This window comes from Malus sylvestris, chromosome 7 (genome assembly GCF_916048215.2).
Source record: "Malus sylvestris chromosome 7, drMalSylv7.2, whole genome shotgun sequence".
In the NCBI taxonomy this organism is placed as follows: domain Eukaryota; kingdom Viridiplantae; phylum Streptophyta; class Magnoliopsida; order Rosales; family Rosaceae; genus Malus; species Malus sylvestris.
Genome location: NC_062266.1, coordinates 11242116 through 11365491, shown reverse-complemented (window position 1 = coordinate 11365491; position 123376 = coordinate 11242116). Strand labels below are relative to the sequence as shown.

The window sequence follows — 123376 nt, the reverse complement described above, 5'->3', positions numbered from 1 at the left end:
TATTGTCATCTTCGCTGGTGCTTTTGAGGTTGACGTTTCAAATTGGACTCCATTTACCCCAAATGGTTTCAAACCAATCCTGACAGGAGCAACAGTTGTATTTTTTGCATATGTTGGATTTGATGCTGTTGCTAATTCAGCTGAAGAGTCAAAGAGACCACAGGTATGCCCCGGTGGGACCGTGGGAGTGATTAAATTTTGGAGTTAACTACTTAATTATCAATTGACTATTCTGTTTATACATATTGAAAGGATCTTCCTTGCTGTCTTATTCTCTAAGAATATCTGATCATGTTTCTTTCAAAATTTATTTTTCAGCGAGACTTGCCAATAGGAATTATCGGCAGCCTTCTAATATGTGTTGCATTGTATATTGGTGTCTGTTTGGTGATCACTGGGATGGTACCATTTTATTTACTTGGGGAAGATGCTCCGTTGGCTAATGCTTTTACATCCAAGGGGTTGAAATTTGTTTCAATCTTAATCAGTGTAGGTGCTGTTGCTGGACTTACGACTACCCTTCTAGTTGGTTTGTATGTTCAGGTGAACCATTTTATCCCTATGAGTGACTTAGTTGGAGTGTCTTCTCATCATGTAGTAACTTATGGGTTTTCTTGTGAACAGTCTCGATTGTATCTTGGGCTTGGAAGAGATGGTTTACTACCTTCAGTGTTTGCTAGAGTACACCCAAAACTCCGCACTCCCATTCATTCTCAGGTCTGGGTTGGTATTGTTTCTGGCATTTTGGCAGGGTTGTTCAATGTGAAGATTCTTTCACACATTCTTTCAGTTGGGTCATTGGTAAGTCATTGCCCAAATTTGATTTTGGTGTAGAGAGGCTGTTCAATTATTCTTTGATATTGGTGGAGGCTGGGTCAAATATTTTGACATTGCAATAAGATACATGCATTTCCAACGACATCATGTTAACTTCCGTTTCATTAAAGAGGAACTTTCAGTTGCACTGTGCATGGCATGATGTGATGAATAATAGTAAAACTGTAGGAATAGTTGCATGGATTTTTGGGCCTTCTTCTAAGATTAGTATTATAGGGTATTTCTTTGTTTCTAATAATTTCGGTTGTATGCACCTAACCTTGTACTCTTGCTTGTTCAGACGGGCTACTCTGTTGTTGCTGCATGTGTTGTTTCTCTTCGTTTCAAAGGTAAGGCAGCAAATGAAGTATCTTCTTCTGCCTGGCGGGAAGGTGTCATCTGCCTCTTCATAGTGGCATGCGGTGGTTTTGGTGCCGGACTCTGCTACAGATTTAGTGCTTCAATCGTTTTTCTGGTCCTAACTGTAGTTGTGGCAATACTTGCTCTTGCTGCTCTTTGCTTCCGACAAGTGAGTGAACAATATGTGCTTTGGGATGCGTGCATATAATACTTACCTGCCTGCATGCATGGGTGCATGCATGCATACATACATACATACATACATACATATACATTTATCTTTAAACCCCGGTTTTCTTTTCTTTTTCTCCTCAGGTTTATGCGGATCTCCCAGGGTTTTCTTGCCCTGGTGTTCCATATGTGCCAGCTGTGTGCATCTTCTTCAACATGTTTCTTTTTGCTCAGGTACACTTATGATATACTTTAAACAAACTGCTAACAAAAGGAATGAAATCAAAGAATTAAAATAAAAAAAGCAGATGAGTGAGAAGAATTTATTCTATTGCAGATACACCATGAAGCATGGGTGAGATTTGTCATCCTCAGCATCATTGTAGTTGGTACTTATGCATTTTATGGGCAATATCATGCGGATCCAAATTCAGAGGAGACCATTATTTATCACAGAACATCAGCAGAAGAACGGTAAATTATCTTTTCAGTTAATAGCTCGTTCATTTTGGATTTGGTACTTGTTGCAGTGTTAGTTGTATGTACCTGTTCCACGGTAGGTTATAGTAAGATGTATCATTAATTCATAGCCCATTAAATCTTTCCAAATAACTTTGTTGGAAAGAGTATAGTGATAATATTCACTGAGAGATCGACATACATAAACACACATTATTGATTGCTAGCGTAGTAGTGCAAATCTGTTTGATCAATTCTATCGGTGTTATTTTCTTTTGGTGAATGAGTTTGTTTGATGTCTTATTTCTTGAACAATTGATTTTATGTCTGTTATTTTTTTTATTTTTTTTTCCGTTTGGTGAATGAGTTTGATTGTTGTCTTGGTTATTTCTCGAATATATGGTAAGCAATAACAACCAACATTTATTTCTAGTGGTCTCTCCCCTAATATCTTCTGTAACACCAAATTATGGTTCTCATGCCTGCTGGATTGATTTGAATCTGTGTTTCTGATAATTAGATGTAATGATAAGTATTCTGGATGGATTTGAACCTGCGTTTTTGATAGATTGATCGTGAAGCTTCATCACTAATGTTGCAAGTGCAAGGTATCTGGTATGCGAAGTATGCTTCCGAAAGCAATTGAAAGTCGTTTCTGAAATGCTCCTTCACCTCCTGCCTTTCTTTGTCTCCATGCCTTGATCTTGATTCTTGACCCACTTTTCTTTGTATGTTGGTTGGCTTGCGATAATCATCCTTGATCTTCAGGTCTAAAACTGCTGTTGCAACAACGGAAGGGGCTGCAACATAAAGTCCAAAGGCTACCTGAGCCACACATCACTTTTGAAAGCTTTTAAGTTGGTCTTTCGACGGAGAGCCTTTGTTGCAACTTTACTCCTCGGTGTCGGGGATATCAAACCGTATGAAGTCTCGAGCGATTTCACAACGATCGAAATTTAGGGAAATAGTTTACGACCCCAGATCAACATAATATTACTTACTACAAAAAAGTTCTCACAGGTAGCAGCTTTGCACAATGTACTTGGATAATACAACTTGCTACATAAAAAGTTCTCATTGGGAAATGCCAGAGCTATTCTTAAATTTATTTTCCAAACTACAGTAGCAAAACCTGAACTGCGTCGACCACATTCGCCGGAAGAACGAAGCATCGGCGGTGGATTGCAATCGAGAACTCTTGCGACTGCAAATCCATTTCGAGAAGTGGAGATGTGGCCAGATAACGGGAAAAATGTTACCTTGCCTCGTAGTTTAATCGCGTACAAAATCGGAGTAAAAAGCTAGGACTGTCCTTCGTTGACAGTTCTGAACGCTTAGCACTTCCACATCAAAAACTTCAAACTGTTTTGAGCTGAAGAAGGTGGAGAAGGTCCGACCTGTAAAACTGATCGAACTGTATATATGGAAGTCGAACGCAAATATACTTGGCATGGTTTCTGCAACAAAAACAATTTAAACTCCAACACGAATAGTACGAACTAATTCTAACGCGACGATCTTACTTCAACAGTATTCGAATGTCATGAATTGTGATAGTTTTACATTTCTAAACGAAGCTGCCTGCAATACAAACAATGGATCTTCCAATTTTTGAGTTCTGAGATGTCGAACAACGATCAGAACTTACAGGGTTGTATGGCAGTAGAAGGAGAGCTGGCTCTAGGGTTCAGATTTTGCAGTATTCATGGCCGAATGTAAATAAGATATGAATCCAAGGAGTTTCTATGAACCCTATTAACTGACCGGTGGTCCGAGTTCTGGTGGAAGGATTATTCTTTTCCTCCGGGTTTCATGTCGCGAATCCCTTCTTCAAATCCTGTAGGACTTCATAGCTTTGAAGAACATGAGGAAAACCTGCTGGCCAGCCTCTGGGCAATCACCTTCACCAGCTACAAAATCCCGAAGCATAAGCCCCGAGTCACGTGTTATGTAGTTCGGTGGCGTTACTACCTGAAGCCGAAAACCTGATTCACACGTTCAAATATACACATCGATGCTGCAGATGACTCGGTAACACAGTTATTCAGCAGATTAATTAGAGGAAGCGAATCTATCGAGAGTTTCCATTTGCAAAGGCAGCAGTGATACAAACCTTCTCGTATGAAACTTGGAAAGTCTTCGGGTGCATTGTTTTCTTTCTATATCCGCTTGTTTTGCTCGTTAAGCGCCTTTCATCAAATGGACTTTTACTCTGTCTTTGCAGAAGAAGATGAAGGTGGAAACAAGTTAGTTGTGACCGAAAGAAATAGGAGAAGCCTCCGGTTCAAATTCTCTTCATAATATGACGAACCTCGACTCTTTTCCCCGGACCTGCAAATCAAAGATTTACGTTGCAGGAATTTTTGTTATTCATCAACAGAATAAGGTACACATAGAACCGAGCGCAATGACGTTTTAGAATTCATATAGCCGACCCTACTTAGTGGGAAGAGACTTTGTTGTTATTGTATCAACAGAATAAGGTACGCAAAAACTAGAAAAAGTTTGTTAATCAATTAATCAAAATCTAACCTCTCTTGACTTGAAAAGTATCATATTATTTGGTTATTCTGATTAAAATGAATCTGTAGTAGGGGAGCTGGAAGAACTATGTTTGTCAGTAACTAGAAATTGGCAAGAAACATAAGTGAGACATTTTACGCTCACGGTTTAGCTGCTGACAGAAAAGAAAACTTTACAAAGTCTTAAGCACTATGCGGAAATAGTAAGAAGCACCAACGTTGAAGGATCGGTCAAGGTATAGGCACAGAAGCAGGGAAATGTTTAAGTTGAAACTCACTTAACTATAGCCATGATTATAGACAAACCCAGAACCGTTTATTTTCCAAATCACCATTTGGCTCGAGGGGTGATGAGTTCAAAACCTTCCACCCCCACTGGCGGAGCCACGTAAGGATACCCTGGGTTATGGACCAGGTAGCTTTCGGTGGAAAGTAACAGTTTACATGTAATTTTTATTGTTTTTCGTATGTAACTCACCTTATATTTAGTTACTGATATGAATTATCTCGGTTTAAATACATAAAGTTATATAATACAGTTTACAAACTATCTCTTTTTCTTTCATCTTTTTTCACATTGCTTCTTGTACACTAAGTTTGGATTTGTTTGAATTTTAACACGTATTTGTTTAATAACGAAAATTCTTGGCTCATCTTGGGAAAATTTTCTTAAGTTAGCTGATATTGTGAAAAATATAGTATCAAGTTTCTTTGTTTATAAAGATTTAAATCTTTAAACTAGCCTATCTGGTGAAAAACCCTAGTTCCGCCATTGCCCACCCCCACCATTTTTCGGTTATCTATTTCTCTATACAGGATGGGGCTAGATGCGATGAGAGTTTCAACTCAATATACACTGTTCATTCATTATCTAAAATCTTTAGAATTTTGCATGCTATCAATAAGTATAATAGCATAAGCGACTGAAAAGTCACGAGACTCTCTAAAATTTACAAACCGTCCACAACCCAACCAACACACAGCAGAGAAACAAAGAAACCGTTATTCGGTGACGTTATCTGTTCAGTTTGCTGGCAGGAACCAAATAAATAATATCATTTAACTCCCCAATGGTTTTTGTAATATCATTTCCTCCCCTCAAGGTCTTCATTATTTGCCTGGAGGGGTCCAAGCTGACACAGATGACAGACCCATCTTGCTGCTTTTGGGGTCCAATTCAATCCAAATGTGTCTTCGGATTCAGCCCAACCAAAAACGCATTTCAAGTTCATTGCACGGATTTAGTTACTGGAAATCTTCGATTTGTTCAATACACATGAAATACTAAACAATCTCGAATTGGATTGGTCTTTCACATATCATGATTATATAAATAGTGATTTAGAAATAAACAGTTTTGATTATAACATTGTGAATACGGAAAATTCTTGAAACGAAAGAGACAAGAACGACGTGCACAAACAAATATTTGTATTTGATGATTTTGGGTTACAATCTCTCTTAAATTTGATCATCTGATTCAATCTCCGTAAGGTGTTGATTTGTGGATGTTTCGTTGATCCAAGGGCCATCGAGGCTTGATCTTGGATGAACTGTTGGAAGTTTCTTCAAGGGGCCGTGGGCTTGATCTTTGAAGGTGGATTTGAGCGGATCTTCAAGGAGCCGTTGGGGCTTGATCTTGAGGATGAGTGTTTCTTCAAGGGCCGTTAAGGCTTGATCTTGAATAACGGTGATGAACGGATCTTCAAGGGGTTTTGGGCTTGATCTTGAAGAACAGTGATGAACGGATCTTCAAGGGCTTTTGGGCTTAATCTTGAAGAACGGTTGGATGTGTGGATTTGTCAACGTTGTTGATCCAAAGGGCCGTTGGGGCTTGATCTTAAGATGAACGGATGATGAACGATTGTGCTTTCTTCAAGGGTCGTCGGGGCTTGATCTTGAATTGGTGGAAGTTCTTCAAGGGCCTTTGGGGCTTGATCTTGAATTGGTGGATGGTTGATCCAAGGGCCGTCGAGACTTGATCTTGGAAGAACGATGAACGAGGAACGAAGAACACTTTCTTCAAGGGCCGTCGGGGCTTGATCTTGAATTGGTGGATGATTGATCCAAGGGCCGTCGGGGTTTGATCTTGAAAGAACGATGAACGAAGAACGAAGAACGAAGAACACTTTCTTCAAGGGCCGTCGGGGCTTGATCTTGAATTGGTGGATGATTGTTGATCCAAAGGGCCGTTTGAGCTTGATCTTAGGATGAACGATGAACGAAGAACGAAAAGAGCTTTCTTGATTCTTCGGGAACCTGGATGCTTGAGAGCTTCGGAGTTTCAGAGCTTCAGAGCTTCAAGAATTTTGCCTAATGATTTTGGTTCTCCCCAAATGAATGAATTAGCCTTCTATTTATAGAATTTTCCAATGCCTAATTTTTAATATAATATTCCAGATGAAATAAGTCGTTTCTGCCAGGTGTTGACACGTGTCCTGTTTGATGACTTTTTCAACTTATTTCAATTTTTTGTTTAGACACACGCTACGTGTAAAATTTATGTAATACATGAGCGTTGAAACTTTGATTTATCGGTCAACATTTATTTACCGAAATTTCGATGTCTACAAACATACCGGCTGTAAAAATTCCTTGAGCACTACTGGATGAGATGAGAAAGAAGGTGCACTTAGGCATCGTTCATCGAACTATAGTTTAAAGTACAAGAAACTTGTGGTTCACATGGATAGGAGCATTTATCTGTGCACCCGAAATGTTGTATTCCAATCAATCCATAGGCAATCATGATTCTACCAACGAATAAATATCAACCTTATTCATTTTGTATAATTCATAATTGGACGCCACGCGAAATTGAAAAATGAAGCCAATTGTAACCGTGGCTTCGGCTGTTCGGCAGTTAACACATGTTTTTGTGATCTCCCTAGCATTGCTCTTTCCAAAATATAACACCAAAATTGTACGACTGAAAATGCTTTCTAAACATCTCCCTGGTACAACAAACACCAAATGTTTATTAAATGTATAAAACAAATAAATAGAAAATACTTTGAGCATCATAATTCATAATTATATGATCATCACCCAAAGGAATTAGCAGAGACGTGTTGCCCTCTTGATCTGTCCACTGATGCCACTTTTTGAAGCCTAATCTGCTCTCTAAATTTCGCTATGAACTCGCCCGCCTTCTTATCAACCTCTGAGTCTGCTCCTCCAACATTCAGAGAGTTGCTACTTGTAGCCGCAGCAGCAGCGGCAAGAGCATCATCTTCACGTTCATCATCCGAGCTCAATTGAAAGTTTTCTGCCTCACTTTCCAACTCTTCTTCTTCAGACTCCGCAGCTGCATTGCCACGAACTTCTCGCATCTCCTTCTTCTCATGTTTCGGAAATTCTAGCTTCGGCATGTGAAAAGGATTGCCAAGATCATGCTTACTCTTTCCATTTCCAAGATTTTTCATGTTGGTTACTCCGTTTTGCATCATATCTTTTCTCATAGATATAAACTCACCAATGTCACACATCTTCTCAACTTTTTCATGAGTGGCAAATCTACTACCTCTGATCGTTCTAACCGATTTTCCCCTTGATGCAGATTTAGTGAGGCTTGCAGGCTTAGTATTCAATCCCAAAAAACCTTGCCCCAACTCTTTGCTTCCCAATTGCTCCTCCTCACTTCCGCTTCCGTTTCCACTTCCACTTCTGCTTCTGCTTCCGCTCCCACTCAAATCCTTCAAATAATTTTCGGAGCTTCTCCTCAAGTCCTCCTCATGGAAAGAACCAATGCTGTAGCCCCGCAAATGCAACGCACTCACTGAAGCTTTTTCGTTCATTGGTTTTGGAGGTGATGATGCAAATCCTGAAGGAGAAGACGACCCTTGAGAATGAGGACTCTTTCTTTTCTTCACATTCTCCACCTTCGAGTTAAGCACCTCCGAAGACATGGAGTGCGTGAAAGAGTCTTCTTTTGGGGAAGAAGACATAGAACTAGTTTGAGAAGAAGACTCAGAAGTAAAGGACAATGTGGACTGGAAAGACCGAGTTTTCATTGATTCAAACTGAGTTTCATCAACTGAGAGTGGCCTCAAACGCGAAGGACGACCATTACTACCTACTCTTTTCCCCCTTTCCATCCTTGCAGAACGCGAACGCCAATGAACCGGGGAAGGTGATGCGGCAGCTTCATTGAACTTCTGTTTTAAATTTATAGCACCCAAATCACCAAAATCCCCATTACTAATCCTATCAGAGCTATTAAAAGAGCCCTTAGAACCTAAACTGAACTCACTCCCAGCAACAAACTCAAAACTATCCTGGTTTTTCACCCTCGGTTTCAAACTCCGAACCGGCAATCCTAACGGCTGATTATCAACCATTGATCTGGGTTGTCCCCATTCATCAAGACCATAATTTGGTTGAGCCACAAACACCATTGATTCACCCTGAAAATACTGAGAATTCCTAGCTTGAGTAACATTTTTCTCTTTATACCCACATGAATTTTCACACCCACTTTCACAAATCCCCAAACTGGGTTTGCATTGGGCATAAAAAACATTGCTTTCATGACAAGATTGAGCAGCCACAGCAGCAACAGGGTTACCCACAAAATACCCAGAATTCCAACTCTCACCTTCACTTTTCTCACCATACCCACATGGGTGTTCATACCCGCTGTCGAAATTCGACGAAACGGGAAATATTGTAGGCATATAAGACTCAGAAGTACCTACATTTGAGCTATTCTCAAACCCCATTTCAGCACTATTTCTTCTGCTGAACAAGCCGTAGGACACGGCAATGCCGACGAAGATAACGTGAATGAGCTCCCAGAACTTGGTGAGGATCGTGTGGTTGATAAATTCGGGAGCTTGTGAGGGGAAAAGTGGAAGAACAACGATGAAAACGGCAAAGATTAGAGCTTTAAGGAGAAAGTGCATGGTGTAGGACTTACCGTGTCGAATCGGGTTTCGGTGAGCTTCTGGGTTTGGATCGGAGAATGGGAAGTGGGGTTTTTTGCAGGGGATGGAGTCCGCCATTGATGAGCAGTTGAGCTTCTGCGGAGGTTTTGGATTTTGTGTGAAGCAAAGGAAGACTTTGAAAGCAAGGAAGAAGAAAGAGTGGAAAAAAGTGTGAGGAGAGGGGAAAGCAATTTAAGAAGTGGAGTGTCGATAATTATGACCGTTTGGTTAGAATGACGATATTGACCTTGTGTTTTGTTTTGATTTACGGGATTTTGTTGAGTGGTGATCTTATCTGTAGGGGCTTGGAGGTCATTTGATCAAAGAACAAAACAAAAGCAATTTGGTGGAACAATGTAAACGACACCGTCTTGATTGAAACAAAAGCAACTTGGTGCAACACAGAGCTCGTTGAGCACCTAAAGCAAATAGCAATGCAAACTACATGAGTCATGGGCATACAAATTTGATCATACACATCTAGGAAGAATTTTTCTCTTATGCTTTTTAAGCTTTTTTTTTCCTTGTACGGGACAATGAAAGATAAGCGATTTTTCACATTCTGTTTTTCCTCCAATGCTCATTCCGTTATATGGAGTTGTACGATTGAATAAATCTAAAAAGAATCAATAGACAGAAACAAATCACTACCTAATGAAATTGGAATTTTTGCATGTATATGCAAACCAAAATCATTTACCATTAAATTGAATTGTTATTTAGTTTCATTGGTTGCTTTTTTTTTTTAGACGTGAGAGGAACAACATTGATCAAGGCATATGTGTTTTACAGGCTATTTAAGGGATATTTTTAATGTATAAAAATGTTCCTATTGATAAAGTTTTTTTTTTTGACAAAACAAAAAATAAAATATTTTTAATTTTTATGGATATTTATATAATATTTTTAGAATTTGTTCTAATAGTTAAATTTCATATAGGATTTGTCCTATTGATAAGGTTTTTTTTTTTTTTTTTTTTTTTTTTTTGAAAAAAAAGGTATTATTTTATTTTAATATCTTTTGATTCAAATTATAAGAGTAAAAGATGCATAAAATTAGGAAATTTATTTTGTAAATAAGGGTAAAATATATATAAAAAAAAGAAATGAAAATTTAATTTTAATTTTAAATTCTTCGAGTTGGTGACATGGATAAGTAGGTATTTTTTCTTCAACATTTTGTATAGTTGATTGAGTCTAAATTAATACACCCCTTTAAAAAAGACCACGCTACTTGAGCCAAATTCACTTCAAGTTACTAAGTGCATTTTTAGGAAATGCTATAAAATAACCAAAATTCTATTTTAAATAGTCAAATTTAAATAAAAAAAACACATCTCCAACAAACCCTATAAAAGAGTCATTATTATAGCAAAATTGTAACATCCCACATCATTAAGGGGAGTGGATCTTCTAAGCCTTATATGTATATTCTCATCTCTACCTAGCACAAGGCCTTTTGGGAACTCACTGGCTTCTGGTTCCATCGGAACTCCGAAGTTAAGCAAGTTCAGGCGAGAGCCTACCTAGAATGGATGACCCACTGAGAAGTTCTTGTGTGAGTTCCCAGAAACAAAACCGTGAGGGCGTGGTCGGGGCCCAAAGCGGACAATATCGTTCTATGGTGAAGTCAAGTCAGAATTGTCCCCCTGTGTTTAATTATAATTCAATTGTTCTGTTTGGTGTGGAACGAAAGAAAGTGATGAGAATTTTTTTTTTTTTTTTGAGTTTTGCAGTCTGTAAATTGGATAATGGTGCATACAGCTATCATGGCTATAAAAGATGTGTGTTTTCTTCTTTGGATCCCGAGTACTATGACATTCTCATGAAGTAAGTAGTTATACCTTATGAATGCTATCCGATTTTGGTTTCGAGTATTTTACGTAATCTATTGAATTGAAAATTGAAATTTATGTAGATAATGAACTGTGTTTTGCTAAAAGGTGGTTTTGTATTGATTTGTTTTCTGTATATAACATGGATCTCGTTAACGGTTGGTAATGGTTGCCTGATTCAATGTGCTTAAAACTGTTGGAAGTTCTTTAACCAAATATAGAGTACAAATGAGTATACTAGAGGGTTTTCGGTTAAACCGGTTCGAGAATTTTCCCAAACGGAGAACCAAAGTAAGTATCTTGAGTCATAGAAATGAACTTGAATTTGACTGGTTACGTAGCTCTGGCTCTTTCTTTGCGTGCATTCTGTATCTTTATCATTTTAGATGGTGTGGTCCGTGTGGATTATATGGGCAAGTTACCTAGACTTGTGCTTTGTTAGGGTACGAAAAAAACAGTGGTCAGGCCTTAGAGAGATTTGTTTGAATCAAATATGGCGGTTGAGTATCTTATATTTCTGAAGGAATCCAATTTATACGTTAGTGGATGGGATTTTGGGAATATAAATATCACTATATGCGAAACATTTGTATGTTTCTTCTTATTTCGTTTCTTATCCAAGATGATGTTGGAATTTATTAGGTTTATTTAGGAAATTAATTAGATATTTGATTTGATTTTGTAGTAGGGTATTTTTGGCATTTACGCATTAGGGTTTCTTAGGTCTATTGCTCTATAAATAGAGCTTGTAATTTAGTTTGAGAGTAAGTCAGTCACAATGTAGTCTCTAGGGTTTTTGTAGCCGTCTTGGCATTCTCAATTTGTTCAATAAAATTCCTATTATTTTGTAGTCTTGTTTGTTCCGCACTCTGATATTCAACTGATGACAGATTATAGTCATTAGATCGATTGTTATATGTACGGTTTTGGTGCAGTGTCATATAAGCAAGTATTCTACCCCAAAGTATGAGAAAATATTAGGTATGCATAGTTTTTCTTCTAAGTTTGTGATTTCAATTTCTTGATGTTTTTCTCCTTAGTTATCTTCATTATTCTTCCTTTTCCTATAAGAAAAGTTCTCCTGCCTTTCTTTTCCCCATCTTTGGTATATGCTGTTGTTTAGGACATTTTACAATTTCGGGCATTCTTGATTCCTGAGGACCTCTGGTCTTTCTAGAGTCTCGCATTTTACTTCCGGTTAACATTTTCCTTTGGTGGTGTTTGTGTTTTTTTGGGTGAATGAATACAACAACAACAACAACAAAGCCTTTTCCCACTAAGTGGGGTCGGCTATATGAATCCTAGAACGCCATTGCGCTCGGTTTTGTGTCATGTCCTCCGTTAGATCCAAGTACTCTAAGTCTTTTCTTAGAGTCTCTTCCAAAGTTTTCCTAGGTCTTCCTCTACCCCTTCGGTCCTGAACCTCTGTCCCGTAGTCACATCTTCGAACCGGAGCGTCAGTCGGCCTTCTTTGCACATGTCCAAATCACCGGAGCCGATTTTCTCTCATCTTTCCTACAATTTCGGCTACTCCTACTTTACCTCGAATATCCTCATTCCCAATCTTATCCTTTCTCCTTTTGGGTGAATGAATGATTATATTAAAAGAGAACCAAAAGAAGCAACAAACTACAACACAACAATGGCAACAAAGGCCAAGCTAAAAACAAACAAATAAAAACAGGAGGCTGTAAAAAACAGAAACAACCCAACCTAACAACCAACACCAAAAGGAGAACTACATAGGAATTCTCCATTCTTGAAATATAGGCACATTTGCAGTAGAAAGCGGAATCTACAAAGAACATAACCGTAAGTATATAGAGTTCACAATGGCTTTAAAGATGGCAACAGAGTGGAGATGCTCGTTTCTGAATTTACGATTATTCCCTTCTTTCCAGATAGCATAGACAACAGCTTGGAGGCACAACTTCTTAAAGCTAACATCCAATGACTAATTCGTCCAATTATTAGCAGCCCAAGTGATAAACTTATGCCAATCCAAACGAGGAGTATCACAACCACACTTAGAAAGCATATGAGACCAAATATTGGCACTATACAGACACTTAAAGAACAAGTAATTGTGAGATTCATTACCAGTCAAGCAAAGAAAGCAAATAAGAGAGGCATGATGGGTAAAGACCATTACCCGATCCATAATAGATAACTTACCCCTTATAGCTAGCCAAAGAATGAAGCTCCACCTTGGGACATGCTCGCCAAACCACAAGAGACCAGCCCATGGGACCTTTGGATGGGGCTCCCTAATAGCATTCCAAGCGGATGAGGCATAGTAGCTTCCATTGGGTGACAACGTCCAACTAACAAAATCACGCCTAAACTGGTTTGGAAAAAGTTGAAACATAGAAACTCGAATTTCCAATAAATCATTAGTGGAAGAAAAAGGCCACCTCCATTCGAAACCATTCTCAACAATAATCTCTCAGACCAAAGAATTTTGGTTGGAGCTATGATTCCTCAATGATACTAGAAGGCCATCTATGGCTAAGGGGCTTGAGTGGGTGCCAATTGTCAAACCATAGAGAGGTGGAGTGCCCATCACCAATGACATGAAAGAAGAAGAATCTAACCAGCCCTCTGAGATGAAGGAGTTTCCTCAAATTCCAAGAGCGAGCAAACAGAAGGAAAAAGGGGCATTCCAAAAAAGAATTACCTTGAAGTAAATAAGCCTTCAAAAAAGTCAGACCATAAATTAGAAGCACAAGAAATTAAGCTCCAAATATGGTGGATCATAAGAGCTTTATTCCAACACTGTAATCTCTTTAAGCCAAGGAGACAAATATTAGACCAAGACACCTTAGTTGCATAACTCCCTAAGCAAGTACCAGACCACACGAAAGAGCAGAGTCTTCTCTCAATATCTAAAGGGCACTTTTTGGGGAGGATCAGATGTGAGCACTAAAAAACCTGGATACTGGAAAGCACAAATTGGATGAGTTGCAATCTCCTAGCAAAAGAGAGAACATTATTCTCCCAGCTTTTAATCCTTGCTTCAGCCTTGTCAATTAAAGGATAGCAATCACAAAGCTTAAGCTTGGAAGTGATTAGAGGAACTCCTAAGTTACCGGCAAAAAATTGGCTCTTGGAGGCACTAGAGGATCGTACTTTAACATTAATAATACAGGACAACATCTCCATAGCAATGACAAATAAGTAAGGAGACGAGATCCCCTTGCCTAAGCCACGCCTACTCCCAAAGTAACCTACAAGCTCACCATTTACAACAATCGAGAACATAGGAGACGAGATGCAACTCTTAATCCAATTAATCATTGCAGGTGAGATAGCAAATGCAGCAAGAGTAGAAAGTATAAAATCCCACTCCACGATTTCATAAGCTTCATACCTAGGAGATCCTTCGACTTTGTGGTAGTCACGAAGGATTTCTTGAGCGAAAAGGATATTATCCCCAAATTTTCTTCCTGGAATAAAGGCCGATTGAATAGGACTTACCATATGAGATAAAACTTCCTTGAGCCAATTAGACAACAACTTAGCTATAATTTTATAAAGCTTGTTACAGCAGGAGATAGGTCTAAAATCACTCATTGTATCAGGAATAGAGACCTTAGGGACAAGGGTGATGATAGTAGAATTTAACTCCTTAAGAAGATGACCTGAGTGAAAAAAATTCTTGAACAACAGCGATGACATCATTTCCAATGACGGACCACACTCGTTTAAAAAAAAAACAACCATTATAACCATCTAGTCCAAGAGACTTATTAGGATGCATAGAGAAGCAAACTGACTTATTGTCATCTGGAGTGAAATTAGCACAAAGAGAATCAGTAAGGATATAGTCCATAGGGTTGGACACTAGCCTGTTCAAACCATCACGCCTAGAAGAGTCCTCGCCAACAGAACAAACAAGGACTGATTGAAAGAAATTGATAGCTTCCTGCTTGACTTCCTCCTCCGAATTGACAATAGACCCATCAACTCTAGTAATAGAAACCAAACGATTCCTACTTCTGTTCTTCGATATAGACTTGAAGAAAAATGAAGAATTTCTATCCCTGCCTTTAGCCATTGAACTCTAGACTTTTGCCTCAAGAACATTTCCTCCACAGTCAAAATCGAAGCATAAGCATTATAAAAGATTTTTTCTTGTGCTCACAAGGAGTTGTCAAAATGGTTAGAGTAAAGAAGCCTTTGACACATATCTAAATCTGCCTTGGAATTAACAACAATATGCTGCCATGTGAATCATAACCTTTACTGTGAGTGAAATTTCAACCCATCTCCATAGAAAAATAAACGTAATTTGTCTTTGTTACGTTTTTAATGTAGAGAAAATAAGGTGAAGTTTTGATCAACTTTCTTTTAGGTTAGCCTTTTGGTCTAGTGGTACATGTATCTGACCAATGTTGAAAGATACCTATTATATGTATCCCTCCCTTGTTAGAAATAGAATTGCCTTAAAACTCTTACCATCAGTTCACTTTGTTATTTTGTCAATAGAAGATTGCATCAAGTCCTAATTGAAAAGTTGCCACCCTTTTAACACGATATGTATTTTTTGATACATATCTGACTGCGATTTGCGAGTGATAGCTGCTTCTTACATGTAAAGAGTTTGTGAAAGTATACCCTTTTATTTTTAACCATCATTTTATTGGTTGCTATTATTCATAATCAAGCCCATCACCGAATACATAGCAAGAACAAAGGGAGAGAATATAAGAGTCAAAATCTAATGAAATAAGTTAACAAATTGACATTCAAAAGGTTAACTTTTCCACTTAGATTATATAAACAAATTCACATTCTCCTCTGTTAGTTACCTTTGAAATTGTCCTACTACTTCCAAGTTTCCAGCACATCAAACAACTTTTTACTTGGTCGCCAACTTCTTAACTTTGCCTACCGTAAAATTAGTAAAAGCCCAAAATTTTAACCAATAAACGGAGGGGCAGGCCCTTAGGGAGTAGGGTTATCTCCTATTCTATTCTCATTCCTTTCACTCCTCTCCTCTCACTCTTTACTTTTTGTATTATTTGTCTATAAAAAAATTCAATATAAGATTTTGTCATAGTTTAATCGTAATCGTTCAAATAGGAGGGAAGAGAAAGAGAGAGAGAATACGAGGAGAGAGAATCCTCCTCTGGCCTTCAATTACCAAAACCATATCCTAAGGTCCACTACCCTACACATTGTCGCCCATTTCCTCCTAATGAGGTAAATGTTTCTAAGTCATTAGTTTTCCCATGATCCTCCTACTTCGAACTGGAAATTATGACCGATGGGCGAATGCATCAAGCGGTCGATGTTGGATCGGAAGTTTGGCCTATGGCCTGATGGGAATAGGCCGTTGGATATTAGGCAGACCATTTTCACCAAAAAAGCGAAAACTGTGCTATGCAATGTTGGTGTTTTTCTACCATGCACTAGTGTCTTAGACCTTTTGACATAAAAAAAAAAAAAAAAAAAAGAGGATATATGCTTGACCCTCCATTGCATGATGCGTGTCATGCACCAGAGCATGGTAGAATTTTCAGGTTGGTTTAGGCAAACAAATAGAACAAATTTGACCCCAAATAAGATGTAAACTATCATGGAGAGAGGCAGGACGTATCCATTTCCCATCAATAATAAAATTGGAGATCCGTGCATGCAAAGTCTTACCCAAAGCATTTGGAGTGTTTAAAACTTCAATTAAGGATTTATCCAACAAATTGGCATGCCAAAAAAAAAAAAACGTTTTTATCTGAACCAATAATCCAACGTGAGTTTTGTTGTAATTCAGAAAAAAGAGGACGAAGACCAGGCCATATAGAAGAAATCTTATACGAGGATGGCAAACCATGATTATTGAAAAATCGATCGCGAAAAAATGAAGAAGCCAAAGTAGAGGTGACCAAGTTGTCCCAAAAAAATTTCAGCAGAAAAGCCTGACTCAAAGAAGCGAAATTCCGAATGCCAATACCACCCTTATTCAGCGGAGCATAACACCTCTTCCATGAAAGCATCGAAAAACCACGAGAGTCCGCACAACTTGTCCCGATAAAATTACGAGCCCAATTTCTGACTTGCACCAAAACAGTAGAAGGCCATCGGTAAACCAAAGAACTATGAGAAAGCATACTAATAACAACCGATTTAATTAAAGCAATACATCCAGCCATAGACAGCGAACGCCCTTGCCATTGAGACATCCGTAACCCGTTGACGCACTTTATCAGCTAATGATTGGAAATAAACCCTTTTTGGACCACTACGAAAAAGAGGAACACCAAGATATATAAAAGGAAGGTCCCCCAAATTTACACCAAGCCAAGAAACAATTTGGGAACGACGATGAAATGCAGCTTTCCCAATATACACCATAGATTTTTGCTTATTGAGATGTTGCCTAGAATTCAAGCCATATTCGTCCATGAAAGCCATGAGATTCCTCAAACTACGCTTATCTCCTTTACAAAAAAACTATGATATCATCAGCGTATAGGACATGAGATGGAGCTTGACCACCACGAGGACAAGAGATAGGATGAATGCAACCTGAATGCACCAATTCAGAAATACCTCTACTAAGAACTTCTTCAGCCATACAGAAAAGAAGAGGCGAAAGTGGATCACCCTGACGAACACCACGACTGCAACTGAAAAAGCCCACCGGAGAGCCATTAAAAATGATTGATAAATGCGCTGAATGAAGAATAGAGCTAATCCACTGAACAAAAGAAGAATGAAAACCAAAAGGCTGAAGAACTCGAGTCGGGAAATTCCAACTAAGAGTGTCAAAAGCTTTAGCAACGTCAAACTTAATTGAGACATTGCCACCATAGCATTTATTGTCGATACATTCCGAAGCAAGAAGTATGCAATTGGAAATATGACGACCTTTGAGAAAAGCAAACTGATTTGGAAAAATGATCCGAGCTGCAAGACGATCTGCTAAGATTTTGGTAATCACTTTAAACATAAAATTAGTCATGGCAATGGGGCGAAGCTGTGAAACAGAATCAGCGTTACAAAACTACAATTGAAATTGGGTAGGATATACCTGATATAAAGAAAGATCTAACTGCTTGGACCACAACACCGCTAATAAAATCCCATGTGGTCCGGAAAAAATGACCACCGTAACCGTCAGGACCAGGAGCGCTATCAGGGTCCATGTAAAAAATGGTATTTTTTACCTCTTAAAATGTAGGAATAGCAAGCAGAGAAGCATTTTCAGAGTCCGTCACCAAGGACGGAATAAGTCGAGAAACTAAACTAGTATCCATTGTGCTACCATCATCAATAAAAGCAATGGAGAAGTGCTCAACAACATGAACATCATCCTCCAAACTGGGACCAATTCGCAAAGAAGAGATAAAATTCTTAGCACGTCGAGTTTTAGCAAGATTATGAATACATTTTGTGTTCCGATCAACATCACGCAACCAACGGATACGAGCTTTGTCACTCCAGAATTTTTCTTGAACTATAAGAGCTTGAGAAAGACAAGAATGAGCTTGTATCTCTACAGCATAACGATCCTCAGAAAACCCCCTAGTTGATATTTCAAGTTGTTTAGCCTCAAGGGAAGCACGAGCCGCATCCACCTTCGCGTTGACATTCCCAAACACATTCAAATTCCAAGATTTGAGAATAGGCTTCAACAGTTTAAGCTTAGCTTGCAAAATAAACATTGGGCAGCCATAAATAGAAAAAGAATCCCAAGCAGCACGCACCATTGTTAAGAAATCTGGATGATCCAACCAAACTTTTTGAAGTCGGAACGGTGTTGGAAACTGAGCAACAAACTTCTGAAATGAAATTAGCAGAGGATTATGATTAGAAGTATGACGGGCCAACGTAGAGCATGTAGTCACAGGCCAGGAGTCCAACCACGGAAAAGAGCAGAAGCATCTGTCTAAAATCATTTCGATGTGGGAAGAAATACCCCTTCCATTTGTCCAAGTAAAAGGAGAGCCCTTGGTGTCAACTGGAATTAGATTACAGGTGTCAACCATAGCTTGAAGTTCTGCACAAGCAATATGGCGAGGGAGAGTACCAACCATCTTTGTTGATTATTGACTCAAACATGTAGTCAAAGTTCAATTCTTTCGGCTACTTTGTGGTAGTGGGAGACAAACATGCAATTGTGCCTAACTCTTTTGACTTGATGGTAGGCCTTTGGCCATTGATGTTTTTGAGAAGCTTTTCTTTGGCTATAAAAGAAGAAGCAAGGTGCAGCCCGTAGAAGAGGATAAGAAAAAGGGAGAGAAAAACAGAGCAAGAAGCCTTTCGGCAGAGAGAAGAATTTTCTCAAATTGTTTTGCTTTGTATTTTTGTTTTTTCTCCCTTCCTATTGCAAGTGTGTGAGCTTGGGTCATTTGAGTTTTTTGAGAAATTGAGTGATAAACACTATTGTATGTTCTCATTGATTATAGTGGAATACTCCGTTGTCTCCAAACTGGATGTAGGCATTGCCGAACCAGTATAAATCTTGGTGTTCTTGTTGGTGTTGGTTTTATTCTGTTCTGTTTTACTTTTTCACTTACAGTTGGATGCCGCTTCCGCACAACAAGTGGTACCAGAGCCAGGTTCCGTGAATAGTGTTGGCGCTACAGTTCCGTGAACAGTGAACTGCTACAATATCTATGAACGGTATTGTACCTGTGAACAGTGCAGTATTTATGAATAGTGCCGAGTAGATGGCTGGAGATAAAGATGAATCTGTAAAGAAGGGATCAACATCGTCTTCATCCAATAGACATCCAACTACTACTACAAGGTTAGAGGTTGATAAATTCAATGGCTCTAATAATTTTTGGTATGTGGCAATGTGAAGTTATGGATGTGTTGTATCAACAAGAGTTGGATATGGTTCTGGAAGATAAACCAGAAGATATTGATGACAAGCAGTGGACGCGAATTAATCTTCATGCTTGTGCTGCTATTCGATCGTTCCTTGATAAGGAGTTGAAATACCCGTATATGAAGGAAACTTCTGCTAAGGAGTTATGGACGAAATTGGAGGAGAAGTATATGACCAAGAGCGCAGAAAATCGTCTCTTCTTGAAGAAGCGACTCTTCCGATTTCAGTATCATCCAGGTATCTCTATGCACGAACACCTTAATGATTATAATAAAATACTTGCTGATTTAGCAAACCTTGATGTGAAAATTCCTGACGAGGACAAGGCACTATGTTTATTAAATTCATTGCCTGATGATTATGATCATTTGACAACTACTCTGTTGTATGGAAAATCCGAGGTGAAACTTGATGAGGTGTCTGCGGCATTGGTGAATCATGAGTGTCGTAAGAAGGAACTGAAGACTCACAATTCACAAACCGAGGCATTTGTTGCAAGGGGTCGAACAGAGGAAAGAAAATCTGGGAAGCGGGGAAAATCTCGTTCAAAGTCACGAGGGAAGTTTCCTGCTAAAGATGAATGTGCTTTTTGTCGCCAAAAGGGTCATTGGAAGAAAGACTGTCCCAAATTGAAGAACAAAGAGAAGGAGAAAGCGGGTTCTGAAGCAAATATTGCAAAATCTGGAGATGATGATGATTTCGAGTTTGCTTTGGCTAGTTCATATGCTGATGGTTACTCCAATGAGTGGATTTTGGATTCAGGTTGCACCTATCATATGTGTCCCATTCGGGAATGGTTTTCTAATTTCGACGAGCTGGATGGTGGAGTTGTTTTGATGGGTAATAATAATGCCTGCAAAACACAAGGGATAGGCAAAATCTGTTTGAAGATGCATGATGGAACAGTCAGAGAATTAAGTGATGTTCGGTATGTACCGGATATGAAGAAAAATCTCATCTCACTGGGTGCATTGGAATCCAAGGGTCTCAAGATCACCATGAAGGGTGGAGTTCTTAAAGCTGTGTACGGGGCACTGGTGGTGATGAAAGGTACAAGACGAAATAACTTGTATTTCTTGCAGGGGAATACAATTATTGGTGGAGCAGCTGTCACCGAAGCTGCTGACGCAAATAGCACAGACACCACGAGGTTATGGCATATGCGTCTTGGGCATGCTGGTGAAAAAGCGTTGCAAGGGTTAGTGAAACAAGGCTTATTGAAAGGTGCAAAGTCATGCAAATTGGAATTCTGTGAGCATTGTGTGTTAGGTAAGCAAACTAGAGTAAAATTTGGCACTGCTATTCACCACACTAAAGGCATTCTTGATTATGTTCACACTGATGTTTGGGGACCTTCCAAGAATGCATCTTGGGGAGGTAGCCATTATTTTGTCTTCTTTGTTGATGACTTCTCTAGAAGAATATGGGTGTACACCATAAAGCGTAAAGATGAAGTCTTGAAGATATTCCTGAAGTGGAAAAAGATGATTGAAACGCAAAGCGGTCGAACGATCAAGACTCTCAGATCAAACAATGGGGGTGAATATAAGTCTGATTTTTTCTTGAAAGTTTGTCAAGATGAGGGTATTGTGAGACACTTCACGGTTAAGGAGACACCGCAACAGAATGGAGTGGCGGAGCGCATGAACCGTACTTTGCTTGAGAAAGTCCGGTGTATGTTGTCTAATGCTGGTTTAGGCAAGGCATTTTGGGCTGAGGCAATTACTTATGCAAGCCATCTCATTAATCGATTGCCAGCCGCTGCGAACGAGGGCAAAACGCCTATGGAGGTATGGTCGGGTAAACCTTGTACTGATTACAAGTTTTTACATATATTTGGTTGTTCTGCTTACTATTATGTTAGAGAAAGCAAGTTGGATCCAAGAGCAAAGAAAGCTCTATTTATGGGCTTTAGCACTGGCGTGAAGGGATACTGATGCGTAAAATAACTAGACACACAAATTAACCCTCTTTTTATCAATTGTAGTAAGTATGTAAGTAGGGATCGTTCTAGGCCGGGGATTAGGAGGGATTGCTAAATCACTTGAAAACTGACTCAAATACGTAAAAACAAGTTTAAAACACTAAACTAGACTCAAAGAATGCAAAACTAAACTTTAAAACACCACAACAAACCAAAAGACTCAAAACAGCAAACAAACACTCAAAACTGTCTTAAAAACACTTTCTAGGCAGTTTTGAACACTAAGGAAGAATTTGGACGAAAATTGGTTTTAACTTGACTCAAGACACTTAAAAACACAAACTAAATTGATTTCTAACTAATATGACACTTGAAAATAAAGGGGGGTTTGGTTTTGATGAATTTGAAAACAAAACAAAACTTTGTAAACTAAAACAGATTTTAAAACGAATTGGGTTGAATTGAATGGATGGAAGGCTAGCTAAGGGGTTCATCTCCACACATGTCACACTTGCATATAAAACGATTTCCAATTGCTTTTCAATAAACCATGAATTCTCAACGCCACAAGTTAATTAGGTCTGCTTAAATTAACCTTCAGATTTTCCTAACGTTATTGAATTGGATGATTGCATACGACAACCCAAAGCATTCCCCACAAGTCCCCTACATGATTTCATAATAGAGATACAAGCAAGAATCATTAAGTTCTATGAAAACCATAAGCATTGACGAAGCACTTGTTACTATGATTGCATGAAACTTATGCCAAGAATTTACTTAACGCGATTGAGATCATCAACCTTTACTACTTGTGAATGTAAGTCCATAACGATTAGGTGAAATTTCCTTATATCCTAGCATTCAATTTATGCATGATAATTAAGCGTGCACTCTCAACCAACACACACAAATCAATGTAATTCACATAGATAAGTAAATTGAATTCACAACTTATGAAACGCAATTAGAAGTAATCAAATCATATAGCAAGCATAAACATGGTTTTGAATCCCCCCTAGCCAAGGGGGGTTTAGTTCCTCATACTTGCAAAACAAAGATACATAAAATTAGACATTGAAATCAAAGATAGAAAACACCTAGAAACGCTCCAACACTCCCAAGGCTTGGGCTTAGGCACGGCACAAGATGTTCCTTCTCCTTCCTTACTTGCAAGCTGCGGCACTAGAGGTTTTGGACGGTTTTGGGTGGTTTTTATGGTGTAGAATGGATGGGGAATGGTATGGAAAGGTTTAGGATTGATGGGTGGTGTGGCTAGGGGTGGTTTTTGGCTGAAATTAGAGAGAATGGTGGTGGGAAATTTCGGCCAAAGCAAGGAGAAAATCTGTTATTTTTTTATGAATATGGAAGGTGGTATTTATAGGCTTGAGATAGGACCACTCCATTTCCTTTGCATGTGAGCTTGTGTGGGTGTGTGTTGGCATGTTTCCCCTTTACATTTACACACACATGCTTCATCATTTCAACCACAAAACACACACATTTTCTGCCATGTTTTTCCCTTTACATTTACACACACATGCTTCATCATTTCAATCACAAAACACACACAATTCCTTCCACTTTGCCGTGAGTTTTGTATGTGTATGCTTCAATGTTCTTCTCTTTGCCATGTGTTTGCTTTCTTTGCCATGTGTTTGCTTTCTTTACCATGTGTTTGCTGCCATGTTTTCCCCTTTACATTTACACACACATGCTTCATCATTTCAATCACAAAACACACACAATTCCTTCACCTTTGCCATGAGTTTTGTCTTCACTTTGCATGTGGGCTTCTTTGCATGTGTTTTCTCCCTCTCTTGCCTTGAGTTTGCATGTGGGCTTCTTTGCATGTGTTTATCCTTGCAATTACACACACACACTTGCACACACATATGCCCAAAACGTCCATCCTCATGCATGCAATCCATTTGAGCCCAATATTGATCCAACATGCACCAAAATGCATTTTTCTTGCCAAGGTTGTTATTAAGGCCTACAAACAAATGAAAATGGCTTTAAACACTAAAATAACTATGGAAACACAACGTAAACGCATGAGAACAAGCCAATTAAGTCGCATAAATATGCTCCTATCAAATTCCCCCACACTTAGCTTTTGCTAGTCCTCGAGCAAAACAAAGAAATAAAACGAAACGAAATAAATAAAACACAACCTAAGCCTTCCAACGTTTGCCTCAGGGATTTCCAATGCACATGACATGTTAAAAATCGTTATCCCCACAGATTTGAGTCATCTTCACACTTAAGCACGTACTTAATCATAGTCACCACATACTAGTTCACATATAACCAATTAAAACTATGTTTTGAATGTAGTAACATGCCTTAGAGAATCTGCTCAATTCCTTACAAGATACACTCTTATTTTCACTCCGATTTTCTGACTACACACCCTACACTAGGTGTTTGTGAGAAGATTGATGTAAACATGAAAACGAACACTCACATATGTTTATAGCAAAGAAAGCAATTTCTGGAGTTATTAAGCATGTATAGATATGATCTCATGACTGGAATGCTACTACTTAGATGCGAGAACCAGTGACACCATATGCTCATACCAATCCCAAACTCCACATATTGAAACACATAACACTCAAGATTGAAGTTAAGGGTTGTAACGGGGTTAGGGGTGATTGGCTAACAATGAAAGGTAAGGAAACAAACGTTTTTAAAGCATAATAAGCAAAGTAATGAAATTGATGCTTAGAATTCCCTTTGAATGCAGCAACTAACTTTAAACACAATGGGGTTATTCATTCAACTTTTTAGGGCCGATTTCAACTTTTGGACCCTTTCTACAACAAACAACACTTGTGAGCCTTTCCTCACTTATTTCAAACTCTTTTTCTTTTCTTTTCAACACTTTTTCTTTTTCTAACCCGTGCCTTATTACTTTCTTTTGGCACTCAACACACAAAAATCTTATTCCCCCACACTTGTTTTCTGCATAAGGACAATCAAAAGGAATTCATTTTAAGTCATGCTTCATTACGCTTTAAAAACAAGGGTATGGATAGTCCTAATCTAGGCTAGGTAAGGGTAATGTGGGTTAATAAAGAAAATAGGCTAAACAAGGCTCAACGGGGTTAAACTTAAACAAATATGCACGAGATAGGCTTTTTGGCCCTAGTTCACTACACAACTTTCATCTTGAATATGTGTTATGCAAATCAATGTCATGCATTGAATGGAACGGGCATAAGTTCTAGTATTTGGAACTAAATGATGAAACGCCTTCTAAGTAGCAACCAAGCAAAGAATGATGAGATCATGCAACGACTTTAGACAACAAAAATGCACAGATTAATAACTCTCCAAAGAACGTATTAGGCTCAAGTCTCTCAGGGTTGTAGTGTTAGTTTGAGTTCCTTCCTTCAAGCATGTTACAAAAACTGATTTTTTTTCTTCGTGATTACATGTGAATTCGTAAACTATAACTATAACCAAGCATAAATCAAGAGCATATCAAACTTCCATCCATGTTTATAACTTTCTTTAACAGTCATGCAATTAAAAACCAAATCCTCATTATTGTGTTGGAAGGTACCCTAAGACACAAACAAACACACAAAAATAACTCTTTTTGGCTTTTTCAAAACAAAATTTTTTTTTTTCAAATTTTTGTCAAATTTTTGGATTTTTATGTCAAAACACACTAACATTCTTAAAAACACTTAAAACACTAAGAAACAACATTGTAAGTGATAGGTGAATAAAATCCCACGAAAATCATGCAAAAGAAACTTGTTTACCCCCCCCCCCCCACACTTAAATCTAACATTGTCCTCAATGTCAGAAAACACTATAATGCAAATAAAAATAAAATAAATAAATAATAAGAAACAAAATAAAGCAATTGGACTGAAAACTTCCCTAGTTTGCAGTAAAACCAAGCGATGATCCCCCCAAGCTAAAAGTCTGCAATCAACTTCAAGGGTGGAAATAACCAAAAGTTCATGCAAAGAAAAGAAATAATTCAGGTAAGTAACGCAAAATGTAAATTAAAAAATTGCAAACGAAAAATTGAAAATCACGATAAAAGACAATGAATAGAACTAATAAGTGATCATTGGTCGTGCTTGTTGACTTTCCACAGCTTTCCTCTTGAACTGGGTGACACTTAGCTTTTTACTTGCAAGTGATGATTTGATGATATTGTACGGCGAGGCTTTGTTCTTTGGGAATGTTGCAGTTCCTTATTTGTTCTCCAAGCAGATGTGGCAGCTTCTCTAGTTCTTCATCTCAAACTCCTTCTGCTGGGATGATTGTGCAAGCTGCATTCTTCTCTGCTTGTTTCTTCTGCACATTGTCTCCACATGCTGCTGGTATCATTTTTGCTTGCCTTATCTGTTCTTCAGGTAGATGTGGCAGCTTCTTTGGAGTACATCAGCAGTGGAAGACGAGTACTCGAGAGCAATTTCTCCATGTCCTGCAGGTTAGAACAAAGACAAGGAAAAGGACATGGAGAATGCATGATATGAGATACTCTTGCTTTCAACCTTCATGATATGAAATACTTTTGTTTTGGATAGGTTGTTTGCAGGGGTATCCCAGGGGATGAAAAATACAGAGTGACTCGAGAGGGTTATTTGGGAATGCATTATCTGAGATGAAGAAGCGCTAAGAGGGTGTGCCTTTGCTGTGGAAGGCGAAGGTAGACACTTATATGACTTTTCTTCACAACCGGAACTATTCCCTCACTCATTGTCGGCAGCCGGTGGATGAATAGTACAAATTACGCGCTTTCTGACAAAGCTGCCCGTAATTTCCGCAAAGCTGCAAGTTGCATGTGACGAGTGACGACACGTCTGGACAAATTGATCTTTTGAAATCCGGGGTTCGGCTCGTGGTTTCTGAGCAAGCCCAAATTTTAAGAAATGAAACGCCTCTTTTGAGAAAAGAATCCGGCTTTTGAGAAAGGAAACTCCTCTTTTGAGAAAAGAATCAGGCGTTTGAGAAAGGAGCCCCGACTCTTCGATTTGCGAGAGGACACTTCAACAATTTCTGAGGAGCGCCTCTTTGATTTCTTCTTTTTATAGAGACGTTAATTTTGTTCCACAACACACTTGAGCTCCCTCCTGTAAACACTCCCTTCTTGCACTTCCAAAATCTTAATCTGTCCGATCTCTTTTTTTTCTCAACACCTTCAGAAAATGTCTGGCCCTTCCGATCGTCGTTTTGACTTGAACATTGGTGAAGAGGCAGCTCCGCCTTCACCAGACAACATATGGCGCCCATCCTTCATATCCCCAACTGTCCCCTTACCGTGGGGGATTCGGTGATGAAAAATGACATGACCGCTGCGGTGGTGGCCCGGAACCTTGTCACCCCCAGAGATAACAGACTGCTCGCTAGACGGTCTGATGAATTGGCGGTTAAGGAGTCTCTGGCTCTTAGCGTGCAGTGTGCAGGTTCTGTGTCCAACATGGCCCAACGCCTATTTGCTCGAACCCGTCACGTTGAATCGTTGGTGGCTGAAATACAGAGTCTCAAAGAGGAGATTAGAGGACTCAAGCATGAAAATAAACAATTGCACAAGCTTGCACACAATTATGCCACAAACATGAAGAGGAAAATTGACCAGCTGCAGGAAACTGATGGTCAGATTTTACTTGATCACCGGAGGTTTGTGGGTTTGTTCCAACCGCATCTGCCTTCGTCTTCTGGGGCGGCACCGCGTAGTGAAGCTCCAACTGATCAACCTCTGTTGCCTCCTCCTTCTGTGGCCCCGCCGACTGCTGAAGCTCCGCCGACTACTGAAGCACCACCTGACCAATGAAATGCTATTAGTTTACACATCATTGTAAAATATTTTTACTTTTATGTTTTTTTTTTATTTTTTTTTATTTTTTTTATTTTTTTATTTTATTTTATTTTATTAAATATGTAAATTAATGTAAAAAGACTTTGTTTAACCTGCCCCCACACTTAAACTAAATAACACAAACTCACAGAAATCAACCAAATAACACAACTAACTAAACAAAACAAAATGAAAGCAGTAAAGATAAGGGTGTAAGAATGCAAATCTGATTTGGTTAGCGATTCCAATTGCATATAAAACGATTTCCAATTGCTTTTCAATAAACCATGAATTCTCAACGCCACAAGTTAATTAGGTCTGCTTAAATTAACCTTCAGATTTTCCTAACGTTATTGAATTGGATGATTGCATACGACAACCCAAAGCATTCCCCACAAGTCCCCTACATGATTGCATAATAGAGATACAAGCAAGAATCATTAAGTTCTATGAAAACCATAAGCATTGACGAAGCACTTGTTACTATGATTGCATGAAACTTATGCCAAGAATTTACTTAACGCGATTGAGATCATCAACCTTTACTACTTGTGAATGTAAGTCCATAACGATTAGGTGAAATTTCCTTATATCCTAGCATTCAATTTATGCATGATAATTAAGCGTGCACTCTCAACCAACACACACAAATCAATGTAATTCACATAGATAAGTAAATTGAATTCACAACTTATGAAACGCAATTAGAAGTAATCAAATCATATAGCAAGCATAAACATGGTTTTGAATCCCCCCTAGCCAAGGGGGGTTTAGTTCCTCATACTTGCAAAACAAAGATACATAAAATTAGACATTGAAATCAAAGATAGAAAACACCTAGAAACGCTCCAACACTCCCAAGGCTTGGGCTTAGGCACGGCACAAGATGTTCCTTCTCCTTCCTTACTTGCAAGCTGCGGCACTAGAGGTTTTGGACGGTTTTGGGTGGTTTTTATGGTGTAGAATGGATGGGGAATGGTATGGAAAGGTTTAGGATTGATGGGTGGTGTGGCTAGGGGTGGTTTTTGGCTGAAATTAGAGAGAATGGTGGTGGGAAATTTCGGCCAAAGCAAGGAGAAAATCTGTTATTTTTTTATGAATATGGAAGGTGGTATTTATAGGCTTGAGATAGGACCACTCCATTTCCTTTGCATGTGAGCTTGTGTGGGTGTGTGTTGGCATGTTTCCCCTTTACATTTACACACACATGCTTCATCATTTCAACCACAAAACACACACATTTTCTGCCATGTTTTTCCCTTTACATTTACACACACATGCTTCATCATTTCAATCACAAAACACACACAATTCCTTCACCTTTGCCATGAGTTTTGTCTTCACTTTGCATGTGGGCTTCTTTGCATGTGTTTTCTCCCTCTCTTGCCTTGAGTTTGCATGTGGGCTTCTTTGCATGTGTTTATCCTTGCAATTACACACACACACTTGCACACACATATGCCCAAAACGTCCATCCTCATGCATGCAATCCATTTGAGCCCAATATTGATCCAACATGCACCAAAATGCATTTTTCTTGCCAAGGTTGTTATTAAGGCCTACAAACAAATGAAAATGGCTTTAAACACTAAAATAACTATGGAAACACAACGTAAACGCACGAGAACAAGCCAATTAAGTCGCATAAATATGCTCCTATCAGATACCGACTCTGGTGTCCAGATGATAAGAAATTTGTTGTAAGCAGAGATATGACTTTTGATGAGGCTGTTATGGTTAATCAGAACAAGCATGAAGGTGAAACTAAAGCGACCGAGACCATGAGTAGCTCAAAGTAGGTGGAGTTACTATGAGTAGCTCATAGTGACTTCTTGTGTACTTTTGCCCGATCATAAATCGATCAAATCGCTTGTACCATTGTCTTGGAGACTGCTTGAAGCCATACAATGATTTTTCCAATTTGCAAACCCAATTTTCCTTTCCAGCAACCTTAAAACCTTCTGGCTGAGACATATAAATCTCTTCCTCCAAATCACCATGTAAGAACGCAGTCTTGACATCAAGTTGGGCCAACTCAAGGTCAAACTGCACAACCAAAGCCAACAAAATACGAATAGAAGAATGTTTTACTACAGGAGAAAATACCTCATTGTAGTCAATGCCTTCCTTCTGAGCGTAGCCTTTAGCTACCAATCTGGCTTTGAATCTTACATTGTCTTTTCCCAAAGATTCCATCTTTTTGGCATACACCCATTTACAACCAATTGCTTTCTTCCCCTTTGGTAACTGAACCAGATTCCAAGTCTCATTTTTATGAAGAGATTTCATCTCCTCATCCATAGATTTCTTCCACAACTCGCAGTCTGAACTCATGACAGCTTCTTTGTAGGTGGATGGAATATCATCTTCAATAACAGGAAGTGCATATGCCACAATATCAGTAAATCGAGCAGGCTTTCGAATTTCCCTTCTCGATCTTCTGGTTGCAATATAGTCTTGTTGCTGTGGAGGCTCGCAAACTACAAGATGGAACCTTCATTTATCTGCTTTTATATGTTGATGATATGCTTATAGCATGTAAGAGCAAAGTGGAGATTGAAAGGTTGAAGACTCAACTAAGTAATGAATTTGAGATGAAGGACTTGGGAGAAGCTCGGAAGATACTAGGTATGGAAATTGAAAGAGATAGAGCGAAGGGCAAGATTAGTCTGTGTCAGAAGCAATATTTGAAGAAGGTACTACAACGTTTCAGGATGAATGAAAATTCAAAACCGGTTAGTACACCTCTTGCCTCTCATTTCAAACTTAGCGCTTCTATGTCTCCTAAAACTGTTGAAGAGAGTCAGTACATGGCTCAAATTCCTTATGCAAATGTTGTTGGTAGTTTGATGTATGCTATGGTGTGTACTAGGCCTGATATTTCACAAGCTGTTAGTATTGTCAGTAGATATATGCATAATCCAGGAAAAGGGCATTGGCAAGCTGTGAAATGGATTCTACGGTATATTCTGGGTACTGTGGATGTTGGTTTATTGTTCCAGCAGGATAAAGTTACTGGTAAATGTGTTGTTGGATATGTGGATTCTGATTACGCAGGTGATTTGGACAAGCGTAGGTCCACTACTGGTTTTGTATTCACTATTGCTGGAGGTCCAGTAAGTTGGAGGTCGATTATGCAATCTACAGTTGCTTTGTCGACTACTGAGGCAGAATACATGGCTGTAACATAAGCTATAAAGGAAGCCATCTGGCTTCAAGGGTTGCTTGATGACTCAGGGGTTCAACAAGACCATGTGAATGTTCATTGCGACAGTCAGAGTGCTATTCATTTAGCAAAGAATCAAGTTCATCATGCACGTACGAAACACATTAATGTGAGGTTCCATTTTGTTCGTGAGATTATTGACGAGGGAGATATTCTTCTTCAGAAGATTGGGACCGCTGATAATCCTGCGGATATGTTAACAAAGCCAGTTTCATTGCACAAGTTTAAGCACTGCTTACACTTGATTGGCATTTGTAAAATTTGTTGATTGCCCCATGGGGGATTGGGAGATGACTATTAGGAGTTCTACTTAGAGGGTTTGAGCCAAGGTGGAGATTGTTGATTATTGACTCAAACATGTAGTCAAAGTTCAATTCTTTCGGCTACTTTGTGGTAATGGGAGACAAACATGCAATTGTGCCTAACTCTTTTGACTTGATGGTAGGCCTTTGGCCATTGATGTCTTTGAGAAGCTTTTCTTTGGCTATAAAAGAAGAAGCAAGGTGCAGCCCGTAGAAGAGGATAAGAAAAAGGGAGAGAAAAACAGAGCAAGAAGCCTTTCGGCAGAGAGAAGAATTTTCTCAAATTGTTTTGCTTTGTATTTTTGTTTTTTCTCCCTTCCTATTGCAAGTGTGTGAGCTTGGGTCATTTGGGTTTTTTGGGAAATTGAGTGATAAACACTATTGTATGTTCTCATTGATTATAGTGGAATACTCTGTTGTCTCCAAACTGGATGTAGGCATTGCCGAACCAGTATAAATCTTGGTGTTCTTGTTGGTGTTGGTTTTATTCTGTTCTGTTTTACTTTTTCACTTACAGTTGGATGCCGCTTCCGCACAACAATCTTCTCATAAGCACCAAGAACCGCGTTGAAGTCACCCCAAACAAAATGAGGGCCAAAGAAAATAGAACAATCATATGCCAAAGACAACCACAATGGTCTCCTTTCCACCACCGTAGTTGCCGCATAAACAAAAGAAAGGCCATTAAGAACACCATTATTAAAAAACTGAATGAAAATATGTTGGTTAGAAATTGAAACCACAGTAGGAGAATAAACATTAATTGAACAAAAAACCCAAAGACTTGTTAGCATAAAAGGAAGGGTTAGGATAGTGACAGGTGTCATTATCATAGTAGAGAAGATTTAGTTAGTTATAAGGAGATTGTATTTATATATAAAGTAGTGGGTGTAAACTGAAGTAAGGGTGTGTGAAAATATACAAAGAAATATCTTTTCTCTCTCTACTTTCTCTCTCTATACTCTCTCTGTATGTTTCTCTATTGCTACTCTCTCTGTACTTTTCTCCTTAGCTGTTATCATGGTATCATCGCCGGCAAAGGGTAACACCGTCGTCGGTTTCTGATTCCTGTGCTTCCGCTCGGTTTTCTTGGTAGTAGTCACTTTCGGTGCTTTACAGATCTCAGTCGGTCGCTGAAACCCTAGACTCCAATTTGGGGATTTCTTGTTTTCTGTAAGTCGGTGGCTATTATGCTTGTAATTTCTTCGTTAATTGTTGCTTTTCTGTGTTGATTGTTGGTGTTGTGTGGTCGCTTTCTCAGTACGGTTATTGTTGAAGTCGCATTGTTGCTGAAGTCGAATTGTTGGTACTTGTGGTTCTTGATGCAATTTCTCTTTGCATTCGTATTGTATTGAAGATCTGTGTTGTCGAATTGCTTTTCTTTGAAGAATTGTGGTGGTGAATTGTGGTCAGTTGGCTTGCATTGGTTTTTCTTTGTCTTGACGATCAAATTGATCTGTTGCAGCTCTCATCATGGTGACTGTTGCTCAATTAGCTCTTACTCAATCCCCAATTTCTTCGTTGATTCCTAGCGTTGGTAATACTGTCACTGTGAAATTGGATGATTCCAATTATGTTACCTGGAACTTTCAGATGGGACTTCTTTTAGAGGGTAATGGGATTTTTGGTTTTGTGGATGGCTCTATTCCTTGCCCGGACAAGTATCATAGTTCTGATTCTGAGGAAGAAACTGTTCTCAATTCTCACACTGTTACTGATGATTACAAAGTGTGGAAGATTCATGATAAAGCTCTTATGACCCTTATCACTGCTACCTTGTCTACTGCTGCCATATCCTGTGTTATTGGTTGTTGTAGTTCACAGGAAATGTGGAGTAATCTCAGGGAACGGTTCTCTAATATGACTAGAACTAGTATTGTTCAAATGAAGATTGATTTGCAGAACATTAAGAAGGGTCAGAGTCTATTGATCTCTATCTGCAGCGTATCAAGGATTGTCGGGATCAACTTGCTGCTGTTGGTGTTCATATCTCAGATGAGGATATTGTCATTGTTGATCTCAAAGGTCTTCCCCCCGAGTTTAATACTATTAAGGCAGTTATAAGGGGCAGAGAGAATCTTATGTCTTTAAAAGAGCTGAGATCACAATTGAAAGCTGAAGAGGCCACTTTGGAAGAAGTTATTAAACAGGCTCCTATCATGTCTGCCATGTATGCTTCCAATTCCATCTATGATGTTGGAGGATCATCTGGTGGTGCAGCACACCCTTCTTCTCAGAATGCATTTAGTGGATCATCTCAGTCAATGCCTTTTAAGCATCATATGGTTCCGATGCATACTCCTCTTGCCTTTGTGTCTATAGTGGTTCAGGAACTTATAATAACTTCAGGGGGACTAACTTCAAATCAAAGGGGAAAGGAAATAGGTTTTACACGCATTTTCAGCAACCTCAACACCCTGGTGCTCCATTTCCACATCAGTCTTCTTCACCTCAGTTTCAGGGCTCTTCTTTTCAGTCTCCTCACTCCTCTATGGCTGCTGAGCAAGTGTATCAACCTATTCATCCCTGTCAAATATGCAATAGGTAAGGTCACAATGCTCTAAATTGTTTTCAAATAGGGTGTCAAATCTGTAATCGAAAAGGGCATACAACTGCAACTTGTTTTGACAGAAACAGTGGTCATTCTCCACTGATGGCTCCTCCATTTTCTTCATCCCCATCACCTCCTCCGCAGTTTTCGTCTTCTGGTTCTTCTTATTTCAGATCTCCACAGCATCCCTTCTCTTCCCAATTTCCATCTGCACCTGTGGTTTCTCCACCTCCGTTTAATCCTGCAATGATGCACTTTCAACATCAGGCTCCTGTTGCCATGACTGCACGGTCTACTCCTTCTCCATCCGCACCACAGTCAGAATATTGGTTACTCGACTCTGGGGCGACACATCACATGACGTCTGACTTGTCCAACCTCCATGTGGCTGCTCCTTATTCATCATCTGATACTGTTATTGGGGCTAATGGCGCAGGTCTACAAATTGCTCATATTGGACAGTCTACTCTTTCTCTACCAACTAATAATCTTTGTTTAACATCTGTCTTACATGTTCCTCAATTATCACAACACCTATTATGTATGCATCAACCATGCAAGGATAATAATTGCAGGTGCATTGTTGATGAGTTTTCTGTGTGCATACATGACAAAGTCACACAGAAAGTTCTGTATCAAGGCTTGAGTAACAATGATGTCTATCCCTTACCAGTGTTGAAGTCTTCTCCGGTTTCTCCAGCAGCGTATATTGGACAAAGAATAAGTTCTGCCCTCTGGCATTGCAGGTTGGGTCATCCTGCTAATCCGGTCCTCAAGGCAGCTCTCAGTAAAGTCGACATTTCTTTTCTTGTACAGATTCTTCTACTACTTGTAAAGCTTGTCTACAAGGCAAATTTACCGGCTTACCTTTTCCTTCTTTGGCTTCAAAGTCTGTTATTCCGTTTGAAGTCATTCACACAGATGTTTGGGGTCCGTCACCTAGTGTGTCTATTGAGAACTATAGGTATTATGTGTCCTTTATTGATGAATGTACAAGGTACACATGGATCTTTCCTATCATGAATAAAGCTGCTGTTTTTGGTCTGTTTGTTCAGTTTCAAGCTTTTGTGCACAATTACTTTAATGTTTCTATCAGAATCTTGCAAAGTGATGGTGGTGGAGAGTATGTTGGGCTTCAATTTCAGAACTTTCTTAAGAATAAGGGTATTTTACATCATAAGTCATGCCCTTACACACCGCAACAGAATGGACTTGCAGAGAGAAAAAATAGGCATATTACAGAAACAGCTGTTACTCTACTTCAACAAGCTAGTCTTCCTCCTACGTTTTGGTACCACGCCTGTGCCACTGCTGTCTATCTCATTAATCGGATGCCTACTCCAGTTTTAGCCATGCAGTCACCTTTTGAAAAGTTATATAATTCTCCACCGAAGCTTGATCACTTGAAGATTTTTGGTTGTGCTTGTTATCCATCAGTGCGGCCTTATAGATCTCATAAGCTTGAACAGAAGACCAGTGAATGCATATTTTTGGGATATGCTGCTCAATACAAAGGGTTTATATGTTTTAATCCTAAAGACAATAAACTCATTGTTTCCCGGCATGTTCTCTTTGATGAATGTCAGTTTCCTGCAACATTTCTGTCTCCACATCAATCTCATGGTACTCGGTCTGTGTCCATACCATCCACAGTCAATCCCAATACTTTTCATCATCCTCCATTGGTACCTGTACCATTTCCTCAAGTGTTCTCTCGGGATTCGAGTTCTCTGCCACATTCTACAGCCTGTTCTCCGGTATCCCGTGAGCTTGTTTCTTCTAGTACTCCTGTCTCCCTACCACTGGACTCTGTGGTCGATGTGAATCCTGCTCCTCCAGGCAGCTCCGAGTTATATCCTGACACTCATATGTCTCAAGCTTCTGAGTTGCAGCAAGTCTCTATTGGCACTGTTAATACTCATCCTATGCAGACTCGTTCAAAGTCAGGTATTTCTAAGAAAAAGACGGCATTTTCTGTTGCAGTTCAATCTGGTGATCAGGAACCTTAGTCTTACTCTGCTGCTTGTAAATTGTCTCACTGGCGCGATGCAATGCAAGAAGAAATGACTGCTCTTCTTCAGCAGAACACTTGGACCTTAGTTCCTCTTCCTCTAGATAAGAACTTGGTTGGGTGTAAATGGATCTATAAAATAAAAAAACATCCTGATGGTACTGTTGCTCGGTACAAAGCCCGATTAATGGCTAAGGGGTTTTCCCAAGAAGCCGGGTTGGATTACTATTAGACATTTAGCCCCGTGGTTAAGCCTACCACAGTGAGACTTCTTCTCTCTTTAGCTGCTTCTAATGGTTGGAAACTCAAACAGTTGGATGTTAAAAATTCCTTTTTACATGGCTCAACCTCAGGGCTTTGTTGATTCTGTACACCCTGCACATGTTTGTAAACTCCAGAGGTCTCTCTATGGGCTGAAGCAGGCTCCACGGGCCTAGAATGAACGTTTTACAAAATTTCTTCTCACTTTGGGTTTTAAATCATCTTATGAGGATCCGTCCTTGTTTGTCAAACATACGCATCACTCCATTATTGTTCTTCTGTTGTACGTGGATGACATTATTCTTACAGGCAGTAGTGTTGTTGAGGTTCAAACTGTGATTAATCAGTTGACTACTGAGTTTGACATGAAGGATCTGGGTCTTCTGCATTATTTTCTTGGTTTACAGATTGAGTATCACTCCAGTGGCCTATTTGTTCATCAATCCAAGTATATCACTGATCTGTTACACAAGGCTGACATGTTTAATTGCAAACCGTGCATTACTCCTTGTCATCCTAATCACAAATTGTTGAATCATGGCAGTCCCTCATTCTCCGATCCTTTCAAATATCGAAGTATCGTTGGGGCCCTTCAATATCTCACCTTTACTCGACCAGACATCGCCTATTCTGTGAATCAGGTCTGCCAGTTTATGCATGCTCCTCTTGTCGATCATTTTATTGCGGTTAAACGGATTTTGCGTTATCTCCGTGGCACTATGACTTGTGGTATTCGGTTTGGCCTTGGATCTCTTGATATTAAAGCTTACACCGATGCGGATTGGGCTGGGGATCCCAATGACAGGCGCTCAACCACTGGTTTTGTAGTAGTTCATGTGTGTGAATTTTTGTTTCGTTGTGTTTGGGGTTCAGAAGTGAATCCATTATTCAGGGATGGCTGTCAGCTTATCCCACTTATCTTTTACGTTTTCACTTCATTCATGTGCTGAATTATGGTTTCTCTCTAAATTGAAGAACTAAACATGGCAAGCAAACTAAAAAGCAATTAGATTATGAAATGGGTACTTTGGTTTCTCATCATTTCTTTGTTTTGTAATTTTCATTTATTGATGTTCTTTTGACAACATATTCAATTGTATTTTTGGTTTTCCCTGCTTCATTTATTTTATGCTTGCGTGTTCTTTTGTATGCCTGATGTCTTTCTCTACAAGCTATGCATGAAGATTTTTTGTTGTTCTCAGCTAAGATATATGATTTCCCAGATTATGTTTTTAAAGTCATACAAAATACTTCTTAAGGATAACTGGGTTTGCCTGGACTTGTTTTCACTACAAATAGGATGTATCTTTTATATAAAAGAAGAGAATGGGGAATTGCCAAAATTTCATTCTTCATCTTGATTTCTTTCATGATGCTTTTTCTTTCATTTTATTTGATTCTTCCATTAGCTTTGCTAATTGCTACCACGAAATTTGAAATTGAACATCAATTACATGCCAAATGGACTTTAGAGATCAAGTATGGGGTGGAATGAGAGGAGAAATCGTCACTTTCTCTCAGGTCTCTCTGGACAAGGTTTCCAAATAGTTTTCCCTTATTTTTTGTAATTGTTTGTTTTAGTTTAATGAGATGGAATTAAATGGTTAAGTTACCATACTAATGAACGTACTTTATTGAATTTTTAGTAATAAAAATGTGACAAAATAAACACCTTCTTTTTGTGTTTTTAATTGGAGTAAGTGTTTCATGATGCACCTACTTTGAATCTTCAATTTTTTTTCCCTGCGTGTTTATTTACATTCTCAGCTTTTACACTACAACCATTAGATTTGTTATTTTGTTTTCTCTCTTTTTTTTCTTTTGGTTTTGAACAATAAAGTCATCATCTTGCTTCCGCACTAACTTTTGCCACGAATAGGAATGGTTTAGGTGTGCTCAGTTTTGGCCTAAATGGTTATCGAACGAGCCTAAATGTTTGCTTCAATTCTCTGCACCTACTGTTGGTGGATTTCAAGTTATTTACAAAATTGCCACCGCCTCTTCATTCTTCGTTCGGTGAGGGTTTCGGGGATGGGAGGCCATGCCGCTCTGGGATAAAGATAGACAGATAGAGGGAGAGGGAGACAGAGCGACATAGAGGGAGAGGGAGGAGTGGGGATCTTAGCGCCATTGCTGCAGATCCTCGATTTCATGAGTGGGAAAGGGGGTACGATCAGAGAAAAGTATGGGGGCTGTTGGGATTTGAGGGGGAGGGGTAGGGATCGTGGCCGGGGGCCTGGGTTTGTCCCTTTGGGCCGTTTGCGACCTCTCTTGGCGACTTACTCCGGCTTTCCGATGATGGAAAAACTAAATCATTCACTCCTTAGGTATGTTACTTTTCAGTTGATAGAATTAAAAGCACACCACAAAGTAGCACACAAATATCCTATTGATTTTCCTTATTAACACTAAGATTTGTCAATTGTAGCATATGAAAATAAGGGTCTTTCCCGCAGAAGATTGTTTTATCTAACTACTTAAAATGTCACAAAAACTGGGCTGCTGTCCCTAATGACCAGCCACCGAAAAATAATTATTAGACTGACCTACACTTATCTAAAGTCTACGAAATTTTATATGAAGATACTAGACACACAGAGATATACTCACACAAATGTTTGGGATTTTTGGAGTTGATTTTCTATTTAAATTAAATTAAACAAAAACAGGACAGAAACGGATTTTAAATTATAAAAACAGATTGTATTTCACAAATTAAGAAAACGAGTTAGGGGAAGTGCTATCCACCACCAAATAATCATGCAAACATGTTATGTTTCATTCAAATTCCTCTTATTTCTAGATGAAGATACTCAAGTGGGCTCAATGTTAGAACTCAACCTATTACTCTTTCTTATGTAGTATGTTAAGAGAATGGCGTTTTCAACTTAACTTAGTCCCTAGCATGCAATCTAGAATGACGTGTTCATAGATTGAACAAGTAGAAATCATTAAGAACAAAAAGAGTTTGAGTCATCACAAGGCATCGTAAGTACTGGCGTTGTCTTACTTATCCTAGAAATTGATTCACATGTTAATTGCAATTAACAATTACTACTCTAGAACATATATATATCCTCATTTGACAAGAGCAGGCACATACATATTCATAGTATTAAAATCCTAAATATGCTTGCTAAGTATGCATCCATAGAAAACACATAAAGAATTCATCAATGAGACAAGTAGTGAAGCAATTTTCATCCCTTCATAAAAGAAATTGAAACGAAATGTCAAAACACATTTGCAATCATATTTGGGGCTTCAAAACAGCCCCTAACTACTAAAAATTTAGTTACACATTATTCTCAAATTAAACCAAAAGAAAGACATGGGGTTGAAAAGATAAAACCGAAAGAAGAGAATGCCAAGATTTCCTCCTTCCTTCCTTCCTTCCCAACTTTGCTGCCTTGCCTTTTTTCCTTCCTTTCCGCTGCAACCTGCAGCCTTTTTTTTCTTCTTTTTTTGTTCCATTTTTTTCTCCTCCTAGCGGCTGCAACCTGCAGCCCCTTTTGTTCTTGCTTGCTGCCCCGGTTTCTTCTCCATAACTCCCTGCACTAACAGCCATTTAGTGATAACAATAAGTGAGAGAGAATGGTAAAACAATTGTAACTCTTTGGGCAGACTTTATGCCAATTACTCCCACTTAATCCGCATCTTTAATTCCATTTCCTCTGATATTTGAATAGGTGTCAGCTAGCTTGTTCTTGACTGCATCAGTTTTGGCTGCTAGATTTATTGGGTTTATTGCTTACATTGCAGTTACAAACTGCTCAGCCTCTTGTGAACCTTTCAGTGTTAAAATGGCCATAACTTCTTCTAGAAAAATGATATTAACAATCTGCGAAATGCTCCAGAAAATAGATATCCGTAGCTTTCCAAGCATATAAGGTTCATTCTCTAATTCATTCTGAGCTGTTCGCAAATTGCTTCCAAAGTCGGCTGATCTGCACAGGCAGTTTTGACGAATTTGTTACTTAAAATCCCACTTGTGCTATTTTTCTTTTCTTTGATTGACAAATCCTAAAAAACACAAAAACAAGGTAAATAGCTCAAAAATATAAGGAACTAAGTAAGAAAAGACAAGTTAATTTGATGTAAAATATATATAAATATGAGCTTATCATCAGTCTGGTAGGTTCCAGTAGCCTCAAGGGGGACAAGTTACAGAGAAAAGGAAAAGTTGCAGAAAGATAAGTTTTTCATTCATAACTCAAAAGGGGATCATAATGGAGATTGTATACCCACATTAGTCACTACAGACAAAAGAGTTAGGTACACTAGTGTTGAGTTACTATCTTCTATTACTCCACTACTAGACAAGAAATTAAGCAAAGGAAATAGCTGAAGTGGATTAGAATCCTAACAGGGCACCCCCCGTAGAAGAAGCTTGTCCTCAGGCATTGAATTCTAGAAAATGACTCACGATGGAGTCGGCATCTTCCCAAGTGGCGTCGTGTTCTGGTAGGCCTTGCCATTTGATCAACCAGCGAGTGACAACTTTGTTACCCTGTTTGAACATACCACGTTGCAGGATCAGTTCGGGGAATCACATGAAGGATCCATCTGCGGCGACTGGTGGCAGTGTTGTGGAGGCCACTGTATATGTACCCAGTTTAGGCTTGAGCATCGACACGTGAAAAGTGGGATGAATGCGGGATTGAGGGGGAAGGTCCAAGGTGTAGGCAACCGAGTCGACGGGGGCTAACACCTAGAAAGGGCCATAATAGCAAGGCGCGAGCTTGGGGCAGTGATTCTTGGACACTGAGGTTTGTCGATATGGTTGGAGCTTGATGAGGAAGACCCAATCCCGGACATTAAAAGCTCTATCCGATCTATACTTGTCGGCCTGCTGACGCATTCGATGTTTGGCCACTTGCATGTTCTCCCACAGGTGCTGGATGAGAGTGTCCCTATCTTTGAGAGTGACATTAACTAGGTGTACCGGTAAGGAACCTGGAAGATACGATGATACCGTCGAAGGAGGATAACCATAGACGGCCTAGAATGGCGTCATCTTGATGGTCGATTGAAAGGTAGTATTATACCACCATTCTGCCCATGGAAGCCAACGAACCCAAGTATTCGTCTTGTCCATGACAAAGCTGCGTATATAATGCTCCAGTGTACGATTAAGAACCTTGGTTTGTCCATCCGATTGTGGATGATAGGCCGAGCTTTTGCAAAGGGCTGTTTGTTGGTTTTTGAAGAAGGCAGTCCAAAATTCACTAAGGAAAATCTGGTCATGGTCACTCACAATGGACGCCGGCATCCTGTGTAACCGAAAAACTTCTTGAATGAACACTTCGGCAATTTGGGGGGTGATAAGCTCATATTTATATATACTTTACATCAAATTCACTTGTCTTTTCTTAGTTAGTTCCTTATATTTTTGAGCTATTTACTTTGTTTTTGTGTTTTCTAGGATTTGTCAAGCAAAGAAAAGAAAAATAGCACAAGTTGGATTTTAAGTAACAAATTCGTCAAAATTGCCTGTGCAGGTCAGCTGACTTTGGAAGCAATTTGTGAATAGCTCAAAATGAATTAGAGAATGAGCCTCATATTCTTGGAAAGCTACGGATGTCTATTTTTTGGAACATTTCACGGATTGTTAATATCATTTTTGTAGAAGAAGTTATCGCCATTTTAACACTGAAAGGTTCACAAGAGACTGGGCAGTTTGTAACTGCAATGAAAGCAATAAACCCAATAAATCTAGCAGCTAAAACTGATGCAGCCAAGAACAAGCCAGCTGATACCTATTCAAATATTAGAGGAAATGAAAATAAAGATGAGGATTAAGTGGGAGTAATTGGCATAACGGGTACTGTTCGTCTAGGGAAATTTCCGTTGGGGACGTTTCCTGGCCGACGAGCACACAGCTCCCTGAGAGGTTGGCGCCGATTGATATTGTCTGTCGGTCTTCTGCTTATTGGCGAGTTGTAAGAAAAGGACAAAGTTAATTCTGAAAAGTGCCTTTGTGGGGCCTTAGGTGTAGGCCTTGAGGCTCATAATTAAAATTAACTTTAGGTGTTCAGGCGTGCCACAACCATCTTAAGCATGACAGATGTAAAACCGATGTTTAAGTTGATTATATATGCCTGAGAGACCAAGTTAGCTATGAAAGGTGCCTTTGTAAGGCCTTAGATGTAGGCCCTGAGGTTCGCAATCAAAACTAACCAAGAACTCGAACATATAGTGGTTGTGTCATTGTTGCAGAAGTATTACAACTATTATACTTTAATCACCCGAGCCCGCAGAGCAGAACGAACCCAGATAGGTGCCTTTGTAGGGCCTTATATATAGGCCTTGAGGCTTCCTATCAGAATTAATTCTATACTCAAACGTCCTATGACAACCATAATATAACCGGGGTAAAACTGAGAAATAGGTCGATTACTTGCGTCCCAAGTAAGTTCGGACTTCTTGTTATCAAGGATTGTCGTGGATGGGTTAAGTCCACATGAAGTTCTTTTTTATGCCTTGAGACCAAGGACTTTTGATTGATCAATCTTGGCCAACCACGTACTGCTTTTGTTATGGCTTTTAAAACGGGTACAATGTTGGCCAACCACTCTACATATTTGGCTGGTCTAATGAATCTAGCTTTTACTAGTCTTTCAATTTCTTCTTTGACATTTTCTTCTATTTCTTTTAACATCCTTCGTGGCGCTTGCTTAACAGGTTTATACCCCTCATTGATGGGCATTATGTGTTCCACCAAGATTGAATCTAAACCTGGCATCTCAGTATAATGCCAAGCAAAACAATCTTTAAATTCTTGCAAAAGACAGACAATCTTTGCCCTATCATTAGTGTCTAACAAGCCACTGATTTGTATAGGTCTTGGATCTTCTTCCGTCCCCAAATCAATGACTTCCAAAGGATCTTGAACTTCTGGTGGTGGTTTGTCAGGTTCTGCGCATAAAAATTCAACTAACTCCAGGCTTTCGGGCAAATCGTCTGGCCCATCCAAATCATATATGCATTCAGCCATTCGTATGGCCGCATCCAGTTCCTCTCCGCAAAGCTCTTCTCTGCTTTTATACTGGCTAGTCGGAGTTCCTAGCTGCCATTCCTGCTCTTCCTTTTCTAAGAGCTCTCTTTCTTGCTTTTTTCCTCTCCCATACACTAACAATCTTTTGATTAGGGACCTGACTACCATTACCTGATCCTTTCTCTTTTGTTCTGTCATTGATGGTGTTGAGGTGTTAGGACGATGCAGGGTCTATCCTATTCTTTTCTAGTGAGGAGCATTCCTTGTTCTAAGAGCTTTTGGGCCGTCACCTTGGTAGGGCGGCCGTTCTCATCTGTTCCTGAACATTGCAGAATCCCTACATTGGGATTGTAGAAACTTGCATCCGCAACATTGGTTATAGGAAGAAATGGCCGTGATTCGGCCTCCACCATCTCCCAAAAGCCTGGTCCCTCAGTGCCCGCCTCATGGTAGACATCAACTTGCTGATGTAGAGTGGAGGGTATGGCGAGACTTTGGTGGATCCAGTCAATTCCGAGTAATGCACCATAGGTTGAAGTGCAATCCACCACAAAGAATGCCAGCATGATCTGTTTAGACCCCAAGTTCACTTCCAAGGGCAATATCCCATGAGTTTTGGTGATAACGCTCGAGAAGCTCGAAACTGTGATGTCTGTGGGAATGAGATCTTCTACACCTCTCCCCATCTTCTTCATTTGCTTGGCTGGTAATACATTCACAGTCGCTCCACCATCAATCAAAACCCTTTTGAAAGACACCCCTTCTAAATAAGCTGCAACATATATCAGTTTAAGATGGTTGGCTAGCAACATGTTTGGGCGGCTGAACACCATTTTATCTGTATAGATCCTGAACGGACCATCCTTGGATGTCTCAGATGATTCAGCTTTTCCCAACTCTCCGTCTCCAGCTACTTCAACACTGACATGGGCCATCATTGGCTCCGCTGTTAAATAGTCACCTCTCATAGTGGCAGGCTGATCAGGCTCGGCACCAAACATGGCGGATAACACATACGTCATGTTAACATGAAAATTGCTAGGCTCTGGAAAATCTTCTTTCTTGCTCCCGATTTGGCCCATAAATTCATTTAACTAGGCCATCGCATCTTCGGGGAGTAATGGTTCCGGTGCCACCTCCTGTTGATTTATGCCCGAATCTGGTATCCGCTTTGGTACATCGCCGAAAGGATCCACCATTGACATAGAAGGGAATCTCATTTCGGGCGAAACAGTTCCAAAGCAAATAGGTTATATCCGCCATCTGGGAGTGGGCATCATTATCATATCTTCTTGAGCTCTCCTCAAGATCATGTACTTCCCAGGGTGTAGGTTTTGTGGTACATGGTTTCCTTCGCCTTCCATTTTGCTGTTAGCCCTCTCCACCTCTTTTTTACTCCTCCAGTGAAACTAGATACTTCCCCCCGGTGATGTTTTTTCGAGTTTTTGATTTTTGGAGGCTTCAGATATTGCGGGAGTTTTTAAAGAGTTCATGTAGGCTTTATGCTGTCTCTAGTTCTAATCATGAAGGCTCCCAATTGTTTGACGGGTTGCCCATTTTTTCCCACCACATACCATTTTCGCTCGAGACGGGCAGGATTATCTTTTTTGACAGGATTTGTTATCCTATCATTCCTTCTAACTTTTTTTCCTGTATGGCCATATCGAGGATGCCCTGTTTCCCTCACTTTTGAACCTTTGGCCTCCTTGTCTTCCGCCTCCTTAGAAGCTTCATGATTTCGAAATACTTCTGATAAAGCTTTAGGTTGGGAATCCCCTCCCAATCGCTGAAAAACACTTCGGCAAGTTTCCTTTCCTGCTGTTCGCCTAGCTTTCTCGCGGGCCTCTTTTCTTTATTCTTCTTCTTTCCTCCTGATCAGCTCATGATCAATGAGGACTCCAGCTGGTGGTATTTCGAGCTCACACTCGCATTGGCATCTACTACACAGAACCATCCATTTGATTATGGCCGCTTTTGGATGTTCGGGCAATCTGGTCACCCATTTTGTGGATTTGTCAACCGACATTCCTTCTTCTGTCTTCCTTGCAACCTTTCCCTTCCCCTTCTCGGCCCATGTTAAATTAATCATATTGATTGGGGCCTCTGAAAAGAGATCTGCATGTTTGTCCAAGGTCATTTCTTCATCTGGCTGGCTGGCTTCAAGTGTTTTTTGTTCTTCTTCCTCATCATCTTTTTCCCCAAGTAGGGGTAAAGATATGGGAGTAGTTGGTTCTATAACCAGGTCTGTTTTCTTTCTGAAGTCTGTGGAGGCGTTTTCCAATCTCAGCAGCATTTGCAACATGGTAGGTTGCAAGTCTTCAGGTATTTTCGACATATTTCTGTGACAGGTAAGATTTGATCAAGTGGTCCCACTGGGCGTGCCAAAACTATGTTCGTCTAGGGAAATTTCCGTTAGGGACGTTTCCTGGCCGACGAGCACACAGCTCCCCGAGAGGTTGGCGCCGGTTGATATTGTCTGTCGGTCTTCTGCTTATTGGCGAGCTGTAAGAGAAAGACATAATTAATTCTGAAAAGTGCCTTTGTGGGGCCTTAGGTGTAGGCCTTGAGGCTCATAATCAAGATTAACCTTAGGTGTTCAGGCGTGCTACTGTCATCTTAAGCATGACAGATGTAAAACCGATGTTTAAGTTGATTATATATGCCTGAAAGACCAAGTTAGCTATGAAATGTGCCTTTGTAAGGCCTTAGATGTAGGCCTTGAGGCTCGCAATCAAAACTAACCAAGAACTCGAACATATAGTGGTTGTGTCATTGTTGCAGAAGTATTACAACTATTATACTTTAATCACCCGAGCCCGCAAAGCAGAACGAACCCACATATGTGCCTTTGTAGGGCCTTATATATAGGCCTTGAGGCTTCATATCAGAATTAATTCTATACTCAAACGTTCTATGGCAACCATAATATAATCGGAGTAAAACTGAGAAATAGGTTGATTACTTGCGCCCCAAGTAACTTCGGACTTCTTGTTATCAAGGATTGTCATGGATGGGTTAAGTCCACATGAAGTTCTTTTTTATGCCTTAAGACCAAGGACTTTTGATTGATCAATCTTGTATGCCCGCAAGGTTAGAACTTAGAAGTCTTTTACTCATAAACTTGCTAGAAATAACTTGGATACAGGTGGTAGTATACATCATATTACTAGATTTATGAATGAAAAGACAGAACAAAGAGGGTCGTGCAAGGTTTTCACCTTGTCGGGCAAGGCTGATCGTCTTGCAACTTCCTCTCTTTGTGGTTTACAAAAGGGTTTGAGTGCTAGAAGGGGAGATTGGGGGATGAGTTTACAGGTGATAGGAGCACATTTATGCGACTTAGTTGGCTTGTTCTTGTGCATTTATGTCGTGTTTCCTTAGTTATTTTAATGTTTAAAGTCATTTTCGTGTGTTTTCAGATTTTATGGACAAAGTATGCAAGAAGATGCATTTTGGAGGCCTTTGGAGCATGTTTCGGGCTTAGAATGGATAGCAAATGCATGGGCCAAGTGGATGGACGAATTTGAGAACTAAAGAGGCCAAGAATATGAAGAATTATGGTCCAAAAGATGAAGAAAACAGCCCAAAAATCTGTCACCCCAACTTGCATTCCTTGCCATGCAAACCACATAGAATTCCCTTTGGATTCCATGCCTCTTGTTCCCTTCACTCATTAGATTTTAGACAACATTTACATCCATTACATGCACCAATTGATGCTCCATCATTCACATTTGGAATCCAATGCCATGTGCAACACATGTTGTTGCACATTTGACCCATTTGTTGACACATTTCACCTCCCTTTCCATCTCTATGCAATGTACACAATCATTCATGCTCCCTAGCTACAACACCACTCCATTTTACCCTTCACACTTTGCATCATTACTTCATTTTCACCCTTGGACCATTGCACACCACACACACAAATTGCCATGCATTTCATCCTTAACCTAACCTGATTTTCTAAGGTTTTTGGGGCCTATAAATACATGTTTACACCCCTTGGCCAAAGTACACACTCTCATATTCATCATTCATCACAGAAAATTCGTCCATACAACCTCTAGGTAGCAAAACACCCCAAAAACACCATTCTAGTGCCTAGAAAACATAACAGCCACTCCACCTTCTTCCACCCACTTTGCCTAGTTCTCCACCACCCTCCAACCCTCAAACACTCCTCCACACTTACCCTAAACCTTTCCATACCCTTCCCGATCCATTCTACATCATAAAACTACCCAAAAATCCGTCCACAAAGCAATCTGCCGCAAGCAAGCAAAGGAGAATTCTTGGATGCACTTGCTACCCAAGTTGGAGCATTTTAGGTGTTTTCTTTCCTTTGATTTTAATGTCTAATTTTATGTATCTTTGCTTTGTGAGTATGAGGAACTAAATCCCTCTTAGTTAGGGGGTGATTCGAAACCATGTTCATACTTGCAATATGATTTGATTACATCCAGTTGTGATTCATAAGTTGTGAATTCAATTTACTTATCCGTTCATATAAAAACTAATTTGTGTATGTTGGTTAAGAGTGCACGCTTAATTTTCATGCATGAATTTGACGCTAGAATATAAGGGAGTTTCACCTAATCGTTATAAACTTATATTCACAAGTAGTGAAGGTTGCTAGTCACAATCACGTTAAGTAAACTCTTGGCATAAGTTTCATGCAAATCATAGTAACGAGTGCCTCGTCAATGCTTATGTTTTTCATAGAACTTAATGATTCTTGCTTGTTTCTCTATTATGCAATTCATGTAGGGAACTTGTAGGGAATGTTTTGGGTTGTCGTATGCAATCATCCAACCTAATAACTTGTGGAAAAAACTGAGGGTTAATTAGTGCAATTCACGGTTAATTTGGGGCGTTGAGTATTCATAGCTTATCGAAAAGCAACTGGAAATCGTTTTGTATGCAAGTGTGACATATGTGGAGAAGAACCTCCTAGCTAATCTTCCATCCATAAGTTTCATTCAAATTCACTTACAATCTGTTTTGTTTTACAAAGTTTGTTTTGTTTTCAAATTCATTAAAACCAAAATCCCCCTTTTACTTTATTGTTTCAAAGTGTTTAATTTTTGTTTTGGTTGTGTGTTAGAGTGTTTTGATTCACCAAAATTTGTCCAAGTTTGTGTGAGAGTCCCAAAATTGCCCAGATTGTGTTTTTAAGGTAGTTTTGAGTGTTTAGGGGATGTTTTGAGTCTTTTGGTTTGTTTTAGTGTTTTAAAGTATAGTTTTGCATTCTTTGAGTCTAGTTAGTGTTTTAAACTTTGTTTTCACGTTTTCAAGTCAGTTTCCAAGTGATTTAGCAATCCCTCCTAATCCCCGGCCTAGAACGATCCCTACTTACATACTTTACTACAATTGATAAAAAGAGGGTTTAATTTGTGTGTTTAGTTATTTTACGCATCAAATTTTGGCGCCGTTGCCGGGGATTAGCAACTTTGCTAATCCCTTGGTTCTTTTCTTTTTGTTTAGTTTGTTTTTGTTTTAGTTTCTGACTTAGTTTTGTTTTCTTTGTTTTGTGTTACTCTTGATATTTGATTTAGTTTTTGTTTCTTTGATTTCAGATACTAGAGAAGTAAGACATGGATTTTGCTAACATTCAAGCTCAATTGGCGAATCTTACTTCTCAATTGTCATAGATTGCCGGAAGGACCATAATGCAAAGTGTCCCTACATTTGGCATGTCCTATGGGCACGGATATCAAACTCATCAACATCTTCAATTCAATGTGAACGAAGATGCTTGGGGTTATCAAGGCTATGATCAACCAAGCAACAACATGTTTTCCAACACTTACAATTCGACTTGGAGAGATCATTCAAATTATATGTGGGGGGAACCTCAACAATTCCAACAAGATGGATTTTGGCAGCAAGAGGAGGAGTTCTATTCAAGACCTATGCAATATGCTCAATCAAACTCAGGTTCGTCAATAGATTATAATCAAATTCTTAATGAATTAAATTTTTTGGTGCAGGGCTCACAAAATCAAGTCAAGGAGGCTTAACAAGATGCATATTGGCAGCCATATGAGGAGTTCTACACCACGCCTATGCAGCCATCACAGCCACCACAACAATCTGCCCAATTTAATTCAGGTACGTCTTCGAATAATGATATGTTGAATAAGTTACTCACCTCTTTGAACCAAGAAGTAGAAAATCAAAACAAAGAGATGCAAAATCAAGCCAAGAAGACGGGTGAATTAGAGGAGCAAATTGGGCAAATTATGGAGTTCATGGCACAAATTCAAGAGCAAAGTGAACTCTCCAACTCAACTATAGAAAATTTGAAGGAAAACTTTGAAATCCATGATGCTATCAATTTGGAAAGTGGCATGGAGGTTGGAACAAGCCCAAAAACGTCCAAACCAATCCAAAACATGGATGAACAGCTGCTGTTCGAAGAAGAAGAGGATGACAAGGCCACGACAAGGGAAGAACCACCCTTGCCGCAGCCTACCCTTGCTCCACCACCCTTGCCGCAGCCTCCCAATGCTCCACCACTGTCGAATACAGGTAAGTTGGGTCCAATTTTTGTTAATTCTAACCCTATTCCACCCAATGTCCCTTTTCCTCGCAGGTTTTTGATTCCCAAGCAAGAAGAGAGTGAAAAAGACATTCTGGAAGCCATTCCGGAAGCCATTCCAAAGATGCAAAGTGATATCCCAATTCTTGGCACACCAAATCAAGTACCAGATTATGTTGAAGTGTTCAAAGAACATTGTTCACCAAGAAGAAGGAGTCAAGAAAAAGAAGTGGCTAGAGAATGTCAAGAATTCAGCAAAGAAGACATATTTGAAACAACAAAGCCCAAAAAAGTTGAGATTGATGACACGAGACAAATCACACCCATCATAGTAAATCTGGCCAAATTCAAAGTCCCTGAAACTTTCAAAGAAGTGGTGTTCATCCTTGAGTTCGTAACAGAGCGAAAGAGTAAGTCATCTACTCCAATTTCCATTACGTTTTATACTTACATTTTGTTAATGATTCAGGCACCCACTCTCGAATCTACACCATTGCCGGATCACTTCAAGTATCACCTTCCATTCAAGGATCAATTCCATGTCGTGGGACCTAGGGAAGTTTGAATGGAAGCATCGTCCGGCTGCAAGACGTTAAAGCAAGCGCTTCTTGGGAGGCAACCCATGTATTCAAATGAGGAAGATTTTTTTTGAATCGCCCGCAAGCAGTTTTGCGTTTCTAAAAACCTTCCCTTTTCTGCATTTTTATTTTGCCTGATTGTCAATATTATTACTTATTTGATTATTTTTTGGGTTTGGTTTTCTATTTTGAAACATTGACAAGTGTGCAAAGGAATTTAACATTAAATTACATGGAAATGAACAGCAAACTGGGAAATAAAGAAACATAGCATAATACAAGAGAAAGCCTTCACAAAGGCTGCTTGGGAGAGGTAGCAGTAGTCGGCGGAGTTGCAGTAGTCGGCGGAGTCTCAGCAGTCGGTGGAGCCACGGAAGGAGGAGGTATCGGAGGTTGATCAGTTGGAGCTTCACTACGCGGTGCCGCCCCAGAAGACGAAGGCAGATGCGGTTGGAACAAACCCACAAACCTCCAGTGATCAAGTAAAATCTGACCATCATTTACCTGCAGCTGGTCAATTTTCCTCTTCATGTTTGTGGCATAATTGTGTGCAAGCTTGTGCAATTGTTTATTTTCATGCTTGAGTCCTCTAATCTCCTTTTTGAGACTCTGTATTTCAGCCACCAACGATTCAACGTGACGGGTTCGAGCAAATAGGCGTTGGGCCATGTTGGACACAGAACCCGCACACTGCACGCTAAGAGCCAGAGACTCCTTAACCGCCAATTCATCAGACCGTCTAGCGAGCAGTCTGTTATCTCTGGGGGTGACAAGGTTCCGGGCCACCACTGCAGCGGTCATGTCATTTTTCATCACCGAATCCCCAACGGTAAGAGGACCAGTAGGGGATATGAGGGACGGGCGCCATATATTGTCTGGAGAAGGAGGGGCTGCTCCTTCACTAAGGTTCAAGTCAAAAAAACGGTCGGAAGGGCCAGACATTTTTCAGAGGTGTTAAAGAAAGAGGAGATCGGACAAGTTAAGATCGTAGAAGTGCAAAACGGGAGTTTTTACAGGCAGAAATTCAAGAGTGCTTTGAACGTCCTGCATACCTCTATAAAAATCAGCACGCGATGGGATTTCAGAGATCGAAGAGGTGAGCTCAGAAATCGAAGAAGCCATTCGGAGATCGAAGAGGCGCCAGCTTTCTCAAAAGTTGGGCTTGCTCACAAACCACCAATTCCAGATACCGAAGAGTGTCAACTGTCTCAGCCTCGTCAGCACCCATCACACGCAACTCAGCTTTGCGAAAATCACGGGCAGTCTGTCGAAGCACCGATTCCAACCATCTGTCTCTCTCAGCCTCGTCAGCACTTGTCACATGCAATCTCTGCCCTCAACGAAGCTCAGAACTCGAAGCGTAAATTTCGGATATTAAAGAGACCTCTGCTTTATCGAGACGTGTCAGCATCTGTCAATTTGCACATCTGCGTTGCGTAAATCACGCGCAATTTGTCAAAATTTTTTGGAGAAGCAGAATGCACGTGGAAACTACTGTTAAATTATCCCAGGTTTGCCGACACGAGTAATGGAACAATGCCTTCCCAGCCATTAAGAAAATTCTATAAATGTTGAACTTCAAAGTGAAGCAGTCTCACCCAACTTTCAGCCTCACTTAACCCTTCATCCTCTCTGAAATGGCTTTCCAACAAACCCTCTCGAGTCACTCTGTATTTTTCATCCCCTGGGATACCCCTGCAAACAACCCATCCAGAGCACAAGTATTTCATATCATAAGGGTTGAGAGCAAGAGTATCTCATATCATGCTTTCTCCCTGTCCTTTCTCCAGCCAGCTCTTGCTCTCGAGTACTCATCATCTTATGCTTTCTCTTTGTCTCTCACTTATAAGGGAAGTGAAGATGATACCTCGAAGCATGTGGAGACAACGTGCTGATTCATCCTCAACTAGGGACAAGGAGAAAGAAAGCAAGAGGTGGGCACTTGGAAAGATTGAAGAAATAAACAGACCAACACCTCTCCCTCGTGCCTGCCCGTTGTGCAGAAGAAATAAGCAGAGAAGAATGCAGCTTGCACAATCATCCCAGCGGAAGGAGTCTGAGATGAAGAACTAGAGAAGCTGCCACATCTTCTTGGAGAACAAATAAGGAATTGCAACATCGCCAAAGAGAAAAGCTTCGCCGTACAATTCCAATCCAGTTCAAGATCAAAGCTGTGGAAAGTCAACAAGATCAACTATCTCCAAAACCAGATTTGCGTTCTTAAACTCTACTCTGTCTGGTTTTTACTTTGCCATATTTGTCATGTTTATTTGTCGTTTATTATTTGCTTGTTTTTGGTGTGAGTATATGCTTGAAACATTGAGGACAATGTTTGATTTAAGTGTGAGGGGATAACCATTGTTTTGCATGAAATTCGTAGAAATTTATCACCCATTACTTCTAGTGTTGTTCCTTGTTGTTTTAAGTATTTTTAAGCTGTTTTGGAGTGTTTCAGTGTGTTTTGACATAAAAATCCGAAAATTCATAAAAATTTGAAAAATTGTTTTTGAAAATCCAAAAAAGAGTTGTTTTTGTGCGCTTATTTGTGTCTTAGGGTACCTTCCAACACAATGATGAGGATTCGGTTTGTAATTGCATGACTGTTAAAGAGAGTTATAAACATGGATGAAAGTTTGATTTACTCTTTATTTATGCGTGGTTGTGGTTATAACTTATGAAATCACATGTAATCATAAAAGAAAAAAAATTAGTTTTTGTAACATGCTTGAAGGAAAGAACTCAAACTAACGCTACAACCTTGTGAGACTTGAGCTTAAACGTTTATTTGGAGAGTTAAAATCTGTGCATTCTTGTTTTCTAAAGTCGTTGCATGATCTCATTATTCTTTGCTTGGTTATTACTTAGAAGGCGTTTCATCATTTAGTTCCAAATGCTAGAACTCATGCCTATTTCATTCAAAGCATGCTATTGATTTGCATAAAACATATTCAAGATGAAGTTGTGTAGTTACCACCACCAAAGCCAAACTGCCATGTATCCCATATCGTTATATGTTTAAGTTAACCCCATTGAGCCTTGATAGCCTACATTCTTTGTTAAACCACATTATCCTTACCTAGCCTAGTTTAGGACCATCCATACCCTTGTTCTTGAAGCATAGTAAAACATGATTCAAATTAAATTTCTTTTGATTAATGTATGGCAGAAAACAAGTGTGGGGGAAGTGTGAGTTATTATGCTTGTTGAAAAGAAAAGAAGAGTTGAAAAAAAAATAAATAAAAAATAAAAAAAAATGCGAAAAAGAGTTTTAAAGTGCTGCTTGTTGAAGAAAGGGTCCAAAACATAGAATTCGGCCCTAAATATTGCTTGAATTTTCCCTTCGTGTCTAAAAGCTGATTTCTGCAATCTAAGTGAATTCTAAGTTTCAATTTCATTACTTTACTTGCTATTGCTTTAAGAACGATTGTTATCCTTATCCTTCATTTGTTAGCCATCACCCCAAGCCCCGTTACAACCCTTAACTTCATCTTGAGTGTCATGCGTTTCAATATGTGGAGTTTGAAATTGATATGAGCATATGGTGTCACTAGTTCTCGCATCTAAGTAGTAGCATTCCATTCATGAGATCATATCTAAACATGCTTATTAACTCCAGAAATTGCTCTTTGTGATACATATATGTGAGCGTTCGTTTTCATATCTACATCAATCTTCTCACATATAACTAGTATAGGGTGTGTAGTTAGAAAATCTGAGTGAAAATTGAGTGCATATCTTGTAAGGAATTGAGTGATTTCTCTAAGGCATGTTACTACATCAAAAACATTATTTTAATCGATTAATTGTGAACAAGTAAGTAGTGACTATGATTAAGTACGTGCTTAAGTGTGAAGATGACTCAAATATGTGGGGATAATGATTTTTAACATGTCATGTGCATTGGAAATCCCTGAGGCAAATGTTGGAAGGTTTAGGTTGTGTTTTATTTACTTTGTTTCGTTTTATCTCTTTGTTTTGCTCGAGGACTAGCAAAAGCTAAGTGTGGGGGAATTTGATAGGAGCACATTTATGCGACTTAGTTGGTTTGTTCTTGTGCATTTATGTCGTGTTTCCTTAGTTATTTTAATGTTTAAAGTCATTTTCGTGTGTTTTCAGATTTTATGGACAAAGTATGCAAGAAGATGCATTTTGGAGGCCTTTGGAGCATGTTTCGGGCTTGGAATGGATAACAAATGCATGGGCCAAGTGGATGGACGAATTTGAGAACTAAAGAGGCCAAGAATATGAAGAATTATGGTCCAAAAGATGAAGAAAACAGCCCAAAAATCTGTCACCCCAACTTGCATTCCTTGCCATGCAAACCACATAGAATTCCCTTTGGATTCCATGCCATGCTTGATCACTCTTGTCCCTACATAATTTCTAATTTCATGCTTCAATTCATTTAATTATTACACTCAATTGCTTGATACCTCTTGTTCCCTTCACTCATTAGATTTTAGACAACATTTACATCCATTACATGCACCAATTGATGCTCCATCATTCACATTTAGAATCCAATGCCATGTGCAACACATGTTGTTGCACCTTTGACCCATTTGTTGACACATTTCACCTCCCTTTCCATCTCTATGCAATGTACACAATCATTCTTGCTCCCTAGCTACAACACCACTCCATTTTACCCTTCACACTTTGCATCATTACTTCATTTTCACCCTTGGACCATTGCACACCACACACACAAATTGCCATGCATTTCATCCTTAACCTAACCTGATTTTCTAAGGTTTTTGGGGCCTATAAATACATGTTTACACCCCTTGGCCAAAGTACACACTCTCATATTCATCATTCATCACAGAAAATTCGTCCATACAACCTCTAGGTAGCAAAACACCCCAAAAACACCATTCTAGTGCCTAGAAAACATAACAGCCACTCCACCTTCTTCCACCCTCTTTGCCTAGTTCTCCACCACCCTCCAACCCTCAAACACTCCTCCACACTTACCCTAAACCTTTCCATACCCTTCCCGATCCATTCTACATCATAAAACTACCTAAAAATCCGTCCACAAAGCAATCTGCCGCAAGCAAGCAAAGGAGAATTCTTGGATGCACTTGCTACCCAAGTTGGAGCATTTTAGGTGTTTTCTTTCCTTTGATTTTAATGTCTAATTTTATGTATCTTTGCTTTGTGAGTATGAGGAACTAAATCCCTCTTAGTTAGGGGGTGATTCGAAACCATGTTCATACTTGCAATATGATTTGATTACATCCAGTTGTGATTCATAAGTTGTGAATTCAATTTACTTATCCGTTCATATAAAAACTAATTTGTGTATGTTGGTTAAGAGTGCACGCTTAATTTTCATGCATGAATTTGACGCTAGAATATAAGGGAGTTTCACCTAATCGTTATAAACTTATATTCACAAGTAGTGAAGGTTGCTAGTCACAATCACGTTAAGTAAACTCTTGGCATAAGTTTCATGCAAATCATAGTAACGAGTGCCTCGTCAATGCTTATGTTTTTCATAGAACTTAATGATTCTTGCTTGTTTCTCTATTATGCAATTCATGTAGGGAACTTGTAGGGAATGTTTTGGGTTGTCGTATGCAATCATCCAACCTAATAACTTGTGGAAAAAACTGAGGGTTAATTAGTGCAATTCACGGTTAATTTGGGGCGTTGAGTATTCATAGCTTATCGAAAAGCAACTGGAAATCGTTTTGTATGCAAGTGTGACATATGTGGAGAAGAACCTCCTAGCTAATCTTCCATCCATAAGTTTCATTCAAATTCACTTACAATCTGTTTTGTTTTACAAAGTTTGTTTTGTTTTCAAATTCATTAAAACCAAAATCCCCCTTTTACTTTATTGTTTCAAAGTGTTTAATTTCTGTTTTGGTTGTGTGTTAGAGTGTTTTGATTCACCAAAATTTGTCCAAGTTTGTGTGAGAGTCCCAAAATTGCCCAGATTGTGTTTTTAAGGTAGTTTTGAGTGTTTAGGGGCTGTTTTGAGTCTTTTGGTTTGTTTTAGTGTTTTAAAGTATAGTTTTGCATTCTTTGAGTCTAGTTAGTGTTTTAAACTTTGTTTTCACGTTTTCAAGTCAGTTTCCAAGTGATTTAGCAATCCCTCCTAATCCCCGGCCTAGAACGATCCCTACTTACATATTTTACTACAATTGATAAAAAGAGGGTTTAATTTGTGTGTTTAGTTATTTTACGCATCAACAGGAGAAATCGATACTACAGCAAGATTCAAACAAGGTAGCAGAGCTTTTACAAAGGTTTTTTGGTAAAGGTTGATCTCGAAAAGGATGAAGGCTTGGTGCTGACTACAGCTTCGTATGCAAATCTGGCTTGAGCAGAGTTTGTGTATTTGTTTGTTTGATTGAGTGTCCTTATCTCTGATTTCTCTTTCTTCTTTCATAGACGATTTGGCTTGGCTACCTGTAGCACCAGTCTTGCCCGAATGCAGTTGAAGGGTAGTGACTCATCAGGTTTTTACTTGTACTGCTATTATAAAGTACTTTTGGGCTGATTAGCTGGCTGGTCTACACCACTTGACCTCTAGGTAGGTGAGCAAGTGGCTCAAGTGGTGTGCACTTAGTCGGAAAAAGGGCTCTCTTATTCTTCTGGGCCTTGGCTGAACCTTGGGCTTCTTTCTTTCTGGACCTCCTTTTGGGCTAACTTCCTTTCGAGCCCAAAGTTCAGGTTTTAACCCAAACAGGTACCCAAAGAGTTACAATTGTTTTACCATTTCCTCTCACTTATTGCCATCACTAAATGACTGTTAGTGGGTGAGTTAAGGAGAAGAAAATGGGGCAGCAAGTTAAAAAGGGGAAAGGGTGCAGGTTGCAGGGTCGGAAAAAAGAAGAGAAATGAAGAAAAAATAGAAAAGAAAGAGGATATGGTAGGTTTGCCGAAAGGAAGGAAAGAATGGAGGAAATCTTGGCATTCTCTCCTCTCGGTTTTATCTTCTCAAACTCATGTCTTTCTTTTGGTTTTATTTGATAATAATGTGTAACTAAATTCTTAGTAGTTAGGGGCTGTTTTGAAGCCCCAAATATGATTGCAAGTTTGTTATGACATTTTGTTTGAATTACTTTTATGAATGGATGAAAATTGATTCACTACTTGTCTCATTGATGAATTCTTTATTTGTTTTCTGTGGATGCATACTTAGTAAGCATATATAGAATTCTAACGCTATGAATATGTGTGTGCCTGCCCTTGTCGAATGAGGACCTACATATGTTCTAGAGTAGTACTTGTTAATTGTGATTAACATGTGAACCAATTTCTAGGATAAGTAAGACAACGCCAGTACTTACGATGCCTTGTGATGACTCAAACTCTTTTCGTTCTTAATGATTTTTACTTGTTAAATCTATGAACACGCCATTCTAGATTGCATGCTAGGGACTAAGTTAAGTTGAAAACGCCGTTCTCTTAACATACTACATAAGAAAGAGTAATAGGTTGAGTTCTAACATTGAGCCAACTTGAGCATCTTCTTCCGGAAATAAAAGGAATTTGAATGAAACATAACATGTTTGCATGATTATTTGGTGGTGGATAGCAATTCCCCTAACTCATTTTTCTTAATTTGTGAACTACTTAAAATTTGTTTCTGTCCTGTTTTTGTTCAATTTAATTTAAATAGCAAATCAACTCCACGGGGACATTTGTGTGCTACTTTGTCATGTGCTTTTAATCTTATCAAATTTTTGGCACCGTTGCCGGGGATTGTTATGTCTAATTACTTATTTTTCTATTGTTTTCTTTTCTTGCCTAATTAGTGTTTTTGTTTTTATTTCAGGTACCCTTTGTAGTATATGCATACTCGAAGGTCCAAGAGCATTGATCTTGCTTCCTACGATCCTGAGCTTGAACGAACACTTCGAAAGCTTCAGAGAAAAATCAAGCAGAAGCGTGCATCGGTGTCTTTACCACCATCTTCTCCACCACATTTGAGTTCAGAAGAGGAGGAAGAACCACAAGAAGGCATGGCTGATAACCGTACTTTGAGGGAATTGGCAACGCCAAATACGGATCAACAACCATTGTGCATCACATATCCAAATGCAGAAGGAGAATTTGAGCTCAAGTCCGGCATGATTCACTACTTGCCTAAGTTCCATGGCTTCTCAACAGAGGATGCCAACAAGCATCTCGTGGAGTTTCACGTGGTATGCTCGGGAATGAGACCATCAAATGTTGATGAGGAGCAAGTCAAGTTGAGGGCATTCCCATTTACATTAGAAGCTAAGGCAAAGGATTGGCTTTACAATTTACCTCTGGGATCAATGAACACATGGAACCAGGTGAAGCAAGCATTCTTGGAGCAATATTTTCTGGCCACAAAAGCTGCAAGCATAAGGAAGGACATATGTGCAATCCGACAACAACATGGAGAACCCTTTGGAGATTACTATGAGCGATTCACACATTTGGTTGCATCTTGTCCTAATCATCAAATTTCAGAGCATCTTTTAATACAGTATTTTTATGAAGGATTGTGTGGTATTGATCGTGTAATGCTTGATGCAGCAAGTGGAGGAGCATTCATGGACAAGACACCAACAAATGCTAAGGCATTATTAAAGAACATTGCTGGAAATACACGACAATTTGGAGGGAGAGATGAGCTACCTCTTGAGAAAGTTAATGAGGTAAGTGCTAATTCTAGTATTGAATTACAATTAGCTAACTTCACTAATCTTGTGCAACAGGTTATGGTGGCTCCAAAACAGGTGTGCGGTGTATGTTCAATGATAGGACATGCCACGGACATGTGCCCTTCATTGATGGATCAAGGTGGTTTTGAGCAAGCTAATGCGTTAGGAGGGTTTCAGGAGCAACAAAGGCAAAAGTATAATCCATACTCCAACAACTATAACGCGGGGTGGCGCGATCATCCACACTTAAAGTGGAACAATCAAGACAATGGACAACAATCTGTTCCCAACAACTATAACCGTCCACCTGGCTTCTTTCAAGCAAGATCGCAGGCACCAGTTTAGCCTCAACAACATCAAGCTCCAAGTAAGTCTCTTGAGGATTTAATTGCTTCTTTAGCTAACTCTACTCAATCTCATCAACAGAAAACAGACAAAGCAATTGAAAACCTTGAGCGCCAAATGAGTCAGTTAGCAAGTTTGATGGGGCAACAACACCAACCAGGAAGGTTGCCTAGCCAGACCGTGGTGAATCCAAATGAGGAGCAGATGAATGTTGTGACTTTAAGGAGTGGAAAAGAAGTTTTTGAGCAATCAATGATGCAAAAGAGGACTAGAAAAGATACAAATGAGCAAGAGGAGCTACAAACCAAGAATCTTGAGCAAGATGAGGCTTCAACAGAAACGGAAATTGAACACAAAAGATTCTGATAAGGTAAGTAAATAAGTTCAAAATTCATTTAACTCATGTGTCCCTATTCCTTTTCCTCGTAGGTTTATGAAGTCTAAGAAAGAGCAAACTGATAAGGAAATCTTGGATACTTTCCGGAAAGTCCAAGTGAACTTACCTCTTTTAGATGCCATAAAACAAGTGCCCAAGTATGCAAAGTTCCTTAAAGAGCTTTGTACGAACAAGAGGACATTCAATGATCAAGAAATTGTGGCATTAAGCGAGGAAGTATCAGCTGTTTTGCAGAGGAAGCTGCCACCGAAGTTGAAAGATGCCGGTAGCTTTACCATTCCATGTGTAATCGGAGGGAAAGAGTTTGGGAGAGCATTGTGTGATTTGGGTGCATCCATCAATTTGATGCCATATTCAGTGTATGAATCATTGAACCTTGGAGACTTGAAGAAAACAAAGGTAGTAATCCAGTTGGTAGATCGTTCAAATAGATATCCCAAAGGCCTATTGGAGGATGTACTTGTGCAAGTGAATGAGCTCATTTTTCCCGCTGACTTTTTTGTTCTTGAGATGGAACATGACCCTATGCGTACTACACTTCCTCTTATATTGGGAAGACCATTCCTTAGAACGGCACGTACGAAGATTGATGTCTATGATAGTACCTTAACCATGGAAATTGATGGGGAAAGCGTCAAGTTCAAAATCTTCAATGCTATGAGGTACCCTAGTGATTTTGAATCTTGTTTGTCTATTGATGTGTTTGACTATTTTGTGCAGGATTGTTTTAATGAAGGTGTGGGACAAAATAATTTAGAGAAGGCATTAGTGCATAGCATTACACATGGAAATTTTAATTATTCAGAGCACATTGAAGAAGAATTAATCCAAACAGTGGCCGCTCTTGAGTCTCTTTCACCAATTCGTGGTAAGTCTTCTTCCTATTTTATTTCTTTTCCTACTTCTAACAAAAAAACTCTTCCTTCTGTGATTCAGGCACCCAAATTGGAGCTTAAACCGATTCTTGAACATTTGAAGTATGCATTTTTGGGAGAGGATGAAACATTACCGGTCATCATATCATCACAACTCACAGCAGAAGAGAGGGAGAAACTGATTCGCGTATTGAAGGATCACAAAACTGCCATAGCTTGGAGTATTGCAGATATCAAAGGTATAAATCCAGCTACATGTATGCATAGGATTATGTTGAAGGAAGGTGTAAAACCAATAAGGGAAGCTCAACGCCATTTGAACCCACTTATGATGACGGTTGTCAAGAAAGAGGTTATCAAACTTTTTGATGTTGGCATCATATATCCTATCTCGGACAGCAAGTGGGTGAGCCCCGTTCAAGTAGTTCCAAAGCGATCCAGAGTCATAGTTGTTAAGAATGAAGCTAATGAGCTAGTGCCTACACGTGTGCAAAATAGTTGGAGAGTCTGTACAGACTATCGAAAGATAAATAGCACCACATGCAAGGATCACTTTCCAGTCTCATTCATTGATCAAATGTTAGAAAGGTTAGCTAGTCATTCTCATTATTGCTTTCTTGATGGCTATTCTGGATATAATCAGATTGCAGTTGCTCCGGAGGATCAAGAAAAAACGACTTTCACATGCCCATTTGGCACATTTGCATACCGGAGGATGCCGTTTGGACTTTGCAATGCTCCCGCCACATTTCAAAGGTGTATGGTAAGTATCTTTTCTGATATGATTGAGAAAATAATTGAAGTGTTCATGGATGATTTTTCAGTTTATGGTGATTCTTTTGATACATGTCTACATAATTTGTCTCTAGTTTTAAAACGTTGCCAAGAAACTAATCTAGTCTTAAATTGGGAAAAATGTCATTTCATGGTTTCACATGGATTAGTTCTAGGGCATATCATATCTGAAAATGAAATTGAAGTTGATAAATCTAAAGTAGAACTTGTTAGTTCTTTACCCCTCCCTACTACTGTCAGGGAGGTTCGTTCTTTTCTTGGACATGCAGGTTTCTACCGTAGGTTTATGAAGGATTTCTCAATGATTTTTAGACCTTTGTGCCGTTTGCTTCAAAAAGATGTAACATTTGATATGAATGAAGAGTGTGTGGTAGCATTCAACAAGCTTCAGGAGTTATTATCCACAGCTCCTGTGATCATACCACCAGATTGGAGTTTACCTTTTGAGTTGATGTGCGATGCTTCAGACTATGTTGTCGGTGCAGTTCTAAAGCAGCGTGTCAACAAAGTGCCACATGTCATCTATTATGCATCTCGAACACTCAATGATGCATAGTTGAATTATTCAACAACAGAAAAGAAGCTTTTAGTTGTTGTATTTTCTTTAGAAAAATTTAGATCTTATCTAATTGGGACTAAAGTTATTGTGTTTTCTGACCATGCAGCTTTGAAGTATCTACTCACAAAAAAAGATGCAAAACCGTGACTCATTCGATGGATACTTCTACTTCAAGAGTTTGACTTGGAGATCAAGGATAAGAAAGGAAGTGAGAATGTTGTAGCAGATCATCTTAGCAGACTTGTGCATTCAAACACAGAGGAAGATCTCATCCCTTTACGTGAGAGTTTTCCGGATGAGCAATTGTTTTCATTAAAGGCTACTGACCCTTGGTATGCAGATATTATCAATTACAAGGTCACCAAAAAGATTCCGGATGATTTTACACGTGCTCAGAAAGATAAGCTTGTCAAAATCGCCAAATACTACGAGTGGTATGATCCTTATTTGTGGAAATATTGCCCTGATCAATTGATTAGAAGGTGTGTCCCCGAATCTGAGTTTAAATCTATTCTAACTTTTTGTCATTCTTATGCATGTGGCGGCCATTTTGGAGCAAAGAGGACAGCTCTTAAGGTGTTAGAGAGTGGTTTTTATTGGCCTAGTTTGTTTAAGGATGCGTACGAGTTTTGAGCAACATGTGATCGTTGTCAACGAATAGGTAACTTGGGCCCAAGAAATCAAATGCCACAAACCCCTATTTTGATTGTTGAGATCTTTGATGTGTGGGGCATTGATTTCATGAGACCTTTTCCATCTTCTAATGGTTTTCTTTACATTTTATTGGTTGTGGATTATGTTTCTAAATGGGTGGAAGCAAAAGGCACCAAAACTAATGATTCAAGAGTTGTTTCAGATTTTATTAAGACTAACATCTTTGCAAGATTTGGAATACCTAGAGCAATCATCAGCGATAGAGGGAGTCACTTTTGCAATAGAACATTTGAAGCGTTGCTTCGGAAGTACAATGTCACACATAAGGTGTCTACACCTTATCATCCACAAACTAGTGGTCAAGCAAAAGTATCAAACGTTGAGGTGAAGCAAATTTTGGAGAAAACTGTGAGTCCTAGTAGGAAGGATTGGAGCATGCGCTTGAACGATGCATTGTGGGCGTATAGGACTGCTTATAAGACTCCTATTGGAATGTCCCCATTTCGGTTAGTTTATGGGAAACCATGTCGTCTTCCAGTAGAGTTAGAACACAAAGCTTATTGGGCGATCAAAGCCTACAACATGGACATGAGTGTTGCCGGACAGCATAGAAAGCTCCAATTGAATGAGTTAGACGAAATCTGAAATGATGCATACGAGTCTAGTCGAATATACAAGGAGAAATCAAAGGCATTTCATGACAAGATGATATCAAGGAATAGCTTTTCCATTGGACAAAAAGTTCTTCTATTTAATTCTCGCCTTCGGTTATTTCCAGGTAAGCTTCGTTCTCGATGGGTTGGTCCATTTGTTATAACTAATATTTTTCCTCATGGTGCAGTGGAAATCCAAAGTGCAAAGACCGAAAACGTGTTCAAAGTGAATGGACATAGACTCAAGCCATATTACGAGTCTTTTGCAGAGCATGATGTGGAGGTTGTACCCCTCCAAGAACCATCTACCCTTGGGTGATAACTCTTGGTACCGTCCGGCTGCGGACGTAAAAGCAAGCGTTTATTGGGAGGCAACCCAATATTTCTATTCATTGTCTTTTTATGTCATTTTCAATTTTCCGTTTGTTTTTGTTTTTTGAATTTTCTTGCATGCTAAACTGAATTATTTCTTTTCTTTGTAGGAAAATTTGATCGTGCCCACCATTGGAGTTGATTGCAGAATTGGAGTTTGGGGGTCATCGCTTGATTTTACTACAAATTGGGGAAGTTTTCAGTCCAAATACTTTATTTTGTTTTTTTTACTATTTTATTTTATTTTTAATTATTGTGTTTTTTTTTTACATTGGGGACAATGTCCAGTTTAAGTTTGGGGGTAAGGATTGAAAAAAAATGACCAAATTGAAAATTTGAACTGGTTTGATTTGTTTTCATGTTGTTTCTTTTTGTTTTCTTAGTTAGTTTTATTTACTTTAAACAAAAACTCAAAAACATTCAGAAAATTTGAAAATCCAAAAATAGTCTTATTTTCTTTATTGTTTTGAATTAGATTTTTGTTAGTTTCCTGACCCAATGATATAATTGGATTGAATTTGAACCACAGTGATCAAGAACTTAGTAAGCATGTGTTGTGTGAAATTCCTTATTCTCTTGTTAGCCTTGTACATGTTTAATCATCTGTGAAAAACCAAATCCACATAGCCTTGTTGATGTGAAACTAAAGTATGACTTAAAGCTTCGCATGTGAATATAGTGACCATATACAACCTATGTGAGTTTTTTATCCTATTGAAAGTGTGTGCATTTTTCATACACTCATATTTTTTTATGTGTGATGAACTTATGTGACTTACATCTCTAGAACTTGTGTAACGATCTTTCAAAATGTTTGTCATTTGATTGCATGAACTTGAAAAGGATAGAGGTATTAGGTTTATCACCATGGCCCAAATAAGCATGTTTCCTAAAGAGAAATGATATCATTAGATTGCCAATTTGAGCCGTATATATTGAGCCTTTTATTTCTTATCACCAGATATGTCTACCCTTATACCTTAAACATTTTTCCTTACCCTTTCCAAGCTAGCTAGTGAGCAATGTGAGATTGTCTTATGAGAAATGTTTGTGAAGTACTTTGAAGGAGTTTGGAAAAAGAATAAGTGTGGGGGTATTTCATGTTTGTATTTAGTTATGTGCAAAATTAGTTCAAAAAAAAAAAGAAAGAAAAAAAAGTATACAAAGCAAATAAAAAGTTTTTTAAAGTTTCAGTTTAGGGGTGTGGTTGGAGGTATTAGTAGAGTGGTTGGACAGCTTGAGTTCTTGTAAATCTCAACAAGAGAATTGCTTGCAATGTAGCTTGGAACTTGTGTTTACCTATCCTTTCATTTCTATAACCCTCTTCCTAAGCCTCATTACAACCAATAAAAGTCCTCTTGATTTAAGTTTTGCATTTATGATTGTGGAGATGAGATCTTTATGCAAGCTTATGGTAGATCTTTCACATTTGATTCTTTGAGCGAAACATGTTAAACTAAACATATGTGTGATTGAGTGTATGTCCCGTGAGAAGGTCACTAGTTAGCATGTGGTGTTTTAAAAAAAAAAACTTGAAATTGCATTAGCATGGCTATTACACACACTACACTTCATGGATGATTAAAAGGTTACTGCTAACATTTGAATAAGGAAGATGAGCTTGGATTAGCTTGTTTGGTGCTAGCTAAGGTTCTTGATGATTTGTTTTCTTGAATGAAATTCTATGAGGGTCACATAGGGGGAAGCTATTGTTTTTCATGTTGCTACTTTTTCATATTTTCTTCGTTTTGCTCGAGGACTAGCAAAAGCTAAGTGTGAGGGTATTTGATAAGCTCATATTTATATATAATTTACATCAAATTCACTTGTCTTTTCTTAGTTAGTTCCTTATATTTTTGAGCTATTTACTTTGTTTTTGTGTTTTCTAGGATTTGTCAAGCAAAGAAAAGAAAAATAGCACAAGTTGGATTTTAAGTAACAAATTCGTCAAAACTGCCTGTGCAGGTCAGCTGACTTTGGAAGCAAGTTGTGAATAGCTCAAAATGAATTAGAGAATGAGCCTTATATTCTTGGAAAGCTACGGATGTCTATTTTCTGGAGCATTTTGCGGATTGTTAATATCATGTTTGTAGAAGAAGTTATGGCTGTTTTAACACTGAAAGGTTCACAAGAGACTGGGCAGTTTGTAACTGCAATGAAAGCAATAAACCCAATAAATCTAGCAGCCAAAACTGATGTAGCCAAGAACAAGCCAGCTGATACCTATTCAAATATCAGAGGAAATGAAAATAAAGATGAGGATTAAGTGGGAGTAATTGGCATAAAGGGTACCCAAAGAGTTACAATTGTTTTACCATTTCCTCTCACTTATTGCCATCACTAAATGGTTGTTAGTGGGTGAGTTAAGGAGAAGAAAATGGGGTAGCAAGTTAAAAAGGGGAAAGGGTGCAGGTTGCAGGGTCGGAAAAAAAGAAGAGAAAGGAAGAAAAAATAGAAAAGAAAGAGGATAAGGCAGCATTGCGGAAATGAAGGAAAGAAAGGAGGAAATCTTGGCATTCTCTCCTCTCTGTTTTATCTTCTCAAACTCATGTCTTTCTATTGGTTTTATTTGATAATAATGTGTAACTAAATTCTTAGTAGTTAGGGGCTGTTTTGAAGCCCCGAATATGATTGCAAGTTTGTTATGACATTTTGTTTGAATTACTTTTATGAATGGATGAAAATTGATTCACTACTTGTCTCATTGATGAATTCTTTATTTGTTTTCTATGGATGCATACTTAGTAAGCATATATAGAATTCTAACGCTATGAATATGTGTGTGCCTGCCCTTGTCGAATGAGGACCTACATATGTTCTAGAGTAGTACTTGTTAATTGCGATTAACATGTGAACAAATTTATAGGATAAGTAAGACAACGCCAGTACTTACGATGCCTTGTGATGACTTAAACTCTTTTCGTTCTTAATGATTTTTACTTGTTAAATCTATGAACACGCCATTCTAGATTGCATGCTAGGGACTAAGTTAAGTTGAAAACGCCATTCTCTTAACATACTACATAAGAAAGAGTAATAGGTTGAGTTCTAACATTAAGCCAACTTGAGCATCTTCATCCAGAAATAAAAGGAATTTGAATGAAACATAACATGTTTGCATGATTATTTGGTGGTGGGTAGCAATTCCCCTAACTCGTTTTTCTTAATTTGTGAACTACTTAAAATTTGTTTCTGTCCTGTTTTTGTTCAATTTAATTTAAATAGCAATCAACTCCAAAAATCCCAAAAATTTGTACAAGTGTAGCTCTGTGTGTCTAGTGTCTTCATATAAAATTTCGTAGAATTTAGATAAGTGTAAGTCGGTCTAATAATTATTTTTCGGTGGCTGGTCAGTAGGGACAGCAACCAGTTTTTGTGACATTTTAAGTAGTTAGATAAAACAATCTTCTGCGGGAAATACCCTTATTTTCATATGCTACAATTGACAAATCTTAGTGTTAATAAGGAAAATCAATAGGACATTTGTGTGCTACTTTGTGGTGTGCTTTTAATCTTATCAGGGGGCTGAATAAGGATGCTTGATAGGGATGAAGTGCTCGTACTTGGAGAGACGATCCACTACTACCAATATAGCATTTCGACCATGAGCCGAGGGAAGACCTTCGCCAAGGCTATATCTGTCCAGACTTGGGTTGGAATGGATAGTGGCTGCAAAGGACCTGGTGGCTTAATGGTTTCATAATGGGTGCGTTAGCACACATCACAAGCAGCTACAAAGCTCTTGACATCCTTTTTGAGGTCGGGCCAATTGAAGTTATGCGTGAGGCGTTTGTAGGTGAGCAAGAATCTGGAGTGGCCCGAAGAAGGCGAAGTGTGGAACTCCTGGAGGAGTTGGGAGTGCCACGGGGACGTAGCGGGGACAAAGATACCTGACTTGTAATATAAAAGGTCTCCCTGTAGCCGGAATGAGCCTTTATTGTTTGGATCATGTTGCAACACCTTAATCACCTCGATGGTATAGGAGGCCTAAATTTCAGCCACACAACCAAAGAGCAGTTGCGAGAGTCCCATCAAGGATAGGAGCTCGGGCCAATGGGATAAGGCATTAGCTACGGCATTGGAAGCTTTGGATCGGTAGGCCAAAGTGTAGTTGTACCCAAGGAGTTTCAGCAACCATTTTTGTTATGACGGAGTGGTGATGCGTTGGTCCAAGAAGTACTTAAGAGTTTGGTGGTCTATGAGAATGGTGAAGTGGTGTCCAATTAAATAAGAACGCCACTTTTGGACGGCAAACACCACGGCTAGCATTTCTTTGTCATACACCAAAAGTGATTGGTGTTTGGGTGCCAATGGCTTGCTAAGGAACTCAATTGGGTGATTATCTTGGGACAACACTGCCACAATGCCGACGTTGGATGCGTCGCACTCCAAGGTGAAGGACTTGGTGAAATTGGGGAGCGCCAGGACCGGAGTTGTGGATAATGCCACCTTGAGGGCCGAAAAAGCTGTGTCTGCTGTGGGGGACCAAAAGAAGCTGTCCTTCTTGAGTAAGTCCGTGAGGGGCTTGGCAATTAGACCAAAATGACGGATGAACTTGCGGTAATAGCTGGCGAGGCCCAAGAACCCGCGGAGAGTATAGACGCTCGAATAAGTCGGCCATTCTACAATCGCTACTATCTTGGAGGGATCTATGGTCACTCCACAATCTGAAATGATATGGCCCAAGTAAGCAATATAATTCTACTTAATGATGCACTTCGACGGTTTCAAACGGAGGCGGTGCTGTTGGAGAATATCAAAGACAGTAGTCAAATGTGAGACATGGTTATCCAAGGAGTCACTGAAGACTAATATATCATAAAAAAAACGAGAAACAAATTTTCGTAGCAGTGGCTTTAAGATGGAGCTCATCAAGGCTTGGAAGGTTGTCGGCGCCTTGGTGAGACCGAAGGGCATGACGGTGAATTCGTAGTGGCCCTCATGTGTGCGGAACGCTGTCTTATGGATGTCCGGTTCGTACATGCGGATTTGGTGGTAACCGAAGCGGAGGTCCAGTTTAGAAAATATCATCGCTCCCTGCAATTCTGCCAAGAGTTCGTCAATAATAGGAACGAGAAAGTAATCTTTAATGGTAACTGCATTGATCGCTCGATAGTCCACACAAAAACGCCATGTTGAGTCGCTCTTGGCCACTAATAATGCTGGAGAAGAAAAAAGACTCATGTTAGGGCGGATGATGCCGGCTGCAAGCATCTTGTCGACTTGGCGCTCAAGTTCGGCCTTTTGGGCATGCCCGTAACGATATGGTCGAACATTTATTGGTATCATGCCTGGAAGTAATGGGATTCTATGATTGATCTCCCGGTGTGAGGGTAAAGATGTTGGTGGTTGAAAGAGCTCGTGATTCATGGTGATGAGTGACTGAATGCTAGTTGGTGGGAAAGAGAGCTTACCGTTGTGGTGAGAGTGGCCAGCTGTGGTACGGCTTGTAGAAGAGAACCACCTAAAGTAGTGACATTCGGCTGCACTGTGGAAGGAAGCGCAGACGAAGTGGAAGAACACACCAAACGATAGTTCATTCCTTGCATTGAGAACTCCATAATCTTAAGTAAAAAGTTCCAACCAATGAGACCCAATGTCTCTAACCAATCCACACCCAATACCATATCGCAACCCGTCACTGCGAGAAGGTGGAAATCGCTAGTAAAAGTAAATTCCTTGAGGCACACCAGAACTTGGTGAGCCACCCCTTTGGTGCAGAAACAGCACCCTGTAGCTACCATAACTGCCTCGGTTGTAGAAGTGTTGACTTATAATCCCAAGTGAGCCGCCACTTATGGATTGAGGAAACTTTGATCAACCCCGGAGTCAATAAACACTTGAATTGGAGTGTGGATAATGAAGCCCTCCAAGCGCATAGCGCGGCCTCGGACACGTTTAGTGGTGGAGATAGTGTTGAGAGCGATGAGGTGCTCCATCTATTCTACCACGGGGGGAAGATGCAGAGTGGGGTCCCCAAGTTCTGGAATAGGTGCCTGTTTGTCATCATCCGCCAACAACATGATAATGTGGGTGTGGCAGCACCAGTGGCCCGGATGATATTGTTCGTCGCAGTTGAAACAGAGCCATTTGCTCTCGACGGTTGCGCATCTCTACTTGTGTGAGCCGTCAAATAGGTTCAGTGGGTGTAGGATTAGTGGCAGTGGGAGTGGGCCGAGAGGTAGTGGATGGTGTAGTGGGGTTGGGTAGGGAGGAAAATTATGGTTTAGAGTTGTAGGTTGAGGAACGGAAACTCCCAGCAAAAGGTACCGGCCGACGACCCTGTTTATGCTCGTAGATTCGAGCTAGTTCGATGGCACGCGCCAGAGAGGACGACTCTTGGACCACGACATCATCCTATAACTCGTCTTTGAGACCGCCTAAGAACGCTCCCAGAAGTTGAGCATCGGTCCAGTCCGGAGTACGGCACAAAAAGTGAATGAACTGACCGACATACGCCTCCACAATGGTGGTTTGGGTGATGTGCGACAGGGCCATGTTGAAGTTCAATGAGTCTGCCGGTCCAAATCGCTGCAGTAGTTGGCCCAAAAAGAGAGGGGGAACCTCATTTTGTACCAACGGAGCCAATGGGCCGTGTCGCCACCAAGATGTAGTCCAGCCATTGTGACTCGTCAGTGCTCGGCTATCTCATGATAGTCTAAAAACTCTTCTGCCATTGCAAGCCAATCATAAGGATCTTCCCCAAAAAATCGAGGGAGGTCGATTTTGAATGTTTTGGGTCCCGAGAAGGTCGGTGAAGTGGGTGGGTATGGGTGACCAGAGTAGAGGTCGTGGGTCAAGGAAGAGGGGTTAAGTCCGGAAAAGGGTGGGGGAAGGTAACGGGAGATGAAGGGTTGGCCCAAGGAGTGAGTCGTGGTGGAAATTGGTGGTGTGAAGGGGAGGGACGAAGGGCCGATGACCATGCGTGATGCTAGAGGTTAGGTTATGGGTACGGAAGAGGAGGTGAAGAAACCCCATGTGGACGGTGGGATGAGAGTGTAGGCGGCAGAGAAAGGGGTGGGTCCGAGAGAGATGGGGATAGAGCCGATTGGGATTTGGGGGTTAGGTTGGGTGGGTTGTTTTAGGGCGCGAATCGCGTCAAGAATCATCTGTTGCACTTGGTCTTGACAGATCCGATGGACAGAGGTCGGCGATGGCTTGTTGGAGGTCATCCTAGCGGACGGTCATCATGGAGAAAGACTCTTGAAAGTCTTGAAGCTGAGTGAGGATTTGGTGTTGCTGAAACTCACGGTCCAGCCTCAGTCACGTCGGCCACCGTGACCGACGCCTTACTTTTGCCCATGGATGCACACCTGGGCTCTGGATACCAAATGGTAGGTTCCAGTCGCCTCAAGGGGGACAAGTTACAAGAAAAGGAAAAGTTGCAGAGAAAAGGAAAATAATGCAGAAAGATAAGTTTTTCATTCATAACTCAAAAGGGGAGGCAGATTCTCTGCCCTCCCACTTCCTGTGCCCTCCTGTTTTGTGTAGTCACGGTTAAGCCACGTCAACATTTTATATTGTTTTTTTATAGAGATAATAAGACAAAAAAGAATAGTAATATAAAATATTGACGTGGCTTAACCGTAACCACACAAACAGAATGACACAGGAGGGCACGGGAAGATCTGCCCTCCCACACAAGGGGATCACAATGGGGATTGTATACCCACATCAGTCACTACAGACAAAAGAGTTTTGTCTCTTTTTTTTGTTAATTTGGGGACTAGATGTTTAATTTTGAACTAATTTTGTGTGAGGTTGACTGGGTAGGAGTTCGTATGCTGAAACCTTGCTTAGGAGGTTTTGGGTTTCTAAGAAAGCTAAGGAAGAGATCTCCAACATCGCTCAAGATCTCTCTGTATGGAATTCTACCACCCTGCTAATTTCCACACTCTGTCTCTTTGTTGCATGCATTGTTCTTGATCTTGATCATATTGTTTTCTTTTGTTGGAATTAATCTTAGATTAATGCTGCTTAATAGGGAAGACCCATCCCATTTGATCACTTCCCCAATTTAATAATTTCTCTTAAAGTAGAAAGCTAACATGTTATATATGTACATAGCACTTAATTAGGTTTTGTTTTAGGATTGATTTTGTGGGTTTAGGATTTGATTGGTTAATGTCCTGCTTAGTCACTGAGCATTTGAAAATTTCAATTTTTCCAAAGCTTTGAATTGGAAAGGAAAATTCTTCTTATGTTTAATTGAAATGGGTATTTCAAAGATTGCATATTTTTTGGAATTTTTAGGCTTGGAAGCTCAAGAGGCTATGCCACTGGTATTTCAAATGGTAATTTTGAATTTTCTGCAAGTGATGGAGTAATTTCTTATGGATTTATTGGGTTTGGATACAATTGTTTTGGAAATTGACATACTTTTTTGTTTGTGATCAGTCCTTGAATTCTACTGCCAGAACGTATCGTCTGGCCACAATTATAGGACAGGTGTGTAATTCTTATTTTGATAATTTTTCTCCTTTCTCTCTTTGATACTTGGCATGTGTATTCACTTAGGAAAAATACTTAAGTCTAAATGATATTAATGGTGCAGGATAAATTTTCTTCTGGAGCTATAAAATCCGCAACAGATTTCCAAGTATACAAGGAGGTTGCTGGCCTTTCACCGCTTGACTTTGGTTACACAGATAACACTGCAGTTACCATACAAAGGTTTTTTTCCTTCCCTTTTGCCCATTTTTTGGGATATTAGTTACAAAATCTGTTTAGAGCATAGGTGTGAAATTTACAGGAGGGGTTAGTAAGTTAATTAGTTAATTTGATTCTCAATGGATATGAGTTATTGCGATTTGCAGAGATAGACTAAAGACTTAAAGAAAACAATGTCTGTTTTGAGTACTTCTCACGTCATTGAGGCACAAATGTTGTTCCTGCATTAATTAATTTTCTTTATATCGAAATTGAATAAATTTAATTTTCCTTGATATCTAAATGTATTAAAGTAATTTTGATTGAAGTTTGTTTGTCTGCTTTCCAAAATTCATTTTTTGGTTACCAGATATCTCACTCCGTTTATAGTGTGCTTTTTTTAGTTAACTGAAAAAAAGGCTTTTTATTCTTTGGTTTTCAGGACTTCATTTACCGTTTACAGGTCAACCCTGCAATACCAAAGTACAAGAGAAACAAAGATTAGAGGTAGTTTTTTATCTAACTTCTTTGGATTTTAACTGAGAATAGTTTCTAAGATATGTATTGTGCATTTGGCCAGTGTTAACTACTGAATCGATTAAAAAACATTCCGTAGGGGCTGCGCCGCCATTCAATTACTCGGCCACCTGAGGAGGGTTTGATCATATGCTTCACTTCGGGTACGAGCTCTATCTACTCTGTTTATTTGATCTAAAAGATTTGTAATTGATGTTGCAGCAATGTCATTGTAGTACTAATCCCTAAATGTATTTTGTTAATGTAAAGTTTATAGAATACAAATGCAAACTGAAACACTTATTTTACCATGTGTATTCAGCTGCTTTGATTGGTTCCTGAATTATTTAGAGATCCGTATGTTCAATTGTGGTTTTGCAGAATTTTCTGAAGTAAAATATGCATTAAATGTTTTGTGAAATAGGCATTTTTGAATAGGGTAGTTATGCTACTGGTTTTTGATGATATGCCTAATGTTTATTTTGGATTGAATTTCAACTTCTACATAGTTTATGATTAGTAATCTCTCATGGCAGTTTGGAAATGATAATTTGTTTACGAGCTTCTGTGTGTTGTAATTGAGTGTGTGTAGCGTCATTTTTCGTTCAGATGTCAAGAAAAAATTCCTCAACTGTACAAGGAATGGGGAAAGATAAATATACTAATACACTTCGTTTTTTCTTCAATATCAGTGATGAAAACATTTCGTTTGCATCTTTCTTGATAATAGTTTTCCACTTTTCCTTTAAAATATTTGAAAGCGCTGCTGATTTTGCTTTTGCATTTATTTTGTTAGGAATTTATATTAGGAGGTGTTAAATGGACTGTTAAGGATTGGGTTTCAAGTCTCTGAGGGAAAGAATGAGATGGGTTTTTGATAAAAGGGTTAGGAGGAGAAGGTAGACAAGAAACCAGTATATTGGATGCACAATATCAGTGAACACTTTTCCTTTTCTTCTTTTAGAAAAAAATTGAAAGAGCTACTGGTTTTGAACGTGCCTAAATCGTATCCAACGTACAGGATTAGGGGGCGTTTTAGTCATTTTGTAACTTGGGTTAGGGGTAGGTCGATTTGATGGCTCAGAGGGTTTTCTGCAACTTGGTCTGTTGCAGAGAGAGAGAGAGAGAGAGAGAGAGAGAGAGATGGGGGGAGTATGGGGTAGGGTAGAGGATTTTCGGGAGGGAGGTATGGGTTTATGGAGAAAAAGTTAGGGAGAAGTATGCGGGTAGGCTGTGCCATTTGGGGGGGGTAGGTTTAAGGGGAACGCATGTGCCATTCTTAAAACAAGGGTTGTTTTGTTCTCTTAGCTGCTCTCATAGGCTGCCCAGCTGCCGAGGTCGACTCTTCCAGGCTCCATGTTTGCCCATTCTTCTCACGATTTTTATTTATTTTCTGCCAAGAAGATCCTTCTGGGTCTCTCACATTTGACTAACTTGTGTGACTTTTTGGTTTTTTGAATTACTTTATGTATTTATGCATCTGGTTTTGCAGCTTTTTTCTGTTGTTTTCAAGAATTCAATTCACAAATCTCTCTCTCTCTCTCTCTCTCTCTCTCTTTTTCTCGCTAGATAAATTGCTTTGCTTTTTCCCCCTTTCCCTTTCCAAGTAATTTGATTTTGTTTTTCAATTGTTTTTGTGTTCATCTGGACTATATACCAACTGTGTTTGATAACTTAAGTGCAAATGTGGTTGTTGAAGGCACAACTGCAAACTTAGGCTTATGGGACACTGCTGGTAACTCTCTCCAACCCAAATTCTAATTTCATCTTATATAAATGCGTTCCCCGACCATTGTTGAGTGATTTCAGAATTAGGGTTGGGTTGAGGTCTGTTTGGTTGTCTGGAAAATGTGGGAAAGAAGATGGGGGTCATGGGGTTTCTTGATTTGTTGTGGATTTGTGGGAATTGCAATTTCTGGTGGAATTTTTATGTGTTTTTTCTTAAGGGGAAAAAGTTATATACTTTTTTTGGTTTTCTTAGCCACCAAATGGGAAACATTTCATTTTCTTTTATTTGTGTTTGTAGTGATGTAATTCAGTTTCTGTTTATTGTGATTTTAAATCAAATGCCGTACTAAATCTAAATTTACTACAAGATCTAATCTGTATTTTGCAGGAAATGGTAAATAGACCATTTTCGGAATGACATGAAATTAGTTAGATATGGCATAAAAAGAGGGGGTACTTAAAGTCTCATATATCTATTTCAGTCGAAGAATGTATTTTGGTTAGGGAACTTTGAGCTGATTAGGTGAAGAACCAAATTGTCTTATGACATGCTTCTCATTTATTTTAAAAATGGATTGGATCCTATAAATATTTTAGCGATTGACTATAGATAAAGCGGTCGTATTGCCACTCTAAGATAAGGCAGTTGTATTTTTCAAAATGAATTATCTTATACACATACAAAACTATGTGAACTAAAGTATAATCTGGGACTTTTACTGTCTTATCTGTACATGATCGATTCTTCATTGCTTCATTGTAGGTGAGAATGTTATGCGAGAAAGTAAAGGAAATTCTAATGGGAGAAAGCAATGCTCAGGTGAAAATCTTGCTTGCAATTTTGAATTAATTCAAATTATGAATGAAAAGGCAACTTTTTTATTTTTTTATTTTTATTTTTAACAACATTGTTGAGAGTGGGTTTTGCTTAAGCTTTCGAGTTCTTAGTTTATATCATGACATTTGATATGGTTTCATTTATTTTGTGAAATTAGATACTTTTCTGTGCACATTTTTCCTTACAGTTCAGTAAATTGATTGCTCCTTTGGCTGTAAATTTGACATTAGTGAATTCTGGACATTAATTTCAATGATTACCCTGTATTAATTGGTTATTGATTAGCATTTGTTTTCTGGAATTTGGACTCTGAACAGTTCAAAGGTTTTGGGAAAGGAGTGCTTTTTAATCAGGCCAATTGGGTCCTCCTGGCAATACAATGTCGAAAAATTTTACATCCGAGTCCAACAAATTTGGCAAGATGCAAAAGAGTTGTGATTGGGAAGGTAATATCATCGTAATATATTTTTCAAAGCAATTTACTTATTTGCATTTTTCAGCTTTATGTGTCCAAGATTTTTCAAGTGTTAATGAGGACCTTGAAATGTAATACATGCCATATGACATAAGTTCACTGTAAGAAATGCCAACATATCTTTTGCATAATCATTTATATGGGGCACTTATACAATAGCTCTCTTGCACAAAAATCTCTAACAATGTCAATGTTAAAGGTCACTTATACATGATATGTTGGCATTTCTTACAATTTAAAAGAGCTACCATTCACATTCACATACACCATATTGATTGTTTACATATCTGGTAACCCATACCATAAACATAGCATGCATCTGAATCCTATTTCTTATTGTATACAACCCAGTGCAGCAAATTGTAAAATACTTAATGGCAATTTAAGATAGCATTTAGATGTAAAATACTCTATAGAAACTTCTATGTAGCATTTGGCGTTTTATCCTATCTGCAACATCTTAAGCCTCGTTACTTAATGTAGAAAATTACTTTATACATATGCAATTTACATGTCTTGAAGCAACTGCAGTATCCTTTGCTTCATAGACAATTTCTGAAATTCCTTTTCTTTTTCTCTCCTAATTTCAGTCAACGATGCTGAGCGAAGATTATGCAGTTGAGTACCAGGATGAGGAGACTAGGATTGAGTTTTGGCTCTTAATAATCGCTGCTCTGTTGCTTGGAATTGTCAGTGCTTTCAGTTTGACTTCAACAATACTATATGTGCATCTTAAAGTTATAGGAATATAATTTACATTTCAGAATTTAATTTATTTAAGTGTTTTTAGGAAAGCAAACACAAGATGTACGTGGTTCACCCAGATTGGCTACGTCCACGGAATAGAAGAGTTCTCATTAATTATGAAGGGTTTACACAAGTACATAGGTTCAAGCTCGCCTTTAGTGAGTACAAGTGAATGATTTAGTACAAATGACATTAGGAAATATTGTGGGAGAATGATCTCGTAATCACGAAACTTCTAAGTATCGGAGTGTGGTGTCGTCTTGACTTGCCTTATCTGTCTCATAGGTAGATGTGGCATCTTCTCTGGAAGTACTCTTCCTCCATCCAGGGGTGGTATCTTTAACTGGTGGAGATGCACAAGGTAATGTATCAATTTCACTTGAAGCTTACTTGTAGTTTCAGGCTTGGTCAAGCGCGATACAAACCATGTAGTAGGAGTCCCCCAAGTCGCCGAGCTAGGGGGTCTGCTGAAAGAGGTGACAGACAAGGTAAGCAATCAGAGCTCCGACTGATTGTTCACCTTCTCCCCATCTTGCAGCAGCATGAAGGATAAAGAGAAGAAAAATGAGAAGAGATGATATGAGATACTTTTGCTTTTGAAGAAGTAACTTTCCACAGGCTTATTCTTGAACTGAGCTGGAGGGTTTTCTGGTTTCCTCCAGAGTATAAGGCCGACTGAAGAATTTGAGGGTCAAAACAAGTCCATCAAATCTAGAGTACGTTCCACCCTGCTGATATGGGATACTTTTGCTTTTGACAGAGTAATGGATGTATCGGCACGTGTGCTGTTACACTTGTCTCCACATGCTTCCTTGTATCCTTCGCACTTGCCCTATCTGTTCCTCAAGCACATGCGGAATCTTCCCTGGAAACATAAGATGTTGAAGATGAGTACTCGAGAGCAATGCCAGGTAAGTAATCAGGTAAGGGGTTCCAGGCAGTCAGTTCCTGAGCACAGTGATAAGTGAGCAAGGGTCGCTGTATCTCCATCAGCACCCGGATGCAGTGTTAAATGAGCAAGGGGGCCATAGAAACTTCTTTTCGAACGACTCCACTCAAAGTTGTTTGGGAGCATATGCTCCTATCAACTTTACCCGGGACACACAAAAGAAGTATTTTGATCCTATTAGACGGGGGAGGGTGAAGAAGCTAGGACAGAAGGGTAGAGTTCAAGAGAGCAAAATGCGTTTAGGAACGTGGAATATAGGAACCTTAACGGCAAAATCTATGGAAGTAGTGGAAGTTATGGTGAGGAGAAGGATAAATATTATGTGCCTACAAGAAACTAAGTGGGTTGGTAGTAAGGCAAAGGATCTAGAAAACTCAGGGTTTAAACTTTGGTATTCGGGCACAAATAGAACGAGAAACGGTGTTGGCATCATCGTGGACAAGACCTTGGTACAAGATGTTGTAGATGTCAAGAGGGTAGGAGATAGAATCATGGCAATCAAGATTGTAATAGGACAAGAACTTATCAATGTGATTAGTGCGTACGCACCTCAAGTAGGGTTGGATACGAGTTCGAAGGAGAAATTTTGGGAAGATCTTGGAGACTTGGTGCAAGGAATTGCTCAGACGGAGAAGTTATTTATAGGAGGAGATTTAAATGGACACGTGGGCAGGGAGACAGGCAACTATGGAGGTTTTCATGGTGGCCATGGTTTTGGGGAGAGAAACGAGGATGGGGAAGCTATCTTGGATTTTGCAATGGCATATGATCTCTTCTTAGCCAACACCTTCTTTAAGAAGAGAGAAGAACATGTGATCACCTACAAGAGTGGGTCGTCAAAAACACAAATAGATTTTCTTCTAATGAGGAAAGGGGATCGTATAACTTGTAAGGATTGCAAAGTTATACCAGGAGAGAGCGTGGCTAATCAACATCGCTTGTTGGTGATGGATGTACATATCAAAAGAGTAAGACAAAAGAACAAGACTTGGAAGTGCCCAAGGACTAGATGGTGGAATCTAAAAGAAGAAAAACAAGTCATTTTCAAAGAGAAGGTAATCACCCAATGTGTGTGGGATAGAGAGGGGGAAGCTAGCCAAATGTGGGATTCCATGGCTAGTTGTATCCGAAAAGTAGCAAAAGATGTATTAGGAGAGTCCAAGGGCTTTGCCCCACACCAAAAGGAATCTTGGTGGTGGAATGAGGAGGTACAAACAAAGGTGAAGGCTAAGAAGGAATGTTGTAAAGCCTTATACAAGGAGAGGACCGATGAAAATGGTGAAAGGTATAGAAAAGCGAAGCAAGAGGCGAAGAAAGCTGTCAGAGAAGCTAAGTTAGCGGCTTACGACGATATGTATAAACGACTAGATACCAAAGAAGGAGAGTTGGATATCTATAAACTATCTAGAGCAAGGGAAAAGAAGACAAGGGACCTAAACCAAGTGAGGTGCATCAAGGATGAGGATGGAAAGGTTCTTGCTACAGAGAACGCGGTTAAAGACAGATGGAGAGGTTATTTTCATAATCTTTTCAATGAAGGACATGAAATGAGTGCTTCTTTAGGGGAGTTGAGTAACTCAGAAGAGTGTAGAAACTACTCTTTTTATCGTCGAATCCGGAAGGAAGAAGTGGTTGTAGCTTTGAAGAAGATGAAGCATAAAAAAGCAATAGGCCCAGACAATATACCAATCGAAGTGTGGAAACTTTTGGGAGAGACAGGTATAACATGGCTCACTGACCTTTTCAATAGGATTTTGAAAACGAAGAAGATGCCAAATGAGTGGCGAACGAGCACTTTGGTGCCTATCTACAAGAATAAGGGCGACGTACAAAATTGCATGAACTATAGGGGTATTAAGCTAATGAGTCATACAATGAAGCTCTGGGAGAGAGTCATTGAGCATAGATTGAGGCAAGAGACACGGGTTTCGGACAACCAATTTGGGTTCATGCCAGGGCGCTCAACCATGGAGGCAATCTATCTCTTACGAAGATTGATGGAAAGATATAGAGATGGGAAAAAGGATTTACACATGGTCTTTATAGATTTGGAAAAAGCGTATGATAGGGTCCCAAGAGACATTCTTTGGAGGATTTTAGAGAAGAAAGGAGTACGAGTAGCATATATCCAAGCTATAAAGGATATGTATGAAGGAGCAAAGACTGCCGTAAGAACTCATGAAGGACAAACCGAAAGCTTTCCCATAACTGTAGGATTACATCAAGGCTCATCCTTAAGTCCTTACCTTTTTGCGTTGGTAATGGATGAGTTAACAGGACATATTCAAGATGATATTCCTTGGTGTATGCTTTTCGCAGACGATATAGTGTTGATAGATGAAACTCAGGAAGGGGTAAATGCAAAGCTTAACCTTTGGAGAGAAGTGTTGGAATCTAAAGGTCTTCGCCTAAGCCGATCAAAGACAGAATATATGGAGTGCAAGTTCAGTGCAAATGGAGGCCAAAACGAGTTAGGGGTGAGGATCGGAGATCAAGAAATACCAAAGAGCGACCGTTTTCGTTACCTAGGATCTATCTTGCAAAAGAACGGAGAATTAGATGGAGATCTCAACCATAGAATACAAGCTGGATGGATGAAGTGGAAGAGTGCATCCGGCGTGTTGTGTGACCGCCGTATGCCACTGAAGCTCAAGGGAAAATTTTATAGGACGGCAATAAGGCCGGCGATGCTGTATGGCACAGAATGTTGGGCGGTGAAACATCAACACGTACACAAAATGGGTGTAGCGGAGATGAGGATGCTTCGTTGGATGTGTGGGCACACGAGAAAGGATAAGATTAGGAATGAGGATATCCGGGGTAAAGTAGGAGTAGCCGAAATTGAAGGAAAGATGAGAGAAAATCGGTTACGGTGGTTTGGACATGTGCAAAGAAGGTCTACTGTGTTGGAAATATGCCCTGAAAGTCAATCTTTGGAAGAAATCTTTCAGGACAAATGAATCGATGTATGGATGATTCTTATACATCAAATGGCAAAGATACTAATTAGGACTATCTCAATAAACGAAATATGTCCTGAATAGTGAATCCATGGACAATGGATCGATTGAAGAAGTAATCTAATGATGTTAGACTACAGAGACCTTCTTCACATAAACAGATGTCCAAAAAGGTTCCTGGTCATTGGATTGTCGGAGGGATACTGACAATGCGTAGACCGGTACATACTATGTCTGCTTCAATTGGAAGGATGGAAAGTCTCATCCCATTCGTGTTGTGACACTAAGACAAGTATGTAGGTGCTCATTAAGGGAATGAGTTCACTGAACACAATCGAACGGGAGTACTTGCATGGAGGTCTACTCACATGTCAAGCAAGTAACTCTAATGGTTGGAAAGATGTAAGTAATCCTTAGACCTGAGGCATCGTCGTTGTCTTGTGGTTAAGTACTTAATCTTTGATTATGTCAAAGTCTCCCCATTCGAGGGTGTCCACGGCATAATTGGGGTTAAGCCACTTAGTCATGAAGGCAAGTGTATGCGCAACAAGGAATCTCTAATCCTCGATAAGAGAGGAAGAATACTCTAAGATATGATTCGGGAATCTTCGGCCGAAGTATCGAGCGTAATAAAGGAAAGCGTTCCTAAACGACTCAATTGGATCATATAAGAAGGAATAATCACATTAGGGGTTTGACATGATATATCCATACCCTAATGATGTGATTGAGAGTATTGTATTAGAGAAGGATTGAATTACATTGTAATTCCAACTGACTAGGTTCTCCGAATAAACTTCTACATTAGCTTGGGTAGCTATGACATATGGTTAGATGTCACTCATAGCTTGTGAGTTCTTCTAGATGATTAGATGTAGTCGTCAAAGAAGAAAGGTGAATTAAAATGAGGTTTTAATTCACTAAGTGATTGAATTAAATATAAGCAATTGGATTAATGCCAATCACCTCACTGCCTTGCTAATTAGAACCTAAAAGATTGTTCACCACAACACTATTGTAGTGAGTAATTAATGGATGATGGAAACAATTAATTGGATTAATTATGTGTTGTGATTAATTTAGAAAAGTCTAAAGAAATCATAAAAGCGATAAAGATCGTTTTGGGCTTAAAGAAACGTTCGGGTTTAATTAGGCCCATTGGGCCTAAACCCATTGGGCTTTTATTCAAGCATTGGATGACTTGAAATAATAAAAGCCCCAAGCCCAAAAACAACACAAGAGGGCCGGCCATATTATGTGGGTTTTGGAGAGATATTTAGTCAAGTGTTGACTAGGTTTTCTTTTTGTCTATATAAGCAACTTTATAAGATATTGTTCATTAGGGTTTTTTGTGAGTTTTGAACAACAAAAGAGGCAAAAGAAAATAGCTCTCTTGAACCACAAAAGCCGGCCACCAAAGGGGGTTTTTACTAATCTCTCTTACACCCTTTTGGTTATTCCTTCATCCTTCTCACTACACTAGTGGGTGAGGATCTTTAGAGGTTTCCTACTTTGGGAACTTGAAGAGAACCTAGGAGCACTCATTGTAACAAAGTGGAGGAGGCAAGGAGGGAAGCTAGGCTCAAGGATTTCAAGGAGCAAAGGCCTTGGAGGTGGTCCATCCTTGGTCTTAAGTCTAGATCAAGAGGTATAAGACTAACCTTCACTTTGTTCTTGATTCCAAAAAATTGTTTTGATGCATTATATATAAACCTATGAACCTTGAAGGGGATTTGCATGACTATAGCTTTGATAATCTGTTATAAATGCTTCCGCTGCTTTCGTATATTAAATTTGATTTGTATATGCATGATAGTCATTATGAAATCCCATTCTAGAATCTCATAAATTTCCCTTCAAGTGGTATCAGAGCCAATGGTTTATGTATAATGTGTCCTTTTGGATTTTATGCATATGGGTATTAATGTTATGTATGACATATTATTGTTTCATTCAAAGTATGTTTATCTTTTGTTTTTCAATAGTTGAAAAATGTTAGTCAAAAGTTGAGAAAGATATGTTTGCAAAAGTGTTTTGTATACATGAATGAAAAATGAGTTTAGAACTAGTTAGACATATTATTTCTTCATTTAAAAGTATGTTTGTCTTTTGTTTTTCAATGGTTGAAAAATGTAAATCAAGAGTTGAAAAAGATATGCATGTAAAAGTTGTTTTGTATGCATGAATGAAGAATAAGTCATGAACAAAATTTGGGGTTTTGTTCAAAAGGGTAGGCACGGTTTTGGGGGTGGTTTTGGGTTGTGTTTGTGTTTTATTGTAAACCACTCACACACCCTATTAATGCTTAAAAGTAGTGTTCTTGTCACTTTTGTTTTTGGGTTTGAAAAATCACCAAGAATATATAAATCTTGAAATTGTGCTCATGGTTTTGTTCTTGGTGTTCATGGTTTGGTTTTGGGTGAAAATAGTTTTAATTGGTTTTCATGCATGGTTTTATGGTTTTGGATGATGTTCTTACCATCCATAACCATATTAAAAACTTATAAAACCCTAGACTTGACTAGGAGGATTTCCATCACCCATCTCACCTAAGTTTTAATTGCAAAACCAAGTGACAAGCAAAATTTAATTTTTCTTACATAATGTGGCTTTTAATGCATGTTGTGTAAGATTGTGTAAGAGAACTCCCATCCCCTTAATGTGGCCGGCCTCCCTAGTGGATTTATCCACTTGTGGGGCTATTTTGTAATCTTTAAAAAGTTGATATTTACTTTGAAATATTTACGGTTTTACCCCTAACTTTTCATATTTACATTTAGGCCCCTACTAACTAGAAAGTTAAAATATTTGATTTTAATTTTGTTAGTTGTTTAAACTCATAATACTATTATGCCCATATGCACTAAATCTAAATGTTTATGTTGCATTCCATTATGATTATTTAAATGTGTTTAAGTAGTTATAAAATGGATGACTTTGGACTTATGCCTTAAACGATAATTGAGCTATATGATAAGGCGCTAAAATCAAATTGTTTGAACCTTGGGAATGTGTTTTAATTACTGTTTAATTGGACCTTGTCACGTTTGACATTAATCTTTATCTCCCCTTTTAGTATATGTAATTTATAGGAATTTGTACAAATCGGTTTGTAATTCTTATTACTTCTTAATCTCTATTCGTTAGTGGATTCCCTCTAGTGCTAGACTAGAGTTTCTTTAACTATTGGTAAGGAGACATAACTAAAAGAGGGTTTTGACATGAGATTAAAGATTAAAAGGGTCCAATGCCCAAATTAGCAATGTATGATTGTCTTTCATTTCTAATGGCTCAATTAAAATGGTTTTAATTGGATTGATAAGCACGTAATTAAATTGACACAACCTCCCTGAGTTTATATTCAACAATGATGGCTCGTTGTTGCAATAACCTAATAAGTCCATAGTCATCCAAGAGCCTAAGATAACTATAAAGTCCAATTTCAAAGGAATGCAAAAACCTTAGTAGTAGTAGTTACTTCGAATATTTGAAAAATTTGGTTTTGATATTGATTTGTTTTTTCTCAAAACAAATAGTGGGAGTATCATACGCTACTAGACTATAATGAATACAATTAGTAGTTATATAAATATCTCCAATATTTTGAAAAATGTTTTGATATTGATTTGTTTTATGAAAACGAATAGTGGAGATATTATATGCTACTAAATTCATTAACTTTGGACTAGTAGTTATAATAGGACAATTTATTTGATTGTGATTAAATAAATAAAATTGATGAGACCTTAAAATCCCTCAACCAAACAATATTAAGTTGTAAGCGTAAAAGTGCTTAGAACACTTTTTCGTGGCCTTCCACCGTGGTAGGCTCCAAGCGTTTATGACTTGTACACCGCCTTCACCCTATCATGGGGAAGTGACAAAGTGCATGCTTATATTCAGGAGGAGTTTATTTAAAACATTTGATGAGGTTAAGGTAGGCAACGAGTATGGCCAACATCGTATCATCGTGAGGTCATGCTTGAACCCCTAGCTAAACCGGCATGGTGGGAAAGAACTTAACTAAGAAACATAATGCCAACATCGTATCATCGTGAGGTATTATTTTCTAGAGGCCAAAAAGATGGGTAATCACAAGAGGTTGTTGTGAATGGGTACTTGTGCCCTCTCATTATTATTGTTGCTAGCCGACATCGTATCATCGTGAGGTGGGCTTGGTAATAGTGAGCCTCCCATAACCCGCTAGGAGCTTTCTTTGAAATCTCCCGGATTCCATTATGGGGGATATGGAATTTGCCAAAAATGGTGGGTGGTGTCATTCGGTTTAAAGACCCAAATCGTTTGACTTAAACAATAATCAATCTAATTATTTTATTTGTTTATGTATATAGATATGGTTGGAAGCACACTCGCGAAAATACTCGACAAACATTGCCTAGAGGGGCACAATTTCCCATCATGGTATCGTAATGTCAAGATTCTCCTAACATTGGAGAAGATTGTTTACGTACTAGACAAGGCTCCACCTCACATACCTCTTGGCCCTGACGCCACTGAGGATGAACGTGCTAAGTATGACAAGCACGTTGAGGATGATACACAAGCCAAGTGCTATCTGTTGGCTTCCATGAATGAGGAGCTACAGAGACAGCACGAGGGCATGGACAGTGCATCTTCCATAATACTCCATCTTACGGAGTTATATGGTGAAGGGACGCGCAACCGTCGCTTTAGCACTGTCTGTGAACTTGTGAAGACCAAGATGGTCAAGGGGGCTCCAGTGCATCAACATGTACTGAAGATGATAGGATTCATTGAACAATTGGAGAACCTTGGTACTCCACTTGACGGGGAATTAGCCCAGGACTTCGTATTGGCTTCTCTTTCTGATTCATTCTCGCAGTTCGTAATGAACTACAACATGAATAAGATGGATAGCACTCTCTCCGAGTTACTAAACATGTTAGTAACTGCCGAGAAGACTATGAAGAAAGAGAACGTTGTAGGGACTGCTGCAGTAGCCTACAATAAGCCATCCTCTTCCAAGGCCAAGCCGCAAGGCAAAGGCAAAGGGAAGGAGAAGAAGTTCCCCACTCCTAAGCCGAAAGGAGGAGTGAGGAAAAAGAAGGCAATGGAGCCCAAAGGGACTTGCCACCACTGTGGAAAGGAGGGGCATTGGAAGAGGAATTGCAGGTTATACCTTGCAACTCTTAAGGACAAGCCACAAGGTATGGTTTGTGTTCTTATCTTTAATTCTAATTGTTAGATCTTCTAAATATTTATATTTGATATAAAGGGCTAATCACTTGTATAATTGTATATAGGTGGAGGAGCCAAGTAGAAGAAGAACAAGCAAGAAAATGTGGTGAAGGGTTCGGCCACTATGTTTTTGCTAACTACTTAGGAAGTTTTGTTAGGCATTTAAAGATTGTCTTTAAACTTTCTTATTTTGTTAAGAACTAATTATATGGCTTCATTTGATGGAAGGCCACTATTAGTGCCTAAATGTATAAAGGCATTTATATTAGTCTCTAAATGTATAGAGCTAATACCTTTTGTATTAAACATTATGAATGTTTGAACTATCATATTAATGTAATGTGAAGTATGCCCTTTTAATATACTATTTCCTTAAAGTAGTGTTATGAATTGAAAATTGTCTTGTTGTATCCTAGATGAGATACAAGAGTTATATCACTTAATTGTAATGTGATAAACCAAACTTTAGATTTATCAATTATGGATAGATCTCACATGTAGGACATAAAAGGATACAATGAATCTTTAGATTTGGTTCCATTTGTCCACTTATGAGTTCTATATGAATTGACAAAAGTCTAGAGAATCCTTTCTTGAAGAAAAGGAAGATCACATTATAATGATATAAGTAATAAGAAAAACGTTTCTTATATGGTTATCACTTGAAACACAATGATCAAGATCACTCTTGATTCAATTAGTAGTTTTGAACAATTAATTGGGCATTCTTAAAATTGTTTTAAAATGTCAATTGTGTTAGTGACTAAACCAAGAAAGAAGTGTCTAAATCTATAAAAGGTTTAAAGACTTTAGTCACTTAAATAACAAGACATTAAACTTAGTGAAGATTGAAACAAATAAGCTTGAAATGTTTCAAAGCTACTACACAATGTCTTCTACCAATATAATCCACTTTTATACATTTTGAATGTATGAAATGATTTCTCATTAAAGTCATGAGAAATAGTGGGAGGTGTGAAAATGGATATAAACTTGAATGTGATTGGTTTATAGTTGTCTAAAGAATAATAGTGCTTGACTATTATTAAGAGTTTGTAATTTTAATTGTTAAAAGGACTCAAGCTCTTCAAACGTTAAAATTCTATGTTGTGTAACATTTAAAGAATAGTCTTTGAATGTTGGTTTCGTCAACCTAGCATAAAATGGTTATATGTTGGGAGTTGTCCATCATTCTCTTTTATGAGAACATGCTAATGACAAAGCATATGGACAAGTTGATGAAACAAAAGGGAATAAGTTTCAAAATGAGTCACAACATATGGTTTAACAACAAGACAATCCAAATTCAACATCTCATGTAACGATATTGCTCTATGTAGTTTTGATAGAGAATTATATCAACCACCTAGAAGGAATGGTTGAGTATCTATATCCTTAGTAGGAGCCATGCTTCCACTAAAGACTTAGATAATTCTTATATCACTACATTAAAAGGTCTTAGTATGACTAAAACTTATAGTATGGTGTATGACATCGTATAATTAAATGAATAGACTTGATAAAACAAGTCACATATTCAAAAGGAATTACTTTAGAAGGAATTCTTTTGTATGTGATTCATTTAAATAACTTGTGTTAGCTAGGGTTGTTGATGGTCTCAAAAATTGTTGAGATATCATCAATAAGCTAATGGATCTCAATGGATCCAAGACAAGTTAATGGGAGCAACACGCATTCAAATCAAGAAAATTTAAGTGTTATTTTTTGAATGAATGCTAAGTTATAACAAGGCCAGTGGGAGTGATGTCATAATTTGAGCAACAAGATATGAATAAAGTCTATTTGATAGACTTGATGAAACATAGATGTTACTCGAAAATGACAAAACATGACACGGTCAATTTTGAAGTATAGACTTGAAATTGGACTTACTGATATAGCAAGGCTATCTCAATAATGTTATATGGGAATTAAATCTCAAATGTTGAAGATTTAAGAAAGCATTTTCCTATGTGATAAGAAATCACTTTCACAACCCTTATAATGAATGTGTCATAAAATCACAAAAGGGACACATGTGTTGACTTGTGAAGTAGATATCCAAAGGTGAAGAAACCACTGAGTTAATCACTTTAAGATATTACTATATCCCAGGATCAGAACCAAAGCAACTGATAGAGTATTATTGCCTTTAAGAAAGAAACATCAGAGTGGGACTCTGGAAGCGTGCATTCACTTAGGTTGTTAACCAAAGTGAAAATAAGCCATTTTAACAAATGGAACTTCATGATGGATGAAGTACTAATCATATGAATGAATTGTTAGTATTGTACTACAATGGTCTCAAGCTTGGAGCAAAGTTTGTATAAAGTATACAAACGAAATATATGTCGATATATAGTTTTAGAAACTGCTTCAAAAGGTGTATTGAATGAAAGGGGTTCTTTTAGAACCCATGATTGAATCCAAACCGTAAGGTCGTTAGTAGAGTACTACGACGTAATGGGGCGATAGCTCAAGCCATGGAATCAAGGTCTCATCAAAGTATTCGAACACATTAAAGAGACATCATCAAATGTCTTGGAAACATTTGATAAGTAAATCTCTTTTAATAAAAGAGATTAATACATAACCAAGTTAACCTACGAGCATAAACTCTCTCGACAAGATGTATGAGATACACTAGTGATTGACTTTAGTGCAAGTGGGAGATTGTTGGAAATATGCCCTGAAAGTCAATCTTTGGAAGAAATCTTTCAGGACAAATGAATCGATGTATGGATGATTCTTATACATCAAATGGCAAAGATACTAATTAGGACTATCTCAATAAACGAAATATGTCCTGAATAGTGAATCCATGGACAATGGATCGATTGAAGAAGTAATCTAATGATGTTAGACTACAGAGACCTTCTTCACATAAACAGATGTCCAAAAAGGTTCCTGGTCATTGGATTGTCGGAGGGATACTGACAATGCGTAGACCGGTACATACTATGTCTGCTTCAATTGGAAGGATGGAAAGTCTCATCCCATTCGTGTTGTGACACTAAGACAAGTATGTAGGTGCTCATTAAGGGAATGAGTTCACTGAACACAATCGAACGGGAGTACTTGCATGGAGGTCTACTCACATGTCAAGCAAGTAACTCTAATGGTTGGAAAGATGTAAGTAATCCTTAGACCTGAGGCATCATCGTTGTCTTGTGGTTAAGTACTTAATCTTTGATTATGTCAAAGTCTCCCCATTCGAGGGTGTCCACGGCATAATTGGGGTTAAGCCACTTAGTCATGAAGGCAAGTGTATGCGCAACAAGGAATCTCTAATCCTCGATAAGAGAGGAAGAATACTCTAAGATATGATTCGGGAATCTTCGGCCGAAGTATCGAGCGTAATAAAGGAAAGCGTTCCTAAACGACTCAATTGGATCATATAAGAAGGAATAATCACATTAGGGGTTTGACATGATATATCCATACCCTAATGATGTGATTGAGAGTATTGTATTAGAGAAGGATTGAATTACATTGTAATTCCAACTGACTAGGTTCTCCGAATAAACTTCTACATTAGCTTGGGTAGCTATGACATATGGTTAGATGTCACTCATAGCTTGTGAGTTCTTCTAGATGATTAGATGTAGTCGTCAAAGAAGAAAGGTGAATTAAAATGAGGTTTTAATTCACTAAGTGATTGAATTAAATATAAGCAATTGGATTAATGCCAATCACCTCACTGCCTTGCTAATTAGAACCTAAAAGATTGTTCACCACAACACTATTGTAGTGAGTAATTAATGGATGATGGAAACAATTAATTGGATTAATTATGTGTTGTGATTAATTTAGAAAAGTCTAAAGAAATCATAAAAGCGATAAAGATCGTTTTGGGCTTAAAGAAACGTTCGGGTTTAATTAGGCCCATTGGGCCTAAACCCATTGGGCTTTTATTCAAGCATTGGATGACTTGAAATAATAAAAGCCCCAAGCCCAAAAACAACACAAGAGGGCCGGCCATATTATGTGGGTTTTGGAGAGATATTTAGTCAAGTGTTGACTAGGTTTTCTTTTTGTCTATATAAGCAACTTTATAAGATATTGTTCATTAGGGTTTTTTGTGAGTTTTGAACAACAAAAGAGGCAAAAGAAAATAGCTCTCTTGAACCACAAAAGCCGGCCACCAAAGGGGGTTTTTACTAATCTCTCTTACACCCTTTTGGTTATTCCTTCATCCTTCTCACTACACTAGTGGGTGAGGATCTTTAGAGGTTTCCTACTTTGGGAACTTGAAGAGAACCTAGGAGCACTCATTGTAACAAAGTGGAGGAGGCAAGGAGGGAAGCTAGGCTCAAGGATTTCAAGGAGCAAAGGCCTTGGAGGTGGTCCATCCTTGGTCTTAAGTCTAGATCAAGAGGTATAAGACTAACCTTCACTTTGTTCTTGATTCCAAAAAATTGTTTTGATGCATTATATATAAACCTATGAACCTTGAAGGGGATTTGCATGACTATAGCTTTGATAATCTGTTATAAATGCTTCCGCTGCTTTCGTATATTAAATTTGATTTGTATATGCATGATAGTCATTATGAAATCCCATTCTAGAATCTCATAAATTTCCCTTCATACTGACGCTCCGATTAGAAGATGCGACTATGGGACAGAGGTTCAGGGCCGAAGGGGTAGAGGAAGACCTAGGAAAACTTTGGAAGAGACTCTAAGAAAAGACTTAGAGTACTTGGATCTAACGAAGGACATGACACAGGATCGAGCACAATGGCGTTCTAAGATTCATATAGCCGATCCCACTCAGTGACTTGGATTTTCCAAGTCTCCAACCGAGAAGTTTTCCTCACTCGGGAAATTAAGGGAACACTACCCCAACCTACATGCTCCACTCAGAAAGCTTCAATATACAAGCTTCAACAAAAGAAAATTCAAAGAACTTAGCGAAGAAGGCTTTGGTGTATTTAACACAATTCGTTGAAATGAAGGAAAGTTTATTTATTGATATCCCCGATAAGCTACAAATATGTACATATACATGAGTCAAAATAAACACACAAGAGGGAGCCTTCACAAAGGTTGCTTAGGAGAAGTCTCAGCAGTCGGTACAGCCACAGAAAGAGAAGGCACCGGAGGGGGATCATTTGGAGCCTCAGTACTGGACAGAACCCTAGAAGGAGGAGGCATCAGAGGTTGATCATTCGGAGCTTCATTACGCGGTACAGCCCCAGAAGACGAAGGCAATAAATGCCTTTGGAACAAACCCACAAATCTCTGATGATCAAGTAAAACCTGACCATCAGTTTCCTTCATCTGGTCAAGCTTCCTCTTCATGTTTGTAGCATAGTCATGTGCGAGCCGGTGCAACTGTTTATTCTCATGCTTGAGCCCTCTAATTTCCTGTTTGAGACTCATCACTTCAGCCGCCAATGATTCAACTTGGCGGGTTCGCGCAAATAGGCGTTGGGCCATATTAGACACAGAACCTGCACACTGAACACTGAGAGCCAGCGAATCCTTAACAGCTAACTCATCAGACCGTTTGGAAAGTAGTCTGTTATCTTTGGGAGTGAGAAGGTTCCTGGCCACCACCGCAGCGGTCATATCATTCTTCATCACGGAATCCCCAACGGTAAGAGGACCAGTAGGGGAGACGAAGGATGGGCGCCATATGTTGTCTGGAGAAGGTGGGGCTGCCTCTTCAACAAGGTTCAAGTCAAAACGACGGTCGGAGGGGCCAGACATTTTCAAAGGTGTTGAAGAGAGAAGAGGTCGGACAAATCAAGATCTTAGAAGTGCAAGAATGAAGCTTCTACTGGTGGAGATTCAAGTGTGCTTTGGAACTTAATGCCAGCCCCTATAAAAATCTGCACTCGACGGAGCTTCAGAAATCGAAGAGGCGCCTGCTCAGAAATCGAAGAGGCGTTTGCTTTCTCAAAAGCTGGGCTGCTTAGAGATCACGAGGGTTGATCTTAGAAATCGAAGAGGCGTTTGCTTTCTCAAAAGTTGGGCTGCTCAAAGACCAAGAAGGCCGATCTCAGAAATCGAAGAGGCGCTCGCTTTCTCAAAAGCTGGGCTCCCCAGAGACCACGAGGGCCGATCTCAGAAATCGAAGAGGCACCTACTTTTCCAGCCTTGTCAGCACTTGTCACACGCACACTCAGCTTTGCGGAAATTATGGGCATTCTGTCGAAGACTTCTGGGGAAGTAGAAAACACATGAATCTTACTGTTCAATCACCCACTTCCCACACGCAACAATAGCTCATGGGTACCACATATAACTTTGCCAAAGTTCTCTGCCAAAGTTGAGCACGTGAAGCTTGCAGCTCCCACTACATCGCTCTGACCAAGAAGGGTAAAAGAATAGCAAAGAAACAGCATTAACAAAGTTTAGACCCATAAATTTTGAAGGTCTAGCTACCATATTATTACCCACAAGGGTAAAGGAACAGTACCACTGCTGGATAATTGGAAAGTCCCTGTGTGTCAACCTCTGTGCTTCGTGGCAAGGTAGACTAGCAAACATGCCCAACCTTTACTCACATTCGAGAAAACACTCCCAATAAGATTGCTTGCTCCAAAATCGAAGAGGCACCGTCCTCCGAATCTCGAGAGCCAGACTTCCAACATGACTACTTTCTTAAAAATCGAAGAGAGGGTAAAGGAACAGTACCATTGCTGGATAATTGGAAAGTCCCTATGTGTCAACCTCTGTGCTTCGTGGCAAGGTAGACTAGCAAACATGCCCAACCTTTACTCACATTCGAGAAAACACTCCTAATAAGATTGCTTGCTCCAAAATCGAAGAGGCACCGTCCTCCGAATCTCGAGAGCCAGACTCCCAACATGACTACTTTCTTAAAAATCGAAGAGAGGGTAAAGGAACAGTACCATTGCTGGATAATTGGAAAATCCCTATGTGTCAACCTCTGTGCTTCGTGGCAAGGTAGACTAGCAAACATGCCCAACCTTTACTCACATTCGAGAAAACACTCCCAACAAGATTACTTGCTCCAAAATCGAAGAGGCGCCGCCCTCCGAATCTCGAGAGCCAGACTCCCAACATGATTACTTTCTCAAAAATCGAAAAGACACTGCTCCCCGAATCTTCGAGAGCCAGACCCCCAACATGATTGCTTTCTCAAAAATCGATGAGGCATCGTTCTCCGAATCAATTGAAGAGGCGCTCGCTTTCTCAAAAGCTGGGCTGCTCAGAGACCACGAGGGCCGATCTCAGAAATCGAAGAGGCACCTACTTTTCTAGCCTTGTCAGCACCTGTCACACGCACACTCAGCTTTGCAGAAATTATGGGCATTCTGTCGAAGACTTCTGGTGAAGTAGAAAGCACATAAATCTTACTGTTCAATCACCCACTTCCCACACGCAACAATAGCTCATGGGTACCACAGATAACTTTGCCAAAGTTCTCTGCCAAAGTTGAGCACGTGAAGCTTGCAGCTCCCACTACATCGCTCTGACCAAGAAAGGTAAAAGAATAGCAAAGAAACAGCACTAGCAAAGTTTAGACACATAAATTTTGAAGGTCTAGCTACCATATTATTACCCACAAGGGTAAAGGAACAGTACCACTGCTGGATAATTGGAAAGTCCCTGTGTGTCAACCTCTGTGCTTCGTGGCAAGGTAGACTAGCAAACATGCCCAACCTTTACTCACATTCGAGAAAACACTCCCAACAAGATTGCTTGCTCCAAAATCGAAGAGGCACCGTCCTCCGAATCTCGAGAGCCAGACTCCCAACATGACTACTTTCTCAAAAGCGAAGAGAGGGTAAAGGAACAGTACCATTGCTGGATAATTGGAAAGTCCCTATGTGTCAACCTTTGTGCTTCGTGGCAAGGTAGACTAGCAAACATGCCCAACCTTTACTCACATTCGAGACAACACTCCCAACAGGATTGCTTGCTCCAAAATCGAAGAGGCACCGCCCTCCGAATCTCGAGAGCCAGACTCCCAACATGATTACTTTCTCAAAAATCGAAGAGACACTGCTCTCCGAATCTCGAGAGCCAGACCCCCAGCATGATTGCTTTCTCAAAAATCGAAGAGGCATCGTTCTCCGAATCTCGAGAGCCAGATACCACAGACCACTTTTTCAAAGTGCTCTGACAGAGTTAAAACATGTGAAACTAGCAGCTCCCACTACCGTGCTATGACCAAGCAGGGTAAAGGAATAGCATTACTACTTGTTGTTAGGGAGACTCCTATATATGTCGACCTCCATCCCCAACGGACAGGCAGACCTGCAAAAATGCTCAACCCTTCATCATATCTGAGAGGGCACTCCCAACGAAGCCTTTCGAAATATTCAGCTTTCTTTCCCCCCGATAATACCTCTGCAAACAAGCTATACTAGAGCAAGAATATCTCATATCATCAGGGTTAAAAGCAAGAGTATCCCATATCATGCTTTTTCCCTGTCTTTTCCTTTGGCCTTGTTTTTACCTGCAAGACAAGGAGAAAGAGAGCAATCAGTCAGCACTTGGAATCAAGCTTCCAGCCAGGAACTGACTGCCTGGAACCCCTTACCTGATTACTTACCTGACATTGCTCTCGAGTACTCATCTTCAACATCTTATGTTTCCAGGGAAGATTCCACATCTGCTTGAGGAACAGATAGGGCAAGTGCGAAGGATACAAGGAAGCATGTGGAGACAAGCGTAACAGCACACGTGCCGATACATCCATTACTCTGTCAAAAGCAAAAGTATCCCATATCAGCAGGGTGGAACGTACTCTAGATTTGATGGACTTGTTTTGACCCTCAAATTCTTCAGTCGGCCTTATATTCTGGAGGAAACCAGAAAACCCTCCAGCTCAGTTCAAGAATAAGCCTGTGGAAAGTTACTTCTTCAAAAGCAAAAGTATCTCATATCATCTCTTCTCATTTTTCTTCTCTTTATCCTTCATGCTGCTGCAAGATGGGGAGAAGGTGAACAATCAGTCGGAGCTCTGATTGCTTACCTTGTATGTCACCTCTTTCAGCAGACCCCCTAGCTCGGCAACTTGGGGGACTCCTACTACATGGTTTGTATCGCGCTTGACCAAGCCTGAAACTACAAGTAAGCTTCAAGTGAAATTGATACATTACCTTGTGCATCTCCACCAGTTAAAGATACCACCCCTGGATGGAGGAAGAGTACTTCCAGAGAAGATGCCACATCTACCTATGAGACAGATAAGGCAAGTCAAGACGACACCACACTCCGATATTTAGAAGTTTAGTGATTACGAGATCATTCTCCCACAATATTTCCTAATGTCATTTGTACTAAATCATTCACTTGTACTCACTAAAGGAGAGCTTGAACCTATGTACTTGTGTAAACCCTTCACAATTAATGAGAACTCTTCTATTCCGTGGACGTAGCCAATCTGGGTGAACCACGTACATCTTGTGTTTGCTTTCCTATCTCTATCCATTTATATACTTATCCACACTAATGACCGGAGCAATCTAGCGAAGATCACAAAAAGCGACCGTTTTCGCCACCTAGGATCTATCTTGCAAGAGAACGGAGAATTAGATGGAGATCTCAACCATAGAATACGAGCTGGATGGATGAAGTGTAAGAGTGCATCCGGCGTGTTGTGTGACCGTCGTAGGCCACTGAAGCTCAAGGGAAAATTTTATAGGACGGCAATAAGGCCAACGATGTTGTATGGCACAGAATGTTGGGCGGTGAAGCATCAACACGTACACAAAATGGGTGTAGCGGAGATGAGGATGCTTCGTGGGATGTGTGGGCACACGAGAAAGGATAAGATTGGGAATGAGGATATCCGAGGTAAAGTAGGAGTAGCCGAAATTGTAGGAAAGATGAGAGAAAATCAGCTCCGGTGATTTGGACATGTGCAAAGAAGGCCGACTGACGCTCCGGTTCGAAGATGTGACTACGGGACAGAGGTTCAGGGCCGAAGGGGTAGAGGAAGACCTAGGAAAACTTTGGAAGAGACTCTAAGAAAAGACTTAGAGTACTTGGATCTAACGGAGGACATGACACAAAACCGAGCGCAATGACGTTCTAGGATTCATATAGCCGACCCCACTTAGTGGGAAAAGGCTTTGTTGTTGTTGTTGTTGTTGTTGTTTTGCTAAAACACAAACACTTAGACTTGGTGGTGGCCTGCACTTTGCAGCCACAACTAAGACCAAGGGGTTGATTTTTATTTTCCTTTCCTTACCAATAGGAAGAAAAGTGCAACCCACCAGATAAGTAGTTATTGGGTTATACCACTAAAGTTACATAATGCCACTTAGCAGCTGGAAATTAACGAACTAGATTTCTTGAAATATTTTTACATTCCATGTTTTTTTGTGTGACAACTTTTTAGGTGCTGCAGTTTTGTTCTGGTTTTTCATTCTTTCTGTGAATTTCAATTGCAGTAGGATTGAATCATTTAAATTGTGGGATTGTTTTGTTTGATGGGTTTCAATTGTGTTTTCATTTATATAGTACTAATGGATTTACTGTGTTGGAAATTTCAGGAATTTGAAACGTTGGAGAGGGAAGTTGGTTCCTAGGCATTTTGAGGTATATAATTATATACTCTATTTTTATTCAAAGCCTATTTTAAATGTATGATTGGTTTGTGAGAAATGAATGAAAAAGAGAGTTAGAATACCCTATTTTGGATTTCGAAAAAGAAAGTTAGAAATGTATAAGGATGTGCATTTTATATACCCTGTTTTGGATCAGAGTGTATGTTATTTGAAAAAGAGAGTTAGAGATGTATGATCAGTGTGTGTGTGTGTGTGAGTTGTTCATTGAGGTGGTTTTTGCCACTAGACTTGCATTATTGTTCAGGACTGACAACTGTGATAGTAGCATGTGGCATTCTCTTATTTACGTCTAGATTTGAACAGTTTATTGTATTATATAGGAAAAATGAAAAGGGAATATGAGACGATATTGAAGAAGGCCTTGCAAAGCATCTGCTTGATTCAAAAACGACAACCTCGGTTATTGTTTTGGTGAGGTGTTCTATTTCTATGAAAATCTTTGAGTCTTGAATATTTTAGGCATTGTGTCAGCAACTTGAGACAATTGTAAGCAGCACATGTAGTGTTGATGCCTTTAACTTTGCACGCATATTTGTTTCTTTGGAATTAAACTTGCAATGTATAGATTTATGCCAACGAAAAGTCATGGCCTTTGGAGCCTGATATTCTTTGTTAGAGTTTCTATTACAAAATTAGGGAGCTATCCAGTCCATTTATGCTTCTATTTAGTAAGATTGGGGTGAGAAAGATTTCTAAGGTGTTTTCTAAGTTGTTTTTGAGCTGCATTCATTTCTTGGAAGACCACATCAAGAAGCATTTTGTCAATTGATGCTTTATAAAAAAAAATTCGATTTTTAATCCTCCTTTTGTTTTAGTTTCGTGTTAGCAGCACATGGTGTATTTTGCTTTGCTTGATGGTTATTCAATGTGCCGTCAAATTTGAGTATCTTTATATGGAAATGATTCATAGCTGTTGTGGATTGTAGCAGCACTTCGTTTTGATTTGTAAACAAACTATATACTTTATCTTTGTCTTGGGTTACAGTATAACGTTTAACGATTGAATTTGTAAAACGGTTTAGCAATTTTTTCAGGAATTTACTATTCTTGCTAGATGCTCAAGTATTATGTTTCTACTTTTCTAGTTTCCCTATTTTGTGTTTTTCCTCCATGTAGTAGGCTGATTACTTGAAACTATGATATTGAGGACACAATACAATCTACAAATGGATGTTTCTTATAGCATGCATATTCATATATAGCAAGTAAAATTTGATTTCGATGGTTACGTTGTCTTTTTAGTTGCTTTGTGGGGAAACTATTCAGCCTGTTGCGACAAATACATCAACGCCCACAGCAAAGCGCGGGCACATTTTCTAGTTTAATCTAATATCTGTTGCACTGATATTTATGTAATTTACACAATTTTTCAATGGGAGCCGAGTCTTTAGGAAGCATGATTTTGTTGTAAATGACAATTAATATCTGTAAATTTGACATTTATAAGCAGATAGGATGTTTTTGCTTTCCCCAATGCCAAAATATTTTCCCCCAATTCGAAGAAGAGGAAGATTGTTGACATCATTTTATTCCTTGAAAAAGTTGCATGCTAAGAAGAGGAAGATTGTTGACAGAAGAGCCTCTAATAGTCGCAAGATAAGGTATCAATAGATTCTTCGGTTCCCTATGTGAAACTGCTGTGATTTTGTTTTGGAATATCTTGGAGCATCTGTTGAGCAAACTAGACTACATTGTTCAAGGCTTATTGCATTATGCTTTTGCGTGGATAATGTTTATGAGAAGATAGTAAATTTCATGGCTCCAGAGACCATGGTCGTTTCTCCTATGCTTCTTGACGTCAATAATTTGTTCGGGTTGAAGAAGCAGAAACCAGCTTCCATAGTGTAGTAGCGATGCAAGGTTGAATCAGCTGTATAGTCCTTGAATCTCAGGCTAAGAAATTGTTTGCTGTTAATTTATTTGATATATTATTCAATCTAATATCTGTTGCACTGATATTTATGTAAGTTACACAATTTTTCAATGGGAGCCGAGTCTTTTAGAAGTATGATTTTGTTGTAAATGACAATTAATATCTGTAAATTTGGCATTTATAAGCAGATAGGATGTTTTTGCTTTCTTTGATGCCGAAATATTTTCCCCCAATTCGAAGAATTGATTCTTGCCTGGTATTGCTAAAGATACCTATGTCAAAGTCCTTCCCTTGTATGTTTAGAATCATTTTTTTTTTCACCCTAAACCCTATACCCATTGTTTATCTTCTCTAGTACGGGATTGTATGCAATCAGTGGCATGGAAGCAAAATTCGTAAGTATCGCTAATGTTGGATGTATTTTATGCAATATTTGATGATGTTGAACGCATCTGGAAACTTCGATATTTTGAAGGCAGAAAACATCTTGAAAACAAGGAGGGAACCCAAAGATGTCTGTATCGAATAAAATTACAAACTCATGGATGGCTTGTGGACTATTGTCGCTTCTCTTTCTGGGAGATGGAGGACCGAACTACAAGAGCAAGCGTGAAAAATAATCCGGCAGCTGTGACGAGCACCTTCCAGCCTCTGAGGCCACAGTTGTTACTGGCAGCCCTCGTCCTTAAAACTGTGTAATCAGGTTCATCCTCCTGCCCTTCTTTCTCTGAAAAACAAACAAATAACATAATATTTATGTTTTTTAATTGAATACAGAAGGACTTGGAAGTGTTTGGATGGAGTATAATTCATTGCATACCTGTGTCTCCTTCATCAACGTCCATGATGAGGTGATTAAACCATTTCACTTCAACAATTTTGTCATCGAAACCAAGGAAGTATATTCCTGGTATATGCTCCCACATGGACAAATCTCCACCGAAGACATTTGGATAATTAGGATCTGATTTGGTGTTATGTTGAGTACTTATCATCATATTATTCTGGTGCTCTTGCATAAGCTCGACACCAAACTCCTTTATACGAAACAACTTCTCTGGTCCGGCCATTACTGAAACCATCACTTGATCTCCACATTGTAATATTGTTTCGTTCTCCATCTTCCAATGGCTCAACCATATCATATCTTCTCCGTCACCTGGGATACCATAGAATAATGGGAAATAGATCCACTTCAAACCCTTGCTCTTGTTACTAACTTTGATTATTATTGGAAAATCATCATTTTCAGAATCCTCCTCGTTCACATAGGTAGCAAAGATGTTCAAGCCTCGGATTCTATGACTAGAAGGGAGTAAAGGGACACTAAAAGATATGGAGGACTTGGTACTTTTATAGCTGAACCGGCCTGGAACCTCCTTCCCAACAAAAAATGTGCTGAATATACCAAATTGATACAGTCCCTACGCATTTTCCATGATCATCACAACATTACTAAGTCATTTATTTCCCATTATATATATGACTTATGAGAGAGAGAGAGAGAGAGAGAGAGAGGCGCACCTGGACAGGACTCACTTTTGAACATGAGAATAGATCGCTGTTCATTCGTATTGCAGGCATGGATTCCAAGTTGCACAAGCACAAAAGTTTGATCATTTCCACATCAACTCTATCAATAAGCTCTAATTTGAAATAGTACTCCCACTCAACCATGTTGTAGTTGTCTTCCACAAAGGCCTCTTCTTGGAACCATAACGATTGATATGTTACTTTTTTTAATAATTTGCAAAAGGATACATTCATATTTTTGTGTATTCTCGGTAACCCCACAAGCGATTTGAGCCTCGTACAACTCTGGAAAGAGAGAGAATCGAGCCTCCTCAAACCTTTGATGAAAACTGGTAGGCTACAAATTGGATTCTTATCTAGATATAGTCTTCGTATTGAGGATAGATTACTTAAATCCGTAGGAAAGGCATCTTCAGAAAGATTGCACCTACTAAGATTCAACTCTACTAAAGAGCATGGAAAAGAACTCAAGATAGTTGAACTTCTTTCTGGCCATAATTCTCTTATTGGAATTTTATCTATTTCAAGAACTTTTAGAGACTCCATCTTCTTCATCATCTCCACTGGAAACTCATCAAGATTTGAGCAACCAGATAAAATGAGTGTTTCAAGTGATTTAAGAAAACACACGTTCTTCAGAAGCATCCTAAGATTCTTGCAATCCTTCATATTCAAGTACACAAGTCTCTCCAGGTTTCCAATGGATTCATGAACATCAATCAGGCTGGTGCAATCAACAAGAATCAATTCTTCTAGACTGGGGCAAAGTGAGAAGTCCATGATTTCAGTGAGGGCATGGGAATGGCTGAGGTCAAGGATCTTCAACGATGGAAGAAACTGTGTAAAATAAAAACAAAGAAGAAAAAAAAATGTGTAGGAGTTAATTTTAACAAATGCAATTGGTCAAAAAATAAAATAAAAACTGAATTGAAATGCATAGAGTAACATACTTTTTTTCCTTTCCAGACTTGTCTCAATCTACTGTATTGCATTTCAAGAACAATTAGACACCCCAAAGGAAACTCAATAGGTATAGAATCCAAAGGAAATTGAAGCCAACACAACCATCTTAATCCTGTAGGCAAATCTGCATAACATCCATCCAGTCGTACATGACTAAGATGTAGTAGTTGTAATTTGCGCATCTTTTCAAATGCATTGGTTTCCAAGACTGTCTCAGTTGTGTTTATTGGACTGTTTGCAGGATGCATACGCATATTCAGGACAAGACCTTGGATTTTTTTTGTACCCTAAAGGACAAAAACGAAAATGTTAGTATGGATAATTTTTACAAGAAGAAATACATATATAGACATAAAAGACATGTTTCTTACATTCTTTTCCCTCATTACTTCGAAAGAATCCTTATGGCGCCATAATCTACTACGTTTTCCAGGATCTTCTGATTCGCGACAAACAATTTCTCTTCCCATGTCACGGATCATGTCATGCATTTGCACGTTGTTGCATCCATCAATTGTCACCAAGCATCTATCAATGAGATTTTGAATGCCAACAATTGTATAGAAATCACATCCATCGAATATTCTAACAATGTGGCTTTTGTTCCTTCCTATTAGGAAACAAGCAATGTGGAGGAATAATTCCCGGTCATGGTCATCTTGTAAACTGTCATAGCTTATTCGTAGTTTATTCATGATTTCACCATTAGGGATAACTTTTAGCTTCTCCAATGCACTTTTCCATACATCTATACTTTCCCCTGATAAAGAAGAGCCCAAAACTTTTAGAGCTAATGGAAGTCCGTCGCAGTAGTGTACAACCTTTTCTGAATATTCCATGTAACCTCTAAGGGGATGATCCTGGCGAAAAGCATGCCAACTGAAAAGCTCTAATGACTCACTGTAATACAAAGTTCCAACTTTGTGCACCTTTGTAACTTGATGTGCCTTTAGCAACCTTTCACGCCTAGTTGTTATAAGTATCTTACTTCCTGAATAAAATCGATCTTTCATCTCTAGTACTGCATCTAACTGGTCCATATGGTCCACATCATCAAGAACAAGAAGCACTCTTCTAGAGCTTATGGCTCTTTCAATCTTTCTTAGTCCCTCACTAACACCATGTATTTTCACTTCTATGTCATTCAAAATATCAAAAAGAAGTTGCTTTTGTATTTGAACCAAGCCATTTGGTTGATTTGCTGTTTCTCTGATATTTTCAATGAAACTACTTCGTTCAAAGCTTCTAAAGTTTGAATTGTAAACATGTTTTGCAATGGTTGTCTTCCCTATTCCAGACATGCCATACACAACCAGTATACCGACATCGGTTGATCCATCTTGTAACCACAAATTGATGTCCTTGACTTGAGATTTGACTCCAATCAATTTTGGTTCAACGCTCAATGGTGTGCGACCTAACTTGTCTCCAATCACTTTAACAATTTTTTCGATAAACTTTGACTCATACCTAAGAATTTACAAACAAAATGAAAAATAAATCAAACATGTTATGTCTCACAGAAGTATTGGATGAATGAATAATGAATTGGGGAATTTAGAATGAATAATGAATTGGGGAATTTAGATATTTATAAATCAAACAAATGTTGATGGCCTTTACTTAAAAAAGAATACAAGGAATACAGCACAGAAAGTACATACCAACTTTTTTCCACACCTGGCCTTGAAACATTTTAAGCAACTGCAAACCAGTAGACTAACATGGAAAAAGACTAATCTTTTAGTTGAGTCAAATGTGATTTCTTGAAGTTGACCTAAATTAGGATTATTATTCACTACTGAGGTTGAATAAAAAAATATAAAAATCAAGGTCCCTACTGATCATATTATCAAATTAACCGAAGAAAGAGAAGAGAAATGGAGAAAATGAAAGACTAGTTACCCATCAGGTTGATTTTGTAAGACCATGCCTGCTAGATCTGCAACCTCTGCAACTGCCTCCCTCCATCCCTTCACCTTTTTCGGCGACTGAGCTTTCTGGTGTCTAGCAAATGCTTTTCCAATACTTCCCGTCTGCTTCCTCACGTCGGACGGATCGACATCGTAGAAGACTGGTAAAACTACATGGTCCGAGGTGGTCCTCTTGCGTTCAAGGATCATCACAAGCTCATCAAGGCACCATCTGGATGACGCGTAATCTTTCGAAAACACGACAACAGAAGCTCGTGACAGCTGGATCGCTTTCTGCAGTCCTGGCTTTATATCTTCTCCTCTCTCAAGTTCATCGTCGTCTCGGAACGTGTTAAATCCTGCGTTGTTCAAGGCTGTGTAGAGGTGGTCGGTAAAAGTCTTGCGAGTGTCACCTCTGAAGCTCAAGAACACGTCGTGACGATAACCCCGAAATTTTTTGGAATCAGAGGAGGTTCCTTGAGATGTTCTCACAAGAGCCATTGATGTGGATCAATGGACAAACAACTCTTTGCTAGGTGCAATGCAAATGTCTGTGTGCAGGGGAAATATTTTATTGGGTCATTCCTAATTTCCTATCTACTTCCTGGAAAATTTACCAACAATTATAAAATGGGGCGTTCACATGCATTGACCCAAAAAGCGTTTCTTTAAGTCATGGTCGGCCACTAGTGGCAGAGACGAAAAGAAAAAGGAAAAAGCACTTCTTGTTTTATATGTGATTTTATAAATTACAAATTATATTGATCGTTGCTCACCTTTTTGTGATAAAATGCACTTTTAATTGCATCCGGATTTTTTGTGATAGAATACAGCACGTTGTGATCGGTGCTCCATACTCATTTCTCATCCTTGAAATGTTGAAGCCATTTCTACTAATCGTCAATCCACCAACTAGTGTTACCAATTGTCTTAAAGATGACGTGGTTATAAGACAAAAATTAAAACTTGATAAGACCGCATAATAATGTGACAGTAATGTTTAGTTACTTTTATAAGGTAAGTTTGGAATAACCTGAATCTGGGTACATGTATAGTTGAACTTGAGGTGGTTGATCGAATTGTTTTGCAGTTATATGCTTTTTTTTATATATAGTTATAGGTTGGACCAAAAGAGAACACTTGAGGCAATGGTTGGTCCATAATTCAAATCTTAGGGTCTTAGTGTTAGGTCCAAGTTTTTAGATAGAAACAGAGAAGGAAGCATGCAAAAAAAAAAAAACAAATTCAGTTTGTTCACTAAGGCATTTTGTCGAACACTTGATAGAATTGTTGTTGTCAACCAAACCATGTTGCGCACAAGTAGATTTTGTAAATATTTTTCTTCTGTTAGCGTTTGAGCTACATGTAAGGATCTTGTTGGAACATATGTTGCACATATATACGAAATATATAAAATGACGAGAAATGTATATACAATGGCGGAGATAGGATTTCTTGTGAGGAGGGGCCTCACACAAGTATAGAAGAATAAAAAATGAATAGTGATTATAAAATTACAAATGCAAAACATCATAATATATATCCGAATAATTAAATAGTCAAAATTAACATATCCATATATAATATAAATTTCATATTTTGAGACCGTTGCGCATGATGTCATCTATACTATTGAAAGAATTATTAAACTCAATAGAGAGAATTACTAAAAATTTGCAAACCCTAAAACTCAAAGTAAGAGGTAGGATAGAATAGAAACAAATGTTTTATAGAGGATAATAGAGTTTTACAAACCTTATTGTTCTTTATTCAATAAATTTGGAATTTGGAATGGTTAAATATATGAAATTCAAGAAGAATAGGGAAATAGCTCTGACAGTGCATAAGTGAAAAACATTTTTTGTTAATTAAAAGTGTTTAATTTGAATGTTATTGATTTGTGATAAATGACGATTCAAAATATTATACTTAATTTTGGGATTAAATTTGTTGGATTAAAAATAGATAATGATTGGATTTGTTTCACGTGTTGAGAAGGGTTGCAAAGCAAGGTGTAATTATTTTTACAAGTGAGGGTAGGCCTAGGACTACTCTAGTCCTAATATGCCTCCGCCAGTGTGTATATAAGACACAATATTGACGGGGTTTGACAAGTTGTGCCAACGTTCTTGGAGTAGCAATACTGATTTCTCTTTACACAAAATATAATTTACAAAGTAAGAAACAAGGGAATTTGGGAGCAATTTGCTCTTTGGCGTATTTGTATATTTTCTGAATGTTTGGCCATGTGTTTTTCTTTTCTTGTTTTTCGGTCTCTCACTCTCATTTAGGGGTGGGCAAACGGGTATAGGAACCGCGGGTCGGGGCGGGTAATCACGGTTCGGGGCGGGTACGGGCCGGTTCCTAATATTTTAGAGAACAAACGGGGCGGGCCGGGCCCTTTTCATTTACGGGGCGGGCGGAGTCTAGATGCTTAGAAAAACGGGTACCCGGACCGGCCCGTTTCTAATTATAATGAACGGCCGAGATTGAATGATAACCTATCATCCAATCTCAACCGTTGGTTTCTGCCCTAGTTTCTACCAAGTCCAACTTTCCAGAATTCACTTTGTCTCAGCCGCTCTATCTCCCACAATCTCTCTCTTTCCCCGAACTTTCTTCTTCTTCTGCTTCTTTTTCTTCTTTAAGTTCTTAATCCCAGCTGGGTTTTGCTAATTTTCTCTGCATTTTCGCTCCAAGGACTGGACATGTGAGAGCATCATCTTCTCAACACCGAGGAGGTAAGGCTTTCATCGAGGATCAATTGAGAGAGCTCCTGAGAGATTGATTGAGTTTGCTTGATGGGATTTAATTTTTCAGTTGTTTTTGTTAATCACCCGAAGTTAGAGAGACTGGTTTTTGGGAATTTGGCTTTTTTTTTGTGAGTTATTTCCTGTGTGTGTTAATATTTGTGGAAAAGGGATAGTGAAATCTGGGAAAGGTGGCAAATTTGGAGATGATGAGATTGGAATCTGATTGTGGTGAAGGTAGAGAAAAATGGGGTTTTTATAATTTGATTGGGGAATTTAGTTGCTTCAGATCTGTTTGCCATTTGAAAAATTGGGTATTGAATATTAAAATGGTGTGTTTTGTTTTGTTCTCTTCCATTAGGTAGTCCGAGAGCAGAGAGGGATGTGAGATGGAGCAGGTGCCACCAGAGTCGGAAAGCATGGAGGTGTTGCTTGTGAGGATGTTGGCCATGGTGAGAAACGTGGTGGTGCCGACGCGGGGCTCGATGGAGAAGCTGTGGTGCGACGACGAAGGCAGCATGGCGGTGGTTCTAGAGTCCTTTCCGTACCGGTTTCGCAAAAAAAAAAAAAAAAACCAAGGACCGGTGGACCCGGCCCGGACCGGCCCATTTCAAACGGGCCGGGTTCGGTCCGATTCCTGTAATGAAATATGATGTACCCGGCTCGGCCCGGCCCGTGCCCAGCCCTACTCTCATTTGTAAGAAAATGGGAAACAGTTAGTAGACATAATGATGGATGTGACTTTCCTTTCCTTTTCTTTTTCCCTCTTTTCCTTTTCCCTTCTCATTTTCTTTTCTTCTTTTCCCTTCTCCTTTTTCTCTATTCTCCGAAATTTCCTCTCTTCTTTTCCCTTCTTTTCTCTATTATCCGGAATTTTCTCTCATTCCCACCCCTTCCTTTTTCTACATTTCCCTTCTCCTTTTCCTTCTCTCTACTCTCCGGAGTTTCCTTCTCATTCCCCTCTCCTTTGACGTCATTGTATTTTTCAAAGAATTATGTTCTGGAAAGGTGAAAATTATGGTCCCCCATATCTATTTTTCAAAGAATTAGCTTTTGAACTATTAGACCAACCCATAGACCCAAACTCAAAATTTTGCCACCTAAAAAATTTGGGTTTGGATCCAAATCAAAATCAAAATTTGGGTTCAAATTTAGCTGATCTAAGAGTTAGTGGCCGACAACTAGCCCCCACATGGCAGGAACTCAACTATTCAACAATAACTGTGACCTTTCGATTTTTGGACCATTGGTTATCAATGGCCCAGATCAAATTCCCTTTTTGGGCAATCCCTTGAAATTGATCGAATAATCCATATTTGTTTTTGTCAAATCCAATGGTAAAAACGATCCAACGCTGAAATTTAAATTCAACGGTCAAAATAATATGCATATTTGGTATTGTGTATTGAAGTTTGGTTGGTTGATGTGTACATTGAAGTTTGGTCAGTTAGTGGTTGGTTGGTGTAGTTTGTTCCGTTTTGGAAATTTTGTTGGAATTCAAATTTTTTTAGGTTAAAACAATCGTAAAACTAAATTAAGATAACATAACTCAAAGTTTCTCTAAAACAATTAATACATTTTAAGTTCTGAAACTTAGGTATGGAGGGTTGGGTGACTTTCACTGTCTACATAGCTAAATTATGTCTTCAGAAGTCTAACTTTAGCATCGGAGATTCTTCGACCAAAAACCCCCCTCATTCATCGTGGGCGCATAAGATTTTTGACCTTAATCTGAAGCGTTATTATTTTACAAATGCATTTTTTTAAAAGGAAAAGACGATGAAAATTTACATCCACAACAATCTTCACTCAAGTTCTGTCATAAAGTTACACATAAAGCCAAGGAACTTTAAGAAAATCTCAATTTTGACAAAAATTGATTGGAATTGAACACAACCGATCTTTCTCTTTATTGTGTATTGAGTCGTCAACGTGCCCATCGGCCTCTCCTTCTTTTCCCTTTTGTCCTCTACCAACCTTCAACATCACAATTGTCTCATTGTGAACTGAGACAATTAATTCCCCCACATGAGTATTCTTAAATCTTTCAGATTATTTTGAGACATCTCTCTACAATCACATGAATTTCGATTGCTTGGTGACATGATGGTCACTTCCTTTCAAATTTATGGATGGTCGCTTGGAAAGATTTGTCAATATAAAAGATCGTTGTCCTAATCAGACACACACTTCTCTCAATCATTTGATACTCTCTCGTTTCTTCGTTTTCAATCTTTTACACAATCCTCACGCGCCACTCCATTACCTTGATGATGACCACTGGCTTATCTCATGGTTCAAATCAAAGAGCTAAATCATTAGAAATTGGAAAATGTTCTTCACACACCCATTTTTACTTCTTACACACTCTTGTTAATTTTTTGCCATTGTTCTTCTTCAACTCATTCAATCCGACGTCCGAAAATTGAGAGTGGTGTGTGAGAAGTAAAAATGAGTGTGTGATAGCACTACCCTAGAAATTTTTACGTGTACTCCAAGGACGACAAGATTAATATGTCTCATTTTATGGGTAAATCTTCATTAGTTTGAATTGTTGGGTAGTCCGATATAGGTAAGTCTTCAATAATTCATATTATTGGGTAATCCGATTTTATGTCCTTTAGATTGGAAAGTAAATAAAAATAGTATTTTCTCGGTTCAATCTTGATCGTTCATTTCTCAATTCAATCTTGATCGTTCAATTCAATCTTGACCACCTTATATTTCGAGCACACTAAGCATCTCCAATGCACCAAAAAAATTGGGACTCAAATCTTATATTTGAGTCTAAACAAGAGTCTAAAGGTTCTCCAATGCACCGGAGACTTAAAACTCATATTTATGTCTCTGGTGGAAATGAGATCCAATTTGAGTTTCAGTATGAGATTTGAGTTGAAAGTGAAGCCCATGCCAACTAAGAAAATTGTTACTCAACCAAGAATAATGAAATTTGAGTCCAATCATCTTCAATACACAACAACCAAATTGTTAAAATTCAAATATGAATTTTGAGTCCAATATCTTCTTCTGCAGTGCAAGGACTCAAATTTTGAAACTCAAAATGAGTTCTAGAATTTGAGTTTTTAAGATCCAAATACATCACCTTCTAAGATCCCAATATAAAAATATTGTCTAAATACATCACCTTCCCCACGTGCATGTTAGCTGCCGCACGTGTAATCGTCCAATTGTGAATTCCGCTATGATCCATATATGATTTGGTTTTGTCTTTGTATTTCATGGGATTTGTTTCTTTTTATTTATTTTGTTTGTCCAAAGTAAATGCAATGCTACTTAATTAATCAAATATAGGGAGGTTAACTAAGTCTCTAATCCTTAATAATCAACTCGCAAAACATATTAGATAAATTAAATCATCCATCCCTAAAGGTTGATAATCATCACATGACCCACATGTCATTATGTACTTTTTTATTTTATTTATAGTTCTATTGAGAGTAATGTTCAGAATATCGCATCACGCGTATTTTTATTATAAACGGAGGGGCTTATTAGCTATACAAGTAGAGTTTTTAAATTTTTTTTCCTCAAGTAAATGTTTGAGCTACATGATGAGTATATTTTATATTATATATTTTACCCTAATCTTAGTATATTTTGGTTAATACTTTGGAAGAATTTTGATACTTTGAATTGTATTTTCAATATAGGACTTTCGACTTCCTCTGGAGCAAAACAAGATCAAATGGACGAATTTTGGAGTAATTCCAGTTGGAGGACGTTCGTGAGTCACTTAGCTTGATCGTATCAAAATGTGGGATTTTTTCACCAAGTGGTTATTTTCTGGCGATAAAATAAAGGAGTGATGCGCAGTGCTGGAAAATGACGTTTTTTGGCTTAAAATGCGTTTTTGGAGCCCAAGATGATCTCGGATGGGTTCATGGCCTTCTTGAGAAGTGTTCAGAATACTCCAAACATTAAATCCAGCTATATTGGGCCAGTTTTGGAGCAGTTTATGGGTCCAAAACGTGGCTGTTCAGATTTTAGGCGAATTTTACCATTTAATTTAAGGTTATGTTTCCTTTTTTATTGATTATTATTATTAGTTTCTTAGTGGGAAAAAAAGGACCTGGGATTAGGGTTTGTGTGGTGGTTTAGCAAATATATTGCTTGGCCGTCTACAGTTTTGGGACTAGGCTTTATTTTATGCAATTTTGGAGACAGAGAGAATTGCTAGGATTTTGGAGATTTTCTACTTGAAGGTGTTTTCAATCATTTTCTTAATAATATTTTATATGATTTCAATTATGAATATGCGTAACTAATTTTCTTTTGCTAGGGCGAAGCCTTGAGCCTTAGCATGAATATGTGATTTTTATTTAATTGCTTATGATTGATTGCATGCTTACTTTGAATTGTTAATAACCGGGATAAAAACTATCTAATTGTTTTAATGCCTGATCACCATTAGGATCTTTAGAAAAGTAATTTGATGCAATTTTGATCGGAAGGTTCCCTGAAATTGACGCTGGCTTCTTGTGATTAATAATTGTAATTTCACTTAGGATGAATACCACGTCTTAAGGATTGCATGGTTTTTCAAAGGATTTTCATAAAGCATAATGAGTCTTTCATGTTCAGATTTGATCCGAACGTCCGGACGGGTTGCATGTTAGATATACGTTCTATGTTGGAGGTTCCAAGTAGAATATGAATTAGGAAAATCTAACCTTCAAAGTGGCATGTGTAGATCATAAGTAATTGGTAAAAGTTCATAGGATTGCTAGGTGATGGTGGAACCCTAGTGTTTTCTTAATTTGATTCTCCCAAAAATGTTTTCTTTTATCTCTAGTTTTAATATTGCAGATTGTCTTATCTTTAATAGTTAAATTCGTTTTTAATTTAAGTAGGTTATAAAATCAATCATCTCAATTTCTACTTTACAATAATTAATTGGAACTTGGTTAGTTTCAAATTATTCAATAATCCATGTGGAGAACGACCTTGCAAGATCTGTTTATACTACAACAACCTTGTGATTCTTGCAAGTATAATGGGAGGTTTTTATCGCATTCACATGAGTAGTAAAATCCCTATCACTACACGTTAAGAATCTCTTTATCAAAAGAATTAGCTTTTGGTCTATTAACACTTATCTTTTCAATTTTGGGAGAGATGTTCAATTTTAATTTAACATTTTTGTTAATATTAAAAGAATAAAATACTATCTCAAACCGGGTCAAATACAAGGAGAGGACATGTAAAAATGTATGAGGGTTGATACTAAAAGACTACATAAATATGTGTTGAAATATCAGTAAAAGAAAAAGAAAAAGAAATCTAGTCTCTCAAATTCATATTGACATGGAGATGATCGGTAAATTGGGTCGAAAAGTTTTCTAATTTCACTCGTTTAGTAAAAAAAAATTATATTAAAGTATTACGTTACGAAATCCTCATTCATTCTAGTTTTAAGCAGCAATTTGCAGAAGGAAGACTTTGGTGTAAGGAGTGACATACAAAGATGTATAAGGTTGGAACAACTCTTTTCCTTTTCCATTTTCGCTCTTCTTTTAACATCATTTGCATAAAGAAAAACTAATGAAAAGAACCTCACATTTTTATCCTAAAACATACAATGAGTTTTCTTTAATTACAAAGATAAAAGACAATGACAAAATTGTAAATAAGTTAAAGTTTAGGTGTAATGATATATCACAATTAAGTTAAAGTTGACACCAACAATCATTTCTTCGTAAAACCGACAACCGCTTTTTCAAAATTTTCATTAAAAATCATTAATGTGTTTTTCATTGAAGATTTTGTTGTGTGAAATTTTCCCATTAAAACTCACTTATATAAAATCAAAGAGTAGTTATTTGATCTAAAAGAATTGAGTAGAACCAGAAAAATGCAAAGAACAAGCTCCAGCAAGACCCAAGTCTGCAGGTGTGCTTGCATGTGCGCAAATCAAAATCAAATTGCTGCTTAAATTCCAGCTCTATTTCGCCTGCATACTTCAATGATAGCTTGGGTGGTCGTGTTTGTGTGCTAGTCTTGGAAACAAACAAGTCGAGCTTGAACCAAGTTCGAGCTATCTCACAAAATATATGAGCTGAATATATCAAAGTTCCGTATCGACTCTTTTTTTATTTTATTTTTTTATGAGGTCAACTCATTTCACTAAAAAATTGAGGTTAATTCCAATTGTTTCGAGCATGTTTAAACCCTTAAATATGTGCTCACTATATAAAAACTAGGGAACTTTAATGAAAAGGGCTTGAACCAACAAATATTTAACCAAAAACCATCCTAAAATGTTATTTAACCAAAATGGCTCAAAGTTTAATAAAAAAATCATCCAAAACTATTGTCCACCGATCAAACTTACAAGTCCAACCCACTCCAAATCTACACTGCCGTAAATACCCCTAAATGATTTGATATTGTCTTGACTCTTCACCAACCTCAACCCAACACGAAAATAACTCCATGTCTTCCTATCAAATCGAATTCCCCCCCCCCCATTTCAAAAACAACCAAATCAAAGTTGAAAAAGGAAGCATTCATCGGAACAAAGTCGCCAAAACAAGTTCAAAGAAGCTTAATGGCAGAAATCAGCGAAAAAAGTGTCTAGAAAAAAAAAACCAAAACATAAAACTGTTTCTGGATAACCCAAAACATAACACTGTTTCTGGAAAGAAAAGAACCAAAATCCAGAAACAGTGACTTAAATTCCAGAAACAGTGACTTAGTTCTAGAAATAGTCTATGTTTTAACCTTTGACTGTTTCTTTTCTTTCATACATCAGTTGATTATATTTAAGAAACATGGTGCTTATTTTGCTTTGAATCCAAATACAGTGAATTTCACTATTTCCTTTCTAGCTTGCATTTAAGAAACAATGTGTCAATTTCACTTGGATCCAGAAACAGTGACTTAGATTCCAAAAACAGCGACTTATATTCCAGAAACAGTGTTACTTAAAATCCAGAAACAGTGACCTGTCGTTATTATTGAATATCATGTAGATCTCAAATTTATTTTCTGGAGAAACAAACGATGAACTCCACTAACGATGAAAAATTGAAAAACAGTACCTCGAATACACTATGAATAATAACGACAATCACATTTCAACGAAATAATACAAAATATAAATAAAATAGCATGATGATCTATATTTTTGTTTCAAAGAAAAAGAAGAAGGTCTGCAAAACAACGATGAATTCCATTAACAACGAAAATCTGGAACTCAACATAAAAAAGTTAGGGGTAAAATCGATAAATCATAATTTATTATAGTTGAGCCATTTTTAGTTGGACTACTTTAATATGGGTATTGTACTAATCATTAAACAAAACTTATAACGTAGTTTTTTTATTAAAACTAAAACTTTTCAAGCCATTTTCATTAGTTTTCCTTAAAAACTAAGGTACTTTGTTTTGAATGCGAGAAAGACTAGCATGAAACAAGCGTGTTAGGTCAAATGCATTCCAAATCCACAGTAAAAGACATCTTGCCATGGTTGAGGGATTGGAGGGAAACTATTAAAATTGGCTTGTAATACATCTGGCAATCTGTCACCCCTATTTTAGATTAGTCTTTATCATTTCTTTACAGGTGTGGGGTTTGGGTTAGTCGCACAATGAGCCAAACATCATAATTTAGTATTGAATTAGTCATTTACATGAGTCGAACCTACAAACTATCATTACAAATAAAAAGAAATATCACTATATTGTAGTAGTAAATAAGTCGTTCTCATTGAATGCGCAACAAAATAGTAATCAAATAAGATAGGTCTGGCTCAATCTCATATTGGCCTTACTAGCCCATGAAACCGATTTAAGGCCCAAATGTTTTTGGTCTACGAAGGGGAAATTAGTTGATAGATTTCGGGACTTGTTTTAGCAGACGGCTTGAAAGAAAACAAGGAAACAACATCAATTTTAGAATCCTTGTGGAATTAAATTGTATAAATATTTGCGTGTTTGATCAGACGTCGAAATGGAGAGAAAGGCTCGTGACAGTGACAGTGAGTTCAAGGAGGATGGCGATTTCGACAGCGATGAGCTGAGTGTTGGTTATAATTGTAAATTCTGGTATTGGGTTTCGGTAATTATTCGGTTTTGTTTTGGTGATTTTGTTGTTAGTTGATGATTTGCGATGTAGATGGAGCAGGAAGAGGATGACTCTTTCTTCTCCTCATGTCCTCCTCATGGAAAGAACCAATGCTATAGCCCCGCGAATGCAATGCACTCACTGAAGCTTTTTCATTCGACGGTTTTGGTGGTGATGATGCAAATCCTGAAGGAGAAGAAGACCCTTGAGAATGAGGACTCTTTCTTTTCTTCACATTCTCCACCTTCGAGTTAAGCACCTCCGAAGACATGGAGTGCGTGAAAGAGTCTTCTTTTGGGGAAGAAGACATAGAACTAGTTTGAGAAGAAGACTCGGAAGTAAAGGACAATGTGGACTGGAAAGACCGAGTTTTCATTGATTCAAACTGAGTTTCATCAACTGAGAGTGGCCTCAAACGCGAAGGATGAGCATTACTACCTACTCTATTCCCCCTTTCCATCCTTGCAGAACGCGAACGCCAATGAACCGGGGATGGTGATGCAGCAGCTTCATTGAACTTCTGTTCTAAATTTATAGCACCCAAATCACCAAAATCCCCATTCCTAACCCTATCAGAGCTATTAAAAGAGCCCTTAGAACCTAAACTGAACTCACTCCTAGCAACAAACTCAAAACTATCCCGGTTTTTCACCCTCGATTTCAAACTCCGAATCAGCAATCCTAAAGGCTGATTATCAACCATTGATCTGGGTTTTAGCCATTCATCAAGACCATAATTTGGTTGAGCCACAAACACCATTGATTCACCCTGAAAATACTGAGTATTCCAAGCTTGAGTAACATTTTTCTCTTTATACCCACATGAATTTTCAGCCCCACTTTCACAAATCCCCAAACTGGGTTTGCATTGGGCATAAGAAACATTGCTTTGATGACAAGATTGAGCCACAGCAGCAACATGGTTACCCACAAAATACCCAGAATTCCAACTGTCACCCTCTCCTTTCTCACCATACCCACATGGGTATTCACACCCGCCGTCGAAATTTGACGAAACGGGAAATATTTCTTCTGCTGAACAAGCCGTAGGACACGGCAATGCCGACGAAGATAACGTGAATGAGCTCTAGAACTTGCTGAGGATCGTATGGTTGATAAATTCGGGAGCTTGTGAGGGGAAAAGTGGAAGAACGAAAATGAAAACGGCAAAGATTAGAGCTTTAAGGAGAAAGTGCATAGTGTAGGACTTACCGTGTGGAATCGGGTTTCGGTGAGCTTCTGGGTTTGGATCAGAGAATGGGAAGTGGGGTTTTCTGTAGGGGATGGAGTCCGCCATTGATGAGCAGGTGAGCTTCTGCGGAGGTTTTGGATTTTGTGTGAAGCAAGGAAGACTTTGAAGGCAAGGAAGAAAAAAGAGTGGAAAAGAGTGTGAGGGGAAAGGAATTCAAGAAGTGGAGTGTCGACAATTATGACCGTTTGGTTAGAATAACGATATTAACCTTGTGTTTTATTTTGATTTACGGGATTTTGTGTGTTTGGTGATCTTATCTGTTGGGGCTTGGAGGTCATTTGACCAAAGGACAAAACAAAAGCAATTTGGTGGAACAGGAACAATGTAAACGACAGCGTATGATTGAAACAAAAGCAATTTGGTGCAACAGAGCTCATTGAGCACCTAAGCAAATAGCAATGCAAACTACATTAGTCGTGGGCATACAAATTTGATCATACCCATCTAGGAAGATTTTTTCTCATGTTTTTTAAGGGTTTTTTTTTTTTTTTTTCCCGATGAAAGATAAGCTATTTTCCGTATTCTGTTTTTCCTTTAATACTCATCCTGTTATTTCAAGTCGTATGATTGAATAAATAAAAAACAAATCAACAGACAAAAACAAATCACTGCATAGAGTGTAACATCCCACATTGCCAAGGGGAGTGATTCTTAAATGTATATTCACATCCCTACCTAGCACGAGGCCTTTTGGGAGCTCACTGGCTTCGGGTTCCGTCGGAACTCCGAAGTTAAGCGAGAAGGTGGCCAGAGCACTCCCATGATGGGTGACCTACTGGGAAGTTGCTCGTGAGTTCCCAAAAACAAAACCGTGAGGGAATGGTAAGTCCAAAGCGGACAATATTGTGCTACGGTGGTGGACCCGGGCCAGGATGTGACATAGTGAAATTGGAATCTTAGCATGTATATATGAACCAAAATCATTTAATATTGAATTGTTATTTAGTTTCATTGGTCGTTTTTTTTAGACGTGAGCGTAACAACATTGATCAAAGTATATGTGTTTTATAATTTTACTGACTATTTGAGGGATATTTTTACTGTATAAAAATGTTCCTATTGATAAAGTATTTTTAATTTTTTTATGGAGATTTTTATTTGTATATTTATATAATTTTTTTTTTGTCAAACGATAGATTTTGTTAGATTAGATGATAGATATTATTTTAATATCTTTTGATTCAAATTATAAGAGTAAAAGAATGCATAAAATTAGGAAATTAATTTTGTACATAAGGGCAAAATCGAAAAAAAAAATGAAAATTTAAATTCTTCGAGTTGGTGACATGGATAAGTAGGTTTTTTTTTTCCAACATTTTTTATAATTGATTGATTCTATATTAAAACACCCCTCTAAAAAAGACCAAGCTACTTAAGCCAAATTCACTTTAAGTTACTAAGAGCATTTTTGTTTCAGGAGATACAGTAAAATAACAAAATTCTATTTTAAATAGTCAAATTAAAAAAAAAACACATCTCCAACAAACTCTATAAAAGAGTTTCTATTACAGCAAAATGAACAGTCACTTTTTAAATTTACAGAGCAACAATTTATCAGCTAAATATTAACAAAATAATAAAACTCAAGGGTGGAACCTTGAGCAAGAAGAAAATGAAGATAGTTAAGACTTTTTTAGAAAATGAGTTGGTTGAGTTTGAATTGTTAATAATAAAATATTTAAAATTTGATAAAATAAAGAGAGTTATTGGAGATAAAAAAAAAATTAAACTAGGTAGCTAAATAGTTTTTTTTTTTTTTTTTGTAATTTACCCTTACTAATTTAACAAAACTTTAGACAATCAAATGGTCTGAATTGAAGGCTATCTTTGGGCCGACCTAGGATCCAGCCCAATATACAGTTTGGTCCACCTGCCGTGTCACTTTCTCGGGAATATGTTTCCTCAGGTCTTTTCCAATTACCAGGTGAGAAAATCACAGTGAAACAGAGAGAGAGAGGGAGAGAGAGAGAGAGAAATGGCAGGAACAGAGGAATTTGTGGAAGCAGATAATGCAGAGGCCATAACTAATAAAATCGAACAAAAATCTCGAAAGATCGAGAGCTTACTCAAACAGTATTACTCCAAATCCTTTCCCCATTTTTACATGCAATTTTCTGTAAAACCCCTTTATGATTTGAAAATTCCCCAAAAACCTTAACTGTTTAATCCGTTTTTCATCTAGGTGCAAGACAGTCGAAGCTCTAAAAACTGCTCTTGAAGGCTCGCCTCTCAACACCAAAGACGAGCGCTGCAAGGTTTATCTTTTCTCTTTTCCTAATCTTCTGTTTGGTTGCCGAGAAAATCAATCGATGGAATAGAAATTGAATTGCAAGTTTAGAACGTTATTCTCCTTTTCTTATTGTGTTTCCAGTGGTTTTCTTGGGTACCAATCAGAATTGTCCCCCTGTGTTTAATTATAATTCAAATGGTCTGTTTGGTGTGGAATGAAAGAAAGTGATGAGATTTATTATTTTGAGTTTTGCAGTCTGCAAATTGGATAATGGTGCATAGAGCTATCATGGCTATAAAAGATGTGGATGCAATGTTTTCTTCTTTGGATCCCGAGTAATATGACATTCTCATGAAGTAAGTAGTTATACCTTATGAATGCTATCTGATTTTGGATTCGAGTATTTTACGTAATCTATTGATTTGAAATTTGAAATTTATGTAGATAATGAACTGTGTTTTGCTTGAAGGTGGTTTTGTATATCTTTGTTTTCTGTATATAACACGGATCTCGTTAACGGTTGGTAGTAGCTGCATGATTCAATGCGCTTAAAACTATTGGAAGTTCTTTAACCAAATATAGAGTACACATGAGTCTACTAGAGGGTTCTCAGTTAAACTGGTCGAGAATTTTCCCAAACGGAGAACCAAAGTAAGTATCTTGATTTATAGAAACGAACTTGAATTTGACTGGTTACGTAGGTCTGGCTCTTTCTTTGCGTGCATTCTGTATCTTTATCTTTTTAGATGGTGTTATTATAGGCAAGTTACCGAGACTTGTGCTTTGTTAGGGTGCGAAGAAACAGTGGCCTTCACTATCCATTGTTCAGGCCTTAGACAGATTTATTTGAATCAAATATGGCAGTTGAGTATCTTATATTCCTGAAGGAATCCAATTTGTATGATTAGTGTGGGATTTTGGGAATATAGAACATGATTCCCTTGTAAGTTCGGGACAGCATTGCCTCCTGGCAAGGCCTAATCCTTATGGTCTTACTGGGCACTTAAACACACTAATGAGATTGCCATCTAGTGTGAAACAAATAGTTGCATTCTTGGGCAATCATAGTATTGGCTCGATGAATATGTAGGCTCCATTATTCTGTAAGCTCCACAAATGTGTAGAAAGTAATCTATCAAAATAGGCTTCAACGTAGAAACATGGATGTATTTTATGTGGTATAGTTCTTATGAATATCACTATATACGAAACATTTGTATGTTTCTTCTTATTTCGTTTCTTATCCAAGATGTCATTAGAGCATTTTTTATGTGTACGGCTTTGGTGCAGTGTCATATATGCAAATATTCTACCCCAAAGTTTTAGAAAATATTAGTTATGCATATTTTTTCTTCTAAGTTTGTGATTTCGATTTCTTGATGTTTTTCTCCTAAGTTATCTTTATTATTCTTCCTTTTTCCTATAAGAAAAGTTCTCCTGCCTTTCTTTTCCCCATCTTTGGTATATGCTATTGTTTAGGACATTTTACAATTTGGGGGTTTCTCTCATTGAAAGTACTTGTAAAGAGGATTGTCTAGTCTACTGGAGACTGGCCCACATGCGACCAGTGCCTTCGAATTCATGAAAAACTGACAGAGAGAGCTGGTTTGGGATGCATATTGCGGTACCTTGCAGACACTGTGAATAGAGTTTGATCTCAATACAATGTGGATATCCTCACTTTGCAAACTACAGCATGCAGTGCCCTTTCAGTGATTATTGAAACTTTACCGAAAATTCTACTGCAGATCTTTTGTATGTTGGTTAACTTCTCTGCTAGAGATCTTTTTGTGACTCAATTTCAAATTTGGCCTTGGAGGCATTCTTGATTCCTGAGGACCTCGTCTTTCAAGCGTCTTGATTTTTTACTTCAGGTTAACATTTTCCTTTGGTGTTGTTTGTGTTTTTTTTTGGGTGACTTGAATGATTATATCAAAAGAGAACAAAAGAAGCAACAAACTACAACACAACAATGGCAACAAAGGCCAAGCTACACACAAACAAAAAAACAGAAGGCTGTAAAAAACAGAAACAACCCAACCTAACAACCAACATAAAAGGAGACCTACATAGGAATTCTCCATTCTTGAAATATTTGCAGTAGAAAGCGGAATCTGCAAAGAACATAATTGTAAGCGTATAGAGTTCACAATGGCTTTAAAGACAGCAACAGAGTGGAGGTGCTCCTTTCTAAATTTACGGTTATTCCTTTCTTTCCAAAAAGCATAAATAACAACTTGGAGGCACAACTTCTTAATGCTAATATCCAACGACTTACTCGTCCAATTATTAGCAGCCCAAATGATAAATTCATGCCAATCCAAAGGAGGAGGATCACAACCACACTTAGAAAGCATATGAGACCAAATATTGGCACTATACACACACTTAAAGAACAAGTGATTGTGAGACTCATTATCAGTCAAGCAAAGAGCAAATAAGCGAGGCATGAGGGGTAAGGACCATTACCCGACCTATAGTAGATAACTTACCTCTTATAGCTAGCCAAAGAATGAAGCTCCACCTTGGGACATGTGCCAAACCACAAGAGACCAACCCATGGGACCTTCGGATGGGACTCCCTAATAGCATTCCAAGCGGATGAGGCAGAGTAGCTTCCATTGGGTGGCAACATCCAAGTAACATAATCATGCCTAAACTGGTTCGGAGAAAGCTGAAACATAAAAACTCGAATTTCCAATAAATCATTAGAGGAAGAAAAAGGTCACCTCCATCTAGAACCATTCTCATCAATAATCTCTCTGACCAAAGAATTTGGTTGGAGCCTTGATTCCTCGTTGATACTAGAAGGCCATCTAAGGCTAAGGGACCCGAGTGGGTGCCAATTGTCAAACCATAGAGAGGTGGAGTGCCCATCACCAATGACATGAAAGAAGATGAGTCTAACCAGCTCTCTGAGATGAAGGAATTTCCTCCAATTCCAAGAGCAAATAGAAGGAAAAGGGGCAATCCAAAAACGAATTACCTTGAAGTAAATAAGCCTTCACGCAATTAGACCATAAATTAGAAGCACAAGAAATTAAGCTCCAAATATGGCGGATCATAAGAGCTTTATTCTAACATTGTAATCACTTTGAGCTAAGACCCCCCTCAACCTTAGGGAGACAAATGTCAGACCAAGACACTTTAGCTGCATAACGCCCTAAGCAAGTACCAGACCATAAGAAAGAGCAGAGTCTTCTCTCAACATCTAAAAGGCACTTTTTGGGGCGGATCAGATGTGAGCACCAAAAAACTTGGATACTGGAAAGCACAAATTGGATGAGTTGCAATCTCCCAGCAAAAGAGAGAACATTATTCTCCCAGCTTGTAATCCTTCAATCTTGTCATTAAATGAGGGCAATCACAAAGCCTAAGCTTGGAAGTGATTAGTGGAACTCCTAAGTAACGGACCGGCAAAAAAATTGGCTCTTAGAGGCGCCAGAGGCTAACCTGGAAAGCAATTGAAAATTGCATAGAGATTGATAGAGAACCTGAGCAAATTCTTCATCCTCGAAGTAGACCATAAGAATATCATCCGCAAAGCAAAGGTGAGTTAACCCAATTATCTCACACCACCAATGAAACCGAAAAAGAGGAGAGGATCTTACTTTAACATTAATAATATGGGACAACATCTCCATAGCAATGACAAATAAGTAGGGAGACAATGGATCCCCTTGCCTAAGGCCACGCATACTCCCAAAGTAACCTACAAGCTCACCATTTACAACAATCGAGAACATAGGAGACGAGATGCAACTCTTAATCCAATTAATCATTGTAGGCGGGATAGCAAATGCAACAAGAGTAGAAAGTATAAAATCCCACTCCACAGTATCATAAGCTTTCATAAGGTCAACCTTCAGAGCACACCTAGGAGATCCCTCAACTTCGTGGTAGTCACCAAGGATTTCTTGAGCGAGAAGGATACTATCCCCAATTTTTCTTCCCGGAATAAAGGCCAATTGATCAAGACTTACCATAGGAGATAAAACTTCCTTGAGCCGATTAGCCACCGACTTAGCTATAATTTTATAAAGCGTGTTGCAACAAGATATAGGTCTAAAATCTCTCATTGTAGCAGGAACAGAGACCTTAGGGGACAAGGGTAATGATAGTAGAATTGAACTCCTTAAGAAGATGACCTGAGTGAAAAAATTCTTGAACAGCATCGATGACATCATTTCCAATGACGGACCACGCTATTTGAAAAAAAAAACCATTAAAGCCATCTGGTCCAGGAGACTTATTGGGATATATAGAGAAGCAAATAGACTTAACGTCATCCGGAGTGAAATCAGCACAAAGAGAATCAGTAAGAACATAATCCAAAGGATTGGACACTAGCCTGTTCAAACCATCAAGCCTAGAAGAGTCCTCGCCAACATAACATCCAAGGAGTGATTGAAAGAAATTGATAACTTACTGCTTGACTTCCTCCTCCGAATTGACAATAGATCCATCAATACTAGTAATAGAAACCAAACGATTCCTACTTCTATTCTTCGATATAGACTTGAAGAAAATGAAGAATTTCTATCCCCTGCCCTTAGCCATTGAACTCTAGATTTTTGCCTCAAGAAGATTTCTTCCATAGTCAAAGTTGAAGCATGAGCATTATAAAGGATTTTTTTTCTTATGCTCACAAAGAGTTGTCTAAAGGGTTAGAGTCAAGAAGCCTTTGGCACATATCTAAATCAGCCTTGGACTTAACAACAATATGGTATCACGTGAATCATAACCTTTAATGTGAGTGAAATTTCAACCAATCTCCATAGAAAAAGAAACGTAATTTGTCTTTGTTACGTTTTTAATGTAGAGAAAATAAGGTGAAGTTAAGTTTTGATCAACTTTCTTTTTGGTTCACCTTTTGGTCTAGTGGTACATGTATCTGACCAATGTTGAAAGATACCAATTATATGTATCCCTCCCTTGTTAGAAATAGAATTGCATTAAAACTCTTACCATCAGTTCACTCTGTTATTTTGTCAATAGAAGATTGCATCAAGTCCTAAGTGAAAAGTTGCCACCCTTTTAACACGATATATATTTTTTGTTACGTATATGACTGTGATTTGCAAGCGATAGCTGCTTCTTACATGTAAAGAGTTTGTGAAAGTATACCGTTTTATTTTTAACCATCATTTTATTGGTTGCTATTATTCATAATCAAGCCCCATCACCGAATACATAGCAAGAAGAAAGGGAGAGATTATAAGAGTCAAAATCTAATGAAATAAGTTAACAAATTGACATTCAAAAGGTTAACTTTTCCAGTTAGATTATATTAACAAATTCACATTCTCCTCTGTTAATTACCTTTGAAATTGTCCTACCGTTATGGCAAAGATTTCTCTGGAGAAGGCCTGTGGACCTCAGCATAGCTCCCCAAGGGATTGGCACTTCGATGATTAGTAGTCGGGCTCTTACTTGTCGGTGTGCTACAAGAAGAGTATAAAGTTAATTTTAAAATGTGCCTTTGTAGGGCCTTAGGTGTAGGTCTTGAGGCTCGCAATCAAAATTAACAAAGTGCTAGGTGTGCCACTGCTATCTCAGTATAGCAGATGTATAACAAGTGTGTTTTAAGTTGAATACTTGCGCCCCAAGTTACTCAAACTTCTTGTCATCAAAGGATTGTCGCAGATGAGTTAAGTCTTCATTAAGTTCTTTTCATTGCCTTGTAAACAAGGACTTTTAGTTCATGATCTTGTATGTTCGATGGAGTTTAGAGCCCTTTAAGTCATTTGCTTGGTTCCAAGTTGCTCTTAATGAAAGCAGATCTATTAAGTTAACCAGATCCATATGCAAATAGGACTCTTTAAAATAGAAAACAAGTGGAAATAACTTGAATACATGCTGAAGAGCGTATTAAGCAATAGATCTACTAATTTAGAGGACAAATAGAAAGACTCGGGCAAGATTTCACCTTGTCTAGCATGGTTGAACCTCTTGCAGCCACTTCTCTTTGAGTTTATAGAGGTTGTATGCTAAAAAGAGATGGATGGAAAACAGGTTTACATGAGGGAATCGATACTACAACACTGGGAAGGTAGCAGAGCTTTTATACTAGACAAAAGATAGTTTTTCTAAGGAAACTATTGCTAAAAGAATCGAATCTGGGTTAATTTCAGCTTTTTGGATGCAAATCTGGCTTGAGAGCAGAGTTTGTATGTTTGTTTGTTTGATTGTTTAAGTGTTTGAGTGTCAGATGCTTGCCTTTCTTTTTATAGGCAATTTAGCCTGACTGCTTTTAGTTCTGCCCTTGTCTGAAAGCTCTTTAAGGGTAGTGAGTCATCAGTTGTTTACATGTAGTGCCTCTAGAAAGTGCTTTTTGGCTGATAGCAGGTTGATCTCCATCACTTGTCACTTCTGTTATAGACACGTGACTTGTGTCTTGGCTGAAAAGGCTTTAGTTTGTTTCTGGACTCGATGCTGGGCTTCGGGCAAGTCTTCATTTAATTTAGCATTCTTGGACTTTCCTTCATTCAAGCTCAATATTTAAATATTAACCCAAACACCTGCTACTTCCAAGTTTCCAGCACATCAAACAACTCCTTTTTACTTAGTCACCAACTCCTTAACTTTGCCTACCGGAAAATTAGTAAAAGCCCAAATTTTTAATCAATAAACAGAGGGGCGGGCCTTCAATTACCAAAACCATATCCGAACAAGGTCCAT

The 123376-nt window shown here is 38.6% G+C and overlaps 7 protein-coding genes, 1 long non-coding RNA gene and 1 pseudogene across 17 annotated transcripts in view; 5 read left to right on the top strand and 4 right to left on the bottom strand.

The window, feature by feature from the left end:
* The window catches only part of LOC126628546 (cationic amino acid transporter 9, chloroplastic), a 4343-nt gene extending 1433 nt beyond the window's left edge, over positions 1-2910 (top strand). The window contains exons 3-9 of one of the 2 annotated variants that reach the window (XM_050298282.1): positions 1-163; positions 319-543; positions 625-801; positions 1118-1345; positions 1492-1581; positions 1685-1821; positions 2575-2910. The exon at positions 1-163 is cut by the window's left edge and continues 14 nt beyond it. In XM_050298282.1, the coding sequence (XP_050154239.1) occupies positions 1-163; positions 319-543; positions 625-801; positions 1118-1345; positions 1492-1581; positions 1685-1821; positions 2575-2617 (1063 nt within the window). In that variant the 3' untranslated portion in view covers positions 2618-2910. The other variant, XM_050298283.1, reaches the window with a different exon arrangement.
* A 4169-nt stretch (positions 2911-7079) lies between these two features.
* LOC126628544 (uncharacterized) lies at positions 7080-9435 on the bottom strand. Its single transcript, XM_050298278.1, has one exon. It carries the CDS (start codon positions 9329-9331, stop codon positions 7373-7375), a length of 1959 nt encoding a protein of 652 aa, XP_050154235.1. The 5' UTR covers positions 9332-9435; the 3' UTR covers positions 7080-7372.
* A 48530-nt stretch (positions 9436-57965) lies between these two features.
* Positions 57966-59519, top strand: LOC126630085 (uncharacterized). Its single transcript, XM_050300243.1, has 3 exons — positions 57966-58802; positions 58863-59141; positions 59235-59519. Exons 1-3 carry the CDS (start codon positions 57966-57968, stop codon positions 59517-59519), a joined length of 1401 nt encoding a protein of 466 aa, XP_050156200.1.
* On the top strand, positions 59510-62512 carry LOC126628547 (uncharacterized). Its single transcript, XM_050298284.1, has 2 exons — positions 59510-61188; positions 61886-62512. Exons 1-2 carry the CDS (start codon positions 59587-59589, stop codon positions 61889-61891), a joined length of 1608 nt encoding a protein of 535 aa, XP_050154241.1. The 5' UTR covers positions 59510-59586; the 3' UTR covers positions 61892-62512.
* An 8650-nt stretch (positions 62513-71162) lies between these two features.
* Positions 71163-73258, top strand: LOC126628565 (uncharacterized). The gene is made up of 6 exons (XM_050298309.1): positions 71163-71337; positions 71712-71752; positions 71856-71906; positions 72013-72131; positions 72550-72614; positions 72724-73258. Exons 1-6 carry the CDS (start codon positions 71322-71324, stop codon positions 72756-72758), a joined length of 327 nt encoding a protein of 108 aa, XP_050154266.1. The 5' UTR covers positions 71163-71321; the 3' UTR covers positions 72759-73258.
* Positions 73259-73726: 468 nt separating this feature from the next.
* On the top strand, positions 73727-98100 carry LOC126628560 (uncharacterized). Of its 9 annotated transcripts, none has more exons than XM_050298308.1 (6): positions 73727-73981; positions 75115-75171; positions 75507-75635; positions 76255-76353; positions 96021-96066; positions 96416-97132. In XM_050298308.1, exons 2-5 carry the CDS (start codon positions 75121-75123, stop codon positions 96054-96056), a joined length of 315 nt encoding a protein of 104 aa, XP_050154265.1. In that variant the 5' UTR covers positions 73727-73981; positions 75115-75120; the 3' UTR covers positions 96057-96066; positions 96416-97132. The 9 variants fall into 9 exon arrangements, 5 of the variants coding, with proteins under 5 accessions (XP_050154265.1, XP_050154264.1, XP_050154263.1 ...); XM_050298307.1 differs by having other exon boundaries at positions 73728-73960; XM_050298306.1 differs by having other exon boundaries at positions 73728-74358.
* Positions 91726-92457, bottom strand: LOC126628570 (uncharacterized). The gene is made up of 2 exons (XR_007625474.1): positions 92263-92457; positions 91726-92044 (listed from the first exon to the last, which is right to left on the bottom strand). It is a non-coding gene; the product is annotated as an uncharacterized LOC126628570 (long non-coding RNA).
* Positions 98101-98400: 300 nt separating the features above from the next.
* On the bottom strand, positions 98401-102980 carry LOC126628542 (disease resistance protein RUN1-like). The gene is made up of 6 exons (XM_050298274.1): positions 102370-102980; positions 100836-101934; positions 100452-100751; positions 99493-100338; positions 98789-99392; positions 98401-98695 (listed from the first exon to the last, which is right to left on the bottom strand). Exons 1-6 carry the CDS (start codon positions 102876-102878, stop codon positions 98526-98528), a joined length of 3528 nt encoding a protein of 1175 aa, XP_050154231.1. The 5' UTR covers positions 102879-102980; the 3' UTR covers positions 98401-98525.
* Positions 102981-112856: 9876 nt separating this feature from the next.
* LOC126628548 (uncharacterized) lies at positions 112857-114563 on the bottom strand (annotated as a pseudogene).
* Positions 114564-123376: the final 8813 nt, after the last annotated feature.

Bases quoted from the DNA above. Each gene is read 5' to 3' on its own strand.
- LOC126628544 (XM_050298278.1), bottom strand. From the start codon at position 9,331: ATGGCGGACTCCATCCCCTGCAAAAAACCCCACTTCCCATTCTCCGAT.
- LOC126630085 (XM_050300243.1), top strand. From the start codon at position 57,966: ATGCATACTCGAAGGTCCAAGAGCATTGATCTTGCTTCCTACGATCCT. The intron at 58,803-58,862 runs GTAAGTGCTAAT...CTTGTGCAACAG, and splicing joins CTCTTGAGAAAGTTAATGAG to GTTATGGTGGCTCCAAAACA. The intron at 59,142-59,234 runs GCACCAGTTTAG...TCTCATCAACAG, and splicing joins TCTTTCAAGCAAGATCGCAG to AAAACAGACAAAGCAATTGA.
- LOC126628547 (XM_050298284.1), top strand. From the start codon at position 59,587: ATGAAGTCTAAGAAAGAGCAAACTGATAAGGAAATCTTGGATACTTTC.
- LOC126628565 (XM_050298309.1), top strand. The intron at 71,753-71,855 runs GTAATTTTGAAT...GTTTGTGATCAG, and splicing joins TGCCACTGGTATTTCAAATG to TCCTTGAATTCTACTGCCAG. The intron at 72,615-72,723 runs GTAGTTTTTTAT...AACATTCCGTAG, and splicing joins AAGAGAAACAAAGATTAGAG to GGGCTGCGCCGCCATTCAAT.
- LOC126628560 (XM_050298308.1), top strand. From the start codon at position 75,121: ATGTTATGCGAGAAAGTAAAGGAAATTCTAATGGGAGAAAGCAATGCT. The intron at 75,172-75,506 runs GTGAAAATCTTG...GACTCTGAACAG, and splicing joins TGGGAGAAAGCAATGCTCAG to TTCAAAGGTTTTGGGAAAGG. The intron at 75,636-76,254 runs GTAATATCATCG...TCCTAATTTCAG, and splicing joins AAAGAGTTGTGATTGGGAAG to TCAACGATGCTGAGCGAAGA.
- LOC126628542 (XM_050298274.1), bottom strand. From the start codon at position 102,878: ATGGCTCTTGTGAGAACATCTCAAGGAACCTCCTCTGATTCCAAAAAA. The intron at 100,752-100,835 runs GTAAGAAACATG...TTTGTCCTTTAG, and splicing joins AAGTAATGAGGGAAAAGAAT to GGTACAAAAAAAATCCAAGG. The intron at 100,339-100,451 runs GTATGTTACTCT...TATTTTACACAG, and splicing joins AAGTCTGGAAAGGAAAAAAA to TTTCTTCCATCGTTGAAGAT.